The sequence below is a fragment of the Dromiciops gliroides genome, chromosome 2 (assembly GCF_019393635.1).
Source record: "Dromiciops gliroides isolate mDroGli1 chromosome 2, mDroGli1.pri, whole genome shotgun sequence".
NCBI lineage: Eukaryota > Metazoa > Chordata > Mammalia > Microbiotheria > Microbiotheriidae > Dromiciops > Dromiciops gliroides.
Genome location: NC_057862.1, coordinates 24,519,346 through 24,663,524, shown reverse-complemented (window position 1 = coordinate 24,663,524; position 144,179 = coordinate 24,519,346). Strand labels below are relative to the sequence as shown.

At 39.3% G+C, this 144,179-nt stretch overlaps 1 protein-coding gene across 1 annotated transcript; it reads left to right on the top strand.

The window, feature by feature from the left end:
- The first annotated feature begins 54,783 nt into the window (after positions 1 to 54,783).
- RTKN2 (rhotekin 2) lies at positions 54,784 to 143,660 on the top strand. Its single transcript, XM_043983979.1, is given in 13 exon segments — positions 54,784 to 54,945; positions 64,049 to 64,245; positions 77,682 to 77,740; positions 90,444 to 90,497; positions 92,215 to 92,332; positions 95,799 to 95,993; positions 108,915 to 109,009; positions 113,956 to 114,062; positions 116,154 to 116,285; positions 132,404 to 132,569; positions 138,554 to 138,661; positions 140,549 to 140,894; positions 140,896 to 143,660. Coding segments are annotated over 13 exon segments (1,812 nt in total). The 5' UTR covers positions 54,784 to 54,882; the 3' UTR covers positions 141,068 to 143,660.
- The last annotated feature ends 519 nt before the right edge of the window (positions 143,661 to 144,179 follow it).

The following is a 144,179-nucleotide window of genomic DNA, read 5'->3' as shown; positions in this document are numbered from 1 at the left end:
TCAGAGTTAAAATTAATACAATGATCAATCTTGGTTTCAAAAGACTGACGAAGAAGCATGTTCCCCACCTAAGGTCAGGTAGATTGTGGACTATAGATAGAGAATGCCACATATGCTTTGTGAGGCATCCGTTTGTTTGCTCTACTTTGCCTCTTTATTACAAGCAGGACTTCATCATGGGGGTAAGAATATTTAGAAATGATTGATTTTTTTTCCTGTCAAAATTTCAATAAGACATTTAATGGTCGGTCTGATGGCTCTTACCTGTGATCCCTGTTACTGGAGGAGGCTGAAGTTGGTGGATTCTTGAGCCTGGGAGATCTGAGCTACAAGAGGCTAAAACCAATCTAGGGGCCTCACTAACATGATTTGCCCTTTGGAAGAACACAAGGATATCTGCCTGCCTGAGAAGGGGGCAAACCAACCCATGTTAGAAAAACCCATCAGTATTGGATTTGAGTTTGTCAGTGACCACTGCATTTCCAGTTTGGGCAAAATAAGAAAATTCGGACTCAGAAAAATGTTTAAAAATAAAAGTGCTGGACAATAGGGTCACTGACACATTCATATTCAAGGTAAATTTCTTCCTGAGGGTGTTTCAGGAAATTATAGAGGATTTTCCATTAAACTGGGCCAAAAGACAGAGTGCAAAATGCCGTGTTTCAACTAGCCTGGGGGCTAGTGATGACTTTGCAGAATAAACTCCATCTCCTTTAATTATAAAAATTAATCACTGGAGATTACCAAACAAATCCAAAGAGGAAGATTAAAAAGATCTGTTTCATTTCATTATGGGCTCATTTTAAAGGTACTTCACCAAGACAGACTAATGCTCTGATCACCAGGCCAGGCAAGATTATATCTGCAGAAACAAATGTTCTATATCTAGATGGTAACTAAGTTCCTCAAATGCAATGCAGAATTTTATAACCACATTAACCCAGAGGCAGCATGGCCCTAGGCAGACTCAAAGTTAGGAGGTTTGGGATCTGATTCTCAGCTATGACATATCTGGGCATCAGTTTCCCAATTTATAAAACAAGGATGACATAACTGCCTAGCTCACAGGGTTGTTGGGAGAAAAGTACCTTCTAGATCTGATAGCTCTACAGAAATTCTCTACTATTCTAAGGAAAACAAGATGGGGAGGGGGGAGGTGCTCTTGTTGACCTTTACATTCTGGAGCTATGGAAGAAGAAGCAGGGCCAGGATTCCTGCTAGTTTTCTCTGCCTCTAGAGCCAGTGAACCTGTCACATCGCCTCTCAGCTTTATTCTCCTGAGATGCAGTCCAATTTACATGGGACTCATAATTACTATTAGGGTTGTTTTCCCTATAAAGACAGCTAGGTGGTAGAGTAGAGAATGCTATACTTAGAGTCAGGAAGAACCGAGTTCAAATACAGCCTCAGACACTCATTACCAGTGTAATCCAAGGCAAGCCACTGAACGTCCCTCAGCCTCAGTTTTTTTTCATAAATAAAATGGAGATAATAACAGTACCTATCTCATAGTTATTTATGAAGATGAAATAAAAACAGAATATGTAAAGTGATCTGCAAAACTGAATGAATGCTAGCTATCATCATCGTAATGGAATTCTTTTTTTTGTGGGGCAATGAGAGTTAAGTGACTTGCCCAGGATCACACAGCTAGTAAGTGTCAAGTGTCTGAGGCTGGGTTTGAACTCAGGTCCTCCTGAATCCAGGGCCAGTGCTTTATCCACTGTGTCACCTAGCTGCCCCCAAATTCTTTTTTAAGAGTCAAGAAATAACCTCCAAGCCACATTTTTGGAAGGATATTGTTAAATTACTATCCATTTCAAAGTGTTATTCTGAGGCTCAAATGAGATTATGTGTATAAAGCAACTTGTAACTTAAAAGTGCTGTATAAAATTCATTTGTTACTGTCATTATTTAAAGAAAGGAATTGTAACAACTAGAAAGAGTTTGTCCTGACCATCCAACCAGCCACACGTGAAAGACCAAGTGGATAAAGAATGTCTGTTGTCTGGATTCCGATACATTTTGTATGGACAAAGTATAGTGCTGATCAAACAGTATGCACATAAACTAGGTGCACAAAAAGTTGGGAGCAAGGTTGAACAGAAGGAGGAGAAACATTTAGAATGCCTCAGGATGGTCCAAAGTTTATTTAGAGACTCCAAACTTCACGTGGAAACAGAGGTTCATCTTTTTAGCACACATATCCTACTGATGTTGCCCTATAGCAGTAAAACATGGAATATAATGATTTTCAAAGAATTGATTCAAAGATCTCACAGAAAGTAATGGGGAGGCACATGGTGGGTGTGATGAGACTCCAGTGTATAGTCAATGAGGAATGTAAAGAAGATAAAGAGTAAAGGATGCCATCAAGAAGATATATGAAAAGAAGAGAAGCTAGTTCATAGATATCCAGAATTTTCCTCCACAGGAACCCTCTCAATTTTAGGAGAAAGCAAAGAAGGCTCCTAACACTTTAGGTGGAGTCTGGGTAGGGAACTTAAAGAGAGACATGGATAAGAATCAAAGAGGGATTGACAAGCATGGACAGATTGCAATCCTTTATCTTTGAAGACAGAGACATCTATATGGCACAATGGATAGAAGTCTGGGCCTGGAGTCAGGAAGTTCCGAGTTTAAATTCAGTCTCAAATAGTTATTAGTTGTGTAACTTTGGATAAATCACTTAACCTCTCTCTGCCTCAGTTAACTCAACTATTAAAAAATAACAATAAAAGACACTGTAATAATAACACTTATCTCCCAGAGTTGCTGTGAGGACTAAATGAGATAATATTTACAAAGAATTTAGGACAGTGCCTAGCATGTAGTAGATGCTTAATAAATGCTTTTTCCCTTCTCTTCCTGTTTATCATTGGAGGGAAAACCCAAATTGATGAGATCACAGATTCACTTTCAGAAGATGGGTGAATTATTATTTGGAAAATATACAGTGAAGTGTATCCAGGACTGTATGAGGACCAATTGAAGAAAGTGGGTTTGTTTAGCCCAGAGAACAGAAGACTCAGTGGGGCAGGGACAAAGGATATGAAAATTATCTCCAGGTACTTGAAGGGCTTACACTTGGAAAAAGAATTACAGTCCTTCTGTCTGGTCCCACAGGACTGACCTAGGAACATTAAGTGGGAGCTGCAAGGAAAAAATTTAGCTTTAATGTAAAGAAAAACATGTTAATAATTGTAGCTATTCCATAGTGGAAGGGGCATCTTCCTCACTGGAGGCCTTCAAATTGAAAGTAAATGATTGGGGGGCAGCCAGGTGGTGCAGTAGATAAAGCCCTGGGCCTGGATTAAGGAGGACTTGAGTTCAATTCTGGCCTCAGACACTTGACACTTACTAGTTGTGTGACCCTGGGCAAGTCACTTAACCCTCATTGCCCTGCAAAAAAAGTAAATGATTGCATTTGAGGATTCTTGGTCAGGTGTAGTGTGAATTTGTTGGTCATCGATGTCCCTTGCAGCTCTGAATGCTCTAGTTCTATGGGTAACTGAGATCTTTTACCATCATCCCCTGAAACCTGCAAGTGCTTTCTTTCCAACTTCTCTAAGTCCCTTATGACACTGTATTCAACTCAGCCCAATATGACCATGAAATCATGCCAGTTAATTTTTTTGATTAATCAAGACTTGGATTCAAACATTCCTTTTCTTCACAAAGTATCAGAGCTATTTAGCATCCTTGAAATCATTCACTCCAATTCTCTAATCTGTGAGCTCCTTGAAAGTAGCAATGGTCATAGAATGTTAGAAAAGTTATATATGATAGATGTCTGGAGAAAATTGAATGGGGATGGAAAGGAATATACCTTTTTCTCAGTGGTACATGGCACATATTCAAAAATTGACCATGTATTATGGCACAAAAACCTCATGCTCAAATGTAGAAAGGCAGAAATAGTAAATGCATCCTCCTCAGATCATGATGCAATAAAAATTACATGTAATAAAAAGCCATGGAGAGGTAGACTGAAAATTAATTGGAAACTAAATAATTTCATTCTAAAGAATGAGTGGGTCAAACAACAAATTGTAGAAACAATCAATAACTTCATCCAAGAGAATGACAATAATGAAACAACATACCAAAACCTATGGGATGCAGCCAAAGCAGTGCTTAGGGGAAATTTTATATCTCTAAATGCTTACATCAATAAAAAAAGAGAAAGAGGAGATCATGAATTGGGCATGAAACTTAAAAAGCTAGAAAAAGAACAAATTAAAAATCCCCATTTAAATATGAAATTAGAAATACTGAAAATTAATGGAGAAATTGACAAAATTGAAAGCAAGAAAACTATAGAATTAATCAACAAAACTAAGGGCTGGTTTTATGAAAAAAAACAATAAAATATATAAACCATTGGTTAATTCGATTTAAAAAAAGAAGAAAACCAAAGTACCAGTATCAAAAATTAAAGGGGTGATTTTACCACCAATGAAGTGGAAATTAAAGCAATAATTAGGAACTATTTTGCCCAACTGTATGCCAATAAATTTGACAATCTAAATGAAATGGATAGGGCAGCTAGATGGCGCAGTGGTTAAAGCACCGGCCCAGGATTCAGGAGTACCTGAGTTCAAATCCGGCCTCAGACCCTTGACACTTACTAGCTGTGTGACCATGGGCAAGTCACTTAACCCCCATTGCCTAAAAATAAATAAATAAATAAATGAAATGGATAAATATTTACAAAAATACAAACTGCCCAGGTTAACTGAAGAGGAAATAAAATCCTTAAATAAGCCCATATTAGAAAAAGAAATTGAACAAGCCATTAATAAAACCCCTAAGAAAAAATCTCCAGGGCAAGATGGGTTTACAAGTGAATTCTACCAAACATTTAAAGAACAATTAATTCCAATATTATACAAATTATTTGGAAAAATAGGTGAAGAAGGACTGCTACCAAATTCCTTTTATGACACAAGTATGGTGTTGATAACAAAACCCAGCAGAGCCAAAACAGAGAAAGAAAATTATAGACCAATTTCCCTAATGAATATTGATGCAAAAATCTTAAATAACATATTAGCAAGGAGATTACAGCAAGTGATCACCAGGATAATACACTATGACCAGGTGGGATTTATACCGGGAATGCAGGGCTGGTTCAACATTAGGAAAACTCGCAACATAATCAACCACATCAATAAGAAAACTAACCAAAATCATATGATTATCTCAATATATGTAGAGAAAGCTTTTGACAAAGTACAGCACCCATTCCTAATAAAAAACACTAGAAAGCTTAGGAATAGGTGGAGATTTCCTTAAAATAATAAGCAGTATCTACCTAAAACCATCAGCAAGCATTATATGTAATGGAGATGAGGGCGGCTAGGTGGCACAGTGGATAAAGCACTGGCCCTGGATTCAGGAGTTCCTGAGTTCAAATCCGGTCTCAGACACTTGATACTTACTGGCTGTGTGACCCTGGGCAAGTCACTTAACCCCCATTGCCCCACAAAAAAAAAATTAAAAAAATATGTAATGGAGATAAGCTAGAGGCCTTCCCAATAAAATCAGGGGTGAAACAGGGATGTCCATTATCACCTCTATTATTTAATATTGTACTAGAAATGTTAGCTTTAGCAATCAGAGAAGAAAAAGAAATTAAAGGAATTAGAATATGCAAGGAGGAAACAAAACTATCACACTTTGCAGATGATATATGATGGTATACTTAGAGAATCCTAGAGAATCAACTCAAAAATTACATGAACAATTAACAACTTTAGCAAAGTTGCAGGATATAAAATAAATACAAATAAATCATCAGCTTTTCTATACATAACCAACAAAGTCCAACAGCAAGGGATAGAAAGAGAAATTCCATTTAAAATAAGAGTAGATAATATAAAATACTTGGGAGTCTACTTGCCAAGACTAATCCAGGAACTCTATGAACATAATTACAAAACACTTTTCACACAAATCAAATCAGGTCTAAATAATTGGAAAAATATTAATTGCTCATGGATGGGCTGAGCTAATATAATAAAAATGACAATACTACCTAAATTAATTTACTTATTCAGTGCCGTACCAATCAGACTGCCTAAAAATTATTTTATAGAGCTAGAAAAAGTAATAACGAAATTCATCTGGAAAAACAAAAGGTCAAGAATATCAAAGGAACTAATGAAAAAAAATGCACAGGAAGGTGGACTAGCTGTACCAAATCTGAAGCTTTATTATAAAGCAGTAGTCATCAGAACTATTTGGTACTGGCTAAGAAATAGAGTGGAAGATCAATGGAATAGGTTAGGCACAGGAGACACAGTAGTAAATTACTTTAGTAATGTACTGTTTGATAAACCCAAAGACTCCAGCTTCTGGGATAAGAACTCAGTATTTGACAAAAACTGCTGGGAAAACTGGAAGATAGTATGGCAGAAACTAGGCATAGAACAACATCTTACACCTTATACTAAAATAAGGTCAAAGTGGGTACATGATTTAGACATAAAAGGTGATACCACTGGCAAATTAGGAGAGGAAGGAATAGTTTACCTCTCAGATCTTTGGAAAGGAGAACAGTTTATGACCAAACAAGAGATAGAGAATATTATTAAATGAAAAATGGATGATTTTGATTACATTAAATTAAAAAGGGTTTTGTACAAACAGAAGCAATGCATCCAAAATTAGAAGGGAGGCAGAAAGCCGGGAAACAATTTTTGTAGCCAGTACTTCTGATAAAGGCCTCATTTCTAAAATATATTGGGAACTAAATCAAATTTAGAGAATCCAAGTCATTCCCCAATTGAGAAATGGTCAAAGGATATGAACAGGCAGTTTTCTGATGAAGAAATCAAAGCTATCTATTGCCACATGAAAAAAATAATGCTCTAAATCACTATTGATTAGAGAAATGCAAATTAAAACAACTCTGAGGTACCACCTGACACCTATCAGATTGGTTAATATGACAAAAAAGGAAAATAATAAATGTTAGAGATGCTGTGGAAAAATTGGAACACTAATGCATTGTTGGCAGACCTGTGAACTGATCCAATCACTCTAGAGAGCAATTTGGAATTATGCCCAAAGGGCTATATAGCTGTGCATACCCTTTGACCCAGCAATACCACTCTTGGGTCTTTTTTCCCCAAGAGATCATAAAAAAGGGGAAAGGACCCACATGTACAAAAATATTATAGCTGCTCTTTTTGTGGTGGCAAGGAATTGGAAATTGAGGGGTTTCCCATCAATTGGGGAAGGGCTGAACAAGTTGTAGTGTATGAATATAATGGAATTATACTGTGCTGTAAGAAATGATGAGTAAGCGGATTTCAGAGAAACCTGGAAGGACTTGTATGAACTGATGCTGAATGAGATGAGCAGAACCAGGGTAACACTGTACACAGTATCAGAAACATAGTGTGTTGATCAACTGTGATACACTTGATTCTTCTCAGCAGTACAATGGTACGAGATAGTTCCAAGGGACTCATGATGGAAAATGCTCTCCAAATCCAGGAAACAAAAAGAACTGTGGAATATGGATGCAGATCAAACCATACTATTTCTTTCATTTTTGTTGCTGTTGTTTTTCTTTTTCTTTCTTTTTTTTTTGAGATTTTTCCTTTTTGCTCTGATTCTTCTCTCATTACATTACTAATGCAGAAATATGTTTAATGTGATTGTACGTATATAACCTATATCAGATTATTTGCTGTCTTGGGGATGGGGGAGGGAGGGGAAGGAGAAAAATTTGAAACTAGAAATCTTATAAAAACAAATCTTGAAAACCATCTTTACATGTAGCTGGAAAATAATAAAATACTTTTATAATTAAAAAAAGAAAGGAGCAATGGTCTCTTACCATTCTTTGTGTCCCCAGCACTTACCACAGTACCTGGTACATAATAGGTGCCTAATAAATGCTATCGACTGATTGAGGAAACCTAACAAGGCTAAGTTAATGTTTTCTTTTTCTGTGTTCTTTTTTTGTTTTAGTGAGGCAATTGGGGTTAAGTGACTTGCCCAGGGTCACACAGCTAGTAAGTGTTAAGTCTCTGAGGCCGGATTTGAAATCAGGTACTCCTGACTCCAGGTCCAGTGCTCTATCCACTCTGCCACCTAGCTGCCCCTAGTTAATGTTTTCTTAAGTCAAACACAACAGTTCATTTCTTTCCCAACATATCAGGATTGATCCAGTTTGAGTCCAATTCGTGCTTGAAAAATAACATTATGTGAAATGTGTCATTTTTGAAGTGTTTACTAAAATAGCTAAGAAACTTGCCTGTAAATTCAGGGGAAAACAATGCATGAATTATGTAAGTGAACCCTGAGAGAATGAGAGTGATCTTCAACTACATTTTTCAGCTGTTAGATAAACTATAAGAAAACACTCGAGGTCACATATTTGGAATATTTTTTAAATGGTCACAGGGTAAATATCAGCTTGTGATATTTTGAACTTCTTAGATTTTAAAACTCTTTCTTCATAGCAAGTGTTTCTTAGAAATATCTCCTTCCTGGGGCTGCTAGGTGGCACAGTGGGTAGAGCACCAGCCCTGGATTCAGGAGGACCTGAGTTCAAATCCAGCCTCCGACAGTTAACACTTACTAATTGTGTGACCCTGGACAAGTCACTTAACCCTCATTGCCCCACCAAAAAAAAAAAAGGAAATATTTCCTTCCATTATACCATACAAAATAGTAAGTTTTAAATGGATTCAACACAAATACAAAAAGCCACATAATTTTTTTTACTTTCATTACTTATTATTTATTTAGAATTTTCCCCACTTTACATGTAAAAACAAATTGTAATATCGATTTTTAAAACTTTTTGTTCTAAATTCTCTTCCTTCCTCCCTAACCCCCTTAAGAACTCAAACAATTCAATATAAGTTATACATGTGCAGTCATGAAATACAGATCAAACAAAAAAAAACTTTACAAAAAGGAACTAACAACAACAACAAAATATACTTCCATCTGTATTTGGCTTAGGTAATTTTTTTTAAAATGATGCTTCATCTATATTTAGAAATCATCAGTTCCTTCTCTGTAGATGGATTGCCTTTTTCATAAGTACTTCAGAGTTGTCTTGGATCATTGCATTGCTGAGAATAACTAAGTCATTCACAGCAGATCATCTTACAATATTGCTGTTATTTTGTATACATTACATTGCACTTGCATCATCCTATGAAAGTCTTTCCAGGTTTTTCTCATAGCATCCTGCTCATCTTTTTTTTTTAATAGTGTGAGAAAATAACGGGGTTCTATGAGACCCAGAGAGCCTTGCCTGATCTTTCTTAAGGCCAGCCCAGAGTCAGGAAAATTTCAAAGGAAATGTAATTGGACCTTGAACTGTGAATAGATACAATTAGAGATGAAAACCACACCTACCTGAAAGCCTTCCCCTCAGAGAGTCTGTCCTCTGTACTCTGACCTCAGCATGTACTGCTCATGGACCACCTTCAAGTCCAGTAAACCAGTAGATTTGAATGATGCTAGTCAATTATCTTTGAGCAGTGTGGAAGGTTCCTCTAGAACTCATAGGAAGCTTCCAATCAGATGCATGGGGACTCTCTCTCTCTCTCTCTCTCTCTCTCTCTCTCTCTCTCTCTCTCTCTCTCTCTCTCTCTCTCTCTCTCTTGGACTGAGACTCAGAGGAGGTGGCGGTGCCTTGCTCTCTCTCTCTTCTATCCTAGGTATGTGGGGTTTCTCAACTTTCAGAATCACATGTTCTCTCTTTACTAATATTTGATATGCTTTAATAAATGCTTAATGCCCTTAACTGTTGCTATAGCCTCTAATTCATAAGTAGCAATATATTAGAAACCTCAGCTAAATTCCCTAAAACTTGGGACACCCCCATATAATTTCAAATGACACAATAGTAAACAACATCTATATAGTACTTTAAAGGGAGATTTCCTTGCAAAATACCCATGAGGTTGATTATTGCAACAACAACAATAACTAACATTTATATAGTACCTTATACCTGACACAGAATTTTTTCACAATAGCCCTGCAAAGTAAGTACCATCATCATCCTCCTCCTCATTTTACATTGCTTTTGCCTCTGCTTCGAATTTTTTCCTAGTTACTATTGCAAACTGTGTTTCCCTACATCCTATTCATTCCCCACGATATTTACTCTATTTTCTATCTTCTTTTACCCTTTCCCTTCTCAAAAGTATTTTGCTTCTAACTGCCCCTTCCCCAATCTGCTCTCTCTTCCTTTACCCCTCCCCCCCTTATCCCTTTTCTGGGGATATTACTATGCCCACTTGAGTGTGTATGTTACTCCCTCTTTGAGCCAATTCTGGTGAGAGTAAGACTCATTCACTCCCCCCTCCCCTCTCCATCTTCTCCTCCACTCCATTAGCTTTTTCTTGCTTCTTTTATGTGAGATGCTTTACTCCATTCTACCCCTCCCTTTCCCTTTTTTCCAGTGCAATTCTCTCACCCCTTAATTTTATTTTAAAGATGTCATCATGGGGCAGCTAGGTGACACAGTGGACAAAGCACCTGCCCTGGATCCAGGAGGACCCAAGTCCAAATCTGGCCTCAGGCACAAGACACTCACCAGATGCTTGACCCTGACTGCCCCACCAAAAAATAAAGGTAAAAAAATAAATGATTTACATATATCATCTTTTCATAATAAATTCCCACCTGTTCCCACTATCTAAATTTATTCCTTTCTGGTGCCCTAATACTTAGAAAGTTCTTATGAGTTAGAAGTATCATCTTCCCATGTAGGAATATAAACAGTTTAGCTTTTTAACCTCCCTCATGATTTCTTTTTCCTGTTTACCTTTTTATGCTTCTCTAGGGTCTTGTATTTGAAAGTAAAATTTTCTATTCAGTTCAGGTCTTTTCTTCACAAATGTCTGAAAGTCTTTTTTTTCATTGAAGTCCTATTTTTACCCTGAAAGATTATACTCAGTTTTGCTGGGTAGGTGATTTTTGGTTGTAATCCCAATTCCCTTGCCCTCCAGAACATCATATTCCATGCTCTATAATCCTTTTGTGTTTTTTTTGTGTGTGAGGCAATTGGGGTTAAGTGACTTGCCCAGGGTCACACAGCTAGTAAGTGTCAAATGTCTGAGGCTGGATTTGAACTCAGGTACTCCTGACTCCAGGGCTGGTGCTCTATACACTGCGCCACCTAGCTGCCCCTATAATCCTTTAATGTAGAAGCTTCCAGATCTTGTGTTATCCTGAATGTGGCTCCACAGTACTTGAATTGTTTCTTTCTGGCTGCTGGCAATATTTTCTCCTTGACCTGGGAGCTCTGGAATTTTGCTATAATATTCCTGGAAGATATGTTAGTACCAGGGCTTAGTGGTCTTGCAAGATGATGAGATTTCCCAGTCATGAATTTATTGGGGACATGGTGAAGTGAATTCCAAATGAATATAGCTAGAGAAACTAAAACCCCCCAACATGAGAGTAACTGAGTGGAAAATGAGGAGGGGATGAAGAAGAAAAGGAAAAGAAGGAAGAAAGAGAGAATGTGTGTTGAAAAGGCTGTGCGAAGACAAGGACAATATGTTAGTAGAATTTGAATTGGTTCAATATTCTGGAAAACCATTTGGAATTTTATGAGAAAATCTCTAAGCAGTTCATATTGTTTTAGTGAATAATAAACTTTGCAATGCTATACAATATATGCTATTGTAGAGGCCAAAGTCAGAAAGAAAAGTCCTGTATATACCAAAATACCAGTAGGAGCACCTTGTGTGATAGCAAAAAACTCTAAACAAAGCAGGTACCCATCGATTAGGGAAATGGCTGAACAAATTATCATGGAAGTATTAGAATATCCTTTGCCAGAAGAATCAGTGAATTTAAACAATTCAAAGAAACATGGGAAGACAATAATGAACTTATACAAAGGAAATTAAACATACCCAGAACACTGTAGACAGTGTCTAATGTAGATGAAAATGATGCTGAAAAATGATGCTAAGATTACTTGTAAGGACTGTTGTGGGATAGAAGGACAGTGACATATTAGGAAATGATTATGGCATGAAAAATAGAATGTGTCAATAAGCCTTTCAGAAAGAAAAGAAAGGAAAAAAGATTTTCCTCCTTTCCATTACTAAAATAATTGCCAAATTCTCTTTACTTGCTCTCTTTAGAATATTTTATCCTGACTCTACCCTTCATCCATTATCTTAACCCTGGTATATTCTGCCTTGTTCTATTGTCTGATAAATAAATACTTAGATGAATATTTTTTCCTCTGTATAAGCTTATGAGTTACCACTTGCAAAGTAAGTGAAGTTGAAAATTCAGAGATTCATGTCAGGTCCGTGTTTACAAAAAGCTACTTTGGGGATTGTTTGAATTTGATTCAACTCTGAGTTATGGCACACTAATAAAATGAATGGGGACTTAGAAAAAGTCATCTGGAAAATTCAGAACTCAAAACCACATTTCCCAGAAACAGTTCAGCGATGATGGTTGGTGGTGGAGATATAAAGTTAGAGCCAATATATGTGCCACTTTCAAGCAGCTTACACTCAAATAAGGGCAAAAACATAAACAAATAACTATGAGAGACAAGAGACTGAAATTGGTGGAAATGGAAAGTCCAATCAATATGTTATAAGAAATGTGAGAAGTCAGGGATCATTTTCACCTGGGGAGGGAAAAAGAAAGAAAGCTTCATGGGTGAGGTAGCATTTGAGTTGTCTTAGAAGTAAGGGAGGAATTTCAACAGAGAGAGATATATGAGGGTAAGGATGAGGAATTCTTCACCTTGGAGTATTGAACTAATGTTTCTTGGCATGGGCCCAGAAGCAAAGGCAGAGAGACAGGAAAGGTGAGGATGAAAAAAGAAATGTGCCTCAACACTCCAATACATTTGGCTTGCTCAAATTTCACCTAAGATACAGATTCAACTGACATTTCTTCAAGACCTGCTATATGCACATCACAAAGATAGATATAACAAACACCCTTTAAGAGGTTCTTAAGTTGGGGTCATGGATCCTTAAGGGATTCATCAATAGATTTCAGGGGGTCTATGAACTTATGCATTTCAAAACATTATTCTGAGAAGAGGGTCCATTGGCTTCATCAGAAAGTCAAAGACCTAATAAAGAATCCAACCTTTAATGGAAGAATCCTGAGTCATTCAAGTGTAGCACTTCAAGGCATTCTCCTGCTCACTTGTGCCTCAGGTAAGGCTATCTCAGGTTGCATGTCCACTCAGAACTGTGGCTCAGATGTCCCCATCCCATGTTTACTTTTGATAGTCTGAAGGAGAAGACACTTGGTGCTAAGAAAAGGCACTTAAGGAAACAGTATAGTAAGCAACATGGCAAGAGAATGTTCTCCCCATGAATCTGGGGCACACTCTCAGAGAGTGGAAAAGAATAGACACAGAGATAGCATGCATGAAAAGGCACACACACAGGCAATATATGTGCCTAATATGCACATGTGGATGAACACACCTATCAAAATCAACTGTCAATCAATGTGGTCAGAGCAAATTTGTGGAGCATAAACTTGTTTTCTGTTATTGTGGGGCTGCTAATGTCTTCTGATGATGTCATCTTTGGTGCCCACCTCAATAGTGGGAACATAGCAGACACTCAATAAATTCTTTTTGGTTGCTTTCCAGAGTGACCGACCACACAGCTTTCAGTAAGTCTGCTCTTCACTGGTCATGTAGCACACTGTCTCTCACTGGTATGTGGTCTCTGTGGGACACACATTCTCCTTCAGGCATTGCACCCTGCTGGTCAGCATGGCTGATGCTCAGCATCCCTCTCCCAGTCCTGTGCCTGTTATTGGTTTCTGCCAGATATACATACCTCTACTGGGCAGGACATTGTTGATATTTCCTCATCTTCTAGCTCCTGGTTTCAATGACAACACTCTCTTTTCCTCATATGAAGAGCGGGCTCTTCAAGCTGTTTTTTTAAAGGCCTGAGGTTCTCTCCAGGTCTTTTAAAAATCAGAATACCTAAAACACACACTCATAGAACGAGGGGAGAAAAGTCCTTTTCTGACTCTTCCCTCACCCCATGAAGAATAATATGTCTGTTTCCTTAAGAGACTTAACTAATTATAATAGCTAGCTTTTATATTGTACTTTGAGGTTTGCAAAGCACCTTATAAATACTATCTCATTTTATCCTCACAACAATGATGGAAGACAAATTTTATTATTAGCACCATTTTATAGGTGAGGAGACAGACAAATAGCATTAAGTGACTTGCCCAGTGTTAGTAAGTGCCTGAGACTGGATTTGAACTTGAGTCTTCCTGACTCTGGGTCCAGTGCTTTATCCACTGATCCACTTAACTACACAAGAAAAGGATTACTCTATGCTAGGTGCCAAGCTCTCTGGAAAACTGAACAGAAATATTTGCATGTAATTAATGCATTCAGGCTTAATTCTATTTTTTAAACTGCATTTACTGGTAACAGGGCATGGATCTCCTCCTCTAGCTTGGGACTGGCAAATCTACATGGCTCACTATTTAATTTCCAGCAGCTCTCCTCATCAGCAATTAGTTTCTCAATTCCAAAATATTTTCTCTTCTAAACAAATGAGTGGGAATAGGAAAGTGAGAACAAAATACCAAATGTCTAGGTCATTATTTTCCCCCTACACAACTACACTCCTATCTTTATTATGTTTTCATGTCTCACAAAGTCTTTTTCTAGATTTTGGGCCCAAACTCACAGAGAGCAAGGAGCTATATGTTAGGAAAACATTCTACTTAGGTGAGGTAGGAAAAAGGACCAAGACCTTCATCAATATAACAAGCTTGAATAAGAATCTTTGCACTGGGGCTGTTAGCTGAGATGATAGCATTAAATCCTTTTCATTTTCCTAACTAGCAAATTTTAAAGTATAAAAATTGCCTCTCAGATTTCATGAGGTAGGTGATTATCTACTGTAGCCATATGGGATGCTGGTCCTGTGTCTGGGAAATAGGACAACCTCCCACATAGCTTCTTCAGGTCTTCTTATCTACAGGACCTAGGACAGTGTCTGGCAAATCACTTAAAGGCTTGCTGATTGATTGATTGATTGATTGATCTTAGGTGCTGCTGTGTGAGAAATGTTTGGCAGGGCTACTCTAAAGTCAAGAAATGTCTGGCAATATTTTTCCTCTGTGTCTTTCAAGATCTAAGCCATTCATTCCACAGTAGGAGAGGTATTGTATAGAATTAACAGCAAAAGAGAAACAAATCACGTGCCCTTGTTCCAATTCTATTTTGTATTGTGCAAGAGTGTTCAGTATTACCTTCTGTATGTGAGGAGAAGCCCACACAAATCCAAATATCATTATCAACTGACAATATATAATTTATCTTCCCGAATGCTTTCAAGGTAAGCAGAAGAGAACACATTCAAGGTTGGGAGTAATTTCACTTCTCTTTCTCCATGATAATAGGAAAAGAGTCAACTACATTCAAAAGAGTGCCCAAGCCATTTTGTTTGTTCCCAAAGGCCCAGACAGCACATATTTAAAATCTTAACTTGTTTGTTTCCATCACTCTTGGCAAGCAAGAAAATGACTGAATAGCTCTATTCATATAAATGAAACCTACATTCAAGCTACATGTTTAAATGCAGCCACCTTCCAAATGTGTGTCTGTTTTTATCATCCAAACTCTGTCCAAGTGATCTGACAGATCCCTGTTAAAAAGTTCACAGGACATTGTTAATGAGGAATGAATGTTCATAGCGTGCTAAGGTTCCAAAGTATTTTCTTCAAAATAACAATACAAGCTATGTGTTATTATTCTTGTCCCCATTGTAAAGATGAGAAAACTGAAAATCAGAGAGGTTTTTACTTGACTAGAGTCTCAGAAAGATAACAGGATTCCCTTTGCACAGAGATAGTCAGGATGCCAAAAGGACAGTGTATCTATTAGCATTAAGAAGGCATGACTCAGACCAGCTGCTCAGGGGCCATAGCTCTGAGAACTTTCAGGTGGTACTCAAAGCTTCAGCAGGACCATTTGTGTACACCATTTCCCACCTACTTCCAACAACTCTATGCTCTCTCCAAGGTTCTGGTTTCAATCTAAAAGTATGGAACAATCTCAATAATAACTCATAATTCATTGTGCTCTTACCCACTTGGATCCCAATTTTCCTTTCCCTTCTCTATGTATACCCAAGGAACTCAGTCGCTCTGAATATAAGTCAAATAACACTTAAAACAATGAAAAGGAAACTCAAGTACAATAGCACTGATATCTGAATGGTCATGGGTTGTTTTTTTAGGATGACTGAAATTCCAATTCTTTGCCACCTTTTTTTTGGCATCAAACCTCTTTGTTCTCACCAGGAAGATTTGCACCAAAAGGACTTCACAGAGAAGTGCTAGCAAGCATACATGATCTTAAGTAAGTCATAAGGCCACAAGGAGAAGGGGAAGCCATTTTACCACATTCTAGCTCACACATCATCTTTGATGGCTAGTAGTCATCTCTTATTATATCTTTTCTTGAAAAAAACAGAGAAAATATTTTCATATTTTAGCATCTGGCTCCAGGAAAACTCCCCTGGCTCATGCATGTGGTCATTTCTTTCTCCACATCTTCCACGTGTTGTATAAAAGCCTCTTGGGGCTTTTATAGACTAGATCCAGAAAATATTCTCTCTCTCTCTCTCTCTCTCTCTCTCTCTCTCTCTCTCTCTCTCTCTCTCTCTCTCTCTCTCTCTCTCTCTCTCTCTCTCTCTCTCTCTCTCTCTCTCTCTCTCTCTCTCTCTCTCTCTCTCTCTCTCTCTCTCTCTCCCCTTTGCTGAGGCCATATACCTAACCAAATATATCCTTAAACCCCAGGAGTTCAAATTAGCCAGAAAGCTGATCCCTATACATATACTGCAAAGTACCAGTGCTTAGTACAATGCCTTAGTACAATGCACACAGAAGGTGCTTAATAAATAGTTTTTACTAACTGACTTCCCTTTTAAAAACAGATTATAAATGAGCATCACCATAATGGCTGATTTTTATGGTAGTCCTAAGCCTCTTTGATGCTTCGTGTCCATCTCTCTTTGGCACCTAAGGGTTCAGAAAAATGCAAAGCAAACAGGTACTCCCTGCACTTTAGGAGGCTGTTACAGCAAGTGTTTCATAAATAATAAGGATCAGAGTGAATATTCAAAGCATAGCCATTTAAATTCTCTGCTCAAAAACCTTCATTGGATCTCCATCATCTGATTCTCATTCAGGCATTCAAGAGGAAGGGAAGGGAATAAGCATTTATATAGTATCTATTATGTGCTGGGAACTGTGCTTAGAGCTTTTACAAATATCTCATTTTGCAACTATTATCTCAACAACCCCATTTTACAGTTGAGGCAAAATGGGGCCAAATGACTTGCCCAAGGTCACATAGCTAGTGTCAGAGGCTGGATTTGAACTCAGGTCCTGTAAAGGTATTTTGCCTCTAAGTCCAGTGACCTCCCACAATATCATCTCTCATTCTCTGCTCCCCAAAATGGAGAAAAGGGGAAAGAAATCTGTTCCCAAATACTATTAGTTGTAAACTATCCTCTCTAATGGGGCAGCTAGATGGCACAGTGGATAGACTACTTGCTCTGAAGTTGGGAGGACCTAAATTCAAATCTTACCTCAGATACTTACTAGCTGTGTAAACCTGGGTAAGCCCCTTAACCCCAATTCCCTTAAACATCCAGGGTCATCTGCAGTCATCCTGATATATACATACCCGTATACATATATGTGTGTACATATATACATACATATGCACACATATTATATACATACATATACCTGTGTGTATATGAGAATGAGGTTGGTGACTTTGCACAGCCCTCCCTCACTTAAATCCAATTCAGTGCAAGTCACAACATCACCTTCTTTGAGAACAAAGCAACAACAACAGTTCTCAAAACCATAATGACAAAATCTGGCAGTTAAAAACATTAAATGACATGGGACTGCCTTTCAGAATAATTAAAATAATGGTGTACTTCCTTAAAATAACACACTAATTAAAATGACTGTGGTTTTTTTTCTTAAGATTTTCAGACAATTGCTTCCATTCTTCAGATTACTTGGCTAATACTGAGCCAGGGGGACATAGACAGAGGGTTAGAGTACAAATGCAGTAATTCTATGACAGCCTCCTAGAACTCAGCACTTGCTCAAATGGAGGAGTTTCTTGACCAGATATGATTTTATTTAAATATCTCATATTAGTTTATAGATAATATCAGACCTCTCATGATGTTCTAAACTTCTAAAGATAAAGAGAAACGGTGCTATTACTTATCAACTGATCAAGTCAACCCTCAAGAGAAGTGGGGCATACAATGAGTCCTTTTTGCCAACATTCCCTTTTGTGAAAAAAGTTTTTCAATAGTATCAGATAATTGTTTTTCATCCTTCATTTTATGAGAGGACCAATGACATCATGGGAGATGTCTTGACTTATTTGTGAATTGGATTTAAGTGAGGCAGAGTTGCACAAAGTCATCAGTGCCACTCTCTCTTCCTGAGCCATTGAAGTCCAATGGCAGGACAAAAGTCAAAATGACTGGGGATGGCCTGGGATATAGTGAAAGACTGACATCTTTGATGCCTGAGCAAGCTTTAAATACTCCACAGGACCTGTTTCAGCTGCCTTCATGGCCATTAGAACAAATTGTTCTCATCTACTTCTTCTGCCTGGGAAAATTGTCATATGCTTGGGGTAGACATCCCCCTAACTCACCAACAGCTTTCTGCTGAAATGATTTACTGGGGTGTGGCTACTGTGCATGTTTCTTGGAGCCATGGGTGAGAGTTGAGTGAAGGTGGAAACCAAAGGTGAATGAGCAGCCCTGAAAAGGACTTGACAAGCCCTCACACCAGAGGTGCTAGTCTTCCCTGAACACCCCATTCACCAGAAAGAAGGAGTTCAAGTACAAAAGAGCCAGTCAGGATCACCCAAGACTTGGAAGTTTCTTTTAAATATGAGAAAAGATCTTGGAGCATAGTATTGCAAAAGGCAAAAGAGATCAACTTGCCACCAAGAAAAATCTATTCTGGAAAGTTGAGTATATTTCCATAAGGTATAAAATGGATCTTTAATAGATTAGAAGCCTTCCTGATGCAAAGACCAGACCTGAGCCTAGGAATTTTGAAATACAAACACAAGAGTCTAGAGAAACCTAGCAAGGCAAACTTATTTGAGCAATTAGGAACTGTATGATAATGAGGAAGGGAAGAGAACAAGCATTTATCGAGCATCTATTATGTGTCTGGCTACAAAGATCTTATTTGTAATGCTACTATTCTAATGGGGGAGAAGAAATGTGTCTCTTCAGAATCTAAATGTCTTCCTATGATATGGAGGGAGTTAAATAAGGAAAAAACAGAGGTCCTGAAAAGAGACAAATTGATTCTGTTCTGTGGATTTGAAGATGGGAACGAGAAAAGATGGTAAAAGGAGGAACAGATTAGTGTCAAAAAGAGGAAGAAGGCAATAGCACATGTCATTTCTGAACGATGAAAGAATGAAAAGAATGTACAAACATGGAGAAATGGGTCAGAGAGAGTGGGCATCATATGAAGCTCACTTCTATGTGAAGCAGACAAAGGAGGGTTCAGCAGACTCAAAGAAACACCAACAACTTGGTGTAGAAATACATCAAATTTACTAGGGAAACAAGTGGAGATAAGGGCAGATCAGTTAGGAGGGAGCATAGAACCATGAAGGGAATAGTCATAGGCAAAACAAACATCCAAGCCTTAAAATGGAAATTAAAAGGATTGAAAAAAGAAAAGAACTAGAATTTTTTGATAGTAAACCTTTTTATTTAAAGTTTTAAGTTCCAAATTCTATCCCCTCCCTCCCCTCCTTCCTCTCTGATGTGGTAAGCAATTAGATGTAGGTTATATATGTGCAATTATGTAAAACATTACTATAGTAGTCACTTTGTATAAGGCAACTCAAATAAAGAGGAAAAATAGCATCCTTCAGTCTGTGTTCAGTCAATATCAGTTCTTTCTTTGCAGGTGGATAGTATGCTTCATCAATAATCCTTTGGGATTGTCTTGAATCATTGTATTGCTGAGAATAGTTAAATAATTCCCAGTTCTTCATCAAATAGTATTGCTGTCTCTGTGCACAGTGCTCTGCTGGTTCTGCTCACTTCACTATACATCAATTCATGTAAGTCTTTCCAGACCTTTCTGAAATCATCCTTCTTGTCATTTTTATAGCACAATAATATTCCATCACCATCATATACCATAGCTTGTTTAGCCATTCCCCAATTTATGGGCATTCCTTTGATTTCCAATTCTTAGCCACCACAAAAAGAGCTGGTAGAAATATTTTTGTAAAAATAGGTCTTTTTCCTCTTTGGGGAGGATGTCTTTGGGATATAGATTAGCAGTGGTATTGCTGGATCCAAGGGTATGCACAGTTCTATAGCCTTTGGGGCATAGAAAAACTAGAATTTAAGGGGGCACCTCATATTGCCTCTTATACAACTGGGGAATAGCTAAGCAAATGATGGTATATGAGCTAATGAAATGTCATTGCAACATAAGAAAAAATGAAAGAGGTGATTTTGGAGAATCCTGGGCTTACCCAGGATGAACTGATACAGAATGAAGTGAGTAGAGCTAGGAGAACAGTGTATACAAAGATAACAATACTATAAAGATAGATAACTTTGAAAAACTTCAAAACTCTTATCAATGCAAAGACCAATGAGGTCTCCAGAGGACTGATGATGATTTGAGCTATCTACCTTTTGACAGAGAAATGATTAAAACCAGATGCAAGGACTTTTAGTTTTAGACATGGTCAGTGTATGGATTCATTTTGCTTGACTAGTTCTATTTGTTATGTTTATTTTTCTCTCTCTTTTTCTTTTGGTTAATGGAGAGGTTGTATCAGAAGGGCTGGTTATATAGAGAACCATTGTAACTTTTTCTGCACAGAAAAGAACAGAAGGAAGTTCAGGAGGAAACACAAAAGGGAGTTTAGAAAATATCGCACAGAATTTATCATATACTTTTACAAAATAGAGAGCGGTATAAAATGGTGATTCACAGTCTCATATAGAAGCTTCTTTTTGTGTTCTGCTGCATGCACACAAAAATGCTCCTTTTGGAGTGTTTAAATTTAGAATTTTAAAAGTAAAATATTAAAAAAATCAGTGAGAATCAGACTCTCTGGGATGGGGCAGATAGATGGTGTAATGGATAGAGCACCAGGCTTGAAACCAGAAAGACTTGTCTCAGTGAATTCAAATCCAGCCTCAAGACACTAGCTGGATGACCCTGGGCAAATCACTTAACACTGTTTGCCTCAGTTTCCTCATCTATAAAATGAGCTGGAGAAAGAAATGGAAAATGATTCCAGTATCTATGCTAAGAAAATCCCAAATGGGGTTATAGGGAGTTGGACACTACTGAAAAATGACAACAACAAAGAGATAGTTGTATTGAAAAGAGGGTGGGCAAGAGAGACAGTACAAGACAGATAGAGGATCAACTGATACCTCTGTGTGGCAGAGCAGTACTGCTCCTAGGCCATTCTTATTTTTCAGCAGCTTTCCTTGTATGTCTTTATGTTTCCCAATGTTATATATGTGCTGGACTGGACTGTAAGATGCCTAAAGCCCTAGGCACAGAGATCCTGGATCACAAAGTTAACAGTGGATCTACATCCTTCATAACCCTCCAGTCCCTTCTTTATGTCAATAAGGACATCTTTGGTCAAAGATCTTTTGATCTTCCTGGCCCAGTTCAGTTGATGAAACTGAAGAGAGGGAAGGTAACAGATATGGCGTTAATGTGTTTTAAAGCACAGAGAAGGATTTTCATTTTGTTACCCCTCTAGAAGGTCTGAAGGTCTCTTTGGTGGAATTAGAGAGGCAGCTTTCCATTAGCTGGCTGAGATATGTTAATGCCCTGATGGTCTATAAGAAGCAAGCTTGCCGGCTCTGTGAAATGGTAGAAAGAAGCTCCAAGGAATGTGAATACTGGCAGTTTAGACAAGACCATCTTAGGAGGAAGAGCCCATTTAATGAGAGGGGATTAGTCACTCATTGTCATTGTAGTTGTACCTCTATAAAGACTTATATGAACTGATGCATAGTGAAGTGAGCAGAACCAAGAGAACAGTCTGCACAAAGACAGCAATAGTGTTTGATGAAGAACTGTGAATGACAACTATTCTCAACCATACAATGATCCAGGACAATCCCCAAGGACTATTGATGAAGCATACTATCTACCTCCTAAGAAAGAACTGATATTGATGGAACACAGACTGAAGCATGCTATTTTTCACTTTCTTTCATTTAAAAAATTTTTTTCAAGTTTTCTTATACAAAATGACAAATATGGTAATGTTTTACATAATCATACATGTATAACCTGTATCTGATTGCTTACTGCCTCAGGGAGGGGTGAGGGGAGAGAAGGAAGGAGGGCTAAAATTGGAACTCAAAACTATAAATAAAAATGTTTATTACTTAAAAAATTGTACCTCTATGAAAGAAAGTTTCAAGTATGAGAGGGGGAGCCCTGTCTCCTACCCACCTCCATCACTATAGGATCTCACAGGATTGCTATTTTCCCAGTAGGAAACACTAAACTCAGCATGAAGCAGACCCAGGAAGTCTGTCAAAACAGCATAAAGAACATGACCTCTGGCAACAGAAAAGAGAGCCATCTGTGGATTCACGAGAGAAATAGCCTTGGGATCAGGATGGAGGCTGGGGAAGGAGCAAGCCCCTGAAACTCAGCTGAGCAATGGAGACTATGCATCTGGGGAGAGCAGCATGAGGGTGTTATTGAAGAGAAGAGACATTAGAGACCAGCAGTGTCCAAGGCATGCATTACCTTGGACACATATATGGACCTTTCAAACAGTGCATTCTACATGTGTGTCCAGTCTCTCCACTGACAATATGGAAGAATGCACCCTTGTTGTCACTATTATTCTCACTATGCCATCTCAATAAGGATCTGCTTTGAGCTAATTGTTTCTCTTGGCTGACTATTCAAGGAATCACTGCTTTGGGAGCTATCATTATAGAAGCAAAAACTTAGAGTACCTTGGAAGGGGGGGGGGGAGGGGAGGGAGGTATGCTGCAGCCCATTTCAACTGCCTCTCAAGAGACAACTGTTAAATTTAAATTTTCACAGGTCCAAAACTGGTAAACACTACAAATTGGGCCTTGATGTATTGTTTTGATGATTGTTTAAACTTAAGAGAGTGGAGAAAATGATCATAATAATGCAGATCACACTTAAAAGTGTATACATTCCCCCCCCCGCCCCCGCCCAGCAAGCTGGTTATGAAATATTTACCAGTATACCACTGCCTTTAGTCTATGGTAGTCGTCACTCCCTGAAATCTATGAATATCAGACTGGAAAGGCAGTCCAGAGAGGTGGCTATATTTTATTTTAGAGTGTGCCTATTGCATGAGACCCATGTAGTCAGAGACTTAAAGATCCCGCACAACTTAGTTATTCAAAAAGACTCTTTTTTTGAGGCAATTAGGGTTAAGTGACTGCACCAGGGTCATATAGCTTAATCTCTGAGGCCAGATTTGAACTTAGGTCCTCCTGATTCCAGGTCCAATGCTCTATCCACTGCATCAACTAGCTGCCCCACAAAGACTCTTGAAACTGGGAAACATCTCAGGTTAATGATAGGAAAATGCATGCTCCAATTCATCACTATATATTTATGTATGTATGTGTGTGTGTGTATATATATATATGTATGTATGTATATATACGTATATGTACACACACATATGTATGCATAAACAAACCTATATATAGTTATATGTATATACATACATAAATATATGCATATGTAAATAAACATCCATTGTAAGATTTCAAATTCAAAAAGATTCCTTAAAAATTTTTTTGGCTGACCTAAAGAAGTTCATATCCCCAACCTTTGTAAAATTTTCCAATTAAATATATTTAATTAATTCCCATAAGGAAATCATTTTTATCACTTGTGTCAGGGTGGGATTTCTGGCAGTGAGAAATAGGTAAAGGTAAAAGAACCTAAGAATTTAAGAGTATAAACAAAAAGGTATGATGACAAAATTTTGTCATGTTGTTGCCAGAAGAATTTTTCAAGAAGTCTTATCTACTCCTTTGCTATGTTAATGTAATCTACTTGAGTTCTCTCCCTAATTATTTCAAGAATTTATTTTTTAAGTGCTTACTTATCAAGGAAGCATTTCTGTAATGGGTATTTTATTGATATAAGAAAAATAGTTCATTTGAATAAATGAAGAAGTAACCTTGATGGGGGCCATTTCTGTGAAACTAAAATTTGACAATATGAGATCAAGACAAGAGTTCCATCAAGTCATAAAGGTCAGTCAGGTCAGTAGAAAGGGAACCTTTTTTTGAATGATGTAGGCCAGTCAGCTACTAACCGGTTAGATTTTTCACTTGACTATTTTAATGTATTGCTGCTTTGAGATAAAAAACAGTCTGGTGAAAACTCTCTTGGGGAACTTAGAACATGGGGCTGACTTTGTGTGCAAAAGGACAAAAACATAGATGCATGATCACATGACAAAAAACATAGACAATCATCTCTGATTCATTGGTCTACCAAGAACCTTCTTGTGTCTGCAGACCTGAAACTTCTGGCTGACCCTACATCATGTCTCTTTAGCCCCTACTCAAACCCTTATCAATCTGTGGTACCGATTAATGCTTTGGATCTGGACTCTTCTTTCTATCTATAGTCCCTCTGCTTGGCATAGTGTATTAATAATAATAAACCCCTAGTTCTGGTCTCTGAGTAGGGAACTTCCCCCAAAAAAGCCTTGACTTGTTCTATAACTAGTGAAACTTCAATTTTCATCTTTGGAAACTCTGGACATAGGTTCTGGTAATCCCCAAAGAGTTTTGGGAAAGGCTGAAGAAGAACATTATTCATTTATTAAATAAGTAGTTATTAGATACTCATTGGGCACAAAACAATATGTAAAGTTATGGGGGTTGCAGTGCTATATGTAACACAGACCCCACTTGTAATCTAACGGAAAGGACAAGTATGGAAATACCTATAATACAAAGGAAAAAGAACTATGGTGAGCCAAACCACCCAGAGGAGACAATAAAGTCCTCTTAACTTATAGTATTTATAGTATGGCTAGGTGGTGCAGTGAATAGAATGCCAGGCCTGGAGTTAGGAAGACTTATGTTTGAGAGTTCAAATCTGGCCTCAGATACATAGCTATGTGACCCTGGGCAAGTCACTTGACCTTTGCCTCTTTTTCCTCATTTGCAAAATGACCTGGAAAAGGAAATGGCAAGCTCCTCCAGTATTTTTGCCAAGAAAACCATAAATGAGTTCACAAAGACTGAAATGAGTGAACAACAAAACTGGCATTGAGGGGGGGAAACTATCTATGCTCCAGAGACAAGCATTTTCCTCCAGACCTTCAGAGTCTGTATAACTCACAGTTATCAGTGAAAAGTGGAATTCAGCTGGCTCGAGGTAGAGCAGATCAGAGAGTGAGACTGAACTGAAGAGAGAAGCAAGGTCTATGATGTCCTCAGACAGGGACTAACCAATCAGTGAGCTGGCCTCAGGAAAAGTGATCCTCAGGTAGGTAAGGCAGGTGTAAAGAGGTGGAGAAGATTGAAAAGGAAAGGAAAGCCAAGTGGTTTTTAAACAGAAGAATCTTTTCAAAACAATGCTTCATAGAATTTGGAGTAACTCAAGTGGAAGTGATATCCCTCTCCTCCAGGTCAAATCCCTCACAGAGTTTTGTAGGCACTTATTGTCCAATCCTTACTGCAATGATCTCTGTGGGGCTGCTGAGCCACAGAATCCTAGGTTCTTGGTGTATAAAGAGAGCACTGTGTTCAATGCTTAGGATATGAAGTGGAAGTCAGATTTAATCCCTTCTTTTATGGAATATGTAATGGAGTGGAGGAATAAGGCATTAAACTATCCCACAAAACAGTTGTGGGGCTCCATTCAAGAGACAGAGCCTTTTCTATGAAATCTTAGCCAGGCTCTTTAGCTGATAGTGCTGACTCCTTATACTATAATTACCTGTGTACTTGTTGTATTTCTAAGTGAGGTATAAACTGTTTAAGGGCAAGAATGCTGTCTGGGCTTAGCTTTCTTGATTCTCCAAGCTATAAGTACTTTCTACCTCATGTTCAAATTGTCATATACATATTTGTCTAGCAGTTTACCCTATTGTATCCTCCCAGGAAAATGTAAGGGGTTGCTTTTCATTTCATCTTGGTATCCTCAATGCCTGGTCCAATTCCTGGCATAAAGGAATCTTCTTTTTTTAAGTCAAACTAGCTGATGATTTGTCTATTTGATAGTTTTTCCATAAAACTTGCTCCTAGTTTTATTTATTAGTTCAGTGGGGTCTTTTAACTATCAGTTTTATTAATCTCTCTTGATTTTAAGAATTTTTTTGGTGTTTAATTGGAGATTTAAAATTTATTTTTTCTAGTCATTTTACTTGCAGGTCCAATTCATATAATTGCTATTTCTCTCTTTTATTGATGTACACATTTAGAGATATGAATTTCCCCTAAGTACTACTTTGCTACATTCCACAAATCTTATGTTGTCTCATTGTTGTCATTTTCTTTAATGTAATTATTGCTTGTTTCCATGATTTGTTCTTTGATCCACTCATTTTTTAGAATTAGATTTTTTAGTTTCCAATTAATTTTTAATCTATGCTTCCAAAGCCCTTTATAGAATGTAATTGTTATTGCTTTTTGGTCTAGAAAGGGTGATTTTAATATTTCTGCTTTTATTAATTTATTTGTGAAGTTTTATGTTCTAATACATAGTTGATTTTTTGTGAAAGCACCATGTTCAGTTGAGAAAAATGTATACTCTTTTCTATTATCATTCAGTTTTCTCTAGAGGCCTATCATATCTAAATTTTCTAAAATTCTATTCATCTCCATAACTTATTTATTATTTATTTTATGGTTAGATTTTTCTAGCTCTGAGAGAGAAAAGTTGAGGTCTCCTATTAGTACAGTTTTGCTGTCTATTTCTACCTGTAAGTAATTTAACTTTTCTTTTAAGAATTTGGATGCTATGCCATTTGGTACATATATGTTAGTACTGACATTACTTCATTGTCTAGGGTACCTTTTAGTAAGACATAGTTCCCTGCTTATCTCTTTTAATAGTTCTATTTTTGCTTTAGGCAGCTAGATAGATCAGTGACAAGAGAACGGGGCCTGGAGTCAGGAAGACCCAAGTTTAAATCTGGCCTCAGATACTTATTTACTAGTTATGTGACCCTGAGCAAGTTACTTAACTTTTGTTTACCTTAATCTACCAGAGAAGCAAGTGGCAAATCACTCCAGTATTTTTGCCAAGAAAACCCCATGGTCAGTATGGTCTTCAGGATTACAAAGATTCAGACACAACTGAGCAATAATTTTTGCTTTTGTTTTGTCTGAGATAGTGATTGCTTCCCCTAATTTTCTTTTACTTCATCTGAAGCACAATAAATTCTGTTCCATTCCTTTATTTTAATTCCATATGTGTCTCTGTTTCAAGTGCGTTTCTTATAAACAACATATTATGATTTCTAATTCATTCTGCTATCTACTTTCATTTTGTGGTTGACTCCATCCCATTCCTATTCACAGTTATGATTACTAACTGGGCATTTTCTTCCTGCTTTCTTCCGTTTATCCCCCCCCCCTTTTCTTTTTTCCACTCTTCCTCCTCAAAAATCTGTTTTGCTTCTAACCATCATCTCTTGTATTTTTTTATTTTTTAGTGAGGCAATTGGGGTTAAGTGACTTGCCCAGGGTCACACAGTTAGTAAGTGTCAAGTGTCTGAGGCCGGATTTGAACTCAGGTCCTCCTGACTCCAGGGCCGGTGCTCTATCCACTGCACCACCTAGGTACCCCATCACCATCTCTTTTAATCCATCATCATTTTTATCATTTTCCCCTTTCTCTTTTCCCCTTCCCATCCTATTTCTCTTGTGGGTAAGATAGATTTCTATACCCAATTGTGTGTGTGTGTGTGTGTGTGTGTGTGAGAGAGAGAGTGTGAATGTAGACTCATGTTCATGAGTTCAAATCGGGTCCCCAATACTAGCTTGTGTGCCCCTGGGAAAGTCACTTAGCCTAGTTTGCCTCAGTTTCCTCATTTATAAAACGTGCTGGAGAAGGAAATGGCAAAGCACTCCAGTTTCTTTGCCAAGAAAATTCCAAAGGAGGTCATGAAGAGTTGGACACAACTGAAATGATTGAACAAAAGTTGGACTCCGTTTCCAGGGAAAGGGGGGATCTGTCCCAAGCTTCAGGCCTTTTTGCACTGCTGTTTTCTGAGCTAATTCAAAGGGTTTGGGAGTTTTCAGTGCTTCCAAGGTGGTGCGATATTCAGAGAGGTCACTAATCTCCTTCACTCAGAACCTTACCCAGGAAAAGCCTGTGCTCTCTTGTGACCACAAGAGATACTGCTCCTTGGGGCCCCTAGAACTCTTTTAATAACTGTTGGACTTTAATTTGATTGAGCTCTATAGCCAGCATTTTTTGTACTACATGGCATTTTTCAAAATGTCATTTTTGGGGGAAATTCTATGCATATGAAAGAAGGTGGTAATATTCCACCAGGTTTTTTGATGCATGAGTTGCCATGTAGGCTATTATAAACCTACTTGAGAAATTTCCTCTAGCTTATGCCTTGGGGAAAATAAAGGGTTACTTTTCCTTCCAATGCCTCAAGGAAATCTCTATTCCTTTGTGAAGAATGGAAAACAGGGCTCCCCTATATAAACAGATGAGATGGTTTTTAGATTAGAAGACTGTGATCTACTTCTGGATTGTAACTACCTTTGAAAAAAATCCCAGGTTTCTAAAAACAAAAACAAACAAACAAAAATGTCCCTAGGCAAACAGGACTTTCTGGTATTTTATGCAAGATAAAATAGCCTCATAATAAAAATGATAATACCACCTAAATACATTTACTTATTTGGAGCTCTACCAAACTGCTAAAAAAATTATTTTATAGAGCTGAAAAAAATCATCTGGAGGACAAATAGTTAAGAATTTCAAGGGAAGCAATGAAAAAAGGGAGAGGGAAGGTGGTCTAGTGGTATTAGATCTCAAACTATACTACAAAGCAGTAATAATCCAAACAATTTGGTGCTATCTAAGAGAGTTCACTCAGTGGAACAGATTAGATATACAATATGCAGAAACAAAGGAGCACAGTAACTTAGTTTTTGATAAATCCAAAGATCCTAGCTATTCATGTAAGAATTCACTATTTAACTAAAACTGCTGAGAAAACTGGAAAACAGTCTGACAAAAGCTGGGTATAGAACAACATTTCACACCATACACCAAGGTAAGCTACAGATGGGCATATGACTTCTACATGAAGGGTAAAATCATAAATAATCTAGAAGACCAAGGAAGAAAATACATTTCAGATCTGTGAACAGGGGAAGAATTTATAACCATAAAAAGGGATAGGAAGGATCTATCTATGGATAATGAAAATAAAGAATTTTGCTTATACAAAATTTAAAGTTTTTGCATAAAGCCAACACATCTAAAATTAGAAGAGAAATGGGAAACTAGGTAAAAATCTTTATAACAAATTTCTCTGATAAAGTTCTCATTCATATATGTGTATATACATACATACATATCTATAAAACCATTAATTATACATACACATATATGTCTAAAACCATTGATCACCACTGAGGTGTATATGTATGTATGTGTGTGTGTATATATGTATATACTAGAGTATATGTGTATTGTGTATATATAGATATATATGTATACACACACACACACACATATATATATGTATGTATATATTGATCACCTGGGTAATGGTCAGTTCAGAACTGACTCAGATTTATGAGAATAAGAACCATTACCCCAGGGATCAATAGTCCTAGGATATGAATAGGAAGTTTTCAGAGGAAGCAATCCAGACTACCAATAGCCATATGAAAAATTCTCCAAATCACTAATAATCAATAAATTCAAATTTAAGTAGTTCTGAGGTTCTATCTCCAACCCATCAGATTGGCAAAAATTGACCTAAAATCATTAATGTTGGAGGGGCTGTGCTAAAGACAAGTCTATTAATGCATATTGGTAGAACTATGAACTGGTCCTGCTGTTCTGGAAAGCAATTTGGAACTATATCCATAAAGGTGCTAAAGTATGCATAGTCTTTTCCCCAAAGAGATCAGGGAAAAAGGAAAAGGACCTATATGTGCCAAAACATTTATAGCAATTCCTTTTTTTCTTTTCTTTCTTTTTTTTTTCTTTTGGTAAGGCAATTGGGGTTAAGTGACTTGCCCAGGGTCACACAGCTAGTAAATGTCAAGTGTCTGAGGCTGAATTTGAACTGAGGTCCTTCTGAATGAATCCAGGGCCAGTGCTCTATCCACTGCACCACCTAACTGCTCCTAGCAATTCTTTTTAAAGTGCTAAAGAGCTAGAAACTAAAGTGGGGGCATATTAATTGTGGAATGGTTGAACAAATTATGTCATGTGAATGTAATGGAGTATTATATATATTGGTATAATGAAAAAGGACAGTTTCAGAAAACCCTGTATGCAGTGAATGAACAGAACCAGGAAAACAAATTATACAATATGACAACATCCCAAAGACAATCCTGAGAGGCTTAAGGACTGGTTGACTTGATGACCAACCACGATTCCATCGGACTCATGATGAAGCACGTCTGGCACACTTAATAAATGCTTGTTAATGGCCTGGTTGCCTGACTGACCAGGACCTGCATGCTAAAGTTGATTTTTTTTCTGCTCAGAAACTAGTCTATGCCTAGTCTCATATAAGTAGGCAGGTTTTGCTTTCTTCTCATGTGACATGCCACATTCTGGAGAAAGACCATTATTCTTCTAAATGAGTTTTCTGATCACTTAAATAAACAAGGCATCCTATTCCTCTTGTTATTTGTCATAATGAATATTTGCAAATTGATATGTCACACAGCTAATATTCATCCCATTTTAAAAAATAATTTCCCCATCAATTTCTGTCCATGAAATTAACACACGCAAAGAAGCAGACTATCCCTGGACTCTCTGTTATTTACACTCTCATTTCTTCAAGAAAAACAGCAGCACACCCCTTTCTTGGTGATAATTTCTTGATTACATCAAGAGCACAAACCACTAAGAATATTAAATCTCAAAGGGGATAGTTTCCCATAATTGTTTGTTGCCTCTTCAGATACCACATCTAGAAGGCTTTAGAATTTTTTCCTGATTATTTTCTTATGTGGGTTTCATGGGTGACCCCGAACTTCTTTCTGAAAGGAAGGCCTATCTTTTTGATACTAATCTTCTGGTGATCTTTTATGACTACATCTCATGGGGACACTGCAGTCTCCAAAGTGGAAAGTTCCCCAAAAACACAGTGGGGAGGTGAATTTTGGGGACAAGCATGTTGTAACACATCAAAAATGAGGAGGAATGCCAAAGAGGAATAAAGGGTGTCATTAATGAAACGTATGGTTGGAAAATAAGTAATAGAGGAAGAGTAACCAGTGAATAGGCTTATATTATTGTGCTATAACTTCTTTCTTCACTGGATCTACGATCACATAGTCTATTACCTGTATCATCTCATAGGAGAAACACAACCTCCCCATGAAGTATGTCCTATAGGTATGATTATCCCCATTTTAGTGAAGGAAACTGAGGATCTCAGAAGTTAATTGATATGCCCATGGTCATTAGGCTAATGAGTTCCCAAGGCAAGATTCAAAGCCATGTTCTCTTGGCTCCCAGTCTAACACAATGTCACCTTTATCATGTTGTCTCTTGGTCAGTGTGGTTATTCCTTGTAATGGTGCAAATAAAAACCCATTCATACCTTCTCATGGTGTGTGAATTTTGTCCACATCGTCCTGGACCAGTTTATAGGCTTTCCATCAAATGACTTACCGAAGCCTGAACCACAGAATTCTTCATCCATGTAATTTGGACTCCGTGTGTCTAGAGTATCAGCCTTGGAGGCAAGAAAATCTGGAAATGTTATAGCAAGGATTAATTTCATGTATGGGTTGGACCGGATGACTACAGAGGCCCCTTCCTGCCCTCAGATTCTGTGACTGTGAAATCCAACCTCTGACCCTTGCTAGCTATGGGACCTTGAGTTAGTTACTTTAGTTTTAGAGAACAAAGACTCAATATTCTCATCTACTAAATAGGTCCAATAATACTCATAGTACCCACACTATAGCATTATCGGTAGATCAGATCAAACAAAACAATGCAGGTAAAGTGCTTTGCTAACATTAAGTACTAGAGAAAAATTAGTTGTTATTATACTATTATTGTTGTTGTTGTTGTTGTTACCATGGTAGCATGGTCTATTCCCCAAAAGAAAACATTAGCTATGTCATAAGATCAAAATGAAATTCTGCCCTGACCCTCAAGACTCTGTCAAGAAATTTTGGGTGCTTCGAGGAAATTTATTTGGGTTGGAGATCTAGGTCACGAAGGTACCTGCTAACTCCAGGTACCTGAAATGTCAAAGCAGAGACGGAAATTCATCACCTGGTAGTTTCCTATTTTAGCTAATTATTCTTGTAAATAGGTGCACAATTTTGTTGTTTCTAACTGCTTAAGTGCTTGCATATTGTCAAGTCCTACTAAATTTCAGTGTTCTTGGACAAAGTCTCAGTTGACCCACCCTAGTTACAGTTCTGTTGCTTTGGGAGAAAAATAAAGATATTCAGAGACTTAAAAGGAATGTTCAATTTATGTGTGGTTTAAAGTAGAAATTTGTTGCTAGAAATTTAATGAAAGAAATAGCCTTGTGTTTGCTAAAAGAATTTTATTTGTTAAGGGAGAAACAAGCCTATGAACTGCCTTTTAAGGAATGACCTGTTAAAAGATTTGCAGAACATGAGGGGCAAAATAAATCATTTTCTTTGTGCATAACAGAATGGATGGCCACTGTCCTGCAGCAGCTGGGCTACATTAACAGGAGGGGGATAAAGGCTGGGCTCAGTCCCAGAATTCTTGATTTTATGGTGAATAGCAAACTTCCATGAGGGCATCAATAGTTCAGTGAAATAGTAAAAAAAACATAATTCAACCAGAGAACAAAAGTGAGTGTTGGTCCCAGTTGCAGCTTTATCCTTTTTCCAAAATCACTCAGGGCTTTTATTCAGTCCTTGCCATATTTTCAATTATGTGCTTAACCTAATCAAACTTGATTTAATGCAGTTAATTAGGGCTTTACATTTTAGAATGATCAAAATATTTAGATACATCTCTTCAAAAAAATGTTAGCATCAAGCACTGTCCATATGTCAGTGAATTTAATTCTTTGTAGTTTAATTGATGCCAGTTGTTAATTACTCAAGCGATTCCCTAAAGAAGTACATACACCCTTCATTTTTGTTCTGAATTGTCTACACTGTCAAATTCAGCTTTCTCGAATAATCAGTAGAATAAATGATCAAGCATTTATTTATTTTGAAAATAAAGTTTTATTAGTAGCTTTTGTCTTTATAGCATCTACATTTTCTAATGCATTCTGTCTGTACTCCTTCCCAGAGAGCCATCCCTTATAATGAACCAAAAAAAAGAAAAAAAATCAGAAAAAAACAATACTTAGCAAATATCTGATTTTAAATACAAAGTTCTCCACCCTTGGTCCTCCACCTCCTAGAAGGATGGGAGGAGATGTCTATCTCTTCTCTGGGGCCAAGCCTAGTTATTATGATTTCACAGTTTTAATTGCATCACTATCATTGTTATTCTTTCCATTTGCGTTGTTGTAGTCATTCTTCCTGGGTTGGGGGATGGGGAGCAAGGGAAGCTATAGCTAGAGTAGTCAGAACATTAGCTCTTTGAGAGCACAGATGGTTTGGGTTGGGTTTTTTGGTTTGTTTGTGGGGGTTTTGTTATTGTTGGGGGGTTTTGGTGTGTGTGTGTTTGTGTGTGTGTGTGTGTGTGTGTGAGAGAGAGAGAGAGAGAGAGATACCATTCCAATGGCCTAGCACTGTGCCTAGAATTCAGTAGGTGATGTAGGAGGCAAAAAAGGGTTAATAGAAAAACCTAAGATCCAAGCTCTAATTCAGATATTAGCTCTAAAAGGGAGTCAGACCCCAGTTAAGGGGTAACTTACAAGTCAAAATGCTAGGTTCTTGTACCCACAGAAATCAGTGTCCATAATGGGAACAGAGAGAGAGAAGCCATGATGCCTTAGACTAAAATGACAAAGCTATAGAAACTCTAAAGAAAAATGATTATATTTTGAAACTAGCCATGGGAATCAGAAAGAGACATGCAGAAAAGGCCAAATTTGTCCCCAGATTCACCTTATGACGTGTATACCCCCAAAACACACCTCCACTGAAAAAGGTACCCACCTCGGGGGTTGGCTTAGGACCCCAGGAACTCCAAATCAGGATAAGCCCTCCCCTGTACCTCCCCAAGGTGGAGAATATTATAATGAGTAGGACAGGCCGTCCCCTGTACCTCCCCAAGGTGGAGATTATTATAATGAGACTGATAATCAATTTATTCATACTATAAATATAACTGTCTTTCCTTTCCTTATTTGAGAGATACCTTTCCACTATTCTGGTTCTCTTTCTGTGATCACCCACAGTATTGCAATAAAACTTGGGAAACTGAGTCACTGAGTCTTGTAATTCTTTTGGGACGACTCACAATCAATCTGACACCTAATTCTAGCCCACATCATAGGTACTTGGGAAATACTTATTGAGGGGCAATTAGATGGCCCTGTGGATATAGAGTGGGCCTAGGATCTGAAAGTCTCATCTTACTAAGTTCACATTTGGCCTTAGAGGCTTCCTAGCTGTGTGACCCTGGGCAAGTCACTTCACCCTATTTGGCAAATGATTTTGACCCCAAAATGAACTTGGACAGCTAATTGGCAGACCTCCATTTCATACTGTGTAGATAATTAATGCTTGCTGGATTGGATTGGATTGAATTGAATTATGGACAGTTAATTCTGGAAATTGTGTTTTATAGAATCATGGCTATGCTGCTAAATGTTTAACAACTGGCTCTATGAAAAAAATATACTATCACCATATTTGTCAGTTTAATCTTCATTATTACTTATTAGTCTTCATTCTTAACATTTTCTTCATTCTCTAAGTCTCAACAATCAGCAAAACAGTAAATCAAGTGCATATTTGTAGGTGTATGGCTGATTTCTAAGGTAATATATATCACGTATATATTTAATATAATATAATATAACATATATATGTTTACCCTGAAAACTTTACAATGGGCTCTCCCTGAGAGTGGTAAGAGGGGCAGCTAGGTGGCACAGTGGATAGAGCACTGGCCCTGGAGTCAGGAGTACGTGGGTTCAAATCCGAACTCAGACACTTAACACTTACTAGCTGTGTGACCCTAGGCAAGTCACTTAACCCCAATTGCCTCACTAAAAAAAAAAAAAAAAAAGAGTGGTAAGAGCTGGCTCGAAGGCATGCCTAGGAGAATTAAGAGGTACTGCCTCTTACATTGATTTATCTTGTAATTTTAAGCAAATCACTGTTGATATCTCAGTTTCTTCACCTGTAAAATGGATGTAGTATCTTGAGGTTGCTATTGGTCATTTCAGTCATGTCCAACTCTCCGTGTTCCCATTTGGGGTTTTCTTGGCAGACACTGTAGAAGTTTCCCATTTCCTTCTCCAGCTCATTTTACAAAGGAGGAAATGGAGGCAAACAGGGTTAAGTGACTTGCCCAGGGTTATACGGCCAGTAAGTGTCTGAGACTGAGTTGGAACTCAGGACTTCCTCCTGCCTCTAATCCCAGCATTCTATCCACTGTAATCCTCAATGGTTGCACAACATCTAAGATTGTGATTATGGTGCAAAGAATGCTAGACTGGGAGTCAGAGGTCCTAGATCTGAAGCCTGGATCTGCTCTCCGTGAGGCTTAACTTTTATGGGCTTCAGTTCCTTTATCTTTAAAATGAGGATGCTTGGAGCTGTAACCTGTTTAATACATCTTGCATGGACCTGTTGGCAGATTGGAAAAGCCCTAATGCATAAACTGGGATACGTCAAATTACAAAGAAAGCCAAACCCAATTTATACTGAAAGATAGGATGAAGACTGCAATCAGGTGCAATCTAGAGACTGGTCTACTAACGACAGTCATTTCCAAATAGTGAAAAGCATAAAGGAAATTTCAGGATATCTGCAGCAACTCTAATGTGGTATGATCATGTATGTGCTCTCTACCAGTAACAAAGTCAGTTACTCCTAATATGACCGTGCCATTTTAGTCAGAGGTTAAGGATAACAAAGATGGTTGTGTTTTTGTTTTTGTTTTTTCCCCATCCAAGCTTATGGACGTCCTGAAATCTATGGGTCTCTAGTTCAGAACCCACTTCTAGTTCTACATCTAGTCTCTTCAGCAATACAGATCACAACCCATCCACCTCTGTCCAATCTGTTCAGCTCTCACCCATGTCTTCCTATAAATCTACCACAGATGGTCTACTCAATGTATTGGGGACCTGCCCATAGCACTTTCAATATTGACAGGATACAATGCTACCTCTTTCTAAAGGACTGATCCACTTTTTTTTTGGTCCAATTTTTTTGTTTCCTCAGGCAAGCTCCCATTACTAATCTCTCTTTGCCCCTCTTTGTCTGGGCAATGAGGATAACAATAAGTAGATTGTGAAGGTACAGTAAAATTAAACATGTCAGCCCCTCATAAGCTAAAAGTATTACACAAACATACAAGACGCTACTACCCCCTTTATTAGGAAATGCCTGGGAAGGGGGCTCCGCATGAATGACTTTCCAGATACCAGATACTTTCTCCTTTAAAAGCCCAAACTCACTCATACTTTACTTTGACCACATTTGAAGAAGTTATTTTTCCTAAAACATTTAATATATTGTCCTGCCTTCTTAAACTGAACTTGCTTGATGTGGTCTGTTTCTGGGACTCAACTGAAAAATTAAACAGTCCAGTGATGCAAAGAGATTGGTTTGTTCCTTGGCAAGTTGAACTCAGAAGGGAGAACTGAGTTATTTAACTGGAAATGATCAAGGGCATGGTGGATGGGGTGGGAGTGGAAGAAATATAACCCAACTCTAGTGGGAGCAGGAAACATGTTGTCTGGTCATAGTCACCATTCAGGACACAAGGGTGCAATTGGAATCCAGAGAGAACCTTCGTGTCAGGGCATAATGAAGGAGAAATCAGTGGCCCCTGATGTCCCAGTTACGCCAAGTTCTCTCCTTCTGAGGACTTGTGCTGGAATATATTACCAACTATGTATACTTGGGTGGTGGTGCAATGGATAGAGCACTGGGCCTAGAATCAGGAAGACTATTTTGTGCGTTAAAATCTGCCCAGCTGTGCGACCCTGGACAAGTCGCTTAACCCTGTTTGCCTCAGTTTTCTGATCTATAAAATGAGCTGAAAAAGGAAATGCTAAAAACCACTCTAGTATCTCTGCCAAGAAAACTCCAAATGGGGTCACGAAGAGACAGACGTGACTGAAACAATTGAACAACAACAAAAATATATGCTCGCCCCATTTGTGGATATTCAAGGCACAAAAAGATTTTTAACTTTTTCTTTCTTCTCCCCACTAATATTTTCCTGTACCTCTTATCTCTTTCTGGGGTCCATTTGCCTTAAGGAATGGGATCATAGATTTAGAATTAAAGGGGTCTCAGAAGCCAACTAGACCAACCACCTATTTTACAGATGAAGAAACTGAGGGCCAGGGATTTTAAGTAACTTGCCCAAGGCCATACAAGTAGTAAACTTCAGAGGTGGAACAAGAACTCAGGCCTTCTGACTTTAGAGCTCCACCCCAAAGATGATGATTAAGAGTCTTTGGGGTGGGGAAGAAGAAGGATACCTTTATTGTCAGGACAGCTGGACATTACCGGCCAGACACTGTGCCATCACCAGCTCATCCACTTTGAGGAGAGGTCTGGAACTGCTTCCTGGTCCCAGCTGCCTTGGTGACCTTCAGCACCTTGAACCTCAGCATCTTCCTGAAAGTCTTGGGAGGTGCACCAGCATATTTTTATGGCACTTCTTAAATTAATTATGCTTTGGGGCCTAATGCCAATGATAGTCAATCCCTTCATCTTCATCTTGGTCACCATGCTGGACACATTCCCAGTGGAGAAACACTTCTTGTCAATATGGGTATCTGCGATGGCTTCCTTGGGCATCTATAAGGCAGCTCAGTATTATGATATTTTGGCAGCTTCTCTTTGGTGGTGGACCCAAGCAGCATCCCTAAAATACCTTCTCTAAATTTAGCACCTGAATCCAAGGGGAAGGCCATTCATTCCTCCATTCATTCACGAAGCATTTGTTAATAAGTGCCTATAATGGGGAAGGCCCTGTAGGTGCTATAGGGATTTCCATTCCATCCTGATAAATCAGTGACCTATAAAAAGCACCAGTTTCTTAAACTGTTAGTGTGAGAAAGACAGTGTGTGTGTGTGTGTGTGTGTGTGTGTGTGTGTGTGTGTTGTTAGAAAACAGAAGTTTGAAAGTATTAGGCCTTGTTTTATGCTGACCTGGTTTAGAGAAAAGTAAGTTGATGAGTAGAAAAGCAAATGAGAGTCAAGTACAATAATCTGTCCTAATTGATCATTAATTAACTTTGACTGGTTAGTCTTGCTAGACAGTTGAATGGAGTCATTAATAATGAAAATAGCTCAATAATTTAATAGAGTATTTGACATAATTTATTCTAATGATACATGAAAGACATCTTGTTAATATCCCGAAATGAATAAATGCACTGATCTAATGATAAATAGGAATCCTAAATAAGGCATTCAGTTATGGAGCCACTTGCATCTGATTTGGCTTCTGGAAAGGCAGTATGGAAAGAGCTGGAATTGAAATCTCAAGAGTTAAATACATATCTTGTCCCCAGTGACTCCCTGTGAGACCTCAGGCACATCTCTTACCCTTTCTGTGCCTCTTTTGCCTCATCTGCATGATGAAGGAAGGGGTTGGCCAAAGGGATCTTTGGAGTTGCTCCATGCTGGAGGTCTATGACTACTTATTCCCTAGTTTCTGATATTTTTTTCAAGGATTTTGATAGATTTCTTTTAAGTCTCTTAATTCAGTTTTTGGCATTCATCTACAGAAATAGGTTCCTGTTGACCTTTAGGAAGTGTTTAATTTAACACATAGAATCTTAGTTTGATTTAATTTATTTTAGTTTAATTGAACGTATATAATCTTAGAGTTGACATAAAAGGCAGCTAGGTGGCACAGTGGATAGAGCAAACGAAGAACCTGGAGTCAGGAAGACCTGAATTCCAATTCTACCTTAGACATGTTCTAGTTGTGTGGCCCTGATAAGTCATTTGACCTATTTGTGCCTCAGTTTCCTCATCTGTGAAATGGGGATAAATATAGCACCTCCCACCCCACCAGGGTTGTTGTGAGGTTCAAAAGTGTTAACACGTGTAAATTGCTTTGCAAGCCACAAAGTAGTATCTAAAGGCCAGCTAAGTACCATCATCATCATTAAGCATAGAGAATATTTCTATTTGCAAAGATCATAAGATCCTATATTTAGAACATGAAAAGACATTGGAAGCTATCTAGATCACTCCTTCTGTCTTGATGGAAGAAGGAAGTATCTGTTGGGGTTTATGCAACATGGTGAAAACCTGTAGATACGCAGAGTAGACAAAAATACAAAAATCACAGCAGGGAGGAAGTACCTCCTGATGGATATGGAAATATACTTAACTTCGCATAATAGCAATCTCAGGGAGGGAGATTTCTCATGGTACAGAGAAGTGCTGTCTGTGGCCCCAAGAAGGGAACTGAACCTCGTAGCACAACAGAGAGCGGCACTTTAAGGGGAGATGCTACAAGGGGAGAAAAAGACTCTAAGGGCTAGGAACTGGGAGATGCTCCTCTCTCCACATGTTCATACTTAAGTTTGTGTCCACTCTTTTCAGGGACATGGTCTGGTCAAGGGAAGAGTGTGCTCATGGTTTAAAGAGGGATGTGCTTCTATACCTATTGTTCTTGCTCTACAGTCTCAGTCAAGCCCTTTTCTAAAAGCTAATTGGTCATTGATCATGAAAGCACACAAGTCGATGTTCAAATGCTAGAATCCACAGCCCCACAGTGAAAAGGAAAAGTAAGTAGGCAGCTGAACCCCATGGAGACTTCAACCTGTAAGTCAAGTGTCCATCTAGGGTGTTTGCTGAATTGTTCAAATTCTTGTGATGTGCTCATGCCCACCCCCATTCCCCCAAAGGCTGAAAATTAATTTGCCACTCTAATGCTGGCAAATGAGCATCATGGCTGGATTTCATTGTTTCTTGAAGGGACAAGATACTTCTGTTACAAGGGGAAAAATTATTTTCCCATCAATGAATGAATGTGTTTGTTGTAAAGTTGGTAAATCTGCGCCATGATGCTGCCATGGGGTTACTAAGGGTAGCATCTTATTTAAAGGACATTGCCATTGTCACAACCACAGGGTTCCTCCTTGATTTATGAATCTCATATAAATCCTGCACAATTGTGCAGGGTAAACAAAAATACAAAAAAATCACAGCGGGGCCACCTTCCTGCAATGACCATCTTTTTTCTTTTGCCTAGCTGTCAATGCCTCCCAAACAGCACTAGTAACTCCTGGCTTTACAGCTGGGAGGAGGGCGGAAAGCCAACCTCTACATGAGTCTTTTGAACATTTTTGCAGAGTCTATATCATTATGTCATTAAGTCCATGAACATAATGAGACAGCCATTTGGGTAATAATGGGCCTTGGGAAAGCCCTTCCCAATACTCTATTGGCCATTTTTAAATTATGGAAAAAATGAGTGATTGGAGTAGCTTGATATTACCAAGCAATTCACAGTGTTTAATTAAAATATTGGGGATATCATGAAGCCAGGTTATAAAGTTATCCTATATCAAATATCAAAATCTTATCTCACTTCAAAGAAACAGAGTGGTACAGCAAGAAGAACTCTAGATATGGAGTCAAAGGACCTTGAAGTGGCTCAGCCAAGAAATACCTGCATGACCATGGACAAGTCATTTGGAGCTCTCGGATCTCAGTTTCCTAATCTGTAAAATCTGAGAGGAGGTGGAATAAATTACCTCTAGACTCCTTTCCAGCTCTATATTGATCTTGGTCCAACAGAATGGATCCATGGTGTATATTCTCAATCCAAAAGTGATGGTGGGGAGGGTTATAGCAGCTGGAGGCATCAGGAAAGGCTTTGTGTAGAAGGTGGGGCTCAAACCATATGTAGAAGGAAAGTATAGATGTTAAGAAATAGGAGAGAGAGTATATTCCAGGCATGGGGGATGGCTAATACCAATGTATAGAAATGGGAAATGGAGACCATATATGAAGAAGGTCAACTTGGCTGGACTACAGCATGTGTGAAGGGTGAAAAGGTAGGTAAGAGCAAGGTTATGAAGGGCCAATGCAAACAGAATGGTTTGTATTGGGCCCTAAAGGTAATAAGGAGCCACTAGAGCTTATTGAGTAATGACATCATCACCTTCATTTTGACAACTATATGAAGGATGGGTTTAAGTGGGAAGTGACTTGAGTCAGGGAGACCATTGTAAACTGGAAAGGGTAAAAAACATGGAATCAGTTAAAACATAGTTTGCAAAGAAGATGGGGCCTCAGAGTTTCAATTGTAATTATTCACCAGTCATTACCATCATTACTGAGATGGCTCTGCTGAGCATAGTACTTTATAGGACAAATAAAGGCAGCCTCCCTGGTCCGCTAATCTTGCCATCTAGATCCCAGCAAATGATGACACCAGAAACAACCTTCCTCGCTGTGTTGTGCCCTGATGCTACTTTGCACTGGCTGACACATAGTTTCAACAATCATTTGTCTTTTCTTCTCTGAGAAATAGAGAGTTGTCAAACAGCCAGGTAAATATTATTCAAGATGCCAGCCCGCTTCGACAACAAGGACTGCAACTATTTCGCCATTCTCATCTTCAGGCTGACTGAAAGCTGAGGGATGTTCCAAAAGAAACACTCCATTATCCATTCTTTCCAAGGTAGAGGGTCCAGTTCATAGAAATCCCACTGACATCGTGCTTTGAAGTTTGGCAGACACTTTTGCTACCTTGTGAAGTATGTAGCACAGGTATGCTTAACCCCATCTGCCAGATGAGGAAAACTGAGACTGAGAGAGGCCAAGTGATGAATTTGAACCCAGGATTTTCTACCTCCAAGTTCAGCCCTCCATTCACTGTACCATGCTTCTTCTCAATTCACTAAATGAATATATGAGATAGAATAATATATGATTGCTTTGAAATGCTAAAGGTATTCAGCTTTTCATTTAATTTTTATATTATTCTATTTGTAGACCTGGCATAATTTCCCCAAGGTCTGGTGGACAAGATTAGATACAAGAAATCCAATCGACTAGAATTCAGGAGAGAGGCTACTGCTGATATCACCAAAAGGTATTTATGGTGTCCGATTTTATGTGACATTTCCAACAATCAGGACCCCAGACAGGAAATGGTTACTGGCTAGGCTGTATGACTTGCTTCCCTCCCACCCCAACTCATACCCCGGATTTTCTATCTTTGCTACACTGAAAACTTGCTGAAGTCTACACCAGCTTTTCTGGATTGTGGAAGCTTTACACTAGTATTGCTTGTCCAGTCCAGTCTAACTCCCACTTCTTATAACAACACAAGTCAAGTCCATAAGTACTGATTAAGTGATTAGTGTGTGACAAGCATTGTACTCAAACAAAGTTTTTTTTCTTCAAAAGAGTTTTTACTAAGATTGAAAGGAAAGTAAGCATAAACAAATTTACAGATGGACTTTCCCCAAAGTCCTCTTCTGATACCTCATAGTAACATGGAAATGACTCTGGGTTCTTCAAAGTTTATGCCTATGGATGGCAAGATTTGACAAGTCTTACTAAACCAGACCTGCTTTGAATACAGTCTGACCTTCAACTACTGGCTAAGGACCAGCCCAGTCAAGTTCAGAGAATCACCAGATTAGCCACAAGGTAATATAGCTTTTTTGGACAGGTAATTTTCAAAGACCATCAGCCATATTACATAGGGATTAGGATCCAATGAGACAGAGATAGAGACAGAGACCGAGAGACTGAGAAACAGAGACACACAGAGAGACAAAGACAGAGAGACAGGGACAGAGACACAGAGAGACACAGAAATGGAGAGACAGAGACAGAGACAGAGAGAGCAAGAAAGCACCATATGGATTAAACCAAATATCCCAGAAGAAAAATATTGGGAGTCCTAGGATGGTGAGATTTAGAGTTCGAAAGGGACCTTAGAAGCAATTTGGTCTAACCCATTCATTTTAGAGATGGGGAAACTGAAGCCCAGACAGTTTAGTTCAGTTCAAACCAACACACATTTAGTAAGCCACATCTGTAGAAGCCATGTAGATACATTGGTAAGAGCATCAAACTTAAAGTTGTGGGACTTGACCTTGAATTTCAACCTCACCTCTTATTACCTTGGGCAAATCACTTCACCTCCTGAGGACTCAGTTTCCTCACCTTTAAAATGAGGCAGTTGGGTTAGATGGCCTCCCATATTCCTTTTTTTTTTTTTTTTTTAGTGAGGCAATTGGGGTTAAGTGACTTGCCCAGGGTCACACAGCTAGTAAGTGTTGTGTCTGAGGTCGGATTTGAACTCAGGTACTCCTGACTCCTGACTCCGGGGCCGGTGTTCTATCCACTGCGCCACCTAGCTGCCTCCTCCCATATTCCTTTTAAATGTACACAGCAATGAGCCAAGCCCTGGGGATGCACACCCATTATCAAAGGCATCTCTGCCCTCCACTAACTTGTGTCCTACTGGGGCAGACACAGCATTTGCAGACACAAGTAAACACAAGCTAATCTGAGGCTGGGGAGAGGCTAACGATGAAGGGGATCAGGAAAAGCTTCCAGCAGAAGAGGGCATCTGAGTAGTCTTGAAGGAAAAGGCAAGCCTTATAAAAGAGGAGAGAGTTTGTTCCAGGCATAAGTGACAACCTCTGAACAAACAAGGAGGTGGGAAGACAGATACAACTTCCCCCCAAAACACCCTTTGGCTCAATTGGTGAGTAGTTAAAGAAGAGTCATGAGAAATGAAGTCTGGAAATGTAGATGAGGGCTTCTCCATGAAGGACTTTAAATACCAAGCTGAGAAACTGAATATTTTATCCCAGAGGCTCAGTGAAATGAATACTGGCTTGGAAGTCAGGAGAGAATTGTGTTTCTATGTTCAGATGATCATAGATAAGACCTAAGTAGTAAGAGCTGGTCACACAGGAGACCCTGGAACCACAATCCTCTGGTTCCAAATTCAGCACTCACCAGTCCAGCCTCGGACACTTGGGGCTGTCTGGACCTGAGGAAGGTTTGTTGTTGTTTTAGTTCAGTCTTCTTCAGTTGTACCTTACTCTCCATGACCCCATTTGGGGTTTTCTCAGCAAAGCTACTAGAGTGGTTTGCCATTTCTTTCTCCATCTCATTTTACAGATGAGGAAACTGAGCCAAACAGGGTTAAGTGATTTGTCCAGGGTCACATAGCTAAGTGTCTGAGGCTAGCTTTGAACTCAGGAAGATTTGGCACTCTATATGTTGCAGTGTTTCCTAGCGGCCGTTTTTTAAAGTAGAGCTATTGAAAAATGGAATGTGCTGCTGTGGACAGCAATGGAGATCTCCAAGCAAAGGCTAGAGAACCACTTGGAAATATTGTACTCTTTCCACTGGTGCTCAAGGAGGTTTGCCAAGTGCCTATATGAGCCTCGGGTTTCTCTTCTATGAAATGGAGAGAATATCCTTTTAGTACCTAACCTCACTGAATCATGACCTTCAAAAGAGAGGACACTTGTAAAGTGCACTGCAATCCTGAAAACCATTCCACAAGTACAGTATATGGTCTGATCTAGTCAACAAAGGTCCCCACTAGGTTCTCCCATTTAGCTATTGTGGCCTTGGAATTTTAACTGAAGAGAAAACCTTTCACATATCACTCCCTAGATCATCTTTTTTAAAAGGTCCTTAACCCCCTTTTTTTTTTTTTTGTCATCCCAGACACCTTTGCCTGTGTGGTGAAGCCCATGGACCCTTTCTCATAAGGATGTTTTCAAATAATTGAAGGAAATGCTAAATTTCTATTAGAGGTTAGTGAAAAAGAAAAATGCAATTTTTTTCCTTATTCAAGTTCATCGCCCCACTGAAATCCATTTATAGACTCCTTGAGGGTTTGTTGTCCTCATATTAAGAATCTTGGCCACAGAAACATCTGCTTCCCAGCATTTGGGGCGGCTTCACATCATTTCTTTCTTTTTTTTTCAGGGCAATGAGGGTTAAGTGACTTGCCCAGGGTCACACAGCTAGTTAAGTGTCAAGTATCTGAGGCTGAATTTGAACTCAGGTCCTCCTGAATCCAAGGCCAATGCTTTATCCACTACACCATCTAGTTGCCCCTCTTTTTCTTTCTCTTTCTTTCTTTCTTTCTTTCTTTCTTTCTTTCTTTCTTTCTTTCTTTCTTTCTTTTCAGGGCAATGAGGGTTAAGTGACTTGCCTAGGACAGCTTTCACATCCTTAACAGGTACATTTCAAACCTAATTTCTTAGGCCCCTTTTTAAGTTTCTTAACCTGAGATCCATAGATTTCAGCAACTTTTTAAGGCACAAATTAGTTGCTATGAATTTCCTACAGTATGAATTTTCCTACAGCTTTTCCCAGATGAATGTGCATTGTAAACTGTAAAGTGCTATATATGTAATAGGAGTGATTGGGGAAATCCCTTGATCTACTGGTTTGGGGGGGTGTTATATATAGATCTGAGCTGGATGATTTAAATTCTCATAATTAATCATTGGTGGTGAGCCACACACTCTAGCAAGTATTCATAATTAAAATTCCTGGGAATGGATACAAATTGATGCGAAAATATTGATTTCATTTCTTTTTCCTCTTGCCTCCCTTTTGGGAAAAGGAAAGACTTAGAGAATAAAGGGAAAGGAGCTAAAATGATTCTTGTCTTTAGGGAAAGATTTCTTTAGAAGGCTGGTCTCTGCTGCATGCTGCATCAGCTTCAAAGGATGTTTATGTGTTCTGAATGTAGGGGAAGAATAAATACTTCAACACTGTAGTGCCTGTCCCAGGTTACTAAAGCAGAAATGGACTCCTCCTCCCTATACATAATAGCTTACATTAATATAGGGCTTAAAGACTTCCAAGGCCCCTTTTTTGGGGTAACTTTGTGGAGTAGCTAGGTAAATTTTTTCCATAAAACTATTTTATTATTTTCCAGTTACATGTGGATATAGTTTGCAACATTTGTTTTTATAAGACTTCTAGTTTCAACTTTTTTTTCTCTCTCTCCCCTCCCTCTCCCCTCCCCAAGACAGCAAGCAATCTGACAATATAGGTTATATATGTACAATCACATTAAACATATCTCTGCATTTGTCATGTTGTGCAAGAAGAATCAGAGCAAAAAGGAAAAACCTCAAAAAAGCAAAACAAAAAAATAGAGATAGTGTGGTTCAATCTGCATCTAGATTCCACAGTTCTTTTTTTTCTGGATTTGGAGAGAATTTTCCATCATGAGTCCCCTGGAACCACCTTGGACCATTGCACTGCTGAGAGGAGTCAAGTCTATCACAGCTGATCAACACACAATGTTGTTGATACTGTCTAGGTAGGTACATTTAATAAAAATAGCAACTAAGTGGCCCAGTCGACAGAGCCCTGATCTTGAAGTCAGAAAGACCTGAGTTCAAATTATACCTCAAACACTTACAAGCTATGTGACCCTGGGCAAGTCACTTAACCTCTGTCTTTTTCCTCATGGGTAAAATTGTGATAATAATCGCACCTCCTACCAAGGGTTGTTGTGAGGATCAAATAAGATAATATATGTAAAGCACTTTACAAACCTTAAAGTACTGTGCAAATACTAGCAATATCATCATTTTAAATTATTTTCTCATATGATGCCCAAATGATTAGGAGAATTTTTAGGCTATATATCTTTTTGTTCTTATAGAATTATTGATGGATCTAAGTTTATCGATCAATAATTCAATACATAAATACTTATTAAGCACCTGCTCTATACCAGGCACTGTGCTAAGCACTGGAGGAGGGGGTAGTGGTGCAGAAATACAAAGAGTAAAATAATTACATACTCTACATGAGGATTAGCTGAAGGGGCTGGTAGTCTAAGATGAAAGAAGACTCACATAGTAGCTGAGGGCAGCTAGGAGGAGCAGTGGCTAGAGTGCTAAACCTGAAGCCAGGAAGATTCATCTTCCTGAGTTCAAATATGGCTTCAGTGACCCTGGGCAAGTCATTTAATCCTGTTTGCCTCCGTTTCTTCATCTGTAAAATGAGCTGGGGAAGAAAAAGGCAAACCAGTGCAGCATCTTTACCAAGAAAACCCCAAATGAGGTCCTGAAGAGTGCCTGAATAATAACTGAACACATAATAACTATTGTCAAGTTTTTAAAGGTAATCCTGGGGAAGAAACATTAGATTTGTTTTGTTTGGCCCAGAGGGCAAAACCAGGAACAATGGGAAGAAGTTGTCAAGTGGCCTATTTAAGGCTTTGATGTAAAGGAAAAATCTCTTTAAAATTTTTGTTGCTGTTTAGTCCTGTCTGACTCTCTTGGACTCCATTTGAGGTTCTTGGCAAAGATACTAGAGTGGTTTGTCATTTCCTTCTTCAGCTCATTTTACAGATGAGCAAACCGAGGCAAATGGGGTTAAGTGACCTGCTTAGGGTCACATAGCTAGTGTCTTTAAGCTAGTCTCTTTAAAATTAGAGATATTGAAAAATGGAATGGGCTGTTCTGGTTTCTCAATCACTCAATGTCTTTAAGCAAAGGCTAGAGGATCACGTGGAGATATTGTAGAGGAGATTAGTGTATACCCATTAATAGGAATAGATGGTCACTGATGTCTTTCCCAGTGCTGAAATTCTGTTTTATGATAACCCTTACTTATTTAGGGGGAACCCCCCCCCCCCACAGGACAATACAGGAGGGGTGTGTATAAGAGAGGGATAGAGAGGGAAGGAGAGAGAGACAGAGACAGAGAAACAGAAAGAGAGCGACAGAAACAGAGAGAGACAGAAGGACAGAGACATAAAGGGGGGGAGAGAGGGGGAGAGAGAGAGAGAGAGAGAGAGAGAGAGAGAGAGAGAGAGAGAGAGAGAGAGAGAGAGAGAGAGAGAGAGAGAGAGAGAGAGAGAGAGAGAGAGCAGAGACAAAGAAAGACAGAGTAACAGGGAGGGGAAGAAAGAGGGAGAGGGAGAGAGAGCCAAAGAGAAGTGGCAGCTAGGTTGCAGCCCTGGAGTCAAGAAGACCTGAGTTCAAATGTGGCCTCAGGCACTTGACACTTACTAGCTGTGTGAACCTGGGCAAGTCTCTCAACCCTGATCACCTTACCAAAAGGAAAAAAAGAAGGCAATTCAATGACAGAGAGGAAGAGAAGTCCACCTTTTACTTCTCAAGAGGTTTCAAGGTTTAAAAAAAAAAAAAAGCTGCATGTCCCACCCATTTTCTGGGCGTTGTAGATGCCTATAGAAAAAAGGTTTTGCTAAGCAGGTAGGTGTATTGCCCAAGCTATACAAAGGATTGCATGTGGAAATCTTTAACCTCTGGCTAGTTTCCATGTGTTATAATGGGGAGGAAAGAAGGAAGATTGTAAGATCATGAGTGATTGAAACAGATTAAAACAAAGTGGAAGGGACCTGGGAAAGAAGTCAACAGTACTTGAACTCCAGGGCAGGAAAATCAATTTAGAGCTTGGGGAGAAGCCTCAGATGAAGCCCATCCAATCCAACTCCTTATTTTACAGATGAGGAAACTGAGTCGCAGAGACCTCAAGTAACCAGCCAAAGTCATATGTGTATGTAGTAAAAGGCAGACAGGGAACTGAACCTAGTTCTTTTTGCTCCTAATTTGCTCCCAATCAGCAATTCTGAGGTGAAATGTTGATGCTAATTACATTTCCCCCTCTAAAATTTGAAATACAAAAACTATATATACTTCAATCAAGCTTACTGTAGTTACACAAGTGCCAAATTCATGTTCCTGTGTCTTAGATTTGACCTTGAGGAAACTAGATGATGCAAAGAATTGAGTTCCAGATTTAAAGCTGGGAAGACCTGGGTTTGAATCCTGTCTCAGACACTAGCTGTGTGACCTTGAGCAAGTCACTTTATCTCCCTGGCTCAGTTTCCCCATCTGAAAAATGGAGATAATTGTAGCACCTATCTCAGTGTTACTGTGAGGATCAAATGATATGCTACATGTGAAGTTTTGCAAACCTTAAAATGTTAAATAAATGTGAGATGCCATCATTCTGTCATTCCTTTGAGAAGATTCTGTGGTTCCCTATTACCTCTAGAATAAAATACAGACTTCTCAGTTGGGCATTTACAGCCCCATATAATCTAGTTCTTCTAGTTCTCCTCATTTTTCACTCAGTTGCACTCTTCTTGGACTTTCCTTTCTCCACCTTGATGCCAGTAAACTCATCCTTGGGAAATGTCATCATCCTGCAAAATCCATCAGTCTTGTTACTCTTACCTCATCAGTGTGCTGGGGCTGTCTGATTGGAGGGTGGAGTCAGAGACTCCTCCTTGTCAGCCGGGGACCAGGACCCAGATGCTCTCCTCATTTCCCACCCAGTTGGGTATTCTAATTCCTTTTCAGCTTTCTTTTTGTGTATTGTCTTCCTTAATTAGATTGTAAGCTCCTTGAGGGCAAGGACTGTCTTTTGCCTTTCAGTAAGTCTAGTACCTAGCAGAGCACCTGACACAAAGTAGATATTTACTTAATGCTTATTGATTGATTGTCCTTGATTGCCTACTGGAAACCTTACTTTCCATAAAAGTCTTAGCTTGAATGCTGCAGCCCTATACAAGACCTTTCCTGGGTCCTGGGTTCCCCAGTTGTTACTGCTCCTATACCCAAAAGCTACTTATATTTATTTGGAATCTATTCTATATTTTTAAACCATATACATGGGAGATAGCCTGTGTAGGGGCACAATTAATCCTGTTGGCTGGATAATGAAGTAAGAGAAGGAGAATATTGTGTAGTTTTAGAATGCCCTCAGAAGCCATCTAGTCCATTTGCTTCATTTTATAAATGAAGAAACTGACTGAGAATGAAAGTGATTTCCCTTCCCAAGGTCACACAGGTAGTAAGTGGCAGAGCTAAGACTGGAACCTAGATAATGGATGTCACCAAAAAAATGTATGAATGAAAAACATGGGCTGCTCATGTGGAAAGAGAGAGGGATAATCAATGGAGAGCCAATGGGCTAGAATGCTACCTCTTTGATGGCAAGTTTGGCATCCAAAGAACCTCAGATAGACCTGCAGTGGTGAATATATGAGTGTAATAGGCAAGAGATACACAGAAAAAGAATTGGACTTTTTGCTACCTGTTGCCTGTGTAATCTTCTTCTCCCCCAGAAATGTTGCCATAGAGATACAGAAACCTAGACTGTAGTTAGGCAAGACCTCAAGTTCCACAGGTTTTCCCAATCTAGGACCCTGGGTTAACTTCCTTCTCCCAGAGGAAGTGAGGCTGCATCTTGTCCAATGCTTTTCCTACTAAGCCTGACAGGGAGCTTGGGACAGGTACATGGTCTTACTTTTGCCAAAGGCAGAGAACTGTGAAGACCGTCAGGTTGGGAGTCAACGGAGATGCTGAGCATGGCAGAGGAAAAATGAGAATAAGATTCAAACAAGACAGCCAGAATAAAAGGAGAGGGAAGAGTAAGAGGGCACACCTTGGAGCAAACTTTACCACTTGAAATGAAGAGCGAGTGAGAAAGATACGATCGAGCTCATTGGTCTTTTCCCTTAGCCTTTCTATGCTTCAGTAGAGCCTGTTAGGCCAATCACTTCACCCTCCTTTCCCACCCTCTAACCAGTAGGGAAGAAAGGAAAAAAGTCACTGGAACCTGTAGGAGAAAGGACATGACTGTACTCCTTACCTCATAGAGCCATTGGATCAAATGAGATAATAAAGTGCTTTGCCAACCACAGCCCTCCACAACCTGACTCCAGATTTGTTTCATATTACTCTGTTTCACTCACTTATCAGTATAGTCAAACTGGCCTTCCTCACATATGAAATTCCATCTTGTGTCTCAATGCCTTTGTATAGGTTGTCCCCCATGCCTGGATTGTGCTCGTCCTCACCTATGGCTCTAGCTTCCTTAGAAGTTCAGGGCAAGGGGCAGCTAGGTAGCGCAGTGGATAGAGCACCGGCCCTGGAGTCAGGAGTACCTGAATTCAAATCTGGCCTCAGACACTTAACACTTACTAGCTGTGTGACCCTGGGCAAGTCACTTAACCCCAATTGCCTCACTAAAAAAAATTAAAATTAAAAAAAAAGTTCAGGGCAAGAGCTACCTCCTACACAAAACCTCTCCTTATTTCTCAAGCTCCTAGTAGCTCTATTCATCTCCTAAGTTACTGTGTATGTATTCTAATATATATGCATATGTTCTTTCACAAATAGAATGCAGGTTTTTTGAGAGCAGGGAATTTTTAAAAAATTGTATCCCCAGTACCTAGGACAGCACCCAAACCATACTAGGCACTTAATAAGTGCTTGTTGATTAGTTATTATCTCTATTTTTACAGATTCAGCAACAGAGGTTGATGATTTTCCCAAGGTCACATAGCTAGCAAGTGTCTGAAACAGGATTTGCACCCATCTTCCTTATTTCAAGTCCAACTCATTCTCTACTTGGCCACATTGCCTATGATGATCCTTGAGTGAGAATTAATAAGGTGTTGTGAGCTACGTGTTAGATTTGAAGTGAGGAGGAGTCAAATTCAAATCCTATCTTTAATATTCACTAGATGATACTGGACAATTCTCTTAGATTTATCTTGTATAAATTTATGTGTGTCTTTATTGGTATAGATATGGGAACCTTCTGCTAAAATCATGGATCCTTGTGTTTTCTACTTCTTTTTATTTTAATATTTTACTTTTTGTTATCCTATTCCCTTAACCTTGCTGTGCTCTAGGTTACTCTTTTAAAACCATAAATTGCAGAGAAGATGCCAACTTGCATTGGCAGAGAGACCTTCTTCTCAAAGGAAATACATATGTATATATCTATAGTCTATATCAACGCAATCATAGGTCCATCTCTGTTCCTGTGCTATTCCTGGCAAACTCCGGTGAACACTTTCATTTCTGTATGCAATGAATAACAGAAAAAGACGTGACACCATGAATTTTCATTACAAACAGCTTGTCCACTTTTAAAATAATATAATAAATTCAACTTGTTAGTTTTAAAGCTGTATTCCTTATCTGTGTCTCCCTCCAAATCGCCTTCTGTTCTCTTCTGAGCATGGGGTTTTTTTTCTTTAATACTCCAAGGACCCTTTTCTTTCTCAGTCTTTTTTCTAGACCTCCAAATACCACTTCTTTAAAAAGCAAAACAAAAACCTTCCTTGTGACAAAGAAGAATCTAGCAAAATAAACCCACACATTGGCCATGTGCAAAGATAATTGTCTCAATCTGTCTCTCATCTCTTTTATGTCTTTGTAGGAAGTGGGCACTGCCCATTGCTCAAAGTTGTTGGGAGGAGAGAGATCCCAAAACCTTAAAGGATGGTAGAGAAACATCAACTGTTAGAACATTTTTTGTAATAAGAGGAAGTTATCACCAGAGGTATTCAAGTGGAGACTCGGTGTGATTATTCATCTGAGACTTTGTGGGGGGAGGGGGGTGGCAGGGAGGGGCATGGTAAATGTTTCAGGAATCCCTTCCAGCTCTGAGTTTCTATACTTCATGGACAGGATGATCTCTCAGGTCCCTTCTAGTCTAAACCCCATGATTCTCTGATTAATTATCCCAAAGGTGTCATGCCGCTGTTGTGAGTCATTGAGGCTGAGTTGAAAAGAACCTTCCTCTTCAACTCAGAAGAAATGCATTTAAGTCCCAGCTCTGACACTTAGGACTGGGAGTGACTCTGGGTCTGTCCCTTTATCTCTGTTTCCTCATCTTTAAAATGACAATAATAACACTTGCATTGCCTTTTACTATGAGGCATCTAAGCATAATTGGGAAAAGTAGCAGCTCTGTCAGAGGAACTGTGTGCTCCTTCTCTCTAAAATGGGGATACGACCTGTCTTTTCAATGAATCAAAAAGCTCTTGTTAAACTTCCACCGTGTGCCAGTTACTGTGTAAGGAGCTGGGAATAGACACAAAGAAAAGGAAAAAAAAGAAAAGAAAGAATCCCTACTCCTATCCCATACTGGCATGTCAAGTCAAGAAGCTTTTATTAAGCTTTCTATGCATTCAGGCACAGTGCTAAAACACTAAGTATGCCCTCAAGAAGCTTACATGTTAATAGTGAAAAACACATAAAAGGAAGCTGAAAGGGGGTAAAGGGTTGGGGAGAAACTGGGCTGCCCTCCAGCGCTGGGGCTTGGCAGAAGAGAAAATCCCAAGTCAAAAGTACAGGCTGAAGAGGAATGAAGGATTGAAGAGAATGAAGATATGAAGGTTGGGGGAGGAACCAGCCAAATCAGAGGGAGAGGCCCTGGTTAAGTTCAAAGGAGACAATGATGTCTAGGACTTAGAACCACGAAGTGATAAATGTCAACTAGCATGGCTGCATGTGATGCATAGAACCACTTTCTTTGTGATTCCTGCTCCCCAGAGTTCTTGGGAGGAAGACACCTTGTAAAGCTTAAAGGGCTATATGTACATTTGTGACTTTTAGGTATTTTATTTATGGTCAACATATATTTATTGATTGATGGGAGGCAGCTAGGGGTCCTGGAAAGAGGAGGAGGCTTTGGAGGCAGGAAGGTTTCTCAGGTACTGTATCTGACACTGGGCGACTAGGGGTCACTTAGCTTCAGTTTACTCCTACATAAAAAGGAGGCTGACCATACCTGGAGATCTTACCTTCGCGGGCCGTCGTGAGAATGTGTATTTGTAAACTTCAAAGCCTTTTCAAACATGCCGCTTATTCTGAAGTGGACTAGTCATGCATCATATGATCAACGTTGCATCGGGTACACAGTAAGTGCTTAATAGAAGTTTGCTAACTTGATTCACAGCCCTCTTTTTCGCAAACATCATCTCGGTTCCTTTCTCAGACACTGAGCAGGTATTTAGGACAGTGCCTGGCATACAGTAGCCGCTCAATAAGTGTTGATTGATTGATCAATTGATTGATTTGTGCAGCCTCACGTCACAGGTAAGAAACTGAGGCTCTGGAAAGGGGGCAGTGTTGTCCTGGCTGCTCCCGAGGCAGGGGTGGGGCACCGAAACCTGCCTAAATTCCGGGCTGGGGCAGATGCAAATGGATGATACTTTCTACGGAGGGGAGGTGCGATCCATAAGCCCCGCCTCCATCGTCCTGGCTCCGCCTCCGCCGCTCCGGCCCTGCTCCCGACCCTCCCCTGAAGCCACGACCCCGCCCCTTCCTTTGCTCCGGTAGCGTCCATAGCCCAGCTAGCTCCGCTCAGCCCGCCCAGTCCTGGGCCGCGCCTGCGCAGGACCGCCCGCGAGGACCTGAACTCCCCCTCCGCGACTTGGTACGGCCCATCGGTTGGCCTCCTTCCCCCGCCCCCCGCGCGGTGGCCGGGCCCGGAGCCAGGGGGCGGGATTTTCAAATCACCCTCGGAGGGGCAGCTGGTGGCGGGGAGCGCGGGCGGACCGGGGACTGAGCAGGCGGAGCGGACCGAGCGGACCGGGGCACTGCCGGCCGGCCTGGAGCGCGGACGCGGGCTGGCGGGCGTCGGAGCCGGAGCCCGAGCCCGGGCGGCCGGAGCGATGGAACGGCCGCGGGCCGGGCGGGAGCCGGAGGGTCGGGCGGGGGGCCCCGCGCAGCAGCAGGTGAGTGGGGGAGGGCGGCCGCGTCCCGGCCCCGCTGTCCCTTTGTCCCGGAGCGGGCGCGGGCACCGGCCCGGCCCTCAGTTTCCCCCCCTGTAAAAGGGGGGCGGGGTGGAGGGAGCTCCCTTGTAGCCTCTCTCTGCCCCAGCATCTCCCGGCTAGCCCGGGAGGGGAATCCCACCTTTTTACAGGGGAGGAAACTGAGGCCGGGAACACAGGGGTACCGAGTGGGGGCCGGGGGAGGGACCCTCGGGGCCATTCGGGCCTGACCCCGCTCCATTTTACAGATCGGGAAACTGAGGCAAGCCCTTAGCACAGGTCTGGAGCATGGTAAGCTCTAGGGATGTGTTAGCTGTCACTATTATTATTATTATTATATTTAATCATCACTATTATTGCTTCTCACACTTGTCTGAGGATCAAATGCTCTAATATGGTAGAATTGCATTAAGATTTTTGGAACACCTCTTTTCAAGGGGTTCTTAAGACAAGGGTCTCACCTGTGCTGCCTCAGCATCCACCTACACTTCTGAAGTGCCTACTATGTGCCAAGACTTGTGCTAGGCTCTGGGACCTCAGGGACCAGGAAGGACACAATCCCTACTCCAGGGGTGACATTTTCATCACTAGTGAGGTTGAGATGGTCCCCCTTGAAAAAGGGTGACCCAGAGGTCATCTACTCCAGCTGCCTTATTTTCCAGGTCTCCGATGTTGTCATTGGACTTCCCTGATCCTACTTGGGGGCTCTTCCAGAGCTTACATTCCTTGGGGTAAATCTGTCTTCCCCTATGCCTTCCACTCCTTTTTCAGTCTTAGCAGTGCTTGGAAAGAGCTCAGAGGAGAACCTCAAATCCACTCAACTTCAGCTGGGTTAACAAATATATAATAAAATAAGACAAAACCAACATAATAAAATATAAATACAACTATAGTAATAAAAGTACCTTTCTAGAGAGCTTTAAGTTTTACAAAGCGCTTTTCCCTACCTCAAGCCTAAGATGGAAGATGGTGCAGGTGCAATCCTCCCAGTGGTTAAGGTACTTGTTTGTGGGTATACAACCCTGGGAATGAAGTCCAGATGTCTCCTCTCTATAAGCTGCTCTCTCTACTACCACCCCATCCCATGTAGAGTATTTCTCTTAAAACTAAAGTGAGTTGGCCCAGCCCAGTTCATTCTATTGATTGATGAGGTTTATTGGAAACTCAGTTGAAATTAACCCATGGTCCCATAGTGACAGAAAGCTGGTCAGGGCAAAGGCTCTCTGTTCAGCAGGTATGTCAGGAGAGAGCCAAGAAAGACGGTGCTGACATCCTCATTCAAACAGGTCACAGTGGGAATTTTAGAGGAAGCCCAAAGTTTGAAAGTAGGGCTGTTATAGTTAGAACATACACTCCTTTTATATAACAGGTGAACAATTCAAACGGGGTCACTCAACAAGGGAAAAACACTTTTTGTGTTAAATAGGGTGGATGAAAGTAGATCCAAATAAAGTCGTTTAAGCTATTGAAAGGTTTTTAATAGCTTTAAAGTGCACTAAGACTTTTGGGACACTCTGTATTTTGAACATTTTCCTCAAAATGATTTCTTGAACGTTTTAAGGTTTTATAGAACACTTGCCTTATATCTCAGTGATGTGTTAGTGGTAAAAAAAAAAATCAATGCCCCCCCCCAGTTTACAGATGAAGAAACAGGTTCAGAGAAAGACAGCATAATGTAACAGAACTTTTCAGTTAGAGACAGAAGACCTGAGTTTTGCTGCTTTGACCTGTGGAATCCCAAGCAAGTCTCTTCACCTTTGTAGATCTCAGTTTTCTCCAAGGGGTTTGGTCTTTATGACTTCCAAGGTCCTTCCAACAGGTCCTTTCTGTAATTCTTTGCTTTGACTCATTGGAATCCTGATTTAGGCCTGACTGTGAACTTGGGAGGTCACCAATCTTGCATCTCTGTTCTACTGATAAGCATAATTCTAGAGAGGGGAGGGCACTTGGTCTCTCAGGTTGGGGTTCGAATTCCTGGTCTGCCTGCCCCTCACTTCATGAGTGACCTTGGGCAAGAGACTTAGCTTGTGGGGCCTCCTGTCAGTGATCATTGTTGTGGTCTTCCTGGGATCCCAACTGCTTGCTAGGATAATCTAATTAGAATAAGGATCACCTGGAGTTTGAAGCAAGTCTTCTGACTTCCTAGCTGTCTTTGGCTCAGTAGACTTCCACTTTTCTATGTACAGATACATCCTGGGAACTAAATCCTTGGGGAAAGATAAATTCAGGTTTTATACCCTCAGTGGGTGTCTGTCTACCAGCAGTTGAGTCTCTTTTGAAGCTGATGCCTCCTTTTTGTTGGGGAAGGGGATCAGGGATCACATGGCTAGGGTTTGAGGTCAGATTTGAACTCAGGTCTTCCTGACTCTGGGGCCGGTGCTGTATCCACTGAACCAAAGTGGATTTTCACTCGTGTTTTCAACTGACTCTTTGTATTTGTTTCTGATACATCTTTTAGGTTTAGAAACCCCACATTTTCAGTAGAACATAAGGTCTTTGTAAATAGAGATTGTACCCCCAGTCCCTGACACACAGTAGGTGCTTGATAAGTTAGTTGATAGACTTCGTGGCTTTTTCCTAGTGGTTTTGGAGATGCCATCATGCTTTGAAGCCAGTTCTCCCCATGGTATCATTTTGTGAGTGGTTTATCTTAACCCCACCCCCACCATGAATAGAATCTCACTCAAAATTTCCAGGTTTCCTCATAGGGTTGTTTTGAAGATCACTGCTTTCTAAACTGCAGGGTCTGATGCAAGTCCAAGGCGGGGTTGTTATTAAAGATTTCCCAGAATCCTCCAAGGGGCTGATGCCAGACCAGATTGTCCGGTGGGTCCTGTCCTTGCTCATTCAAGCCGTGATTTTTAAAAGTTGTTTTCCAGCACATTGCGGATCTCAGGACCGGGTAGTGTACCTTGTCACCCACATTCCTATCATGCTTTAAGGTTCACAAACCACTTTCTTTGCAACAGTTGGGAGGTCCATAAGAGCAAATATTTCCATTTCCCAGATAACAAAACTGAGGCACAGTGATTAAATAGACAAATGATGCAGGTGGTAAAGGTCAGAGCTGGAGTGTAATTAAGGGCTCTTATTCCAAGGGCAGTATTCTTTAGACTATACCCTTTGTTGCTGTTGCTTAGTCTTTTCAGTTGTGTCAGACCCCTTTGGGGGTTTTCCTGCCAAGATGCTGGAGCAAGAAGTTTGCCATTTCCTTCTCCAGCTCATCTTACAAATGAGGAAACAGAGGCAGAAAGTTGTTGAGTTGTTTGTTTTCAGCCGTATCTTACTCTTCATGACCCCATTGGGGTTTTCTTGTAAAGATCCCGGAGTGGTTTGCCACCTGAGGCAAACAAGGTCAAGTGACTTGCCCAGGATCACTCAGGTAGTGTCTTGAACTTAGGTCTTCCTGACTCCAGCCCTGCACTCTATCCACTGCTCCACTTAGCGCCCCCCCACTATATCTAAAGAAATGAGGCCTTAACAGGAGAAAGTACAGAAAAAATGCCATTTTATCATCAGAACATAGAAATTAATAATGATGATGATAATTGGCCAGAGTTTCTGTAGATTTACAAAGCCTTTGACATGTTTTAACTTCCTTTATCCTCACACTCTTTTAAGGAAGATGCCATTATTCCCCTCATCTTATGGATGAGGAAACTGAGGCACAGAGAAGTTAATTGACTTGCCCTCGGTCATACAAGTAACAAGCTGACTCCAAGTCTCCCATACTGCCCACCACGACATCTAATTGCCATGTGATGCTCTTGTGGCCTTGTGCTCGGCTCAGGAGCCACGCTCCTCCTCAAGATGTAGAAGGTTACTTCTGTCATCTCCACCTTTGGGTAAAAGTGTTGCCTTTATTTTGTTAATAATAATAACAACAATAATAGTTTTAACTTCACCAAATGCTTGAAATAATTCATGGAAATTGAGTGTACCTTGGAGAGCTACAGTGTCAGAAAACTTGGGCTCCAACTAGTGGAAAAGGCATAGGCTCTGGGGTCCCCACCCTGGTTCAGGGTCTGCCTGTGACACTTAATCTCTCTGACCTTGGGCTAGTCATTTACCTTCCTGGGGAGGCCTCAGTTTCTCTATTTCCAAAATGCCAGGCTTGGTTGAGATAGTCTTGTGGGGTCCCTTCCGGCTCTAGAGCTTAGGTCCCCTTATAGGTACTTCCATTTGCTGGTCATGTGATCTGGGACTTGGGCATAAGTGATCCCGTCTGCAGTATGGGAATAGTAACACCTTTCCCACCCTTTTCCTGCAGAGGTGTTGATGGCCTCGGACGAGCTAATGATGTTAAGTCCTATGAATGACAGGGTGTTAAGGTTCTTTTCCTCCACCCTGCCCCTGCCTCTGAATTGGATTTAGCTTCTTTCTCGTAGCTGATTTGTGATTTCATCCCTGTGGGTGATCCCAGCATTTGTGGGGCCTTCTACTGGATCTCTTGGCATTTTAAGGATCCTTAGGGATCTTGGGAGCCATCCAGTGGGCCTCCCCTGCTCTCACCCTTCTCTAGTAGGGCAGCATGATGAGGAAGACCTGGGTTCAAATCCTGCCCCAGATACTTCCTAGCTGGGTGACCTGGGGGAAGTCACCAACTGTGTCCCAGTTTATCTGTAAAATGAGGGGGTTGGATTCCAGGTGTTTAAGGGCTAAAATTCTAGCTAAACTGTCTAAAATATTTAATGAGTGGTCGCCAATAAATTATAAGCTTTAGTAAGAGTTAGACTTTTAAGCGTTTATTAAGGAAAACAAGAATTTGATAAAGAGAGAGAGAAAGGCCTAGATTCCTATCTATTAAAGGGAGAGCACATTTCTAGCTCCGCTCTCCACCAGAGTCCAAAGGAAAGAGCGCGAGACTGAGCGCCAGTCTCTTCCTTCCTCCTCCCACTAGCCCGCGTCACTTCCTTTTCCAAAGAAAAGACTCCTGGTCTTGCCCTCAAAGACCTTCGCTTCATGGGTGGAACTCTTCTACAGTAAGTCTCCAGCAGGTGGCGTCATTCCAATCGTTACACAGGGCCCTTCCAGCCCCAAACTGAGCTAGACAGCCCAGCTTTCTGTTCCCTAAAGCCAGTCCTCCCTCAACGCGGCCAAGCTCCTTCCCCGCAGTGGTTTGAAGGCCACTCAGCTCAGGGCCCTGGGGCTGGGGACAGAGGCCACTTCTTGCTCCAGGCTCCAGCAGGCAGTTAATCAGCAGGTCTAGTTTCTGTGTCCGTGACAACCGTGGATGGATCCCCTGTGTCCTCCTCCTTGTTCCTTGTCCTTCTGGTTTGTTTGAAGGTCTCTTGGGAAAGGATAAAAAGCAGGCTGTTGGCCCACTTGACCGCCAAGGCTGGTCAGGCCACAGTGACCATGGCGGTCAGTCAGCAAATATTAAGCACCTACTGTATACTAGGCCCCATTCTCAGCACTGGGGAGCTACAAAGACAGACACAGTCCCTGCCTTCAAAGAGCTTCCATTCTAATGGGGGAAACATCAGGTAAATCCCTGTGCAGACAAATCTATACAGTGTCAATAGAAGAGATTCTCAAGGAAGGCAGGGGGTGGGGGTAGCTTCACCAGGGCTTCCTGCAGAAGGTGGGATGGGAGCTCAGTCTTGAAAGAAGCCAGCCCGGGGTCAGATGAGGAGGAAGAACAATGCCAGCCTTGAGGGGGGGAGGGGCGGGAGGGCAGTCAGTCAAAAGGCATGGGCCAGAGGAGCAGCCAGGCTGGTGTATCTGGATCATAGAGGGCATGGAGGGGAGCCAAGTGTAAGAAGACTGAGAAGGTAGGAAGAGCCAGGGCCAAAGAAAGGATTTGTATTTGGTCCTGGAGGCAGTGGGGAGCCAGTGCATTTTACTGAGTAGGGACAGAGAGGGGCGATGTGGTCAGACCTGTGCTGAGTGGAGGGGGCAGAAGTGGGGAGGTCCTTGGGGCAGAGAGGCCAGCCCCAAGTGGGAGCAGTGGGTCACAGCTGTAACGCTCCTTCCCTCCATGAGGTTTGCAAACACCACTTACTACATACTCCCTCTGGGATTTGTGTGCAGTTATCCGAGTTACCACACCCTTGGCCATGGTCACCGGGTGTCTTTCCCTCCCCCCCCCTTTCCCCCCACCAAAGCCCATCTGCCTTTGTCTGCACTAGCCACAGTTAAATATGTCCACTCCACATCTATTCTAGGTCAGTGAGTCTTTTCTGCCTGTAAAGCTATACAGATGTGAATATGTGTATATTTATGTCTCTCCCTCCAGTTCTCCCTCACTCCCATCTCCCTGTCTCCCTCCTACTTCTCAAATCTTGCCTCAGGCACTTCCTACCTGTGCGACCCTGGGCGAGTTGTTTCACCCTGTTTGCCTCAGTTTTTTCATCTGTAAAATGGGAATCATACATACCTCTCTCCCAAAGTTATCATGAGGATCAAATGAGATAATTGTAAAGAGCCAGGACCTGGTGCATAACATAGTAAGCACTATATAAATGTTAGCTATTGTTATTACATATCTACCTATTTTTATATCTACCTATCTGACTCTCTGGAGAACTAACTTGCTGATCACATTATAAAGAGAAGTGGTTTATATTGGTTTTGAATATATTCAGAGACTCACCCACTTCCTGGTCCTTGATCTTTCTGGATCCCTTTGACTTTAAGTAGCCTAAGACCCACCTTCCTAAGGACAGGACCTGTTGTTATTTAAGTATACTCCTCAACTTTCCCTTTCTATGATGTTGTTCAGAGTTGAATCAGGAAGATCTGAATTCAAATCTTGCCTCAGACACTAGTTATGTGACCATGGACAAGTCACTTATCCCCTGTTTTCCTCAGTTTCCTTATCTGTAAAATGGAGCTGATGATCACATCTCCCTGCCAAGGTTGCTGGGAGAATCAGATGAGATAAAGGATGAAGCACTTTGCCAACCTTAAAGTTCTGTCCATAAAAAGGTGAGCAGGCATAGCTATTACATCAGTTCTATGTAAAATGAAGCAAAGGTCCACACCAGCTTTCACTGTACCCTCTCTCAGAGTTGTTTGTAGCCTTTTGCATTTTCCCCTAGACTTCTTCAAGTCTAAGATCTCCAGTAGGGATTGGGGGAGGTCTTACGGGGCACCTGGGCAAGAACCCAGCCCTTTATTAGTCTAGGAACCCTGCTCTGTTGGTGAGAATGAAAGGCTGCTTTCCTCAATGTGGCTGTCACCACCTGGTGGTGCCTCTGAGGTATGACAGCTTTTGAAACTGACATGGATATTGATGAGGTAGCCCAGGGAAGGGACCACAGAGTTTAGACTTTAGATTATCTCCAGGCTTTCTCAGCCTGGGGCACATCGATGGATTGCAGGGGGTCTATAAAATTGGATGGGGGAAAATGCATCACTCTCCCCCTAACCTACTTCTGTCACTGTCAGGCTCAGCTCCCTCTCTGCTTCAGCCTTGGCTCTTGTTGGATGGGTCTGGACCCCAAAGTGGAACCAAGTGGCTCCTTGACCTGTCCTGGGGAGACTCAGGCTGCTTCATCCCAATTCCCTGTGCTCTCAAGTCCATTCCTGGTTCCTGTTTTTCTTGCAGCACAACAGTCACATGTATGTGTGATAGTTTAGTTTACAAAGCATTTGTTCCCCATTAACTCAGAGGCAGATTGTGCTCGCTATATATATGGAGGGAAACTGAGACACAGCGGCATTAAGTGACTTACTTATGGCCAAACAGGAGAAGACCAAATCATTTATTAGTTGTTTTGAAGAAAGTTTACTTGGAGGGCTGAAAAGCATTATTTTGAAAGAAGAATAGACCTGGCATAATTTAAATTAAATAGCTATAAAGTCACTATTGGTAGAGAAAAAACTACATCCATATGCCATTTACACATTAAGTTCAGGATGACCTTACCAAAGCACAGGAGTGTTTTGCAATGTATTTAATGAAACCGAAGGACATTGTAATTAAATGAATGGTTTTTTTCGGCATGTGATTAATGCACTGTTTGGATAGTGAAGTTAAAAAAAATATAGTGAAGTTTATGTTTCTCCTGGTAATCTTTGCAAAATATTAGTACTTTTAACCATTAGCTTCTTTTTCTCATCAAGGGCTGCTTATTTCCTTAAAGTGGTGAATACTTTTATGGACAGTTTCTTAATGAATAATTTCTTTCATATTTTCTCATCAATTTTTGGGGGGCAGGGCGGGGCAATGAGGGTTAAGTGACCTGCCCAGGGTCACACAGCTAGTGTCAAGTGTCTGCGGCCAGATTTGAACTCAGGTCCTTCTGAATCCAGGGCCAGTGCTTTATCTACTGCACCACCTAGCTGCCCCTCTGATCAATTTTAAGATAAAAAGCAGTTTAAAAATTTGGGGGTGCCTTTTTACTCATCCTTTTTATTCAGATCATTTCATATATCTATGTTAACTGTGTTCAGAAGGAAGATTTTACTTTATTAAGAAAAATGTTTGGGGCAGCTAGGTGGCGCAGTGGATGAAGCACCAGTCTTGGATTCAGGAGGACCTGAGTTCAAATGCAACCTCTGACACTTGACACTTACTGGCTGTTGTGACCCTGGGCAAGTTACTTGGGGTGCCCCACCAAAACAAAACAAAACAAACAAGAGAAATGTTAAGACAACCGTGGAATATTGGACCCCGGGATCATGATCCTTTCCCTTCCTTCCCTCTACCTATCCCCCGACCCCCTGCCCCCACCCCACACCAGACACCAGCTTAATTAAGAGTCACATAGGGGCAGCTAGGTGGCACAGTGGATAAAGCACTGGCCTTGGATTCAGGAGTACCTGAGTTCAAATCCAGCCTCAGACACTTGACACTTAACTAGCTGTGTGACCCTGAGCAAGTCACTTAACCCTCATTGCCCTGCAAAAATTAAAAGAGTCACATAAGTGGAAATACAACCAACCCTTTGGATTCTTATGTAGTAAATATATGGAATCAACATAATTTAGTTCCATAAATATATATGAACTCTCCACCAGGTACATACCTTATGCTGGGGGTATAAAGATAAAATCCTTTCCCTTTTTTCCCTTTCCTTCCCCTTCCAATCTTTTAACCATCAGTTTGCTTTGCTTTTAGGATGGCAGCATCCAAGGAAAACTTGACTTTGAAATCCGGATGCGAGAGGGAATATGCAAACTCCTTTCACTGAGTACTCAAAAAGACCAACTCTTAGAGGCCGTTAAAAATCTGATGGTCTGCAATGCTCGAATAACAGCTTATACAGAAGAGCTACAGAAACTGCAAGAGCAAGTTGGGAATGGAACAGAAAGACGGTGAGTTGAATTGCAGATTCAAGTTTGTTCTTCCAAGTATAATTTATAGCTTTGAATGAACTTAAACATTTGAAGGAAAACCACATAATTTAGATTCAAGTAGAACTGCCAGAGCATCCAGAATGGCCTTAAAGGTGAATGCTAAAGGTCACGTATAGTTCTTCCAAGGTTACAGAGCGCTTTCCTGACTTTGAGGGAGAGAGGTGCCCAGAGCCACTTTGGACACCGTTAATTGTTAGGCAGGTTTCCTGGTAAGCAAATATGGAAATTGAAGTGGGTAGGTGAAAGAATTTTGTATTTTCTCAGAGCAGGAAGGGACTATAGAGATGATCTAGTTCAACACAGAAAAGAAAACTGAGGCCCACAAAGGTTGGCTTGTTCGGACTCATACATCTAGATGAGAAAAGATATTTGTTGTCTTTCCACTGATTCCTTCTTATATCAGCATCCTCTCCTGCTGCTCCTGCCTCTTCTTTCTCTCAGAGGGGAAGATCTCAGCATCCCAAATGGGACCATTCTCAGATTGCTGGTTGAATAGGTTATCCTGGGCCCTCCCTTCTGATGCTCTTTCAATGTGCAGGCACAGGGAGGTAGGGAGAGGCTGTTTCATAATCCAGGGCTACCTCTGCTCTAAAATGATTCATTTAGAAAAATGTTACATAAGGCTGGTCCTACCACTGCTGTCTGTTATGTAACAAAGACAGGGGGAAGGGGAAAGAGAAGGCTGCCTGGCTGAGAACGCTCTTGGGGAGGTTACCTTCTCCCCCCTAAGCCTTTATGTGTAGGAAGGGGAGTGGCAGAACAAGGCAATTATTGGGAAGGCTGGAGCAAAGGGACAATTTCCACTCCATTATCTGTCCATTTCTGATGAAAATGTCCATTCTGAATTATTGAAGGGATTTCTGTGGTTCTCCTTGATTTTGTACGCATCTGAGTTATATATATGTAGGATGGGGGTTCTTGGAATCTCTAGGGAACCGTGTAGAGATTTCAGGGGGCCTGTAAACTTGCACAGGGCATTTATATTTTTACTAACCTTTGTATCACTGTGGATTTTATTTTGAGGAAGGTCCAAAGGTCCAGGCAAAAAAAAGTTAGGAGCCCTTGGTATATAACATGAAGAAAACCACACCCATTCTACATCAGATAAGAGAGGATTGAAGATTCAAAGCCACAAAGATAGGGAGGAATCACATTGATGTGAACATTATTATTCCTCTTAGGTCAGTTGGGCAGTCCAAGGCTCACTGAAATCTACTGTAAATAGGACACTGTTAATTGCTGTTAGGATATTCCGAAGGCTAAGTTGCTCTACCGTAGACAAATGAGATTGTGTGTGGTCAGCTGCCAGTTAATTTCACACTAGAGGCAATCTGAGAAAATCCCATCATCGTCTGATGCCAACCCTCTGATTTGGTGATTGCCCCAGAATTCCTGTTAGCCTCAGGTGCCACGTGCCAGGTGAGAAGGCTCCCCTCGGGAAGCTTAAGGGGCCTGTGCCCCTAAAAAGGGCTGAGAGCCATTGGCCAGGTTGGAGGAAGTTTGCTGTTCCAGGGGTCACAGTTATGAGATTCAGTTTCCAGCTCTATCCGCTAGCCGTCAGCCACGCTCTCAATTGCCGGCTTCAGTTTCTTCATCCATCATAGGAGGTACTTTGACTGGTTCCCCTTGGGGGTCATGACTCAGAGTTGGAAATGAACGTGACTGGCTTGGGGCAAGTTTGAAGGTCTCCCTGACGGGACAGCATTTATTTTTGGAGAGTAACAGGGAACCAATTTGGGTTGGTCAGATGACTTCTGAGGCTTTGTGGTTTGACTGAAAGGGAGTCTCTGAGAGAAAGAAGGAAAACATGGTGCTCTGGGAAGGAAGAGAATTGATACTGGTGTTTTTAATAGTGTGAACTGTGTGTGATCTTCCCATGCCTCAGTTTCCCCACCTCACCTTCACTGCCTTATTGAGTTGTAAAGTTCTTATGAGGTGTAACGTAGTCCCAAACTGGAATGGTTCACACCGATGACCAAGGCCTTCACTCCTGTTCAGGGGTCTGGATGGTGGAAGGGCAATCAGAGGAGCTTCCAGATTTTCCCAGGTCCCCATTCCTTCTTTCTACCTTATTATAGGAATGCTTGTATGAAAGCAACATTGACTACAATATTACTCTTTATGCCCTATCAAAGTGAGAGGCAGGGTAGCACAGCTTTGAATACTAGAAGATCTGGTTCCAGTTCTGCATCTATCACAAATTGTCTGTGTGGCCTCGTGTTTTAGGCAACTCAGCGTTTTAGGCAACTTTACCTTTTTTTTTTTTGAAGTAATCAAGGTTAAGTGACTTGCCTAGAGTCACACAGCTAGTGTCTGAGACCTGCTTTGAATTCAGGTTCTCTAGAATCCAGGGCTGGAGCTCCATCCACCACAGCACTTAGCCGCCCCCAGACAACTCTGTTAGATGGGGGTTCTTAACCTTGGGTCCCCACAGACTGGATAGTTTTCAGGGAGTCCATAAACTTGGGATTTAAAAAAAAAAAGATTTTCTGGTAACCTTCAGTGTTGTTTCCTTGGTAATAAAGCCTATGTCTTCAATCTTATCATTTGAAAACCTTATTCTGAGAAGGAGTTTACAAATTCCCCAGACTGCCAAAGGAGTAAAGAGTTCATGCTCCGCAGAAAAGGCCAACACTCCAAGTGTAGTGGAGTTGCTGACCTGCATGGTTAGGGGCTGATGCCTTCTCTGGGACCTCCCTCTAGAAACTAAATCCCAGAGACAGTCCCCGTCCCCTCCATCCCTCAGTGTCATCCAGTACAGGGACAGGGCCGCGTTTGACTAATGAATATGTTCGATTAGCTTCATTACAAGCCTGACTATGTTCTGGCCCGCCTGCTGGGTTGTTCATACAACATGCTAGTCCAGAAACAACTTCCTACCACCCAGGGTGCCTTGGTTGGGAGCAAGAGCTGCTCGGCTAAACAAATATGGCCCGAGGGGAGCATGTGGGTCTAATTGTGTCCTCCCAGCTTTGGTGGTTTGGTTTCTGGTGAAGAGAGGGCCTGGTCTTCTCTGGAATGGATGCCTCTGCTCGGCTCATTTTCTTTGTCACAAAGGAGGTTGACTCTGGGGAATGAAGGATGTGTAAAGAGGAACCTGTCAATAAAGTGCATTTAAACAACAGACAAGCTTCTTTGCTTCTGAGTCTGTGCAGGGTCAAGAGTTGAAGTGCAGACTTGTGCCAAGGCCTGCGTGAGATCCATTTGGATCCCTCACACCTACTCTGTCCCATCATTTAACATTCTCTTTAAAAAACTCATCTTCCACTGGGCAGCAATTTGCCAGCCTTTCAATGCCTTTTTAAGAAAATACGGAATGCTCTCATTGCTGGGCTGGTTTGTACTGCAGCTTATTAATTTTAGCAAAGTGATGCTGTGTTAAATCTGCACCTGCAAGATTACAAAATGTAAAAACCTATTTACTCAATTTTAAATACATTTTGAAAGAAAACAGCTAATTGCCGCCCTCTGCTGGTCACTTCACTTCACTGCAAATAGACCAGTACCCACATTCAGAAATATTTTTCAACCTTGGTTAAACATTTTTCTGTGTGTGTGTGTGTGTGTGTGTACACACACATACATATATACATGTATACATATACATATATCTGTATATATACGTGTGTGTGTGTGTGTGTGTGTGTATAAATAAATATAACAAATATTGACCTAAAACTCAGCACAAGATCATTTGCAAACTGAAGTTCCAAGAATGAAGGACTCTACTAAAAGGTGGGTTTTTTTTTAGCTTGGGACGGAGCTTCTTGTCTGACCACCAATTGACTGTAAATATAGATCTCTTTATTGATAGTAACAGGAGATTTATCAAGATGTTTGCTTACCCATCAACTCCTGTATTCAAAGTAGTATTTTAATTCTTAATATAGTCTCAGAATCCATTGGAGTTTTGGATTTCAGTTATTGCACACAGTGATAACAGGCATTTATGTAGCACTTCAAGATTTTCAGAGCGCCTTCCAAATATTATCTCTTTTGATCCTCATAAGAAACCTAGGAGGTAGATGCTATTATTATTCCCATTCAGGTTCCCAGACGGGTTAAGGGACTTGCCCAGGGTTACCCAGCAAGTATGTCTGAAGCAGTATTGGAACTCATTATGTCTCTACTCCTCATCCAGTGCTCACCTCCCTAGCTAGCTGCTCATAATACCCAATTTCAGCCAATTCACACTTTTTCTTTAGTTAGCTATATAAGTAAGGTAGAATTAGAGGGAGACCCTGATTTATCCTTGTAGTTGAGTTTCCTTCTATATTCTTCTAACCTCTTCCAAATCACTTCAACCAACACGAATTTAAGAGGGAATCCAGACACCACATAATTCTGAAAAAGAGTCAAATGATCCTTCTGTAAGCCCGGAGCTGCCTGGCGTAGACACTGTACATCCTAGGATGACAACATTACACCGGGCAGGATGCTAAACAGCCATCGCTGATCTGGTTTTTGTGGAGTAATAGAAGAATCCAGAGGTTCCTTGGGACGGGAGTCATGGAAATGGATGGCCCAGTTTTCAAAAGAAGAAAGGTGGTTGATTCATCCAATGGATGCCAATTCCTGGAAAAAAATTTGAATGGATTATTAAAATAGGTGGTTTGTGAGTGCTTCCAAAGGGACTCAGTCATCACTTGGAACCAACGTGAGTCGTGCTAAGCCAATACTTCCTTTTTTGACCTTTATATTTTTGGGACCAGAAAATTTGAACAATCAGACAATAGAAGAGTTCCCACAGGACTGGAGGGAAGCAAGTATTGACTCTCCCTTCCCCTTTCTTTTTCTTACCTACTCTTTTTATTATCAACAAGATTTCCACCCCCTCCTCATCCCCCCAAAAGCCACCATATATAACAATAAAAATAAACTGGTCAGTACATTAGAGAAGTCTGACAATACGTGCTATGTATTATACCTGTTGACCTCCCACCTCTGCAAAGGGGTGAATGTTGTCTTTTCTTTAGGGCTGTGCTTCATCATTTTGCAAGCATTTACTCTTTATTTTGTGGTTCTTTCCACTAACATTATTGGGGTCACTTCTGTATGTGGTTTTCTTGGCTCTGCTGATGTCACTATGCATCAGTTCATATAAATCTTTCCATGCTTTTCTGTAATCATCCTGTTTTTCGTTTCCCTTATATTCATGTGCCATTCCCCAGTTGATAGGTCTAGTCTATATTTTGGTGTCTATGTGGACTTCTTCTGGTATAAGCCCAGTAGTGCAATCTCTGGGTCAAAGGGTATGGACATATCACTCACTTAATTTGCATAATTCCAAATTGCTTCCCAAAAAACCATTTGTACCATTTTACAGCACCAACCCCTCCATTAATAACTGCTCCTGTCTTTTGTCTTCTATCAATTTGTAATGTGCAAGGTGATACCGCAGGCTTGTTTTGATTTGTATTTCTCTTATTAGAAATGTGGAGCTTTCTTTTTAATATGACTCTTAATAGTTGGCAATTCTTCTTGTGAACTGTTTGTTTATAACTTGGGGGGGTGGGGCAATGAGAGTTAAGTGACTTTCCCAGGGTCACACAGCTAGTGTGTCAGTGTCTGAGGCCACATTTGAACTCAGGTCCTCCGGAACCCAGGACTGGTGCTTTATCCACTACACCACCTTAGCTGCCCCTTGTTTATAACTTTTGACCACTTCTCTGTTGGGGGAATGGCTTTTAAACTTTTAGATATAGCTGTCAATTGTTTATATCAGAAATAATAATGGATTTTTATAGCATTTAAAGATTTACAAAGAGCTTTACAAATATCTCATTTGATCATCACAGCAACCTTAGGAGGTAACTGTTATTCCCATTTTACAGAGAAAGAAACTGAGGCTTAGAGACATTAAGTGATTTGTTTGAAGTCAAATAGCTAGTTAGTGCCTTGAGGCAAGATTTGAATTCAAGTCTTCTTGATTACAGGTCTAGGCTGTATCCATTGTACCATCTAACTTCCCATGCCACTTCATCTTTTCTTACTTCTTCATGTATTAATTTTGTTTGTGCAGAAGTTTTTCAGTTTCATATAATAAAAGTGATTACTTTCATCTTTTGTAATTGCCTTTTTCTTGTTAAAAATACATCTACACTGCCAGGAGACAAGTAAGTAGCATAGTGAATAGAGTACTGGGCTGAATCATGAAGACCTGAGTTCAAATTTGACCTCAGATACTTCCTACCTGTGTGATCCTGGGCAAGTCACTTCATCTGTCTGCCTCAATTTCTTCAACTGTAAAATAGGAATGATAATACCAGCATCTACCTGCCATGGCTGTTGTGAGGATCAAATGAGATAATAATTGTGATATCTGTTGCATAGGGCCTGACACATATATAGCAGGCACTTAATAAATGCTTCTCTAAGCTCTTTATATCTTTAAGTAGCATTTTATAATTGAAGCTGTACTTTGTGTACTTCTGCAGATTAATTTCCAGGCATTTTATGCATTTTATAGTTATTTAGAATGGAATTCCCCTTTTTGTTATTGACATTTGGATTTTGTCCCATAGAAATGCTATATATTTTTGAGGGTTTAATTTTGTAAGCTATAAGTTGGCAGAAGCTATTATTGCCTGAGTATCCTTGCCAATTCCCTGGGATTTTCTAAGTATACCATCATGTCATCAGTAAATAGGCTTAGTTTTACCTCCTTATCTTTATGCTTTTAATTTCTTTCTTTTGTTATATTGTTATTATGCCTCTAGAATGGTATCAAACAATAATGGGGAGAATGGGTTTCCTTGTTTTATTCCTGTATTTAATGGAATAGTTTCTAGTGTATTTCTATTACATGATACTTGCTTTTGGTTTTAGAGAGAATTATATTTTAAAAAGGTTCCCCTGTGCCTATATTTTATAAGGGTTTGAACATAAATGACTGTTTTATTGTGTCAAGGGATTTTTCTATGTTTAATCATGTGGTTTTCAATGTTTCTGTTTTTAAGCATTATTTTGAAAGAAACCATAGACAACAAAATATCAATATTAACCTTATATTCATGAATGAAAATTAACTGAATTACAAACAGACAATAATATAGTAGTGGTAGATGTTTTAATGTTCTCTGTTTTAGACAAATATAATAGAAACAAGGTAAGATATGGAAATGAACAAATTGCTGGGTAAGACTTACGGTATATTTTCAAAGACACTACTAAAGAATAAATATATTTCTAAGCACCATGTAGAACTTTTACAAAAATTGGCCATAACATACAGAGATATTACAAATAAATGTCAAAAGGCAGAAGTAGTAAACACATCCTCTACAGAACATAATGCAACAAAAAGTCATCAGTTCAGGGATCACAAACAAAAGGTACAGACACAAATGGAGACCTGACAATGAAATTATAAATAATGAATCAAAGAAATCATAGAAGCCATGATTATGTAATATTTCCATATTTTTTCAATGTATTTTACTGATTCTTTCTTTTTCTTTTGTCTTTAAAAATATTATGGGGAAGCTCTCTGGAAGAAGGAGTGGGAGGAATAGTGGAAGAAATTTTGGCATTATAAAAAAATCAATAAGATTTATTTTTTAAAATCATAAAAATGAAAAGGACAATGAAGAAACACCACAACAAATTTCTGGGATGAGGCTAAAGCCGTTGGCAAGGGAACAATAATCATATCCCTATAAACATACATTAACAAAATGGAAAAAGTATTAATGAACTGAACTTGTGTTTTTAAAATGTAGAACTCCAACACATAAATTAAAAACACAAGAGAAAACATTAAAATATTAAAGATATTAAGAGTCAGTCAATAAGATTAAGTGTCTGCTAAGGGCCAGGCTCTGTACTAAGTGCTAGGGACACAAAGAAAGACAATGGAAAATGGAAATGGAACTAGCTTTAAAGGAACTACCAAAGGGGGTTGAGGAGACACTCTTTGGTCCTGATGGAGTCATAGAATTCTATCAGTTTAAAAGAAAGGTATAGGGGCAGCTAGGTAATGCCGTAGATAGAGCATCGGCCCTGCATTCAGGAGGACCTGAGTTCAAATCCAACCTTGGACACTTGACACTTACTAGCTATGTGACCCTGGGAAAGTCACTTAACCCTTATTGCCTTACTCTCCCCCCCCCCCCAAAAAAAAGTATACTAAGTCTTTGGACTAATATAATTTTTATTCAAATTTTTTGATAAAATCTTGGTAAACATCACAGCAATTGATCCAAGAAAATCATTCATTTTGACCAAGTTGAATTTATTCCAGAGATGGTTTAACATTAGGGAAAGAGTCAACATTATTAATTATATTAAATAAAAAACACCCCAAACCACGTGGTTATTTCAATCGATAGTCCTTTTTCTTTTTTTTTTTTGAAAAAAAAATCTAAAAGGGAGGACTCTTCAAATTAGAAACCAGTAAGTTTGACTGATTCTTGGCATAATTCTTGGTTTGTGACCATTTAGAAAGGGAAATAGTGATTACTAACACACAATGTAGCTTCATCAAAGGCAGGCCATTTCATTCTGATTTAATTTCCATTTTGCTAGATTGATAAATCAAGGGGATGCCATAGACATAACATTTAGGTTTTTTTCAAAGCATTTGATAAGTCTTATATTATTCTTGAGAGAGAGAGATGTGGCCTAGATAGGACAGTTGTGTACTGAATGAATGGACTCAAAAAAGCCATTTATAAGTTGATGTCAACTTGGAGAAAAGTCTCTGGTGGATTGTCCCATGGGTCTATGTCCCCACTTTTTTTTTTTTTTTTGCAAGGCAATTGGGGTTGTGACATTTCTTTGTGGTAGGGAAAAAAGAAAGAAAGAAAGCTGCCATATGCCTGATTTTTTTTTTCCAGGACAATGAGGGTTAAGTGACTTGCCCAGGGTCACATAGCTAGTAAGTGTCAAGTGTCTGAGGCCGGATTTGAACTCAGGTCCTCCTGAATCCAGGGCTGGTGCTCTATCCACTGTGCCACGTAGCTGCCCCCCACTTTTCATTTTTGTCAGTGGCATGGATTAGGATATAGATGTCATACTTATCACATTTATTATTGATGGCACAGAGACAGCAAGGAAAGTTAATGCACATATGACAGAGTCAAACTCCGAAAAGATCTCAAGGGGCTAGAATGCTGATCACAATCTAATAAGATGAAATTTAATAGAGACAAAGTCTTACAAGTGATTTCAAAATCGGTTCATAAGTACGAGGGGAGCGGGAGGTCTTAGTGCACTACAAACTTGATGTGAGTTAGCAAAGTGCTAAGGGACCCAGAGAACGAATGTGAATTTAGGCTTCTTTAAGACGAGGCTATTGCCCCAAATGAGGCACTTATGAGTGTGCTGTTGGATCAGCTCTGTTCAGATCACATTTGGAGGGTTGTGCTCAGTTCTAGGGGCCACATTCCATAAAGGACATTGACAAGCTAGAATGTGTTCAGAGGCGAGTGCCTAGGTTAGAGAGGACACAGGAGACCCCCCCGTGTCTTGTGAGGACTGGTCAAAAAAGCTTGGCACGGTTAGCTTAGAGAAGAGGAGATTTTGTTAGGGGCAGAGGCAGGGTGGTGATTAAGAGGAGCAGATGCAGTTTTCAGATATTTGAAAGGCATGATATGGAAAGAGGATATGGCTTTGTTTGCCCCCTCCCATCCCCCACAGAGGGCAGAACTAGGATTAGTGAGTTGAGACTGCAAAGGCAGATTTAACTTGACCTAAAGAAAACCTTTATTTATTTGTTTGTTTATTTATTTATTTGTTTATTTGTTTTGCGGGGCAATGGGGGTTAAGTGACTTGCCCAGGGTCACACAGCTAGTAAGTGTCAAGTGTCTGAGGCCAGATTTGAACTCAGGAACTCCTGAATCCAGGGCTGGTGCTTTATCCACTGCGCCACCTAGCCGCCCCCAAGAAAATCTTTAAAAAAAAAAATAATTTGCTTTCTAGTACTTTTATCTTAAATTATTTTATTTTCTAAACTAACAAGAATTGATTTTCTCTCTTCCAACTCCCCTTTAAATGAAAAATTAAAAAATTTGTGACAAACATCCATAATTAAACCAAACATTCTCTCAGTGTTTAGATCTAAAAATGAATGTCTTGTTATACATCATCTGTCCCTCACTTCTCTGTTGGTAGATAATGTTCATCGTTGGTCCTCTGGAACTGTGAATGGTCATCGAGTTGATCAAAGTTCTTTCTTCTAATAGCCTTCTAACTGCTCAGCTGCTTCTCCTCTCTTTCCTCGATTCTGTCCCTCATAGCACATAGAGACATTTGATGAATTTCCTGGCTCAAAAACCATCAGGTATTCCACAATGCCTGCCCAAATAACCAATAACCTACTTAAGTTGGCATTCAATGCCCTGCCCAATTCATTTCACAACACTTTCTTTTAAACTCTGCTTCCAGGCAAATAAGAAAGGTTTTCTGATTCCATCTTGTCCTCTCTTGCCTCTGCATCTTTCCAGGCCTGAAATTTACTCCCATAAAACTCTATCCGTTGAAATTCTCCTCTGTCCTCAAGGGCCAGCTCAGTCAGTTATACCCCTGGCATGACGTCTTTTGATCTGTGCAGCTCCAAGGAACCCCTTTATCTCCTTGCCCAATGGATGCTCTTGTCTAACTTGTAGTATAATTATCGACATTCTTATTCGTGCTATTATTTGTATTCATGGCTCAATCTGTCTGATTTTGAAAGTTCCTTCAAGATAGAGGCTGCCATTTTCACCTTCATACCCAGAGTACTTGGCATTGGGCCTTTCCTACACAACATACTATTGGTTGGATTGAAGAGAATGGACTATGCCCTCAGGGTGAGCCAACAGTGTTAACATGGAAACCCAACCAGGAATTGCCTCCTGAGCTTGTTGTGATGGAAGGTTATCCCTTTGAATGAGAGAGGAGATCGTTTCCTTGGGTGTTGCCTGGCTCCAAGAACTTTAAGGACAAGGACGGAACAGAGTCTCTTCAGAGGAGGAGGATGAGTCAGGATTGAGGAGGGGCTTATAACTGTGGTCCAGGTGAAGGAATTAGGGAGAAGACTCCCAAGGGGACATGGTTGTAGTTATCCAATATTTGGAAAGTCTTCATTCACATCAACTTATTCTTGGCTCCAGAGGTTAGAGCTAGGACAAACATGGAGAAGCTATGTGGGGCCGAGTAAGCTGGAAATTTTTGCTTCTAAATAATACAGTAAAATATTGGGTAGTTTTCTGTGGTCTGTAATATCAATACTGTTGGCCTTCCATCTGGAGAAGTGTATGACCACTTTTTTAGGGAGCATTTCTTGGACAGTCAATGCATCAAATGGGAGTTAGGTCAATTGACATTTGACTACCCTTCTATGATTTTATGATTCATTTGTGATAGCCTTAGTGACTTTAGTTGTTTTTTAATTTCTTTTTCTGTTGAGATTATACAGTGAATTGAACACCCACCAAGGTATCTGTTCCATTTTTTATTCAATAAATTGAGATTGCTATACAAATAATTTGAAAATTTGGGTATATGCGGGTGGAAAGTAAGATAGAAAATGATAATCTGCTGCCCTCATATGGAAGAGATTGGAAGAGGGATGAAAAAATGTTTACTTCAGGGAACAAATACTTCTAAACTTGACCTACCTGAGCATACCATGTTCATCTAGATGCCATTCATAATTAGGTTTAATGGATTTCAACTTTAGAATAATTTGCAAACCCTTCCATTGCATCTAGTCAGCTGTTTAAATTACCTGGCTTATTAGGCCTTTCTGTTATCTCCAATGAAATTCATTTTTTGATGGATTATATTGCTCATTGCTTATTATTACAGAAATTTGAAAGAAATCTCATTTATATGTCAGAAAAGATAGGAGTTTGAATTTATGAATGGTAATTCTATTTCAAAGGAAAATGAATTTCCTTTTATGTACTATAAAATGTATTTTATCTGAGATTTGATAATAAAGCGATGAGGCCGATGACTGGCTTGCAGAATTAGTCTCATTATTTTATAGCCTAGTTCGGGCGAGGGTTTGCATGGACCAGGGGTCTCCATGCTTGGGTGGGTATGCCCTTTACCGCAGTAGATTTCAGCTCATCTAAGTCTTCTCATCCTGTACAATTCTGATCCATGTCTTTCTAAATCTTCATTGTCACTTACCAACTCATGTATCCCAGGTGACAGAAAGGGCTTGAAATGAACTCAAATATGTTACCGAACTATTTGTGTGTCTGAGTATTTGAAGCGAAAGAGTAAAGCAGGAGGTTAATCCATATTGTTTCAATTAGAGATGTGAGCAAGCCGCCTGGTCGTCGATTCCCAGCAATGGTTCTCTTAGTCCTCTTGTTGAAAAGCGAAAGGATGATTTTAAACTGTAGAAAATAAATGAGATGATTTCCTCCTTCAAATGCTGACCCAATCTTTTCCCCAAAGTCTTTATTTAAAATCAGGAAAGACTTAGATAAATACACATTGCAAATTTGAGAATTGACCCAGAGGAGTTAGATAAGACAAAATATTGGAGGTTTTTTAGTCCATAGAATGTCAGGAATATGCAGGGATGGGATTAGATATTTATCCTGAGGAACGTTATTTGGTGTACCAACGTTAATCATTTGCTTCCCCATCTCTTCATGTAGTCTTCAGCTTATTTTAATATATGCTTTGTACTTGGGAAGTATGTGTGTGATATATACACCTAATAATGTGTGTATGATTATCCATGTCTATCATGAACTGTCTACACTTCCCCTGATTTACTAGTCTGGTAAGACTTGTTCTCAGTGAGCTGATGTAGGCTCCTAACGATCACCTACCTTTCTGAGTATTCGCAAGCTATCCCTTTAATTCATTTGTTTTTGTTTTTGTTTTTGTTTTTGTTTTTTCAGGGCAGTGAGGGTTAAGTGACTTGCCCAGGAGGCCGAATTTGAACTCAGGTCCTCCTGAATTCAGGGCTGGTGCTTTATCCACAGCACCACCTAGCTGCCCCCCTTTAATTAATTTCTAAATAGCTGACCAGATCAGTGAGGTATATTTCAATGAAGCAACAGGGCACCTGGGTTTGAATTCTGACTTTGATAAGTTCTTTGTAGCCACAGGCAAGTCACATCACCTGCTGAGCCTTGAGATCTTCAACTGTAAATATAATATGACAATATATATAGTAAGATAATTATAGATAATAATGCAATTATGCAATAACCTTGACAAGATACAATAATACCTGCATTATCTCCCTCAGTCTTGTTGTGACACAAGGGCTATGTAAGTGTATCTATACAAATAGGGAGGGGCGCCCTATCTGGTCCAAAGGAGTTACTTCCTGGTAGTAAGTTACATACTTGGGAAGTTAATGAAGCTTTTTTCTGGTTCACTATCATGTCATTCAGTAAGTGGGGAGTTTAATAACTCAGTCACACTTTTCTTTTGACAGATGTATGGATTCCAACAGTCAAGAATGGACTGCTTGCAAAGGAAAGATTGCACTATCAGGTATGTGGTCCATGGGCATTCACTATTCATAAGTTTAATGATTTTTTGTTCTCAGTATAATTTATTAAAAGTTCAGGGCGTCTTGTGAATTCTTTGTGATGCTGTCAGATTAACCTTCTTAAAACCCTCTTCTTGTCCCCTCCCACTCAAAAAATTGGTTTTATTGGGTAACACTCCTGAGCTTGGTGCCACACCAACCACTGCCCAGTCCAGGCCGACCTTTTCAGCCTTACCTCTCATTCCTGTAGGGTGAGAACATGTGTTTTGTCCGCCACTTGACTTGTGGCCATTTCTCTTTGCCTGTACGACCCATCCACACTCTTTGCCAAGTTATAGAATTCTAGGCAGACTTCGAAGGGCTCATTTGGTCAAACCCCCATCTCAAGTCATGGATCCTGTCTCTGTTATCTTCCCGGGGTCATCCAAACTCTGCCTGAAGACCTCCAGGGATCTTTAATAGCTGACATGTGGATGGTGCATTAAGGTTTGCGAGTGTTTACCCCTGCAGGGTAGATGCTATGAATGTTCCCATTTTTCAGAAAAGAAAACGGAGGCTCAGAGGTTAAGTGACTGGACTGGTCAGGAGTCTTTCTGCCGGAAAGTGTCTGAGGCAGAATTTGAGTTCAGGTTTTGCTTGTTTTGAGCCCGTCACGCCATATTGCTGCCCAGAAACAGAAAGTTCTTTGTCCTGAATTACGGCCTGTTCTATTTCAGAGCAAGAATGTTTTTCTTATATGCCTCATTGTGCCTCATTGTGGCATGGAGGTATGACCCTTGTTCTCTAAGTCTTGCCTGGGGAGTGTCAGCTACAGCAGGTACTAACACCTGCTGTCAGAAGGTGGTCCCAGCAGCAGACTCCATCTTGTTTCTGAGGACCAACCTAGCTAAGTTCAGAGAGACTCTTTCCAATTATCCTGGTCACTCGGTGATGAATTGCTGGGCCTGACACCTATAAAGAAAAATTTCAAATGGCTCTGTCTAGCCACACCCCTCCCCTCCTCCACTTTTGGAGCAGAGGAAAATAAGTCATAATTTTTGGACCATCCCTAAATGAGAGATGCTTATCAGTGATAACCATTGGCTGTCCTTTCAGAGGAAGTGAGTCAAATAAATCATGACCTTTTCACCTCACTTGAAATAAGTCCACAATTGCCATTCATTGCATGAGTGACTCACAGGTTTCTCTTGAAGAGGCAAATAGTTGGTTTTATTGTATGGACAAGCACATCAAGAAACACAACTTCTTGAGACATTTGTTCATCATCCATTGCAGTGCCCATGATGAGCATTTGCCAAAAGACTATTCTGAAAATAATTGTCAATTATGCACTGACATTTGGTTCAGAGGATGAACTTATTAAGACCCTACTAATTATTATCAGCATCATTGGGGAAAACTGGAAAGCAGCGTGGCAGAAACTGGGCATGGAGCAATATCTTACACCATTTACCAAGATACAGTAAAAATGGATACATGACCTAGATGTAGAGACATATTACAGGAAAATTAGAGGAACATGGGAGATGTTTCTTATCAGATCTATGAGATTTATGAATAAACAAGAAATAGAGAGCAAAGTTAGGTATAAAATGGAGAATTTCAATTGCATTCAATTAAAGTTTTGTTTTTTTGTTTTGTTTTGTACAAATAAAACATGTAGCCAGGATCAGAAAGAAAGCAGAAAATTGGAGGAGGGGAATTTATATACAGTTTATCAGAAGTCTCATATCTCAAATATGTAAAGAACTTTACATATTCTATATACTTGTATTCTATAATACAAGTTATTCCCCAATTGACTAATGGTCAAAGTATGTAAATAGGCAGATTTTCAATGAAAAGAACAGAACAATTTATAGTCACATGAAAAAATTCTCTAAATCATTATTGATTAAAGAAATGCAAATTGAAACAATTAAGAGATATCTTTTTATACCTACTAGATTGGCTAAAACAATTGAAGGAGAAAGCAACAAATGTTGGAAGGGGATGTGGAAAAATTGGGACACATTCATTGTTGGTGGAATTGTGAACTGATCTAACCATTTTGGAAAGCAATCTGAAATTTATGTCCAAATAATTATTAAACTACCTATTCCCTTTGACCCAGTAATGCCACTACTAGGTCTATTTACATAGATAATTAGGGAAAAACATTTGTAGCAGCTGTTTGTTGTTGGAAAGAACTGGAAATTACAGGGATGCCCCTTAATTGAGGAATGGATGAACAAGTTGTAGTATATGATTATGATGAAATACTACTGTGCTATAAGAAATGATGAGCTCAATGATCTTAGAAAAACATGAAAAGTCTTGCACAAAATAATGAAGAGTGAAATGAGCAGAATCAAGAGATCATGGCATATAGTAACAATATTGTTTTAAGAATGACTTTGAACAAATAAGTCATTTTGATTATTATACATACCCAATTTAGCTATAAAAGATCGAGAAAGAAAGATACTATGTGCATCCAGAGAAAGAACTAATAAATTGAAGTATATATAGAATAATTTACACATATATGTAAACACATATATGTACACATATACCATTTATATGTATATATATATGTGTGTGTAAATATACATTTATATGCCTATTTGTATCTAATGGGAAGGAAAGAAGAAATTTACATAATTTTATTTATTTAAAAGGAATAGCAAGTTGTATATAATAGATTTTCAGTTTAATGGAAGGGCTAATTTTATTCCATAAATAAGTTTTAAAAATTAAAAATAAATAGATCAGCACCTACTTGATTATTCACTGACTTAACTGCAAAAGTGGGCATGAGGAAAGAATGGCTCCAAATACATTGGAAATCACAGTTCAGGAGTAAGGAATGAGAGAAGTCAAAGGCTTGTAGACTGTACCAGAGCTTCCTACCTCCCCATCTTGAATACTGAGTTTGAGAATGTACCAGCAGACATTTCATTTTTAGATACCTACTGCATGCCCATGCACTGTGGTAGGTGCTGATGACACAAAGACAGCAATGAGTCAGTTCCTGCTCTGAAGCTGGTTATACCACTTGGGGAAGATAATGCATACAGAGAAGATTGTGTAAGATAGGGACAGGATAATTCTGGGAAGAAGGCACTGGTACCTGGGGGGGTGGGGGGGTGGGGTCAGGAAGGGCTACAGTGGTATCCCAGCAGAGCTTTGAAGGAAGTGCAAGGCAGAAGTAAGGAAAAAGCATTCCAGGCAGTGGGTACCACCCACACAGAGGCAAGTGTACTCCAAGGAAGAATAAGACCAATTTGGCTATGTTATATGTTTGAAAGTGATGTTTAATAAAGGTGGAATGGTAGATTAGGCCAGGTCTTGAAGAGCTTCAAATGTCAAGTAGTCTTTGCCAAACTTTAAACCTGGAAGTAATAGGAAGCCCCTGGAATTAATGGAGTGGAGTGATATGGCCAGGCTGCATTTTAGGAAAATAGGATTGGCAGCTGTGTGCATAAATACTCCAGGTGAAAGATAATGAGGGCCTGGAATAGCATGGTGAACATTTTAGTGGAGAATAGGGGAGGATGTGAGATGTGTTGTGGAAGTACAAGTACAGGGTGGACCAAAAGTCACGATGTTTTAATAACTTTGAAATTTTTTTTTTTTTGCCATTTATGAGATTTGATTTTTCACACATAATGTAAATTCATTTCCTCCATATACTGTATATGATGCTATGGTATTATAAATTAAAAACAAAAAACAAAGGAGTTATTCAATATTGAAAACCTTTCGTGTCTTTTGGCCCACCCTGTAACAGGATTTGGTGACTGGTTGGATGTGTGGGATATATAAGAATGAGAAATCAGGCATAACTGAGATCATGCACTTGGGTGACTAGATGAATGGCAGTGCCCTAGACAGAAATAAGGAAGTTTAGAAGAAGGGTGGGTTTTGGAGAAAAGATAATGAATTCAATTTTAGGTATCTTGAGTTCAAGATGTCTGTGGGAGCTAACTTAATTTTATGCTTCCAATAGACAACTGAATGTGAGACTGGAGCTTCAGGCATAACCTAGGGCTATATTTATAGACCTGGAGATTCTCAGGTTAGACTTCGTAATTAAACCTATGTTAGCTGATGAGATATGAAGGAGAGAGGGAGAGGAGCAGGCCTAGGATAGAATCTTGGGCTCCACCTACAATTGGAAGATGTAATGGGGATGGACTAGCAAAAGAGAATGAGAAGGAATGGTCAGACAGATAGGAGACTCAAAAGAAACCACTGTCATGAATATCTAGTGTAGAGAGTGGTCCAGATGTGGCAAAGGATCAGGAAGGGTGATGATTGAAAAAAGGCCTTCATGGAGCCAAGATGGTGAAGGAAAGGCAGGCAGTAAGCTCTCAAACTCATGATACAATTGCTCCCCAAAACCTCCAAATAATGCCATAAGACAACTCCTGGAGCAGCAAAATCCACAGAAGAACATGCTGAGATCATTTTCCAACCAAGGATGGCTTAGAAGATCAGAAGGAGGGAGCTGCTGTACTGAGACAGGAGTGGAGCCCAACCCCACAGTCACCCTGACACAGATCCAATCCCAGGAAGGCCTCACCAGAGAAAGAGACCCTCATAGCCTCTGAATCAGCTGCAGTGAAAGTGTCGTCTGTAACTAAGCTCACAGTCTGGTGAGAGGGCTGAGCCCTTGGCAGGGGGGGGGGGAGATTACAGGGGTCTTTGCTGGTGCTGAGACAGATCTTGGCTTTTTCACCCCTGCTGGGAACCAGGAGGTATGCATGAGTAGCAGTGGTCCAGGTGGGGGAAGGGCACAGGCTTGTCAAAGCTGACAACCACAACACACAAAGTTTTGATGTTTGGTTGATTAGCAAGTTGTATTGGTGTTATTTATGGACCAGGGAACAGGCCAGGCAAGTGAAGAACCTGTTCCTCCTTAAATCATACCACCTGGGGCCCCCTGAAGCTTGAGACAGTGCAGCCTGGAAACAGTGCCCCACTTTAAGGAGCTAAAAGTCAAGTAAAATAAAATCAAGATGAGCAGACCGAGAAAGGTAAGAACTATAGAAAGTTTCTTTAGTGACAAGGAAGATCGAGGTGCACCTTCAGAGGAGGATGGCAACATTAGGGCCCCTATAACTAAAGTTTCCAAGAAAAATAAGAATTTTGTCTTAGACCATAGAGGCGCTCAAAAAGGACTTTGAAGATAAAGTTAGAGAGGTAGAGGAAAAAATAGAAAGAGAAATTAGGGTGTTGCAGGAAAGACATGAGAAAAAAGTCAATAGCTTGAAAAGCCAAATGGAAAAGGAGATATAAAAGCTCTCTGAAAATAATTGCTTAAGAATTAGGATTGAACAAATGGAAACTAGTGACTTTATGAGAAACCAAGACACAATGAATCAAATCCAAATGAATAAAAAATAGAGGACAATGTGAAATCTCTTCTTGGAAAAACTGATGACCTGGAAAATAGATCCAGGAGAGATAATTTGAAAATTATTGGTCTACCTAAAAACCATGATCACGGAAAGAGTTTAGACATCATCTTCCAAGAAGTTGCCCTGATATTCTAGAAGCAGAAGGTAAAATAGAAATTGAAAGAATCCACTCATCAGAGAGCAGCTAGGTGGCGCAATGGATAAAGCACCAACCCTGGGTTCAGGAGGACCTGAGTTCAAATCCAGCCTTGTGACACTAGCTGTGTGACCCTGGGCAAGTCACTTAACCCTCATTGCCCCCCCCCAGTCAGGATAGCACAAGACCTAGCAGTTTCTACATTAAAGGACCAGAGGACATGGAATATGATATTCCAGAGGGCAAAGGAATTGGGATTACAACCAAGAATCACCTACCCAGCAAAACTGATCGTAATCTTTCAGAGGAAAAAATGGGACTTGAATGTAAAGGAGGACTTTCAGGTATTTGTGATGAAAAGAGCTGAACTGAATGGAAAATTTTATTTTCAAATACAAGACCCTAGCGAACCATAAAAAGTTGGAGTTAGGTGACGTGCTGGGGGTTGTGCAGTGGGTGAATGTCTTGTGTCCGAGGCTATATTGGGCCTTGGGTCCTCCTGGGTCCAAGGTGGATGCTTTGTCCACTGTGTCACCTAGCTGCCCCATGATGACATCTTTAGGGTAAAATTGAGGGGTGAGAGGAATGCACGGGGGAAGGGGAGAGGTAGCATGGGGTGAAATCCCACAGGAAAGGTCTTATGGAGTGGGGGAAGAGATGGGGGAGGAGCAGGAAAATAAATGAACTTTATACTCATCAGAATAGGCTCAAAGTCCTTAATCTCATCAGAGTTGGCTCAAGGAAGGATTAACATACACACTCAATTGGGTGGAATAATCTAACCCTTCAGGAAAATAGATGAGGAAGGGGATAAAGAGGGAGGGACAAAAGAAGGGAAGGCAGATTGGGGGAGGGTAGTCAGAAGCAAATCCCTTTTGAAGAGGGATAGGATGAAAGAAGATAGATAATAGAGTAAATATCATGTAAATATGCGGAAGGGAATAGGATGGAGGGAAACAGTTAACAATAGTAATTGTGAAAAAGGGAAAAGGGGGAAAATTGTACAAAACATATTTATAGCAACTCTTTGTGGTGGCTAAGAATTGGAAATCAAAGGAATGTCCATCAATTGGGGAATGACTGAAGAAGCTGTGGTATATGATTGTTAATGGAATATTATTGTTATAAGAAATGACACCAGGATGATTCCAGAAAAACCTGGAAAGACTCATATGAACTGATGTAAAGTGAAGTGAGCAGAACTGGGAGGACATTGTACACAGTGGCAGCAGTATTCTGTGAGCAATTGTGAATGACTTAACTACTCTCCAGCAATACAGTGATCTAAGACAATCCTAAGAAACTAATGATGAAGCATACTATCCACTCCCAGAGAAAGAACTGATATTGATTGAACACAGAATTTGGGGGAAAAAAAGAGTACTTGTGGATAGTACATATATAACCTAATTTTTAAAAACCATCATATTTAGCAGTTAAGAGATCGCTGAAAACTTTGGAGAGAGGTGGTTTAGAAAATCACATTTTAGCAGATAAAAATGACTAGTTTTATATTCAGATTTCCTGAATTTTCTATGTATAGTCAGATCACCAGCTTCCAAGAGCAAAGGTCAAAATCAATACTAAGAGATGAAAGTACACAAATTGATAAAGCATATAATTGAGATCTCCCACCTGAACTATTAAAACAAGCTGTTAACTCTACATACTGAGAAATGGATAAAAAAACAGACTTGGACACAGTATAACCATTTCCCAAGGAAGTTTAATCAAGGTAAGTCACCACAATGAAGGGACAAAAAGAGCCTAGAAACTGCCTTGGGCAGAAATATTTGATCTTCATTTTTCTAATTAAATCTCATCGCATTATCTGTAACCCCTCGTTCTGGCCTGCTGACATTTTTATATCTACAGTCTATCAGCCAGTGTATTAGCTGCCCTTCCCAGCACTGTCTGCCTTAGATTTTATTAACATAGTTGAAGAGAATAAGCCTAAAGATATAACCATTCTAGGACATTGCCCAGAAACCTCTCCCCACTTAGCCATTAGTCAACATTATTTGTCCATTAATTATCAGTCCACTTATCAGCATTATTGGTACTCTGGCATTCAATGAGTTCCAAGCCTACCTAATTGTAGTTTCACCTAGTCCATACCTTATCATGAAAGACTGTCAAAATGCCTGGATTATGTCCATAGCCTCTCCCTGGTCTGCCCATCCAGTGAGAATTGTGTTAAATGAATTCCAGTTGACTTTTAGTGGTTGCCTCCTTTAACTGTTCATGAATTGTCTCTATCTGTTCTGGAATTTTATTTATTTTTTTAACCAGAAATCAATATCAGGTTCACTGAGTATAGTCTAAAGCATCTAAATTTTTTACAATTGCAACATCTGCCCATTTCCTGGCTAGTGGCACCACTTCTACTCACACTTGTTCCTCAGAGATCACCAGCAGCTATTCATTAATCACATCTCTAAGTTGTTTCAGTGCCCGTGGATGGATACAATGAAAGTAGACTAAGTGACTGATTGTCTCTTCCCGGTCAGCTAGGTACCTTCCTGACCAGTGTCATCTTTTAAATTGTCTCTTAAACATTTTTGTTTTATGTTTCCTAGTGTGAAGTCGATTTTCATTGGTAAAAAAGTAGAATTAATATTTGAATATAATTGCATTTAATATTTTTATTTTTAGTTCTAAATTCTAAATTTCATCACTAGTTCTCTGTAATTAACATTGGTTCTTGTATTGATCAGAATTCTTAAGTCTTTCAAAGTTGTCTTAATATTGTTTTTCTTGTATAAATTGTTCTCTTGGTTCTGTTCACTTCACTTTGTATAAGTTCATACAAGTCTTTCAAGGTTTCTCTGAAATCATCCCCCTCATTTCTTACAGCATAATCATATTCTATCACATTCATATATCATAACTTGTTGATTCAGTGAGGGTACCCCCTCAGCTTTCATTGCTTTGCCATCAAAAAAAGAACTGCTATAAATATCTTTGTACATATAGATCCTTTTTCTTAATTTTGATCTCTTTGGGGGAGGAAGATAATAGACCTAGTAGTGGTCAGAGGGTATCCACAGTTTAATAGCTCCTCAGCATACTTCCAAAATGCTTTCCAGAACAGCTGGACCAGTTCACAGCCTCACCACAGTAATTGATTTAGTTTCTAATGTTTAATCTTTGCTTCAAAGGCCCTTTGTTGAATGTAATTTTTATAACATTTTGTTTGGTTGGTATGCCCTATACATGATTGATTTTTTTTTGAAGGTTTCTTGTTATCTTCTCAAGTACCCCAAATAGATGTACTCTCCTTGGTTTGCTTCCTTGGTAGCTAAGGCAATTTTTTAAAAGCATCTTTCCTTTGATTACCTTGTTTAATGAATACTGGGATTTTGCCTTCTTGTCATTATCCTTAGAAAAATTCGTCATTCTGTTGTGTTCTGTTATTTGTGCTTGTTTCCATTTTCATATCCACGTCCTTATTAAGTTTGCTTTTGTTAAGGGAAAAGGACCCACGTGTACAAAAAAAAATTATAGCTGTTCTTAATTTGTTAGCAAAGAACTGGAAATTGAGGGGATGCCCATCAATTGGAGAATGGCTAAACAAGTTGGGTATATGAATGTAATGGAATACTATTGTGCTGTAAGAAATGATGACCAGATGGATTTCAGAAAAACCTGGAAGGACTTACATGAACTGATGCTGAGTGAAATGAGCGGAACCAAGAGACCATTGTATACAGTCTCAATAACATTATGTGATGATCAACTGTGATAAGACTTAACTCTTCTCAGTAATACAATGATCCAAGGCAGTGCCAAAAGACTTATGGTGGAAAATGCTCTCTCCATTCAGAAAAAGAACTATGGAGTCTGAATGCAGATTGAAGCATACTATTTTCACTTTTGTTGTTGCTTTTTTATTATTGCTCTTGTTTGTTCTTTCTGGCATTTTTTTCCTTTTATTCTGAAATATGTTTGACGTGATAGTAATGTATAACCTAAAAAAAAAGTTTGCTTTTGTTGATGAATTACAAGCTATTCAAGTTCATTTAAAATTTCATCTCTTTGAAGATTTTCCTGTTTATTCCAAGACAAAATGATCTGTTTTCTGAGTTTAAGTAGTGTTTCCTTTTCGTATTGTTCTTCTGACTTTTAGCAGAGATTTCTTAATTGTCATTATTTATATGCATGCTTTAGCTCCCTAATAGATAGTAAGCTCCCTGAGGGAATTAATTATTTTTTGTATTCTATGTAGCACCTATCCTGCTGCCTCAGATATTCCATAACTATTTAATCAATCAAATATATATATATTTTTTAAAAGGGAACTTTAAAAAAAGATGATGTTACCACTATTGTCATGTGAGCTAATTCTTAATAAATTATTAATTCGGCCTCGAGTGACCCAATGGAATTAATGCCATTCTGAAATAACTAATTTATAGCTAATGATAATCAAATAGGAATTGAGTATCATTGCACTAAGTCCCTGATGAAAGACTTGGCTTTAGACCTGGATTTTCCTTGCAGATACTTTAAAGATATAGCTTTCTTGGGGCAGCTAGGTGGTGCAGTGGATAAAGCACTGGCCCTGGATTCAGGAGGACCTGAGTTCAAATTTGACCTCAGACACTTGACACTTACTAGCTGGGTGACCCTGGACAAAGTCACTTAACTCTCATTGCCCTGCAAAAAAAGGATATAACTTTCTTGGCTTTTGAGAAACAAAGGGTTTTTGTTTGTTTTTGTTTTTTAACTTCTGTGTTAGCAAAAAAAATACATTTGTTGTTTTTTTTGAGAATTCATACAGGTGAAGTGTAGAAGCATGTTTTTTCCCCAAGTACACAATCTTTGTTATGTAAAGTTTAATTCAAAATCTGAGTACTGAAGGCCTTAGGTAATAGATTGTCTTTTTCAACCTTACCTAGACATTGTGTGTGTGTGTGTGTGTGTGTGTGTGTGTGTGTGTGTGTCTGTGTGTCTGTGTCTGTGTGTGTCCGCGTGTGCATGCATGGGTATAGTCATTTTCCTTCATTTTCTGATCACTCTTTGACATTGGGTAGGGCACATTGTAAATTTTTTTAAATTATCAATTGACTATTTTGTTATAAAGGTTTCATAATTCCTTTTTTCAGATGTTGTGCAAGAAATCTCATATTCCTATTCTTGTTCTGCCACTAATGGGTCAGCTCTCCATTAACAAAGTAAAATAGATAATTGAAGCATTTATCATTCTAATTTAAGTCAAACACTAAATTGTTCTATCTCACTGTCCACGCACTCTCTTGTTTTGGCTTCTGTTCTCCAGACAATAAGGATCAGCAAGGCTGCCCTCTCCCTATCAGATAGGAATAGTGTTGTTGGGTTTTTTCCCCAAAGCCATTAAATTTTCTCAGAGATTGATGACATTCAACAGATGTGCCTTGCTTTACGGCAATAAATGTGTTTCCTAAAGGTCTGTAAATCAACTTGTACAAATTGAATCATGGCTTATGTGAGGCAAAGGAGCTTACTATTTAGAAGACTCTTCCCTAGGATCTTTTCACAGAAATGAAAAATCCATTCCTAGTGTGAATAATTAGTTCAATTTACCTGTTTTCCTGGTTTAGATTTTTAGATATCAATTCAGTGCTCAGTTGAGATGAGAGAGTAGAAATGAAGCCAACATAGGGAGGGAATGACAATGACAGACTGATAAAGTTCTAATTGAACAGTCAAGGTCTCCTGGGGTCTAAAAGGGAAGCATTTCATAAATGTATCTAGCTTAAATCCATACAGATTTGTAACTAATTAAAACTGACATAATTAATAGGTGTGAAAATTTCATGTGTAAACTCAGTAAGTGATGATAGAGTAAAAAAAAATTTTTTTAAGTCAGGATTAAAGACCCGCTTTAGGCAGTTTCTCAGGAAATAAATTGAAGTAGAAGGTTGAAGTAATTATCTAGATAATTTAGACAAAAATCTCCAGGTATTTCAAACTGAAACTCACCCTTCGCTTGGCTTTGTCTGTAGATAGCTGGATGATACTCTATCCTCCTTCAGGTTGAGGCCCATGAGGTATTTCAGCCATGAGGCAGTGCCTCCACGTGCTTCTCTGCGCTGTGTGATTATTCTTATGGAGAGAGGAGGAAGGGAGATGCCAAGGAAGAATTATTAGTAGCCCCTATGAAGCCAAGTGGAAGACGGAGAGGGTTGTCTAAAGAATCCAAACAAAAACAATTTGGGATTTCCTAGTTTTAGGGTCATTGGAAGGAGTATTAGAAAAATCCCATATCTGGAATTTTGAGAAGGTTCTGCTCAGGTGTTGGCCATTGTTCTTTCTCTCTGGTTTTTTATGGCCATTCATTTCATTGGCTCATGAATGGCTTTGTAAGTTTCCCATCATTCTGGCCACATCAGTTTGCCAGTGGTGCTTCTTATTTTACGTATTAGTGAGAGCCATAGCATAGAAGTAGAAGCGGCCTAAAGGGTAAAGGTCCCTAGACACTCCTGGACAGGGAGTCAAAAGCATTGTTACCATGAATGTTACATTGCCCAAAGCACACAACCTCTTTAGATCCCAGCTTCCTCCTCTTTAAAATGAAAGGGTTGCAATCAGTGGCCTCCAAGGGCCCTTCCAGCTATGGAATCATAAGCGTGATGATTGTCAAGAACACTAGAATGGGTGCTGGTTTGGGATGATCTCTGGGACAAGTCACATCATCTCTCTGGGTCTTGGTTTCCTTGTTTGTAACAAGGTGATCTTGAAGGTTCCTTCTAACTTTAACATTCTGTGATCCTGTGCAATAATACATTGTTGCCCTTTACATTACATTTGTTATTAATGCCTACACAAAGCAGAATTTCGATGAATAGGTTTTCCCATAACTGATCTGCTTTTCAAGTGCAGAATATCACAAAATGAAAATGTTAACATTGTAAATGTATTATGGTTCTCCTGAGTAAGAGATGTTATGTTATTTTTAGTAATCTTTCATTAATATTAAAGCCCTGTAAGATTTAAAATTTCTAACTGAACACTTTTTAAAAAAAAGCAAAATGGCAGGTCATACTGCGGCATTTAAATAATAAACTTTCTTTTGGCATTAGTAGTCAGTATCCATTATGGAATTCTCTGTCTAAGATTACTTCAAGGTATGAGGTCTGGAAGAAAATTATTGCACGTAGTCATTTCTTTTTCTCCCTCTAGATATTCGAATACCATTAATGTGGAAAGACTCTGATCATTTCAGTAATAAAGAAGGTATGTGTAAAAATTTTCATAGTTTAAATCAAATGTGGGATTATTGAAAGCCAGTCTCTTTCTACAATGAGATGCAGATATCATTTGATTAATTGAAAGAATTTTGCTGAATTATTTAACAGACCGATACCGTCTCTCAGTTGTAACTTCCCACCAATTAGGATTATGCATATCTAGTATATTTTTGGTTGGTGCTGGGAAAATGTGCAAAGCTATAGCTATGGTTAAAGTAAATAGAAAAGAAGTCGTGAGGGGAAGAAAGTTGATATTTATAATTGAACTGGCAGCTAGAAATACTTTTCTGCCTCTTTACTTATTTATAACTCATTCCAATATTTCAGAATATGTAGCACAGGGCAGGGAAAGAATCTGCTGCTAAGTCTCTGATTTTCAGCATTTCATGGCATCTTGGATGGTTTTTACAAATTCATGTACTTTCCAAGGTCACGGAGATTAACCCCAAATCATTTCCAGCTGTTATCCAAAATCGAATTCACCTTTGTTGTCAATGGGTTCAGAAAGCCCATGAAGGGAAAACAAAAAACCCTTTTTATCTAGTTAATTTTTTCTTCTATATTATATTAGCATATTTTTCTACTGATTGATATTTCTTTAATAACTGGATCACATTAAGCATGATTAATTTTGCATGAAATCTCTGAAATTTGGTTAGTTTTAGAACTCCCTTTAAGGAGTTATATGCACCTTTAGAAAGGAGCATGTGTCAAAGTTGACCATCTTTCCAATGATCACAGCAAAATCTCCCTTCTGATTTGCTACATCAAATCTCCTCTTTGTGTTTGGAAACCAGATAACTCAGCTTGTTGAAATTGTGTCCAAATCAGCATAAACAGGTCTGAAGTGAGAAGAGTCTAGGAAAGTGACTCTCCTGGGAATAAAATACACGAGAATTTTATTGGTTCATGTGCTTTGTAACATCAATCTCAGCAGCTTAGCGATCTCCTGTTTACTTGACTGATTTTCAGCCGTGTTCCAGTTAGATGAAGTCGTGGAATAGTTATGTTCCAGAAAGGTGAGACATTGCTATATGTTGGTGGAGTTGCTGGACAAATTCAACAAGAAAATGTGTGAAGTGCGATATAGGCAGTATCCAAATTAAATATTTCCTCCATGTTTAAAGTGTTCATCTCTTACACAGATGTTCCATTGGTCATAGGAGCATCTCTCCTGTTGATTTGTCATTGTTCTTCTCCTGTTGTCTTCCTCCTTTGATCCCTACTTTTTCCTTAACTTCAGAAGCCAGCCTGGCCCTGCTGAGAAGGAAGGATGTCAGTGTTGCTCCTCATCCTTACCTTCTACACTCCCAGCTAACCTCTTCTACTTCACCTTCTTCCTTTTTTCCATAGAGAACACACTCTGAAATGACTGCAAAGGACAGACTGGATCTTACCCAGAATTTCCAATGAGTCCTTGTCAAAGACTCAACATTAGTACTCCTCCAGTCTGTCACATAGAACATTGATTCTGTGGGGAAATATGCTTAAAGTTTCAAACATACAACCTTTAGCACACACCCTTTACATAAGTAGAGGACTGCCTGTATTATGTTTTTTAATGAAAATAAGAACTTTTGGGGATAATGCCTTTGATTACTACTTGCATTTTTAAATTGTTTATCATACTTAAAGGACAAGCTTATTATGTTTTAGCCTCATTTGTTAAAATATTGTTCTTTTTGTTTTGTTTTGTTTTTAAGGATCACAGCGCTATGCCATTTTTTGTTTGTTCAAGATGGGAGCAGAAATTTTTGACACCGACATGGTGATTGTCAATAAAACAATCACTGACATATGTTTTGAAAATCTAACTATATTGTGAGTATTGTTCATCTTCTTAGACTAAAGACAGGCTATAGCACATGACTTAAGAATTCAGGTTTTGGGGGCGGCTAGGTGGCACAGTGGATAAAGCACCAGCCCTGGATTCAGGAGGACCTGAGTTCAAATCCGGTCTCAGAAACTTGACACTTACTAGCTGCGTGACCCTGGGCAAGTCACTTAACCCCCATTGCCCCCCCCCACACACAAAAATAAAAAATTAATTAAGAATTCAGGTTTTGAATTATTTCGGAGGCAATAAGATATGTTATTTCAATTTCTTAAGTACTTTTCAGGTAGAACACATTCCAAGAAGCGAATTTGAAAATAACCTGGCTACTGAGATTTAATTTAAAATATTTGGTTTTTGAGGCAATTGGGGTTAAGTGACTTGCCCAGGGTCACACAGCTAGTACATGTTAAGTGTCTAAGGCTAGATTTGAACTCAGGTCCTCCTGAATCCAGGGCCAGTGCTCTATCCACTACGCCACCTAGCTGCCCCTAAAATATTTTTTAAATTTGAATGTAAAATCCTTTATGTGGAAGTAGTATATTCACAACAATGAGTATTTAAAGATTTATTGAATTGGATCAGCTTTTATAAAACTACTAAGGGTTCAGTTTCTAGATCTATTCCCATAATTAAATTGTAACTTTTTTAGAACTTCATAAAGATATTTGCTCTTAGGACAGGATCTCTTAACTTTATTGTGTCATGGACTCATTCAAGGGTGTGCTGGAGCCAGCTCAAACCAGCTTTTGTAAACCAATTGTTACATTTTCAGTGTGAACATTTATACTTTAGAAAGGGACGAATGCTACAAATCAAAACTTGATTTATGGTTTTGTTGCTTAGACATAGAAAAGTGATGGAGGAAAAAGGTAAATATGCAGATTAAACTTGTGTCACATACCTTTCCTGCCCCCCCCTTACCCTTCAGAGTTGGTTGTTAAACTTTTACCAGTACACCCCCTACATAGACCCAATCTGGTAAAGCTTAAGGAGCCCTTCTCAGAATATGTTTTAAAATGCATAAAATAAATTATACAGGATTTCAAAGGTATATCAAATAGGTCATTTGATATATGAAATGTCAAAATATAAAAATTTTTATGTCACCTTTTTAATAGTTTATATTAAGAATTCAGGTTAAGGAAAGACATTAAATGCACAGAGTTCCTGATGCAATTACCCCCAAAGAATTCAAGTTAAGGACCCCCAAATGGAGTCTCATTCGGTCTAAGGAAGGTGAATCTTGAATCCCAAACAAGGGGGCAATGAGACGATGAGAATGAGGATGGTGAAGATGATGAAGGTGATGAGGATGATTTAAGCTCTCCTTCACAGAGATCTTAAAATGAGATCTAGTGATTTTTCCTTATCTGTTGATACTTTTTTTTTTCTTTGACACTACAAAAGAACAAAAAGAACTCTGGGGATGCTCAGGGTTGTTTTACAGGTTTATTATGGTCTGAATGTAGAACCAGATAGAATTCCTTTGGTAGGCTTAAAAATCACTGTTGACTAGAAGAAGACTTTTCCAACCCCTTTTAGATCCTCTTGGCTCCCATCATTATATGATTGCTATTTATTCCTAGAGTCTTAGAAGACTGATAGCCAGTGTACCTTGTGCTAGTGTCCTGCTAGTTACCTCCTCTGTTCCCTGTGGAGCCATAGAGTGACAATTAGTTCACACTTCTCTAGAGTGATAGGCACCGTCTTGTTTGAGCCTCACCATAACCTGGGGAGGGAGGCTCTGTGGCCATTATTATCCCCATTTTATAGATTAGTATACTGACTGGGAGAGGTCAGTTTAAGGGAGTTTCCTATGATGACAGAAGATAGTCAGTAAAAGAGGCAGGATGGACATCCAGTTTTTTCCTGAGCTCCAGGCATTGCATGCGATTTTGCTGCATTTAAGATGACATTGGGCCAACTTGTCCCAACATGTGTGGTCCTAGGGTCAAGTGTTCTAATGGTAAGTTGTAGGGCATATGGCTTTTTAGTCCTCTTCCTTGTATTATATTTCAAAACACAGAAAGCCCACGTTATTGCCAGTCAGTAGCAAAAATGGGTGTAACCCAGTATCTGTGAATAACAAAGATATTACCTGGACAGATCAGGCCCTGAAAAATACTCTCCTCAAAATAGCCTGGAAGTTGAGGAGAAAGTATCTTCTTTCAGGTTACCTGAGATTATTTTCATCCCCATTAACAGATATTTCTTATCCCCTTTTAAGGCCAGAATCATCCTGAGGTTCATTTAGCCACTAAATTTTTTTATTTTTGCTCTGAAAACTCAGAATCTTTTATAGTAAAAGAAGCAAATTAAAAGTTATTTTGAAAAAAAAAAAGAAAGCATAATTTACAACTCAAAATTATCCTGGTAAATATTTTAAATTGTTTAAAAAATAAACCCTGACAAATGTTTAAAATGCTTTTTGAGAATGTGCTTTTTGTTATGATAATTGTTTCTTTTAATAAGAATTCAGTATTTATGAATCTCTGTTTTTCCTCTAAATATTGACATTTGTTAGTCATTACTAGGAATACTGTATGTTTAAAAGTTGCCAAATAATAAACTACAGAAATATCTGGAAGTTATTTCTTGGGTTTATCCAAACTATAGATTGTTCATTTAAATCTTAAAAGGCTAAAGCTGCATTTTTAAAGTCTCTAAGGCTTTTCATTTTTCCATCTGCAGGCAGCATCTGCTGCTGATGATCCACTTATTTAGGTCCTAAGTACATTTTCTTGTTGGTTATAAACACTCTACTTTTCTGTTGTAAAGGGAGTAGTGGCCTGAAAAGGGCTATCTGGAATAGGCCAAACTGGCCCCAGCATATTTCTGTGGTTTATGGTGTCATCTTCTAGTATGTCTCTACCTACCCTGTAAGCACCCCAAATTAAACCAAATAATGAATTGGAACCAGAGGCAGGCTGGGCTGGGGAGAATCTTGCCAACATTGCAGGCTTTAGGGGGAAAACCTACAAATGAGCCCTTGTGAGGGTGATATTGATACAAACTCTTTCAGCACAAGACAGTGTTTTGGAGCAATAAAGTCATTTCAGGAAATGAGGCGTTTAATGTAAATACATGAAAAGTATGTCCATGATAGAAACGACACAGAGAAATAATAATATGGGAGAAACAAATTACCCAGACAATTTACAATGTTGGGTTTTTTTAGCATTTCTTCTGTGCTAAGGTACTTCACTGTGTAAGCTATTCCTTGGTAACTCCCAAAATTTCAATAACTCATGTTATTAAGGTCCTAAATAATAAGGACTTTGAGAATCTGACTCATTAGCATATATTAACATAAGCCAATTTCAAGTGTTGGTTTAGAGTATCTGTTAAGAAAACATCAATGAGAAATTTCTTGGCTCTTATCAATCGTCTGTTACGCCATTTCTAGAGTTCCATTTTTTTTAACTGAGTGATGCATGTGTGTGTTTTTAGTAATGAAGCTGGGCCAGACTTTCAGGTAAAGGTGGAGGTCTATAGTTGTTGTGCTGACGAGTCATCTCTAGCAAATGCACGAAAAGCTCTTTCCAAGAGACTGAAAACGTCTTTCAGCAAAGCTTCTGGGAAAAAAAGCAATTGTATTTTCCAAGAAGACCTTGAAACTGGCTTTCATTTCAACCCAGCAAAATTGTAAGTAGTTTAATTAAATATAGCTGTTTCAATATATGAATATAAGTAAGCATTTATGTCGTAGTTTGGGTTTTGTTTTTGTTTTTTGTTTGCCTCTGTGTGGTAGTACACATTTGTATTTTAAATGGGGGGAAAAATCCAGATATAGAAAGGAAGCTACTATTGTCCCACTAATTAATCAGTGTACTCCCAGTGATAACTTCCTTTGAAGTCAGGAAGTCTAGAGGCTGCCTATTTTCATTGAAGAGGCCTTGGCTGGGGAATCTTAGTGTCTGCATTTCTCATAAGGGTTATCTGGGTGTTGAAGTGTTTACACGCTATTTGTCTTAATAGTTGGGGACCCTGCTGCTTCTAGTAGGCAGTGAGTACATTATGTTTCCTCCTTATTAGAGAAGGTATGCCATTAGCCAACTTAACAGGGTGTCACTCAAGACAATGTCCCTTTGTTGTTTCCATCAAGTCTTAATTCTCTGGCAAACCATTGACCAAACTTTTGAAGCGTTTAATGTCATTGGCACTTTGGCATGAGTTAATAGTTTCACTTTAAATTAAAGGCATTATAATAGGTCCTGGAATGATCAATCCTGAAAATGTCAAACGAGTCTCTCTCGCTGCAATGAAATGACTTGTCTCTTCGTGCCAGGTTTTATGTAGAGGGCACTTGGCTTATCCTAGAGTCAGCATGATGGAATGCAGTACGCTCAAACAAGAGCCCTTAGGAAGGATCCCTGAGCGTATGAACCTAGAAGACCCTATATTAATATTCTCTCTATTCTGCTGTATCGCTCAGGAACTTTGCAGGCCACTTTGGGCCATGGGTGTAATGGATCGAGTGCTAGGGTTGGGAAGACCTGGGTTCAAATCCCAGCTCACATACTTATTAGCTGGATATCCCTGGGAAAATCACCTCTCTCCGACACTGTCTCTTCATCTTTAAAACTAGGAGTTGAACTTGATGGCCTTTAAAGTCCCATTCAGCTCTTTTGAAAACTCTGGTACTCAGGGAAGTGGACTGACTCACCTTTCAGGCCAGTGTTAGCCCAGTTTCTCTGACTCCAAATTTAGGGTTCTTTCCACTCTACCACACTGCCTCTCTGTCATTGGCAAATATCTTCTGATTCTCAAAGTAAGTCTTTTTCATTTATTTATATATATATATATATATCAAAGGATGTTTTTAATTTGGAGGGCTTTAGTGAGTTTTTAAATCCTTGTGATGTTTAAATCTTTTTTTCTCAATCACATGTAAACACAATTTTAATTCTTTAAAAAAAAAAAATGTTTTGCCTTCCCCCTTCTTGAGAAGGCAAGCAATTTGATATAGAGCAAACATATGCAGTCATGCAAATCATTTCCATATTAGCCGTGTTACAAAAGAAAATGCAGACCAAAGAAAAATAAGAATAAAAAAAGTAAAAAATATCATGCTTCAATCTGCATTCCAGTACTCATCAGTTCTTTCTCTAGAGGTAGATAGCATTTTTCACTGAAAATAAGTCCTTTGGAATTGTCTTGGATTATTGTGTTACTGAGAGTGGCTGAGTCGTTCACAGCTGATCATCTTACAGTATTGGTGTTACTGTGTACAGTGTTCCCCTGCTTCTGCTCATTTCACTTCTCCGGGCATATCCCAAAGCATTGGGAGAAACGTCCTTGTCTAGATGTGTCCAAGCTCCCAGATGCCCATTCTAAAGGAGACAGTGAGGATGTGTGCATTATAGTAGGTTTGTCTAGGGGGGGAAACAAACAAGCACATGCTTTTATGTAGGTTTTTATAGATTTTTATACCACTAGGATCTATATGTCCAGTCAAATGATTCTTTACAAAGTTCATTGGTAAATCCATTCTAACTGCCCATTGAGTGAGTTCCTGTCACCTCAGCTTTTCTACTTTTTTATGTGAACCACTTCACTCGTTCATTAAATGGTCTTTAGGCTTAGAAATATTAATAACCTTTATTAATATAAACCAGCAATGCAAAATACAGGAAAAAATAAGGAGATCATTAAAAAAAATATGCCAATCCTTCTATTCTTGAAGTGTATTCTCAGAAGAGAAATTTTCATTTTCATTAAACTTCATAGGCTTTAAAGTTTGCCGGTGTTTTCAGATAGGATGATAGACTCATAGAAAGGGAGAGCTGGGAAGGACTTCAGGGATCATCTGATCCAACAGGCATTTTACAGATGAGGAAATTGTAGCCCAGAGAAGTGAGTAGACTCACCCAAGGGCACACATGGTTAGGTCATGGTGGAGCTGAGATTAGAGTAGTTATTGCCTCCCCATTGTTCTTTCTTTAAAAAAAAAAACACAAAACCTATTTATTTGTTTTGACATTCTTTTTAAATTTTGAGTTCCAAATTCTCTCTCCTTCATTGAGCCCACTGAGAAGGCAAACAATATGATATCAATTATACATGTCAAATCATGCAAAACATTTCCACATTAGTCATATTGCAAAAAGAAAAGCCAAAAAAAAGGCCAAGAAAATTATATTTCAACTTGTACTCAGAGTTCATCAGTTCTCTCTCTGGAGGTGGATAACATTTTTTCATCATTATTATTATTCCTTTGGAATTATCTTGGATTGTTGTACTGATTAGAGTTGATTGTCATTGCAATATTACTGTTACTGTAAACTCACTTCTCTTTGCATCAATTCATATAGGTCTTCATATGTATTTTTCTGAATCCCCACCCCTTGTTATGTCTTATAGCACAATGATGTTCCATCAGAATCATATGCCACGGGCAGCTAAGTGGCACAGTAGATAAAGCACTGGCCCTGGATTCAGGAGGACCTGAGTTCAAATCCAGCCTCAGACACTTGACATTTACTAGCTGTATGACCCTGGGCAAGTCACTTAACCCTCATTGCCAAAAGAAGAATCATATGCCACAACTTGTTTAGCTATTCCCCAACTGATCATTTCCTCAGTTGTTCTCAAAATTGTTGGGACAATTCACAACTTCACCAACAAAGCTGTTAGAAATATTTTTTTACATATAGGCTCTTTTCCTTTTAACTTTTGAGTATAGACCTAGTACTGGTATTGATGGATCAAAACATATGCCCTTTGGACATAGTTTCAGATTGTTCTCCAGAATGGTTGGACTAATTTACTATTCCATCAACAATTCATTACTGTACCTGTTTTCCCTCATCCCCTCCAGCATTTGTTATTTCTGATAGGTGTGAGGTGGTACCTCAGTTGTTTTAATTTGCCTTTTTCTAATCACTAGTGAGTTAGAGCATTTTTCATATGACTATAGAGAGCTTCGATTTCTTTGAAAACTGCCTATTCATATCCATTGACCATTTCTCAATTGAGGAATAGTTCTTATTTTTATAAATTTGACTCAGTTCCCTATATTTTTAAGAAATGAGGCCCTTGATCATAAAAAAGGGGAAAGGGCCCACATGTAAAAAATATTTATAGCTGCTCTTTTTGTGGTGGCAAGGAATTGGAAATTGAGGGGTTGCCCATCAACTGGGGAATGGCTGAACAAGTTTATGGTATGTGAATGTAATGGAATTCTATTGTGCTGTAAGAAACAATGAGCAGGAGGAGTTCAGAGAAACCTGGAAGGACTTGCATAAACTGATGAGTGAGACGAGCAGAACCAGAATAACACTGTACACAGTATCATCAACATTGAGTGTTGATCTACTGTGATGGACTAGATTCTTCTCACCAATGCAATGGTACAGGAGAATTCCAGGGGACTAATGATGGAAGAGGATCTCCAAATCCAGAAAAAAAAAGAACTGTGGAGTAGAGATGCTGATTGAACTATACTATTTCTTCTGGTTTTGGTGCTGTTGTTTCTCTATTTTGAGGTTTTTCCTCATTGCTCTGATTCTTCTCTTATAACATGACTAATGCAGAAATAAGTTTAATGTTATTATATATATATATATATATATATATATATATATATATATATATATATATATATATATATATATATATATATATCCATATCCTATATCAGATTACCTGCTGTGTGGGGGAGGGGGGGAGGGAGGGAGAAAAATCTGAAATTGGAAAGTTTGTATAAACAAATGTTGAACCATCTTTACATGTAACTGGAAAAAAATAAAATAACTTTTATCAGAAAAAAAAATAAATGAGGCCCTTATCAAGAGACACTTGCTGTAAAATTTTGATATTACTTCATTCTCTATGGTACCTTTTAGCAAGATTGTTTCCTTCCTCATCTCTTAATTAGGTTTCTTTTTACTTTTGCTTTGTCTGAGGTCACAATTGCTACCCCCACCTATTTTCCTTCAGCTGAAGCACAGTAGATTTTGCTTCAGCCCTTTATTTTAACTCTGTGTGTGTGTATGTTTCAGGTTTATTTCTTATAAATAGTATATCACTGTATTCTGATGCCTGCCGCCCACTACCCATTCACCCCTCCATTATAAAAGCTCTTCCTTGCAGGCCTCTTTCATGTAAGAAGTTTCCCCTTCTACCTCTCCCTTTACATTTTTCCTGTTGCGTCTCTTTCTCACCCCTATTTTTGTGCGTGTGTGGGGGTCATCCCAATATAATTGACTCACATTCATGCCTTCTGTCTATGGAGACTCTTTAATAACTTAAGTCCCTAATAATGAAGTTGTTACATGTGCCATCTTCCCATAAAGAAAATTGTTGAATCCCTTATTACTCTTTCATGTTTACCTCAAGTCTTCTGTTTGAATGTCAGATTTTCTTTTCAGCTCTGGTCTTTTCATCAGGAATGCTTGGAAGTCTTCAATGTCATGAAATATTGCTAAATGTTAACAGTTAAATTCATGTTTGTTAAATTTCAGCAGTTCAACCTTATTGAATCCCTTATGATTTCTTTTATTGTTTACCTTCATATGCTTCTCTTGAGTCTTGTATTTGAAAATCAATTTTTCTGTTTAGCTATGCTATTTTCATCAGGAATGTGAAAGTTTTCTATTTCCTTAAATGTGTATTTTTTTCCCCTGGAGGGATTATATAGTTTTATATATTTTTTATATATTATATTATATAAACTATATAGATTATATAGTTTTGCTGGGTTTTGGTTGTAATCTTAGCTCCTTTTCCTTCTAGAATATCACATTCCAAGCTCTCTGCTTCTTTAAAGTGCAAGCTGCTAAATCTTGTATGATTCTGACTGTAGCTCCATGACCGTTGAATTGTTTCTTTCTGGATTCCTGCAATATTTTCTCCTTGACCTGAGCACTCTAGAATTTGGCTATAATATTCCCAGGAGTTTGTATTGTGGAATCTCTTTTAGGAGGCGGTCAGTAGATTCTTCCAGTTTCTATTTTACTCTTTGGATCTAAGATATCAGGGCAGTTTTCCTTGATATAATTTCTTGAAAATATGATGTCTAGGCTCTTTTTTTGATCATGGCTTTGAGGTAGTCCAATAATTCTTAAATCATCTCTCCTTTAGATCTTTTCCAGGTCAGTTTTTAAAATGTGATATTTCATATTTTCTTTCATCTTATTCTTTTCACTTCATTTTATTGTTTCTTGATGTCTTATGAAGTCATGCTGCTATTTTCAGAGAGAGTTTGGGGCTCTACAAGTTTTTGGTGCTTCCAAGGAGATAGTATACTGAGAGAGGTGTGGTCACTGCTTTCCTGTTCTGTGCTCTGGTCTTTACCTGGGAGGGGCCCCTGTTCCCCTACAGCCACAGGTTCCTCTTGGCCCTGGAGCTGTGACTAAGTCCCCTGCTCTAGTGCAGCCATAAGTACAAGTGTTCCTTCTGGCCTTTGGAATGGCAACTTAGGCCCCTGCTCCCTTGTGACTGACCAGAACTGTGACCCAAAACTGCAGATGAACAATAGAGTTGCCAGTCAGTGCCAGCTATAATCCTTTTCTGACCTGTTTTCCAGCCCACTTGCTGCGTGGGCTGAGAGATCTGCCAATGCTGCTACTGTGCTCTGGGCTTGCAACCACCAGGTCACAAACCTCTCCTGCCAACTTCTCTTAGGTAGGCTGGACAAACATCTCACTCCAACTTCTTATTAGCTCTGTTGTTCCAACATTTTATTTTAGGAGATATTTTTAAATTGTTTGGAGGGGAAGGTTAGGAGAGTTCAGCAGAGTTGCTACCTGGATCCCACCATCTTGTTCCCCAGTGTTCTTTCAAAACTTTGTGAACATAACCCAAGGCAGGACTGTTTACAATACTGAGCCCAGGGTTAGAAATGGAGGGTCCGTGTCTTATTTCATATACATTTTGTGTCAAGAGATGACCAAATAAGAGAATCAATATTTTGTTACAGAGCCTGGTGTGATATACTTTTGAGAGTTGCATCATTGATTAATATGTCTTGAATTAAATTATTTGTTAAGGCCAAGCATATATTATTCTTGGCAGGAATGGTTCCTTTTTCTTGTCAGTCAAACCGAGAACCTCTGTGAGTGATCTTTGTGCCTCTAATAGATATAGGCTGTGTGACCCTGGGGAAGTCACTTAATTTCTCAGTGGCATAGGCGACTCTCAAAGACTATAAGAATTCAGGTCAGAGAAGGCGCCAACAGGCATTGCTAGGGGGGAATATCCTCACCTAGGAGTTCTCAATTCTAGTGAAATTACAGGCCTGAGCTCTGTCTCCAACTCTATATCACAAAAATGCTAGTCTTAACACAAGTGTTTCTCATCCCCTTTCTCCTGTTTTCTTAGCACAATAAATGACCACTGTCTGATATTGCACTTCAGCTGTTGGTGGAGAGTCATTCTGTTGACTAAGACCTTGCACCAGCAGCAGACCATAGTCTTGGCTCTATGGGAGACTCTCTTTGTTCTGCTCAGCCCTACTGCAGCTCAAGAAAGTTTATACAACCTTGTTTCTTGGCTTTTTGGTAATAGTTTTATTTATATAGAAAGAGAAAGGAGATGTCAAAAGAGCAAGGAGAGAGCTAAAGCAAGCGCACTCCTTCCCAGGTGAAGTCAAACATGGAGACAGCTATGTCCATGATTCAGGAAAAGTACAATTTGTAGTGTCTGAGCAGCAATCTCTGGAAGGAGAATTATGACATCTTGGAAATTTGGAGCAGGTATTGAGGAGTGACCGGCCTGAATGGAGAAGTATGTCCAGATCCATTCCTGAGCAGCTGAGAAGCATGGCAGCATACTTTATGGAAAGGTTGGGAGCCTGGAGTTCTAATGCTGCTGCTGGCCAAGGCTCTAAATAGGTGGGCATCCTTGGGCAAGTGACCTTTGTGCGCCTCAGCTGTCTCATCTATAAAACCTCCAGGTTCCCTTTAGTTCTGTCTATTAATGGATATAAGTCAGAATGTCTCAAAAGCTAATTTTTCTCTCTGTAAAACAAAAAGGTTGAAGTAGATGATCTCTGCTATCCTTTGCATCCCTAAAATCATCGGATTTTAACATTCTACAATTCTGTCCTGATCCCCTTTCAGTCATGAGAACACTAGCACTAGCACTAGAGTAATAGCCTGTAGTATGGCCAGAATATTGCTTACATTAGAAGTGATTTCTGGGGGTAGCTAAGTGGCACAGTGGATAAAGCACTGGCCCTGGGTTCGGGAGGACCCGAGTTCAAATGTGGCCTCAGACACTTGACACTTACTAGCTGTGTGACCCTGGGCAAGTTACTTAACCCTCATTGCCCTGCCCCCCCCCCAAAAAAAAGTTATTTCTGTGGGGGTCTAAAGTGTGAAAATGGTGTCCTTGAAGGTCCAGGATTTATTCTACCTGACACTTCTTCAACCACCCATCCTACAATCCAAGAGGGGAAGTAAACAACTGAGATGGAGCTCCTTGGAATGAGATCGTGTGATCCATCTTTTAATAGGCTTAAACAATATTAGGGATGGAAAATACAGTAGATTTATAATCAGTAGTCCCAGCTGGGTCCAACCTCTCTTGTTTAGCCATGGGTAGGTCTCTTAACCTCCCCGGGCTTCCTCACTTTCCCCATCTGAAGAATGACAGTATAGAATTCTGTCGTAGGATTCTGTGACAATTTCTTAGAAATATGACATGTTTCTCTCAGAATGCCTTTTAAAGTATCCCTCTGTTTTCTTCAACATTTCCTGGACAAGAAATTGCCATGCTGATTAGCCTATTTGGTTTGAAAAATAGTTACCGATTAAATTTTTGGAAACTCAGTGTTGAGGTTGGCTAAAAGGAATGAATGTAATGTTTTAGAAAGAAAGGGGAATACTGACAAGAATATTTTAAAAGTGAGGTCATTGTTATTTTTGGCAGAATTGATATAATTAGTCATGTTTGAACAATGAGGTAACTTGAAATATCAACATGCATTGTTTTATTTGAAAGAAGACACGGAACTTTTAGGGGTAAATTTTTAATACGCTTCCTGATTGGATTCATTTCTCCATTTTATTGGAAGAACATAGGACTTTGGTCTTATGCAACTTGTAGCTAGATTCCCAGCCCCTCAATTCACTGCTTGCTGACTTGGTGCCTCTGTAGGCTTGCTGTTATATCCATCACTTGGGGTTGATTCCAACAAATCACTGCTCCCACAGTATTAGCTATACCTTGCTTTAAGCAAACATACGGTGAAAATCTGATATTACAAACAGACAATCACTTTACAAAATGAATCACCTTAGGATTCCTTTAAATAGCAACTGCTTCTGAGACCTTTAACAATAAGATTAAATTTAGAAAAGTTAGCTTTATGTGGAACTTGTCAAGAATATGAATCTCTTATGTAAAGTGAGGTGCTTCCTTGAATCCTTGGAGCGTCTGTGTTTCCATCAGGGTGGACACTGCCTCCACTGATCTCATGGTGTTCCTCAGGCCTAGTCCAGCAGGGCTGGACCTGTGGCCATTTTCAACCTTTGGTGGGGTTTGAGAGCTTCACTTGATGTAGCTTTGGAGAGACCCCTTGGGTCACTTCCAGGCCATAGTGAGGCCTAGAGGAAGAGCGAGATTGATTTTTATTAAAATATGTCACTGATATGAAAGACATTGAAGCTTTCTAAAGGTGAATTATAACGAATCAGCGGAAAATGTATTGACTTAAGTCAAGAGAGTCCTAAGTTTAGATCTCCCCTCTGATATTTATAGGCTGTGTGAATAAGTTCCCTCATCTCTAAAATGGGAATAATATCTGAAATGAACCCCAAAGGGATTATGTGAAGATTTTTTAAAATGAGGTGCTTTTTAAACCTGAAAGTGTTCAGAATCTTATCCTCAAATAAAAATATCATAAAGTAAAATATCAGGAAAGAAAATATTTTTAAAGTGCCTCATGTTTTTTGCCTCATTCTTTTTTTAAAAATTAATTTTTTTACCATTATTTCCCCTTAAACCCCAAATGTTACCCACCAAACCTCTTGAACAAAGAAAAACCTATTATGTTTCTATAGCCCTGCCTCCCCTCTGCTAAGAGGAGGAAGAAGTACACCCAACAAAAGTCTTGAAAGAATGCATATACTGAATGTCTTGCAAATGTAATCAAAAGACTTTTTTTAGCTACAAAGGACCGATGGAGGAGGGAGAAAACCACCCCAGAGACCACTGAAAGAAGTATAGAAAAGTAGCTGTTGGAGACTCCGAGGTTCAAAGGAGATAACAATCCAAAAAAGGGCACCGAGATAAAACCTGAGGCCACAAAGTTTAGGCAAGCAACAAAAGGAAATGGGTATCACAGAGCTTGGGGGGATGAGACCCTTGAGAGGAATGTCAGGAATTCTAGGAACCAGAAAGAGTATGATGGAGGATATTTGAGTGCCTATCAATCAGTGGGGAGGGAGGAACATGCTGAAGCAATTTTGTCATCAGAGTCTTTTACTGATCACCTGAACAAAAAGGAGAAACAGGTGAGGGGTTCAGGAAGCAGATGACAAGGTTGGTTCCCTGGCATGATGTAGTCATGATGGGCAACCTTGGTTATCCAGACATTTGCTGGAGGGATCTGTTCAAAGCAGAACAACTGTCAACTTTTTGATTCGTCTAAATGATAACTAATCCTTCCCCTAATGGCTAATGGTGTTGAGGCCATTTTGCTGTCCATGATTGGATATTGGAAGAGATGGTAGGTGTGATTAAGAAACAACTGATATTTGAGGGATCATTGTAGTGGGGAGGAGATGTCCTGAAGTCCTGGAGAAGGACAGAGATTGTCTCAGTTGTCAAAAAGTGGAAAAGAATGGAATCTATAAACTTTTGATCCATGAGTTTAACTTCAATTCTTGGGAAAGTTAGAGTGTATTATTATTCCATCTGGAGAATGATGAAATGGAAGAAGGAATAAGTTTGTTCTTTGAAGCCCCAGTGGGCTTCCCTAGGAACAACTGGTAAAAAGTGACAAAGCACATTTAGGCTTAATGTGAGGGAGATTTTCCTAATAGAGCGGTTGGATTGGGCCACCTAAGGAGGCAGATTGCTGCTTGGTGGGTGTCGTGAGGCTTTTTTCCAGAAGGACCTGGACTGAGTGGCTGCTGTAGATCCTTCTGCCTCTCCAATTATGTCATCTGATAATTCTGTGTGTTTCCCCCTCATTTCTCTAGATTGGTCCTTATAATGAATTATAATTCTACCTCCTCTTAGTGTTTTTGTTTTAAATTATTTTAGTCACTGGATATAATATTCTTCTGGTTCTGTTTGTATCAGCCTACATCAGTTGAGGCAAGTCTTGCCATGTCTCTCTGAATTCATTATCTTTACTATAATCATTCATAGGATCCAGTTTATTCATCCATTTCCCAGCTGAAATTTTGTTTTGCTCCTACTTTGTTTTGTTGTGTGTTTTTTTTTAAATCTACCACAAAAAACATTGCTGAAAATAATTTTGCTTTATATGGAACCTGTTCCCCTGTCTTTGACCTCTTTGGGGGATTGAATAAGATATTTGTAAAGCACATACATAGCACAGTGCCTGGCACATAGCAGACACTTAAATGCTTGTTCCCACCTTGCTTAAATGCTAAGTGGTAAGATCACTAGGTTGAAGAACATGAACCGTTTAGTGGCTTTTCTTGCATAATTTTTCCTAGAAAGGTTAGACCAAGTCACAACCTCACAAATGGTACATTAATGTTTGAGCCTCTTCCTTTGGGGAAGTTCTCTAAGTGCCTTACGAATATGAATATGGTACTTTCAGATTAAGAAATAAAGACAGAAGGGTTATAACCATAATGCAAAGAGCATTCTGGCATAACTTGAGATTCTGAAAGATTTCAGAAGATTTTGTGGTCTTTTTTCATCAAAATAATTTGTGGGGTACAGTCCCTGGCCCCAGCCATCGAACCATCACAATAACGATGAACAAAATAAAGGAACAAAAAAGCAGTTCAACCAAACTAACCTACCCATTTGAGAGTGGCTCTCTGTGCAGTGTTTCAGAGCTCTGGTTCTGTGTGTCTGCAAAGGGAAGGGAGGTACCTTTCCTGAGATTTCACATCTCTTCTTTGGGGATAAACTTGATTATTGTGATTGCAGTCTTCACTTTCTCTGTCATTTGATTTTTCCCATTTCATTATTGCAGTCATTGTGTAAATTCTTTTTCTGATGCTGCTTTACTTTACTCTGCATCAGTTCATCCAAGTCTTCTCATACTTCTCTGAATTCTTCAGGCATCATTTCTTATCCTATACTCACATCCTTTGTTTAACCATTCCCTAATTGATGGACATCTATCTAATTTGTTTTTAATTCTTTGCTTTGGCAAAAGATGTACTTTAGTTACATCCTCATTAATGGCTTCCTTCCTTGCTGCCTCCTTGTGGCATGGTGGCGATTCTCAACTCTTAAAGGCTGTGCCAGGAAAGCACAGATCCTACCAAACCAGAAAGGTTTTAAATATGGACTATGTGTGTGGCCAAAACCAGTGCTCTTCCTCACCAGGCTTCTGGGGGTGGTGACAGGGCCGGGGGCGGGGGGGGGGGGGAGGGGGGGAGGGGTGGGCAGTGTGTGATAGGGATGCATTTGGGGGACATTACAACTTTCAAAAAATATTGACTAAATTGTGAACCTAATCATTGGAGGGAGAACCCGCCCCAGTGAAAAAGTCCTTGTTCTGTGCACAGTTTTATTTGCATTCAGCTTTTAATGACTCTCCCGTTTACACCATCTTCCCACACATACCTAACCTATGTTAACATAATATATATAACGTGGAAACATTTTAATAATAATAAGTAAACATGCACAACAGTGCAAGTGTTTCACTTGCCCCTCAACACTAGTATTATTATAACACCCTCTAGCAGCACCACACTAATCTTCCACATCATTGGCAACAATTAATTCTGCTGTGATCAGTTAGGTACCTTTGATTCTAAAGCCAAAGGTAATCCCAGATGTCACTATCCTTTAAAAAACAACAACAAAGTGTTCAGGTCTTTCTGATGCTAATGCCAGCTTCTTCGCTAGCTTCTTGAAAATTGGTACAAATAAAAAGCAAGAAAATTAACTTACTTCTCTCCTATCAATTTTATATGAGCATGTACTCAGAGCAATATGATGAAATTGATTGCTGTAATTCCTAAAAGCCTTTAACAAGGGTGCTATTTTAGCACATAGCAAAATGGAGAAGACAAATTTTTTTAAAGCAGCTATTGGATTGAAAAACAAGTTACCTAACTGTCTTATGCCGTGGAGGAAAGCCAAAATTTTGAACTAATTAAACCTTGGAAAAAGAAAAATATCAGTTGTGTCGAGTAAATGTTCCAAAGAAACATATCTGTCTGTGTGGTTATACGTGTTTGCATATCTATATTTTTATAGAGAATTTTCCAAATAATTTGCAAACATTACTTAAAAACCTAGAAGGGGAAATAAGCTTACTACACTGTTTGGTTGTTAATATGTATTGGCTTGACTGGGATCAGACCACCACCTCCCTCTCCTATCCCCCTGCCGCCTATCTCCCCAGACACCCAGATGTTTTATCATACTCATTTAGAATTTATTTCTTACTATTAGGGATGTAAGGTACGGTCTGCTAGCACATGCCACCCTGACCCTGGGAAATACTGATGACAGTTTCAGGACCCATACTCTTGCTATTACGGGAAATGGTAAGTCTATTTTTAATCGTTTCATAAAATATACAGCATAGCTAATACAATGCTCACATTTTAGCACGTTTCTCTCAAAGATGCATCTCTTTTCTTCAGTCTGTCAGTGGATTTGTGTTCAAGCATTCTGGACATGACCTCTCTCAAACTGGCCTTCAGACTTGTTTCCTCTTTGCTCTTTCCAGGGACAGAGTAATTGAGGAATGGGATGGGAAGGGATGGGAATGTTTATATGAGACTTCCCATCACAACGAAAGCCAAGAGAAAGATGTAGGTCCATTTCCCCCTTATGAAATAGACAACCCCACTGCAGTTCCTCCGGGAAGTTTAAGGGGCAGTTGGAGACTTTGCCAACAGACTTGAAATTGAGAACCCACCCGCTCCGGTGGTAGGAAACAGATAATGCCTGTGTCCCAGTTGTCCAGGAGACAGATTGTCCCACTTTCCTACAAAGAGGTTTATCTCAGCTGTGTGGTTCGCTTTTACTAGAGGACCTCTTTATTTATCTTAGATTACTAGAGGACTAGGTTCATTTTTATGACTTTGTTCCATTCAACAACCACTTATTGAGGCCTCAAGATAGTCCCCTTTGTTAACTACTAGGGATGCAAAAAACAAAAATGGAAAACTGTCTCTGCCTTCAAGTAGCTTGTATTCTAATGGATCAACTAGATCAGTTACAGCATTGTTCAGTGGAAGATTTTAGCATATTCTGGAAATGAAAATTTAATCAAGATTCAATTGATTCAATAAAAGGCCAAAATTATTATTTTTATTTATTTATTATTATGAATAATAATAATCTGTTTTGTATTATATGTTTTAAATACTACATTCTTAATAACTTTGCAAGAATAATGTATGTTTCAAGGTGTATGAAGCATAAATACTCCTTCTAAAGTCCTAAGGGGGCTGGTTTTAGCCATTAAATATGTTTATAGGAAATTGGATAAGGATAGACTAGAGCTGTTGTTATGTTATGTTTATATTGTGTTGTCATGTTATGTTATATCATGTAATCATATCATACAATTAATATTATATGTACATATTATAAACGTGTTATTATAGACTAGACCTTCTATTAATGCAGGTTGACACATTGTTTGCAGCTTCTAGTCTAAGAGTTGTCTAGAGTAGATAGAACCGTCAGCACACAGCCTGCAACCCTCCAGTGCAGCCTGAAGCAGATTAAAATGTAATTGGGAAATATTAAAATAACTAAAAATACAGTAAAGCTTAGTTAACATGGCATTTTAAAACTAAGTCAGTTTACGCCCTGCAGGGACCCTTATGTGCACATTTAGCGGCCCCCTGTCTCTATCGAGGCTTGATGCCACCGGCCGAGGGCGCCAAGAAGTTAATTCACTTGCCCAGGGCCACAGGGAGGTTGGATTGTACCCGGATCTTTCGGGCTCTGAGGCCATGCTGGCTCAAAGCTAGACAGAATGTAAATGCAGGCATTCTCCAAGTTACATATGATTTGGGGCCAGTCCCTTAGTGTGATCTGGCATTTCCAGGTATGGTTGCCCCTGTAAGTTGGGTGGTCCATTAGCTCGACCCCCTTCGCTCCTCCCTCTTGTGCTCATCAGGATTACTTATTTGTCCATCCACTCTTCTTTTCCCTCTCCCGTGAGTACAATCATGGTATGCCTTGTTCTCTTGGGTTTGCTTTTGTTGATTTGCATTATTTCCTGAAGGTCTTTCTAGCCCTGTTCCTCATATTTACATTCTGATAGTGTCCATTCCATTCATTAGAATATAAGCTCCTCGGAGTCAGGTGCTGTTCCCGCTTTTTCACAGAATCTCAGGAGTGGGGAGCTGGCGCTCCATCCCAGCCATGAGTGAGATTCCCCCTAACAAACATCCCGTGAGTGGGGAGCCTCCTAAAGAAGGACACCCACGGCATCTCCAAGCAGCCTGCTCTGCCTTAGCTCCCATTGCTGGGAAATGTTTGCTGACGTGGAGTTGATGTTGCCTTCTTTGCACCTTCCACCAGTTGTTCTTGACTTGCCCTTTGGGGCCGACCAGAAAAAATGTCTCTGCGTGTCCTCTTTGGAGTCTTCTCTTCTCCAGGTTCAAAAGACCCTGTTCCTTCAAGCGATCTTCATTCTGGTTACCCTCCTCCGGATACTCTTGAGCTTACTGATGTCCTGTTTACTAGGGCGCCAAGAACCGAACAGTCTTCTGTGTGTGGCCTGATGACAGGTCTGTCACTTCCTTCTTCCTGGACACTATTCCTGTCACGGCAGTCCAGCATTAGCTCACACCATTTGACTGCTCCATCACTCTGAAGACTTTATTAAGCTTGTTGTCCCGTGGGCTCCCCAGGTCTTTTTCAGAACCACTGCCCAACTGTGCTACTCCCATCTTACACTTACACTTATATAAGACTTTACATCAGTTCCTATTGAATGTCATCTTATTCCTTTCAATCCAGATTTTTGGATCCAGATTCTGGCATCTGGTGTATTGGCAGTCCCTCCCATTTTTGTGTCCTCTGCAAATTGGATAAGCATGCCCTCTCTCCCTTTATCCAGGCAATTGACAGAAATGTCCAACTCCACGAGGCCAGGCCCAGATGCCTTAGGTCCTCCCCTGGAGACCTCTTGCCACATTGATATGGAACCATTAACATCTACTTGAGTCCAGCTGTTTGATTGGTTCTGAGTTCATCTGATGTTATCATCTGCTCTGTACCTCTCCATTTTCTCCGTCAGAATAGCAGCTTTATCAAAAGTTTTACCGGAATCTAGGTAAATGACATCCACAGCATCTGCCTCATCTCCTTACTTTTGTAGTCCTGTCCAAAAAAAGCCAATGAGGTTAGTCTGGCATGATCTGTTCTTGATAAATCCATGTTGACTTTTTCTTTGTGATGATGACTTCCCTTTCTAGTTAATGGTCAACCATCTTTAATGACACTTTTTGGATTTTTCCCAGGAGTCAATGTCAAGCTTATGGACTCCAGTTTGCAAACTGGAAATTGGGCCAACCATGTGGCACCTCTCTCTTTCAGCCATCAGTGACAGAGGCTTGGCCATCCCATAGGCCGGTTCTCTCAGGATCTGAGCATGGAGTTCATCTGTGACAAGTGAATTGAGCAGCTGGATGTTCTCTCATTCTCTTATGTTTTGCATCCACCCCCTTTCAGTCATTTTTGTTCTATCATTTCCAATGCAGTAGCCATTCTCCTTGGCATAGAAATCAGAAGCAAGCTCACAGTTGAGCAGGCCTCAGTCTTCATCATCCCTTCCACCCTAAGCAAAGTTTCTGTCCCCAGCACACTGAGCACAGTGCCTAGCACATATTAAGCACTTACTAAATACTTATTGATTGTTTGGCTAATATACCACAGATTCCCCTCTTTTTGAACTGGATCAATTCCTTTTTTTTTTTTTTTTACGATGGCAGTGCTTCTGTGAAAATCTTTAAACTGATAGTTCTTTGTTTTTGATAGTGCTTTTAGGGTATATTCCCCAAAATGCCATTGTTAGATCAAAGGGTATGATTCCTTTTGTAACACTGGCTGTAAACTGCCAGGTTATTCCATTTATTCCAGGGTCCTGGAACACCTTTCTTAAGGAGGGGGAGGGGATTATTGCATTTTTTCTTTGAATCATATTTGCTGAGAAAAGTATCCTACAGAATTTTTTTTTTTCTTGAGGGGCTAGATGTGGGTCTTTGGTTAAAACCTGTGTTTTTATCCATATAATGAACACCCAATATGGAACTCTTAGCAAGTTTTTGGGCCATGATCACTTGCCCATGATCACACAGCCAGGATGGATGGGAGGAAGGACTTCAACCTGGGTCTTCTTAACCACCATATTGCCCCACAGTAGCATGTGCTTAGCAAATACCTCTTGTCTTGACTTGTTCTCCAAAAATTTCAATATATTTGAACCTATTTGAGCCAGCAGTGAAGAAATAAGTTTGATTCTCCATAACACCACCCGGCATTTCCTTTCATTGTTTTTCATCATCCCCCCCACCCTCATTTTGATGGGTATGAGGTTCCCATTCATTCTGAAAACCTGGCAGCAGTTTCTACAAACTGCTGAGAAACCAGGTCTCTCGGAAGCCCAAGAGAAGTGGTGGTGTGTTACCTTGCTATGTCACATTGGAGAAGAGCTTTGATCAAAAGCTGCCGTGGCTTTTACATCGACTCTGTTCTGTTTAGTTAAGCTAAGTCATTATTCTTTTTCCTTTAAGCCCTGCAAACCACCCAACCAAACTGAATTTTAGTTACAGAGTATTCATATGTATAGTCTTATTAATATTCTAACAACAAGTAATTTTTAAATTTAATATTTTGATATTTAAATTTTTTATTAAATTTTAATATTTGGAAGTTTTATTATAGTCTCAAGCATGATATTGCTTAGGAGACACTTTTTTAAAAGGGGGAACCTAACTAATTTTCATAATAAAATCCAGTTAGAGAAGGGGTATTTGTTATAGAGAAATCAGCTTTTTCCTAGCAACTTCTTAGGAAATGTCTAGTAAAAAAAAAAAAATGTGGCATACCAAAAGCCCAACCCCCTTTTATTGACTTGTTAGCAGCAAAAGAAAAGGTGACTCACCAAAAGTCCCCTGTTTATTTTAGCGGAACTATGGCATAAGTGCTATTAATACTTCTTTCTTGTGGCCTTTCCTGACCAAATCCACCAATTCCATGCTGATCTCTTTGATTTATTCTAACATTTGTTTGTATCTGATCATGACACTGGTATTCTGTGTAGAATGAGCCTCAGACAGCACTGGAATAACAAGCATCCCAACCACTTATAATGCTAAAAAATGAATTTTAGAACCTATTGTTATACAAAGTTAAAATATCACGAAATTAAAGTGGATTTTGTAACTGACTTAAACGAGTTTCTGTCACTACACAATGGTTGTGATTTTTCTCCTCCTGATTTTCTTCTTCTTCTTTTAAACAGAAGAGTCGTCATTTTGGCTTCCGTTGTATGGCAACATGTGCTGCCGATTAGTTGCTCAGCCAGCTTGCATGGCTGAAGATGCATTCAAAGGATTTCTTAATAAGCAGGTTAGAATGCTTTTACATATTCTGTAGCAGCAGCAAATGTCTGTTTGAAGTAATAGAGAATATTACACCCAATTAAATCTGTATATACTGATGTTGCTCTCTGGCCTTCTTCCAATAGGGAAAAGTCTATTGTAGAATATCAGAGTTTATGGGGTCATTAAAGTGTTATGTCTAAATTTGATCAATCATTAGACCAATGTTGGTGTGCTTATGTACTCATTAGAAGCTAAAAAAGATCTTTGTTGGAGTTGGGCTTACAAGGGGAAAGTCCAACACAGTGGAAGCTAAGAGGTTACTGCTGTAGGGCTCCTCGGCATTGTAGCCCACGCCAGGAGGCTGCCCCAAACATATGGAGGACATATAACATGAAGGTGTGCTTTTCTATCAGGGATGCAGGCATGCATGCATGCATGCATACATGTGTGTGCAAGCATGCACATGTGTTAAAAAGGTTCAACACATAATTTAATCATTTTATTAATAATGCCAGCATTATTAATTTATTATTATTTTATCTATTGATTATTATCTTATTATAGGATTGTCATTTGGTTGTCTCTCAGACTAAAGACAATCATGGCTTATATGCTGCTTGGAAGAGGGGTTCTCCTGAGGGTGACAGTCAACTGACTGGTTAACAATGAGAGAATGAATATTATAATGAGGGGCTGAACCTATTCAAATGAACTTTGATGACCTCATTTACTTCTCTTATCCCTAGCCTTGAGAAATCTTTTCAAAGAATTTGTCCCCACCCAAACCTGAGCAGAACACAGGGGCTTCCCCAGTTGGGTGAGGTCTGGATAGAGGAGGAAGTTAGCTCAACCTTCTGAGACTGAGGTCTTGAAATGCGGATAAAAGAAAAAGGGAAATCTGAATCTCCCCCAATTATTTGTTATTAATAATCATTTCTCGGGGCAGCTAGATGGCGCAGTGGATAAAGCGCCGGCCCTGGATTCAGGAGGACCTGAGTTCAAATCCAGCCTCAAACACTTAACACTTACTAGCTGTGTGACCCTGGGCAAGTCACTGAACCCACCCCCATTGCCCCGCAAAAAACAAAAAACAAAACAAAACAAAAAAATCATTTCTCTCAGTAAGTGCACATGCACATGTGCATGTATAGGTATCCTGTGTCCGTGAACTTAAAATTGTTTGGAGAACATTTCATTGTGATTGGTTTTATTTGATGCCTTTAAAAACATTTTTCTTAGAAGAGGCCCCAGGCTGCCCAAAGAGTCTGGGACACAGTCAAGAACTCCTGATGTCTCTGTGTGTCTGTGGGAAGAGGGAGGGAGGGTTCAGCCAGAGGGGGGCCTGATGTATCTGTTGAGTAAGAGCTCTTCCCCATTTCCCCCGTCCCAGCTCTAGCTGTCCTGGTTGTTCAGCGGCAACAGAAGGCCCCTTCTTGTAGAGGCCTGATTTGGGGAGGGGGAAATGCTTGACACCTCTCACATAAGGCAGTTTCTGGCAGAGATGGGATTTGGCACTGTTGAGGCCCCCGGGTTTCCAAATCTGCCTCTGTGCCACCTACTACTGATTTATTTATAACCATAAATAGTTATTTCCATCCAGTAAATAATTCATTATGGACTATCATGAATCAATAGCTTTTTTTCCCTGAGATTCCATTATTAGAAGAAAAGAAAATTTGCATTCTTACTGAGTAGTTGACATTTTCAGTGTTCCCAGCAAAGTGTGGCAAAACAATCACCAAGTTATTTTTCTAATTTTGCTGGGTCATTTGATGGATTGCCACTGCGTTTGAAACACTAATTTTTAATAGACTTGCTTCATCCAGTGAAAGATCTCCTAGAACAATGTATTGATTATGATTTTGTGTGGGGAGTAGCTCTGTGGTATTTTTTATTTCTTTTTTAGTCTAGATTCTCTGTGAATTTGGGACTTTAATTCCCTGAAGCTAACTCGCTTTTTGATCTTGGGCAATTGATTTACTTCACAGGGAATTAAAAGGGAAGTCTCTCGTTGGTTTCAAATGGCAAAAACAGGAGAAACTTGGAGAATTTCAACACTGTATTAAAATGAGTAAGACTGAGAAAGTTGTTAATTTGCTGATTATTTCTTCCTCAGCTAACTGTGGATGGCCTAATTATCTGGACGAGGCTCTACTGTGTCCTGAGAGGTGGCCAACTCTTCTGCTATTACAGCCCAGAAGAAATTGAAGCTAAAATGAAGCCCACTCTAGTGGTGCCTTTTAACAAGGTAAAATATGATGTTTTTTAAAAAAAGTCCTAAACAAGATATGGCTTTTGATGGCTTCCAAGTTAGCCAGTTCAGTTTTGCCCCCAGACTTAGAATTCTTGAGGAGTTGCGGGCCTTTTTACACATTTTGGTCACCAAAACATAGCCGTGCTTTAAAACATTCTCTTCTAGATGGTAAATCTTACACACCGCTTTGCACGGTATCAGAGAGTGGCCACATCGGTTCTATGGGTAGATGCGAAGGCCTCTGCTAGGGAACCAGCATCCCATAAACTGATATTTATAAGCACTTGTTAATTTGTATAATCTGTATTATCCTTTGGCTTTGTCATGAAGCGCATTCTGATTCTTGTTTCCATCCATGCTCAGGATGAGCCTTTGTGCTTTAAAAGAACCCTTTGAGAACTGTTGAGGTGAGGCCCAGCCTGCTGCTGGGAAGACTGACAGGCCCTTGGGCTATGGGGGAGGGCCTCGGTGCCTGGCCCCCTGGTCCAAAAGGCTTTGCTTCTTGACTATTCGCAATCTAGCTCATGAGAAAAATCATTTCATAGAAAGCAGAGGTACTAGATTAAATGCAGAAATTTGAAGTTAAAGAATTCCAGAGGAAAATGGGAATCTCTTTCCTCTGCTTCTTCAAAGCTCTCTCTTGGTTCCACAGGGTAACCTATTCACCTCCACCCCATTCCTCCTCTGCATCACCCTCTCTGGGATCCAACAACACTGGCATTAAGAGGGACCTCTGTTGGGGGAGAAGGGGAGGGCAGTAATTAAAGGAGTTTTACAGTTTTCTGAAAGCAATCTTGCCCACTCTTCTGCTGAATTCCTGCCCAACTTGGCCATTTGTGTTGTCTTTCCAACATATCCACACACATCTACATATATTCACATACCCAGGACATCTCAATGTCTTAGTGATGGTGGCCACAAGCTCTCACTGGCCACCATCACGGTGTCATCCACCAAGAGTACCATCCTGAGTACCCCACCATCAGTCAGTCACTAAAGCACTGAGGATACTAAGATAGGCAAAACACAGTTCCCTGCTCTCAAAAAGTCACAGTTTAATGGATGAGACATGTCAACGACCGACCATGTACAAACAAGGCTTGTTCAGGATAAATTGGAGATAATCCGCAGTGTACTAAGATTAAGGGGCACTGTACATATGGAGGGCAGGTAGGTGGCGCCAAAGTGCATAGAGCACTGGGACTAGAGTCAAGAGGACCTGAATTCAAATCTGCCCTCAGACACTCACTAGTTGTGTGACCCTGGGCAAGTCACTTCACCCTCTTTGTTTGTTTCCTCATTTGTAAAAAATAAGCTGGAGAAGAAAATGGCAAGCCACTACTCCAGTATCTTTGCCAAGAAAACCCCAAATGGTGACACAAACTACTTTCATGACTGAACAAAAAATACACATGGAATACTTCTTCAACTTGATCTCCTTCCTAACTGCTGATGAGGAGGAGGGGGGAGCAAGCATCCATCTCCATGATATGCCTCCCTTGGTATTTCTGATAAGAGCTCATTGTCAAAGTTGGTCCCGTCTTATAAGGAATAGTGAGTAATTTTGAAATATGGACAGGAAATGTTTTGGAAGAGAGCATTTTTATTTTTTCCCCAATTACACGTTAAAACAATTTTTTAAACTTTTTAAATTTTGAGTTTCAAATTCTATGTCTCCCTCCCTTCCACCCTCCCTAAAACAATAAGCAATCTGATGTATTTTATACATATGCAATCATTTAAAGCATTTCCACATTAGTCATTTTGTATGTAAAGACTTGCATAAAAAAGAAAAAAAAGAATGAAAAATAGCAGGCTCCAATCTATATTCAGGCAATATCAGTTCTTTCTCTGGAGGCAGATAGTAGAAGTCTTTCCTAAGCCCTAGGTGGCTGGTGTTTGGACCTTCCAGAAATCACCTTATGTTCTATAGATACTTATATATGCTCACCAACATCTAGCATGGTCCCTGGCACACAGGTGCTTAATAAATGCGTCTTGACTGGTTGTTGGGTAAAAAGTTTGCTATGAAAGTCTTTTCAGATCTTGATGTCTCTTGATGGTTGTCCTTCCATTTTCACCTTTCTGGTTGGTTTTGCTTGGTTGGATGATCTCTTGTACTCTATCCACTGCATCTTTTTTTGGGGGGGGGGGGGTGGCAATGAGGGTAAAGTGACTTGCTCAGGGTCACACATCTAGTGTCAAGTGTTTGAGGCCATATTTGAATTCAGGTCCTCCTGAATCCAGGGCCGGTGCTTTATCCACTGCACCACGGCCTTCCTTCCATCAGTCCTCTCCATAAGATTTTACAAATTAGTTTAAATTCTAAACCAGACGATGTATGGATGGATAGATGGATAGAGATATTGATAACTAGATCATATCTGTTGTCTATTTGAAATTATTTTATCAGTCAGCATTTAGAAATTAGTATGTGCAAAAAAAAAAAAGAAAGAAAAGAAAAGAAAATGGTACGTGCCAAGTACTAGAAATAAAAAGATAAAAATAAAATAGCCTGACCTCAGGGAGTTGACATTCTATTGGAGGAAACAAATTTATGCATATTTATATTACAAACTAAATATAGCCTGTGTCCATGCTCTGTCTTCCACCTGGTTATTTTCCATCATTGATGATTTTTTAAAAATAAGTCCAGAGTTCGATGGGTCCAGTTTTTTCTTATTTTTCTTTTTTTAGTTTTATGTTATTTTTTTAATCTTTATGTCAGTAGTGAGTCATTTCCTCCTTCATTCATTATGATGTTCACTCATTCAGATAAAATTCAGACATTAAGATGACTAAATAAGCCAATATTATTTCCCCTATACCAAGCTGTCCCTGTGAGTACCAAACATCTTTTGGGATTAATAAATTCTAATGGTTTGCTCAGCAATTCCAAATCCCATGGGCAACTTTAGGATTATGAGGTAATAAGGACATATTTGGGCATAAAACAGTAACACAAAAAATTGTCCTAAAAGTTTGCCCTTTCATAAATATTTTCTGTAAAAAAAATCCTCATGGGACAGCTAGTTGGCGCAGTGGATAGAATACCAGCCCTGGAGTCAGGAGGACCCGAGTTCAAATCCAGTCTCAGATACTTGACACTTACTAGCTGTGTGACCCTGGGCAAATCACTTAACCCCAATTGCCCCGCCCCCCCCAAAAAAATCCTCACTTCAGAAAATGAAATTGGTCAGCGGGTTTTCTTCTGTTCCCTTGCTCTTTTACCTCCTTAAATTACTTGAGGACTTCTCTCCTCACCTCCTTTATCCCCAATCTTCTACTTTCCCTATACCCACAAAACCATCCTCTCATTCCATAAACCTATGTTCTTGGAGGCTTCTTCCTTCTTAATTAATAGCAGTATCACAAGCCCATGGGACTTCGGTAAACTTTTCCGATGTTACTAGTTGATTTTATATTTCCTCACATGTCTGCTTCTCAATTTTAAAATGTTCTTCCTTTGAAAGGCATAAAACATACAAAAGTGAACTTCTTTATTATTGAGTTTTATATCCTAACCCTTAGGGGGCAGGACTTGTCTTTGGCCCTCGAATGGACAGTGTCAGTGGGCATGGTCTGCTCTTTGTCTTAGTGAGTGACGCCTTTGGGTTCTTACCTCCCATAACAAACAGCCTCATTATTCAAAGCCATGTTGGTGGCTTGGTTCATTTGTTTAAATGTTCATCATTTTCAGAATTCTGGCTCTCACTTCATGTGATGGTTGATTTTTTAACTGCTCCATCAAGATCCGAGTCCTCTTCTTTCTTTGTTCCTCTTTCTTGGAACTAGTTTTAAAAGAAAAACTGGGTTTTAAAAAGATGACATGAAAACATTTTTGCGGGGGGGAGTGGTTGCTAGGTACATAAATCATAGCATTGTTGTTTTGATTACTTGGTCTGCACTCTTACTAGAATTCTTGTCCTTCTAAATGATGTTTCCTGTAAGGCTAAGTCAGTTCATTAATTTTCATAGGGAGCCATCTGTGGACAGATACTCACACTGGCAGAAGAACAGGCTGACAGCTATTCCCCCTCCCCCTTCTCAATCTAAATTTGAAAGGCTGAATGACTTCAAAGTCATTGCTTCAACTTAAAAAAATAATCAATCCGTATGAATACTGTTAAATAAAGACATTTTCAATGACACGTACTTAACTGAGATCCCAGAATCCCTTTGCAGAATGTTCAAGGAAACATTTTGCTAAGCAGAGCTTTATCCATTGGCAAATAAAAGAGAACCCAGAAGCTGCATTTGGGTTTCTATGCTGGGGTTTTTCTTTCCCAATTAATATGCAGATTTTATACTTAAACGAGACACTAATACAACAAGATATGCCTATATTAAATGGTTTCGAATTACATTGGACATGGGTCAGAAGACTTCCAGCCCTTCCACCCTACCCATGTGACTCTGGGCAACCTTGCTGGGCCTCATTTTCCTCTGATTCGACTAGAGCAGGCTTTCTTAATCCTGTTTGTGTTGTGGACCCTTCTGGCAGTCTAGTAAAACCTGGGGCTGTCTTCTCCAAATGTTTTTAAATGCATAAAATAAAACCCAGAGGATTGCAACGGAAACCAATTCTTTTGAAATAGACTAGTCCGAATACTTAAAAAAAAAAAGTTTATGGACCCCAGATTAATAACCCCTGGACTATATTATTATAATCTAGCCCTCAAACCTAGAACTATTATTTTTAACCTTTAATATGTGTTGTGGTCCTTTGGGAAGCAAATTTTACTGAAAACTAAATTGCTCCCACAAAGCAAAAAAGAAATGAAACCACACGATTTCCAAGCCTGGTTATTTCAATCATAATTCCTCAATTGGATTAAGATCACACCAGCAACATTGAGTGTCACGGATCCGAGGGATTTAAGGCTTATTTTGTTAAAAGTTAAAACCATTTTCAGTTAACATTTAATTTGTTCATAAAAAAATATCATGGAATATAGCACATTTCAGAGTGCCCAGACTATTCTCACATATCTCACACGCATCTCCTGTTCACAAGCTCCACGTGGGGAAGGTAGGAGACCTGTGTTCTGTTTCATAGACTTTTCTGGTGTTGCACAATTGGGGTCATTCTCCTGATTTCACTTTATTCTTTGTGCACACACCTACTCCTTCCATTGTGGGTTACAGATGAGTAGATTTCATTCCTCTCTGTCTGGGCGCTCATCTTGTCTGTCCCTTATGGAAACAGGAATTCCATCTACCAAATTCCTAGGTTATCTCGCTTCTGGTTGAATATCTAAAAGGGGTGAGTGCTTCTGATTGGATCAGATAAGGTCAGTTTCTTTTCTATTCTTCTTGCAGGATCACACATTTAAGGCCAGAAAAGGGCCTACAGAAGCCATTTAGTTCAGCCCCTTCATTTCACAGAAACTAAGGCCCAGCGAGAAAGAGCGATTTATCCCACATTAGGTAAACAGGGGCAGAGCTTGGATTTGAACCCAGCTCCTTGGGTTCCAAATCTAACATTCTCTCCTTGGACCAAGCTTTATCAGTAAGCATTTCTTGAATGACAACTTTGAGCAAGACACAAAGAAAGCTAGGTACTGTCTTAGAGTTTGAAAGTCATCTCTGCCAACCTGCTCCCCTTGGGACCAGAGAAACCACCACTCAGTTTGTCCAAGATTCCAGATTTCCCTTCCTCGTGATGGTTTTTGTTTTTTTTTATTTGCCTTTAGTTTCCCTCCAAAGACACCAGTTTAGTTGGGTATAGATGGCCAGACAGCTTGGCCCCATTCTGATCAACAAAGGAAAGTCAGCCAAGGATAAGAAAAAATCCTAACAGATAATCCCTATCAGCTAAGAGACTCTCCCAGTTTAGCAGAAGGCCTGAAGCTTCTCTTGTTGGTTGGATTTGTTCTGTGCTGGATAACTCTTTTGTCCTTTCTTTTAAGGTATGCGATAATAGGCTTCCCTCACATGGTAATAATACTTCCCTGAAATTCATCCTATTTTCCTAACCTCTTCTCATTTGACACTTAGGCCAGAGCCGTGTTTCAGGATCACATCCCCTACTGTACTTTGTGGTGCAGCCGCTTATTTATTTTCTTCGCTTTTCTGAGGGTTAGGTTGCTTCCTACAAGAGGAGTGGTCTCCCTTGAGTTATAATTATCTCTGTGTATTTATGTGATGAAACCTCAGAGTTAATTTAAATGATATATTCTGCATTTCATTTACACCTTTTTTTTAACCTCTCAAATTAAAAAAAAAAAAGTTGGTGGTATCTATGGTTACCTGAGTTAATGGGATGTATAGTACTTCCGGATGAATTACTGCATTTCATACTTTCTTAGACAGAAGGATGTTAAATGAGCAGATTCATCAGATTTGCTATCGAGCTGTTTTCATACGAAATGTTACCTTGGTATTATATTAAAATATGCAGCCTCATCTATAAAAATCCCTTTTTTATTCTCTAAAGGTGACATCAGATTTAACCCAATGGTACCAAATGTAGATTATGATTAGACATGTAACATTTTCTATGACTTTGTGACAGTTTTGAGTTGAAAACAGACTAAAATGAAAGGGAAAGAACACAGCCTATTGAAAATGACACGGATTTCATTCTTAAGTGGTAACAGCAATATCTCACAATACTTAACTCACTACTTCCTCCTGCTTTGAGATATTAGCAATGTCAGTCGAAAGACTTTTTAATATATAAATACCCTTTCCCTGGGCTAAAATCATCATTTAACCCTGTAGGATAGATAACATATGCAGAGGGAACCAGATTTTCCCAGTGCTGAAGCCACTCCATGGTTGGGAGGTGATGTTTTAGGAGGTTGGTTGAATCACTCTGGCAGCATGTTCAATAGCAGCCTGAATCAGTAAACCCACAGAGAGGAGAGAGGGGGATACAAAGAGACCATTAGGGGCTTAGTGGAAACCTACCACAGATCTAAGCAGGAACCCCCCAGCTTTGTCCCCAGGCCACTTAAGGCAGCATCATTTCTTCAGCAAGGTCCCAATGATTCTCATTAAAAAAGGACCCCAATTCTGTTGCTCCTTGATTGCACATCCATTTGGGCCCTATTTGATTTAGAAGAATTTTCTTTCCACTCAGGCATAGCATTGCTTATTTTGTTGCTTACATGAAAGTGTGTCCTACATTGAACTTTCTGCCTCAGTTTCTCCATTTGGGGGGAGGTGTTTTTAAGAAGCATGATACCTACTTGTCAAACATTAGCACTGTTCAGTAAGAAGTGCTCAGTGTTCATGCATCTGTGTAAAGTCCTTAGAATAAATTCATTACTTTTCACAAAACCACTATTCATACATTGATAGTCACACACTAACATAGAACACTAACATAGCTCTTACTATGTGCCAGGCATTGTGCTAAATGCTTTTACAATCTTATTTGATCCTCACAACACCCCTGGGAAGGAGGTGCTATTATTATCTCCATTATGCAGATGAAGAAACTGAGGCAGAGGTTAGGTGACTTGCCCAGGGTCACCCAGCTAGTAAATGTCTGAGGTCAGATTTGAACTCAGGTCTTCCTGACTCCGAACTCAGCACTTATAATACTGGTGTGTTAAGAAAATAAGAAATCATAATGTTGGTATATTAATAAAAATATTTTAAAAGAAATCCTATTCCAGGAAAATATGATCACCTAATGGACATGACAGTTTACCTATAGAGTGGTTAAATCTGGTCAATTTGCAAGCAAAATGACCTTCCTGTGTCCCTCATACCTAGTTCTGCCTTCATTTTAGTGATATGTAGCTTAATATGCAGAGTCACTGCCAAAGTCTTGGTGTCCTTTGAAGCTCACAAAGCACTTGTGTGTGTCTGAAATTGTGCCACACAATGCAGAATCTGAGATGGACAGAACCTCGGCTGGTCTAGTCAGCACCTGAACAAGAGCCTCAACAGCATGACAAGGGTCCATTTCTGCTTAGATATTTCTAATAATGGGCATGCCCTATCTCCATAGAGTCTGTTCCATTTGGGATGGCTTTAATTGTTAGAGAAATGGATAGGAAGGAAGGAAAGGAGGGAAGGAGTGCCTGAAGGCACTTACTAAAATGCTTACTATGTGCCTTAGTTTCCTTATCTGTAAAATATGCTGGAGGAAAAAAATGGCAAAGCACTCCAGTATCTTTGCCAAGAAAACCCATAAGTTAGACAGGACTGAACAACTACTGTTCTTAGTTTGAGTCAGCTGAGGTTGGATGAAGCTCTTATCTATGGGACATCCCTTCAAAGAAAGCTATCTTATCCCTTTGATTATCTTAGCTCTGAAACTGATCCCAAAATCTAATGAGTAAATTTCTAAATGAGACTTGAGTATGTTCTAGAGTAACATCCTGTCCGCTTGTCCTTGGCCACTGGTAATTTGGATGACTTTAGTCACCCTGGGAAAAAAAGTATAACTAAATCTTAGGCTGGGGTCACTTATATTCACTTTTTTAAATGAACTTTTATTATCTTTTGTTTTTTGTGTTGTATAAATTTCACTCTTTAGAGATGAAATGATGATCTGTAAAGGCTATCACATAGCAAGTCTGATTCTTCCATACCCATAGTTCCCCATGTCTGCCAATAAGTGGGATGAGGCTCCTTCTCACATCACTTCACAGGGGTTAATTTCAACTACTTTCAGGTTCTTGCTTTTAACATGAAGTTGTGTACATTGTTTTCCATGTTCTACTTACTTCACTTTGTATTTGTTTGTCTAAATCTTCCCATGCTTCTTTTTGTTTCTTTATTTCATTTTAAGTTCTAAACTGTATACCTCCCTCCACCCATCCACACACACTAGAGAGAACCAACTTTGACAGATAAATAACCATACTGTGCATACTTCAATGGATCAGTTCTTATTTGGGCAGTTATTCTTCAAACTATATTGCTTTTACTGTGTACAACATTCCTTTGGTTCTGCTCATTGCATTCTTCATTATTTCATGCACGTCTTCCCACGTTTTGATTAAATCACTCTGTTTATCATTATAGCACAGTAGAGTATTCATCACAATCTTAGCTATTCCCTAATTAATGGGCATCCCCTTAATCTCTAGTTCTTTGCCACCACAAAGAGATCTGCTATAAATATTTTAGAACATAGGTTACTTTTCCTGATCACCTTAGGAAACAGGCCTATTAGTGATATTGCTGAGTCAAAGGGTATACTCAGTTTTATAATTCTTTGGACATAATTCCAGATTGCTCTCCAAAATGGTTGGTTCAGTTCAGAGTTCCACCACAGTGTATTAGTATCCCAATTTTTCCACATCCTCTCCAACATTTGTCATTTAGGAAATTTTATCATTTAGCCAATCAGATAGGTATGAGAGATCTCCAAGTTATTTTAATTTGCATCTCTCTAATGAGTTTGGGCATTTTTTCATACAATGATATATAGCTTTGATTTTTTCATCAAAAAACTGTTCATATCCTTTGACTATTTATAAAATTGACAAAGTACTCTATATATTTGAGATATGAGACTTTTATCCAAGAAACTGTCTATAAATTTTTCCCTTGATTTTCTGCTTTCCTTCTAATCTTGCTACATTGGTTTTATTTCTGCAAAACCCTTTTAATTTAATGTAATCAAAATTAGCCATCTTACATCTCATAATGCTCTCTCTTATTTATTCAAATTATCCATAAGTCTGATAGATAATATTCCATGTTCTAATTTTCTCAGGATATCTCCCTTGATATTTAGATTTTGTATCCATTTAGACTTTATCCTTGGTAAATGGTATGGGATATTGGTCTGTACCCAATTTCTGCCAGACTCCTTTCCAGTTTTCAAAATAGTGGATTCTTATCCCCAAAGCTTAAATCTTACATTTGTCAAACTTGAGGTTATTATAATAATTTACTTTTATGTATTACGTCTACTCTATTCACTGATCTACCTTTCTATTTCCTAGCTAATACCAGATAGTTTTGATAATTACTGCCTTATAATATAGTCCTTTTTTCCCATTCATTCCTCTGATATTCTTGACCTTTTGTTCTTCAAAATGAATTATTTTGTCTAGCTCAATAAAATCATTTTTTGGTAATAAGTAAATTAGGGAAAATTGCCTTTTTATTATATTGGATCTACCTACCCATGAACATTAATGTTTCTCCAATTATTTGTATAAATTTATATAAAACATGTTTTATAATTATATACATGGATTTCATGGATTTGTCTTGGCAGATACACTCCCAGATATTTTATGCTATCTACAATTATTTTAAATAGGGTGTCTTTTACTGTCTCTTCTTAAAGAGTTTTGTTGGTTATATGTGGAGGAATGCTAATTACTTATGTGGGTTTATTTTATATCTTGCTACTTTTGCTAAAATTCTTTCAGCTAGCTTTTTAGATTTTCCAAGTATATCTAGGGTTCTCTAAGTATATACCATCATCATATCATCTTCAAAGTGATAGTTTGTTTCCTCATTGCTTATTTTGATTCCTTCAATGTCTTTTTTGTGTCTTATAGCTATAGCTAGCATTTCTAGTACAATATTAAGTGATCTTACTGATAATGGGCATTCTTGTTTCACTCCTGATCTTATTGGAAAGGCTTCTAGCTTATACCTGTTACAAATAATGCTTGCTGATGGTTTTAAACAGTAGATGCTTTTCATCATTTTAAGGAAAAATCCATTTATACTTTCAAGTATTTTTGCTTTCAAGTATTTTTTTTCAAGTAAGCTTTCAAGTATTTTTAATAGGAATGAGTGTTGTATTTTCTCAAAAGCCTTTTCTGCATCTCTTCATCTATCATGATTTTTGTTACTTTTGTTATTGATATAAGTAATTATGCTAATGGTTTTCCCTATGTTAAACCGTTCCTGCATTTCTGGTACAAATCCCACTTGGTCATGGTATAATCTTTGACATATTGTTGTAGTCTAGCATTTTTTTTTTTTTTTTTAGGATTTTTGTATCCATATTCATTAATGAAATTGGTCTATAATTTTATTTCTGTTTTTGCTCTTCCTGGTTTAGGTATCAACACCATAATTATTTCATAAAAGGGAGTTTGGTAGGTCTTTGCCTACTATTCCAAATCCTTTTTTTGAATGTTTGGTTAAATTCATTTATCCTATCCATCATTTCTCACAGCACAATAGTATTCCATTACATTCACATACCACAACATGTTTACCCGTTTTTTATTTGCTACTTTTTAAAAATTCTTTGTGACTGCTGTAAGTATTTTGGAGTATTATCTCTAGGTCCCTTTTCTGTTTGTTGTTCATTGGCTTCCTTGGGTAGGGTATATGCTTCACAGTGGAGTCTCTTTTTTGTATTATTGTATTATTATTCCCGAATGGTTGACAATACCTTGGTGTGCTAGTATTTCCAGGACCCCTCCATCATTGTTTCCCTTGTCTGCTTGACCAGTTTTCAGGGTATGAGGTTAAACTTGGGAGTTGTAGTCATTTGCATTTCTCTTATTCTTACTTATTTGGAGCAGTCTTTTCATCTGGTTGTGAATGAATACTTTGCTCTTCTTTTGAGAATTATTTGTCCCTCTCACTTGGCCATTTGTCTACTAGTAAATAGCTTTTGGTCACATATTTCTTAGTTATCTTTATCTAGGACTTTTATCAGATCCTGAGACTTTGTGAGCTCATTGAGAGCAGGGACTGTCTTTTGCCTCTTTTTGTGTCTCCAGGCTGGGTTACTGTGCCTGAGCTAGTAGGCCCCTCATCAAAGTTTATTAATTGATTATGGATTTGATACTACTTGCATTAGATTTATATCCACTTCTAATTAACATACCCTGTTATATGATTTGATTTTTTACTTTTCCCTTATAGATTGTAGAAAATTATTTTTCAGTATTAAGTGCACAGAGGTAAACATTTGAAGACAAAGAAAGGGAATTATTTACTCTGGGGTTTAGCATTCAAGGAGGACCAATTTCAGAATTTATCATCCTTCAACATCATTCCTCCTGTCTTCCAGGTTGGCTGTTACCCATGATTCCTAACTCTCCCTTTAGTTTATCTCAAGTCGTATCATGTCTGTCCTCACTTCTCTACTTGTAGGGCCCTAACCTATTGAGGGCAACTTTATTTCTCATCTGAACGATTGCACGGACCTCCTGTTTGATCTCTCTCCCCCTTCAATCCTTCCTCACTCCAGTCTGTTCCCTACCAATGACTGCCAATGACTATTCAACAAGCCCAGAGATGAACATGTTGCGCCTCTGCCCCAAAAGTTGCCTCTAAAATAAAACACAAACAACTTTAGAGGTCTTTAAAGTCCTTCAAAAACTGATTCCATCCAACCTTTTGGCTGGCTCTGTTTTAGGGAAATCAGCCTGTCCCCACAGTTGATTTTTGGTTTTATCTGGGATAGGGCACATCATTTTAGAGTGTCAGAATCTGTTTTAGATCTTGATTCTGGAGGAGAGGGTGAATTGTGCCTCATCTAATTCATGCACAAGTCAAGACATCACCCCGTAGTAGATCTTGATTCTGTCATTCAGTCCTCACATCACACAGGTATCTCCAAAGATGCACCATGTGGGCCTTTATCCACAACATTGATAAAATGTGGAACAATCAAGGTTGTGCACTCAATTCAGTTACAAAGGAGTCCTTAAGAAAAAAAAGAACAATGTAAGCAATTGAAAGTATATTTAGTGCTCATGGCTGGGCCATGCCAATATAATAAAAATGGAAATACTTCCAAAGTTAATTTACAGTTTTATAATGTTATGGCAATTAAATGTCAAGAGGATACTTTATAGAACCCAACAAAATAAAAACAACTTATTTTAAAGAACGAAAGATATAGATGATCAAGGGAAATAAAAAAGAAATGAAGGAGATGTCACTTCCATACCTCAAACTGTATTATAAAGCAGGAATCATCAAAACCATTTGGTGTCCATTTAAACTACATGAATAAATCAATGATAGGGACTAGAAAAGGGAGAATTGGAAGTAATGGAACACGATAAATCAGAGTGATTTAAAACCTAAACCTAAAAACATTAATTACTTAGAAAAGAGCTCCCTATTTGATTAGAACTAGTAGTTAAGTGGAAAGCAATCTGGCAGAAGGTGGGTTAGACCAAAGCTTCTTAAACTGTGGGTCATGTAACTCAATGGGGGGGTTGTGAAAAGTTTGGCAACAGCAAAAGGTTGTGTATACCTATTTATATACCCACATAATGGAGGAAAAAATTTCTCAGGTGAAAGGAGTTGCAAGTAGAAAAAGTTTAAGAAGCTCTGGGTTAGACCAACATCTCATAACTGTAAGGGGCTAAAATTCTAGCTATACTGTCTAAAATATCTAATGAGTGGTTGCCAATAAATTAAAAGCTTTAGCAAGAGTATAGACTTTTAAGCATTTATTAAGGAGAATAAGAATTTGGTGAAGAGAAAGAGAAAGATCTAGCTTCATCTATCTATTAAAGGGAGAGAGCATTCCTAGCTCCGCTCTTCGCCAGAGTCCACACGAGAGAGTCAGAGCGCCAGCCTCCCGCTTCTTCCTCCCACAAGCAAACATCACTTCCTGACGCCAAAGAAAGCCACATGTTCCTGCCCTCGGAGAACCTCTCCTCATGGCGGAGCTTTTCTACAGTAAGTTTCCAGCAGGTGGCATCATTCCAATCATTACATACCATAGTCTACAGTTATTCAGAATGTATACATGACCCAAATAATACTGTGCCATTAAAAAAAAAAAGTTAGAAGAAAAAAAAATAGAAGAAAAGCAGATTATCTATCTGTCACAGTTGTAGTTAAGTAATGTATTCTTAACCAGGCAAGGGCTAGAGCCCAATATAAAAGATAAAATAGATGGTTTTAATCAAATGAGATGGAAAAGATTCTGCACAAACAAAATGAACACATCTAGCTAAAGAAGAGACTCAGTCAAATAGGGAAGAGAATGTTTGTTTATATTAAATTCTTAGATATGGGATTGATATTTAAGATTTATAAACAACTAATGCGCCATTCCCTAGTAGGTAAGTGGTTCAAGGATATGAACAAACTGTTATCAAAAGAAGAATTCAGTCGCCTGAAAGCTCCAGATCACTAATTATGAGAAAATGCAAGTCAAAACAACCCTGGAGTTTCACCTCACACCAGGCCAAGTTGGGAGTTGTCACTGCCAGAGGAGATGTGGAAAGAGAAGCATTTACTGATGGCATAGTTGGTGAAGCTGTGAATTAGTTGACCACTTTGGAAAGCAAATTGAACTTATATAAATGAAGTGACTGAAATAACCATGTCCTTTGAAACAGATTCCAAGGTCCCATGATACACCAACATACTTATAGCATCATTTTTTTGTAGTAGCAGAGAACTGGGAACAATCATTAGGGGAAAGGATATATAAACTGAAGGATGTGAATATGAAGGAATATGACAGTATTTTAGGAGGAGACATGTGACAAACACAGAAAAGCATGGAAAATATGAACTAATGCAAAGTAAAATAAGGAAAGCCACAGTAAATGGAGAGAAGCATAAAACTACCAAATAATCAGTTGATCAACATTTATTAAGTGCCTACTATGTGTCGGGCACTGTGCTAAGCACTAGGGACATAAAACACGCCAAAAGACAGTTCCTGCCCTCAAAGAGCTTAGTCTAATGAGGAAGACAACATGCAAACAACCCCATATACAAAGTGAGCTAAATGCAAGATAAATAAGAATTGAAGAGGGAAGGTATTAGAATTTAGAGAGGTTGGGGAGAAAATGCTGCAAAGTTCCCAGCTAAGCACCAAAAAAGAGATAGGAGAAAGCACCCCTGCCCCTCCCATGCAGAAATGGGAGAGAGGGAAGGCAGAGATCCACGGGTGTATGGCATGACAAACATTGTCAGATCTTTTTTTTTTTTTCCCCAATGTATTGATCTATTTTTTTGGAGGGGGGGCATTCTTTAAAAAAAAAATTTAATTATTCAATGGGACGGTTCTCTGGGAGAGGAGTAAGGTGAAAAGAAACAGGAAGTGGAGGCCATGTAAAAACCAAAGATATCGATGAACATTTTTTTTAAAAACTGAATAACCGGGGCAGCTAGGTAGCACAGTAGATAGAGCACCGGCCCTGAATTCAAGAGGACCTGAGTTCAAATCCAGCCTCAGACACTTGACACTTAACTAGCTGTGTGACCCTGGGCAAGTCACTTAACCCTAATTACTTCACCAAAACAAAACAAACAAAAAACAAAAACTGAACAACTAGGGGTCCTGGCCATCCTTCATTCCACTTAGGACTCCCTAAGTTGAGGTGGCTTTTAAAGTCAGTGCTCTCTGAGGTCTGTTCCTTTAACCATTTCTGAATCTACCTAATCATATTATTATCCCCATTCAGTGGCAGGGTATGTTCCCCCACCGCTTGGGGGGAAGCCTTCTTCCCACTCCCCATTCAGTTCTACCTTGCCTAACAGCTCCTCTCCTCTTTCTGTGGACAAATCAGGCCCAATAGAATGATTTCCTTTTCAGGGACTTGGGCCTGGTTTTTTAAAATGTTTCCCAGCATTGAATGTGAACATCTTATGGGAGTAATACCGCTTTATAGACCTTTAGCTGTGAGCTTTATAAATGAATGGGAGATATAAAATAAATGTTCATGAGGAAACCCTCACAAGTTCACTACAGTAGAAGAAGCTCTATTGTCCTTTACCTGTCTCAGCTGATCCTTCTGGTCCCTGGCATGAATATCAGAATGAGGAGCATTTTATTACTGTTGGAAATAGAGGTAACGTGTATTCTGCATCATAGTTATCATATGTACTTCTTGTTTCATTGCTCAGGGTAAGAGATGCAAATAAAAGTCCCTCCCCCGCCCCCCATCCCACTCACACCAAGGAAGATTCCAACAGTTGCTAGATTTTAATTGGATGGAATTTAGCTCAGTCACTATAGAGAGCCAGCTTTAATATGCTACTCATTTGAAAACCCCTACATAAGGGTCTGAAGTTTGGATATTGAAAATCAGTCCTAGGAAAGGACTCCTTTTAGGCCCAGACTGATCCGTCAGCAGTCAGATCTATCCTTGTGTGCCAGGCGACTGGGCCATCCAAGCACCGCAGTCTTTGGGGAGATTTGTCAAGTTAAGCTTCAGGTGGCGTTTTATCTGAACTTTCAGGAAACCAGAATCCGAGCAATGGACAAAGATCCCAAGAAAAGAGCGAATCGCTTCTTCGTGATCAACCTTGTGGCTGGGAAGGCAGTCACAGAGACATTCGCAGCCGATAGTCTGAAAGAGCTTCATGACTGGATGGATGCTTTCAGGCAGCATTTTTTTGACCTCAGTAAGTAGACATTTGTGATTTTCTAGGAGCATCATTGTGTGTAAAACTAATGCTAAGGGGCACATGGAGCACCAGGGTTGGGGGGCGGGGCATCAGGAAGATCAGAGTGATTCACTGTGGGACTCGAGGCAAGTCTCAGTCTGCCTCATTGTCCTCATTTGCAAAATAGGAATAATAGTACTACTAGTATTAGTAGTACTAATAATAATCATAATATTATATAATATTAACAACACTAACTCACAGTATTGTTGTGAGGATCAAATTAAAGTGCTTTGCACATAGTAGGTACTTACTAAATGCTTATTCCTCCCCCTCCTTTTTCTTAAGATACATTTACAGCAATTTCCCCAGAAATCCTAAGCTCTTTCCCTCTTTCAATCAGTAAGCCAGTGAAGGATCATTTGTCACCTACTGTGTGGCATGCACTTGTGCTAGACACTGAGGACACCAATGGGAAGAGGCACTTGCATCCCAATAAGGAAGGCTACATCTGAATAAATCCATATATGTAAAATATGTACAAAATAAATGAGGTAAATATTTCCTCTGCCAAGGAAAACCAGAAAGGCTTCATGGGGAAGATAGGGGTTGAAGAGAGTTTAGAAGGAAACAAGGGAATTCTAAGAGGCAGAGCTGTGGTGGAATGGTAACCGACATGGATCACAGCCTGTACAAAGATGTGGAGGTGAGAGATAAGGCATCATATCTGAGGAACAGTTTTAAAGGGGGGGGCAGTTTGGATGTACTGTGGATAATGTATTTAAAAGGTTGGGGGCAGATTGTGCAGGGCTATGAAAGCTAACCAGAGGAGCTGATATTTAATTCTAGAGACAGAGGGCGCTATTGAAGTGTGTTATGGAGTAAGAATGATCTGGTAAAATCCATACTTTAGGGAAATTAATTTGTTAGCTGTTTGAAGGATGGACTGGAGAGGGAGAGACTTGAGACAGGAAAATGAATCGAATGAGCAAGAGGGGATGAGAACCTGAGTGAGGAATGATGGTCATGTGAGTAGAGAGGAGGGGTCATCTCGGAGAGATACTGTGGAGGTAGAAATGCCAACATTTAGTGATAGACTGAATATGTGGGAAGGATGAGAGGTCAAGTATAATGCCAGTCTGGGTAATGAAAAGGATGAATGGTACCCTTGCCATCACATAGGGAACTTCTGGATGGGGAGAGTTGATAATGAAAGAGAATGAGTTCATTGGTGGACATGTTGTGTTTGAGATGCCTATGGGCATCCAGTCTGAAATAGGCAGAGCTCAGGGGAGAGACTAGGCTAGGTTTGGGACGCATCTGCATAGAGGTGGTGAGACTTACATCTACAGGAGCTGACAAAGTCTCCAAGAGGATAGAGAGAGAATAGATGAGGACCCAGCACAGTCTTAGGGCACACCCAGAGTTAAAGTGTGTTGTGTGGAAGGAGGCTTAGAAGGAGAAACCAAACACACGAGTAGAGAACCAAAAAGCAGCATCACAAACCAAGAAAATCAGTATCTGGGAGCTTGAGGTTGGTCAGTAGAACAAAGAGCTGGAAGGAAGTTGAGAAGGCTACGGATGGAGAAGCTATGAAGAGATCATCGGTAATTTTCAAGAGAATTGTTTGATTTGAGTGATGAGGTGGGAAGCAAGATCGCGAAAGGCTCAAAAGTGAGAGAAAAGCAGAAGCAATGGTGTAGACATCTATTTCGAAGAGCTTGGCTGTGAAAAAATGGAGAGGTAGTATGGTCGCTCAAGTCTTGAAGGTTTTTTCAACTGGGGAGACTGACATGTCTATAGACAACAAGGAAGGAACCAATGGAAAGAGTGCTTGGGGGCAGCTAGGTGGCGCAGTGGATAGAGCACCAGCCCTGGATTCAGGAGGACCTGAGTTCAAATCTGGCCTCAGACACTTGACACTTATTACACGTACTAGCTGTGTGACCCAGGGCAAGTCACTTAACCCTTATTGCCCTGCAAAAAAAAGAAAAGAAAATGAAAAGGTGCTTGAAGATGAAAGAAAAGGAGAAGAGATAATGGGGACACTGAAGAAAGGGAGAGGAAGGGATCAAGGCCACATGTAGTGGGGTTGGCCTTGTTGAAAAGTCACCATCCTGTGGCTAAGAATCTGAGAATAGTGTTATGAGATTCAAGCAAACAAGATATAACATATTATAATGTCTAAGAATAAAGATCAAAGAGTTATTTTTATAATGTATCATCTTTGATCCTTTTACCTCCCTACACTCCCCAATTACTAAAGAATTGCTGGTGTGATAGATAAGGTTACCTACATAATTTGTTGTTGTTGTTGTTGTTGTTAAGCTATGAACTCACCTTCTTTTAAAGGGAAATCAATTTTGTATGTGTGAGGCAATTGGGGTTAAGTGACTTGCCCAGGGTCACACAGCTAGTAAATGTCAAGTCTCTGAGGCCAGATCTAAACTCAGGTATTCCTGAATCCAGGGCCAGTGCTTTATTCACTGTGCCACCTAGCTGCCCCAGGGAAATCAATTCTCTTTGGCCATGGAAGCCCATGAAATGATGACAACTGAATATAAATGAGCCTTCTATGCTACTGGCTTCCACTTGGGTAGTGATGGCAACCAATTTCAGAAAAGGAGAAAGAAGTTGTAATAATCACAGGGTTTGAGACCAACATTAACTCTACTTAGTAATCCAAATTGGTGTTTCTACTTTGACCAGTGAACATACATATGAATGGAGCAGCCGAATCCTAGCAAAATTGACATATATTAACAAGGACATTGCAGCTTAGTGGAAAGGTTTCTCAGAGGTCCTTCTTAGAATGACAAATAAAGGTGTTGCAATTGGAGAAGCAGCTATCTTGTCTTGCAAGGGGCAGGACAAGCATTTTCAAAAAAAAAAAAAACCCAACATGAAAATAATGGCCACTTTTGTGCCAAAATATGCTGTAGAGGATGAGGACACAAAAATCCTTCCAAGAATTTAAGACTTTCTAAATTAAATCAACATCTGCTTAATATCCAATGACTCCATTGCAAAGAAGGACATAGGGAAGGACCGTGAAAAATATACTGGGATACATAGCTCAGGAATCAACAGCAAATGGGGCAAAAACCATGTAGACCACATCAAAGTTTTACACACGTCTGTGTATCAGGCATTGTGTGTATCAGGCACCAAACAAAATCACAAAAACCAATATCGATTGTATCTTAACACATGATCACCATTGTCTGAATTGTTTCCGATTGTGTTCAGTTACTCTGAGTGAGATCTTCCTCACTCAGGAAGGTTATACCATCCATATGGGAAAAAACAAATGGATGAAAAATGCTTATTGACAGGTGGTCGATTTCTCCCCTCTCCCCCCTGAAAAGAGGCTGATTCAAAATAGGCTATAATGGAAGGTAAAGGCATTTCAACAGACAGTCCCCTGTTAGAATACAGAGGAGGAGACTCCTGGGCAAAGCTGGGGGAAGGGCCGGGCAGTTTGGCTGGAATACAGAGAAGGAGAGTGTTGAGAACTAGAGATGGCTGGCTTCAAGCACTGTGTCATTTCCCAAACACAACGCAGTCGGCTCTATTCCTCCTGGGCCAGAGAGAGACTGAAGGTTTTCTGTGTTGTCCTAGAGCCAGCCGAGCGCAGCTAGGTGGCACCATAGTTCACAGAGTGCTGGGCCTGGAATCATCTTCCCTAGTTCAAATCCAGCCTCAGACACTTAAGAACTATGTGATCCTGGCCAAGTCACTTAACCTTGTTTGCCTCAGTTTCCTCATATGTACAATAAGCTGGAGAAGGAAATGGCAAACCACTCTGTCTTTGCCAAGAAAACCCAAGTGGGGGCACGAAGAGTAGGATGTGGTGAAACAATTGAACAACATAGACAACAGAGGCAGGTGGGAGCCTCTGGGGGCTGTCAGGGGCAAGGGGGTGAGTGGGACCATGACCCGGCCAGGCAGAGCCATCAGGGAGACTGTTTGAGCAACTGTGTCTGGAATGGATATAGTTCTTCCTTCCTAGTGGCCACCACGTCCCCTCCCCTTTGGCCGGCACTGGTCCACATATCAGCCATGTAAGTGATGATCAACTATATGACTGGAGACTCCTGTTCACTCTGCAGAACAGAGCCCGCTCCTGCATGAGCTCAGCATTTGTATTTAATGTTTCTTAAGGGAGATTTGGTTTGGTTGTTAAGATGCAGCCACCCACAGCCATATGCACCAATTTTATTTCCTTGCCAGAATATCAGTGTTCAGTTGTGAAAATTCGGCCAGCCAACATTTCACCTCAATTCACGCTCCTCTGACTTGAGCAGAATTTGCTGTTGTGAGGGGTACAGTGGGGAAGGTGGTATTATGTTCCAATTTCCAACAAGATTAGTATCTTTTACAAAATTCAGCCAGCAGTTTAACAATGAAACTCCTTCAGCTAATCGGGTGCAGTAAAAACGCTGCACTTCAGAATTTGTCGAGAAAGGCAGCAGAGACATCCTGCTTGGCTTGTCCACAATCTGTTTCATTATTTTCTCATTAGACTAGAGGTTGATTTGCAGGGGGGGGAGCAGCTAGCTTTTATGTCTTTATTTAAAAGAAGGGGAAAGTACTGGGCCTGAGATCCCCAGAGATTTAAACTTGGCTTAGAGCATTCTTGAAGGTTTATCCTCGGAATTTTATTCCTTTCATAAATTGCTGTCTTGCTTGTTTCCATATCTTTACCATATACCATACTTAACAGGCGGTAATAAAACACGCTGAAAGGTGGGTTTTTTTTTTTATTTTCCTTATTTACTTGAGGCGAATGGATTGAAAAGTTGTAACTGTATTAATTAACCTGCTAGTATTTTAGAGCCAAACTCAGAAAACTGCAGATAACTTGACTGAAAATGAGATGTCTTTCATTTCTTAAAGCCAGGAAAACCAGTCAGACTGGATCATGAGCGAGGATATTGAGAACATAATAAAATGCAGGGAACTGTAGGCCATAAATCAGTCTTTAAAAGTTCCATGCATTTGTACTATGGTTGCTCATGTGGAGGACATTAAACATTGTGCCCCGGGATGACCGAATGTTTTTATCTTGGGTAATTAATTAATAGCAAGTGTGGTGATGAGCACTGATGTTCTCTGTGCATAGTAGGTCTTCAATAAGTACTGGAAAGAAGAGACGAACGAATGTATGTTACTGGAGCCAAGGGAACTCAATCCGAGGGTTAGATTTTAAAATAAAACTTTTGAAAGAACAGTTAATCTTTCCCAAGCTCTTTAAATTTAACTTTCTCCAAGATTAGATTTTTTCAGATTCCAATGCCTACTCATTTTAAAATGTCTCTCCTAAAACAAATTTGCTCAAGTTAGAAATAGATTGTGTGATATCTCTCCAATCTTTTATTAATAACTGGTTTCACTTAAAGAAAAGAGAATGATTTTCCAACATCATATGGTTGTCAAAAGAATGATAATCATCTTAGCTAATGGAACAATTGTTTGTTAGATTGACAATTCTCATTTCTTAGTTACATTTTCCCAAATTAAAATCATGCCTCAAAACTACCCATTTGTTGTTGTTTTTTTTCACATTTTCAGCTTTCAGGTAATTTCATCTCAGACAATTTTTGCTTTTGATTCTGTCTTAAACACTGACTGCTTTTATTCATTATGTAAATGAACATCTCCATATTTTAACCATGAGTGAGAATCACAAAGTGGTGGCTACTATCCTTTTAGTAAGGAAGTAAAACATTTACTATCCCAAGGTCCTAACATAATATCTGCATAAGGAACTTTTTGTTTTATAGGAAAAATATTTTTAAATTTTCTTAATGTTGTCATTACATCAAGATTTGGGTTTTTCAACTAACAGTAAGGAGAGTTATGGGCTTTATTCAAGTTTATTTAAAGGTGATGTTTTTCAGGTTTACTCACAAATCAAATTAAATTTACTGGCATCTCTTAAAAATAAAATATATGGATTTGCATTTATATTTTATGCTAGTCTGTCTTTTCTTTCTCAGGCCAATGGAAGCATTGTTGTGAAGAACTTATGAAAATTGAGATTATGTCACCACGGAAACCACCTTTGTTCTTGACAAAAGAGGCGACCTCAGTCTACCATGATATGAGTAAGTGGGATTTGTCTCTTCCAAGCTGCAGGGTAACAAAAACAACATTGTCTGTATTCAAACAGCTTGTTCTATTGACATTAAAATGCTGAATTTTTTAGGGGCCGTCAGAATGAATGAAAAAAGACTATGATTACATCCTAAGGAGTTCATGTTTAATATATGAATTAATACAAAATTAATGAATACACATTTTTCATAGCTTGAATGCTTAAGATCAAACACAATTTTAAGGCTTCAGTGTGAATAAAGGTACAGGGGAAATAAACATTAACTGAGTAGCTGATGAAAATTTTGAAAATGAAAGCTTACAATATTCCAAATTACAGTCATGTACTGTAATTTTTTCTCTTTTATTAAATTCATTTTTAAGTGGTTTGGGAAAATGAATATTAATGAATGGAAAGCTTTCATCTCTGGCCAAAGAAAATGGCAATGTTTGGTACTTGGAAAAGTTTGAAACTTCGAGTCTCATTGATATTCCAATCTCCCATATTTTGAAGGGTATTTAAGATCGAAGCTTTGTGAGTTTGCAGCCATATTGTGAATAGATAGAAAATCACAACCACCTTCTGTTTTAATCTGTCATTGTCCCCATATATCCAAACTCACACTCCTCAAGCCTAGCAGAATGTTTGAAAATGCTACGTTTTGTTTAAGAATAAATAAATATTCAACTAGCTATTGATACTCTGGACACTTTCTTTACTTACCAAAGAAGGGAGATAGATGTGAATGGAATGGAGAGGCCTCACTCTGTGTCTCTGGCCTTTTCCCTCTGGCAAAGATATTTTATTCTAGAGGCCAAATGTTTATTCAGTTACAACAGTGAAATTTTGTGATGTAGACCACTGTGAAAATGGAAACGTTACCCTCACTCTGAAGGGAGCTGAAGTTTTTCTACCTAGAGTCGTTCATATATATGTATATAAATCTACAAATGTGTTTGTATATGTTACATACATACACACATATAATATCTAAATACTGTATTATGTGCACACTTGTGTGCATTCATTCCACAATGCCCATGCATATACACACATACACGTGTACTACATACACATGTACACATACATACATACATACATTGAGAATGAGATAGAGACTTCCAGATTGGAGAAAAAACTTCAGGAGCAGTTTGGGGCATACCATCCCAGAGCAGTGTTCTCTAACCATGAATAGGAGCACTTCTGACCGGATGCTTCCAGAAGAATTGTATTGATTAAGAAATATAGAATCGGGGCAGCTAGATGGCGCAGTGGATAGAGTACCGGCCCTGGAGTCAGGAGTACCTGAGTTCAAATCCAGCCTCAGACACTTAACACTATCTGTGTGACCCTGGGCAAGTCACTTAACCCCAATTGCCTCACTAAAAAAAAAAAAAAAAGAAATATAGAATCGAGGCAGCTAGGTGGCACAGTGGATAAAGCACCAGCCCTGGATTCAGGATTCAAGTGTCTGAGTTCAAATCCGGCCTCAGACACTTGACACTAGCTGTATGACCCTGGGCAAATCACTTAACCCTCATTGCCCCACCCCACCCCCTAGAAAAGAAGAAGAAGAAATATAGAATCATTACATTTTAGACTTTGAGCTGAAAGGTCCCATAGAGTACATCTTATCCAAACGCATCAATTTTAGAAATGAGAAAGCAGGGGCTCAGAGTTGTCTGGTAACATAAATGGAATTGTTTTATTTTTTACTTTTTAAACTGGATTATCTTTTGTCATAAACATCCTAAAATGATTTAGATTTGTCTAAAGCATTGGTCTAAGATTCTTACTAGCTCTTAAAGTTAGGAAAGGAATAGTCAACCTCTATTGAAAAATTATGGTAACTTTGGAATTGGATCACCAGCTTTTTCCCCTCTTCAAATCATTATAGGCATTGATTCCCCAGCGAAACTTGAGAGTTTAACTGATATCATAAAGAAGAAAATTGAAGATACTAATGGGCAGTTCCTCATCGGTCAGAAGCAAGCATCGCCCCCGTGGGGTGCATTCTTTGACGGAACGCATCAAATAGTCTTCCAGAAACATGTTGAGGTGTCTCCAACAAACGAACAGTTAAACCCTAATGATGGAAAGCGGAAGAAAAGGCGAGCACCTCTGCCCCCTTCAGATAAGCCGCCATATAGCTTGAAGAGCCAGGCGAAGGAAGACCGGGTGGACAAGGAGAACGTCTGGGAAGAGACGAGCTTCGTGTCTCGGACTTCCTCTTTGGATCCGCCTGTTATCCAAACCAACGGCTGCACCTCATCCACTTCTTCCCAGTGGAGATAATAGTTTAATTTGTAATGAGCTCTTGGCCCCTTCAGGTACGAAACCAGATGTAGAGGCCAACCCTGTACCTACTCCAGGACAGAAATCCGTCAAAGACATTCTCGATCACAATCCCAAATGAAACTCTTGATGAATACATGGCTTAGCAAAAGCCAGTGTTGGTTGCTATTTGCCATTGAGGCTTGTTGCTTCAGAGGCATTGAGATGTGTTGCTACTTAATGACTGTGGTAACTATTCATATTACTATGGATGGTGATTTGCATCAATGATTTGTAATATTAATTAGAGGAGAAAACACCTTTTTTAAAGGGGGGAGACATATTTATTTTCTATGTCTAATTGTTTCCATGTAGTTTCCACAACAGAATTGAATGAGTCAGATTCTAAATGTAGTCTTAGAGTCTGGAAGAGTTAACTTGCACCCAACTCAACACCAGGGTGTAAACTTTGCCCCCAGGGAAAACAGAGCTGAAAAATTGGGGGTTGTTGGGGAGAGAATCTCTACTTATGTTATTAAGTATGTGTCATATATTCATCCTGTGAATTTTAATGGGAATCAAAGTTTGTTTTAATTCATATTTCAAAAGTTTTATTCAAACCACAAATTGCCGAATCCACCCAAGAAAGTTTCTTTAATATTCTGGAATTCTCATCTGACATTTCACTGGCTCCAATTCAGTATTAGTCACCACTTTATAGACTTGACCTTTTAAATTCTTGGGATAAATTCTGGAATCATATTGAATTCTTCATCTTTAAAAGGAATTTTTAATGCACTATTTAAAATTGTTTCCTTGATGAGCCCCGTAGCTGTTTTACCATTAATCCCTGAAAGTCAAATATATTCCAGTTTTGGCCTACAGAAATTATACATGACAACATGTTCTATGCATTATTGAATAAGAAATCCACTTTTCTATAGCCAGTGCTAATTTCCTATTGTGTAACACTGGATTTTCAAACTTTGGTTTGTAATTGAGTGCTTGGCCAACATTTTAACATTTAATTAGCAGTTGTGTTCAAAGCAGATGGCAGATTAGGAATTCTCAGAAAAGTTGAATATGGTATTAATTTTCCATATTTAACACAGATAAATAGCATTTGTATTAAACCTGATCTTCCTTTCTTAGTTAAAGGTTTATAATGTGTTGTCTCTGTTATCTACCTAAAGTCAGATTCTTACAACAGTGACATAATTTCCATAGGTGGTAATTTCCATAGCAACTAATCATGGTGACAGAAATGGGATTATGAATTCAAGGAGAGGAATAAACAGCAGGAACAGATGAACACCTTAAAGGAACAAAAAAACCCTTTTCTTGTTACAATGTTCCTTGTAAGCAAGAACAGAGGGTTGTTTCTTAAAAAATCTAATCCAAATTTCCAAACAAAGCATTTTCCATAAGGTGTCAGTAGCAACACTAACCATCTCAAATCTTACTGAATTCTAAATGTTGTTGGAAGGAGGAAATAAAAATACAAGGATTAAATTACTGCCCTGTTCTCTAATCTCTGGGGATCTTTTTAAAGCTATTAAAAGCTCCAAATCTTGGATCAGGGCTGCATTATTACAATGCAAAGTAAGTGCTGGGCCAAAATGGTCTCTGTTAATTTAATTGGAGCCTTTATTTTTTATTTTTTTATTTTTTTGCCTCAAAATATCTATTGCCATAAATGTAATTTTATGGGTAGAATATGTGTGTGCCTATATGCTTAACTGTATAGGTGAACATGTAAAATGATGCCACTTTGTCCGGTATCAGGACTTACATGCACTTTTTTGCGTGGCCAAGATATATATAAAGAATGAGAGAGAATTCCCCAACCACTGGAGAACAAGGAGAGACAAGATCCTCGATGAGAAGCCAACCCCGAATGCTTGGCTAGTGTAATTTATGGAAGATTCTGCCTATGAAATCCTAGGAATAAAACTAACTTCCTTTCTCCAGTCAAAGAAATTTATATTAATTGCAGTTTTGATTGCCCTTTTAACAAATGACATTGAAAGTCTAAAAGGGAAATACCAGCATTGAAATGTAAAATAATTCTTTTTTTAAAATAGGGCTGTTTTAGATAGTATTTTGTGTCATCTGTTTCTACTTAATTGTATATCTAGACTATGCCGGAGGCAAAATGGCTTGTGTCACTGGGATCGGCCATTCCCTTTCATAGTTGGCACCACTTTATGTCTAACCTCTCTTGAAACTTTTGAATTCCATCCTTCTCATTTCTCATGTAAATTACGGCAGGGAGGGATTTTAGTTTGATGTGAGTTAAAAGTTCCTGGCTACAAAAATAATTTACACACCAGTCATACCTTTCCTCAGTGGGTGACTTTGAAGGTCTTAGAGATAGATGTCTCCATTATTTCTCTGACATTGGACATGGATGACCCTGGAGCACTGTACAGTCCTCCCGATGACCTCTCTGTTACTGATGGGCTGATACCAAGAAGAACATAGGTTCTCTTTATTGTAAATTTTTTATTTTATGGTATTCAACTAACAAACATCATTTCTCTCTCTCCCTCAACTCCCCTTCTGTGAAAGAGAGAAAGAACTTTTAAGAAATATACACATTCAAACAAAGTATGTCCTGTATTGGTCATATCCAAAAACGTCTCATGCTACATCTTGAATCATAACTTCTGTTGTAAATAATGTGAACAATAATAATTCTCATTTGTATAGCACTTTAAGGTCTGCAAAGTGATTATAGATTATAAATAGAGGTAGATGGATTATAAATAGCATACAAAGGAAAATCTACATTGATGCTAATTTAATAGAAATGTAGGTGAATTGAATGACCATTAAGCAGAATATCCAACATCTGATGCAATAAAGACTTAGTCTAGAGTAATCTGATCCTGCTTGTGAGCCCCAAGTTAATTGTTTGCCCTTTAGATTTTCTCTGACTCTGAGTATCTCCAGTATCATTTGTGCACTGAAGGAAATAACTTATTATTGTTGCCATAATGTCTGGAAAGATTTAAATGGCCTCAAAAAAACCCCCAACAAAACAACCCTAACACTAAGCTGTTTCTTCTCTTGCTATTGGTAAGATCTGGGCCCTGTTCCTTGCAGTTTATTAGATTAAGTAGTGCAAGGGCATGGAGTGTAGTAAAAAGTATTTTACATTGCACATTTTTCCATTATGTTCTGGTATAGACAACTACATAATTACCATTAGGGTATCTGTTGGCTCTAAAAGAAAATCTAGGATAAATTAA